Source organism: Leguminivora glycinivorella, chromosome 1 (genome assembly GCF_023078275.1).
Source record: "Leguminivora glycinivorella isolate SPB_JAAS2020 chromosome 1, LegGlyc_1.1, whole genome shotgun sequence".
Classification (NCBI taxonomy): Eukaryota; Metazoa; Arthropoda; class Insecta; order Lepidoptera; family Tortricidae; genus Leguminivora; species Leguminivora glycinivorella.
This window is the reverse complement of record NC_062971.1, coordinates 7,498,034-7,642,212: the sequence shown is the minus strand read 5'-3', so window position 1 is coordinate 7,642,212 and position 144,179 is coordinate 7,498,034. Positions and strand designations below refer to the sequence as shown.

General features: G+C 37.7%; 5 protein-coding genes across 5 annotated transcripts; 3 read left to right on the top strand and 2 right to left on the bottom strand.

Annotated features, from left to right (window-relative positions):
- Positions 1–48,332: 48,332 nt before the first annotated feature.
- On the top strand, positions 48,333–61,322 carry LOC125227203 (venom protease-like). Its single transcript, XM_048131457.1, is given in 9 exon segments — positions 48,333–48,463; positions 49,717–49,817; positions 50,383–50,481; positions 50,483–50,526; positions 57,088–57,221; positions 57,723–57,891; positions 58,165–58,409; positions 59,990–60,150; positions 61,056–61,322. Coding segments are annotated over 9 exon segments (1,176 nt in total). The 5' UTR covers positions 48,333–48,402; the 3' UTR covers positions 61,218–61,322.
- Positions 61,323–61,504: 182 nt separating this feature from the next.
- Positions 61,505–78,517, bottom strand: LOC125232184 (glutamate decarboxylase 2-like). The gene is made up of 8 exons (XM_048137818.1): positions 78,269–78,517; positions 70,931–71,112; positions 67,320–67,542; positions 66,365–66,616; positions 66,109–66,173; positions 65,643–65,832; positions 64,904–65,137; positions 61,505–62,781 (listed from the first exon to the last, which is right to left on the bottom strand). The coding sequence occupies exons 1-8, from the start codon at positions 78,374–78,376 to the stop codon at positions 62,593–62,595; spliced, it is 1,443 nt and encodes a 480-aa protein (XP_047993775.1). The 5' UTR covers positions 78,377–78,517; the 3' UTR covers positions 61,505–62,592.
- Positions 78,518–80,553: 2,036 nt separating this feature from the next.
- Positions 80,554–87,042, top strand: LOC125226124 (adenylate cyclase type 10-like). Its single transcript, XM_048130369.1, has 4 exons — positions 80,554–80,884; positions 80,966–85,613; positions 86,130–86,294; positions 86,829–87,042. Exons 1-4 carry the CDS (start codon positions 80,595–80,597, stop codon positions 87,012–87,014), a joined length of 5,289 nt encoding a protein of 1,762 aa, XP_047986326.1. The 5' UTR covers positions 80,554–80,594; the 3' UTR covers positions 87,015–87,042.
- Positions 87,043–87,650: 608 nt separating this feature from the next.
- Positions 87,651–94,684, top strand: LOC125242545 (guanine deaminase). The gene is made up of 8 exons (XM_048151304.1): positions 87,651–87,962; positions 88,247–88,507; positions 89,150–89,368; positions 90,224–90,331; positions 90,419–90,526; positions 90,763–90,928; positions 91,595–91,741; positions 94,327–94,684. Exons 1-8 carry the CDS (start codon positions 87,864–87,866, stop codon positions 94,554–94,556), a joined length of 1,338 nt encoding a protein of 445 aa, XP_048007261.1. The 5' UTR covers positions 87,651–87,863; the 3' UTR covers positions 94,557–94,684.
- Positions 94,685–99,033: 4,349 nt separating this feature from the next.
- LOC125242535 lies at positions 99,034–136,473 on the bottom strand. The gene is given in 12 exon segments (XM_048151292.1): positions 99,034–99,338; positions 102,697–102,787; positions 106,713–106,835; positions 107,613–107,773; positions 111,385–111,462; positions 112,819–112,941; positions 112,944–113,001; positions 117,487–117,596; positions 125,337–125,428; positions 134,882–134,977; positions 135,684–135,856; positions 135,944–136,473. Coding segments are annotated over 12 exon segments (1,407 nt in total). The 5' UTR covers positions 136,112–136,473; the 3' UTR covers positions 99,034–99,204.
- Positions 136,474–144,179: the final 7,706 nt, after the last annotated feature.

The following is a 144,179-nucleotide window of genomic DNA, read 5'->3' as shown; positions in this document are numbered from 1 at the left end:
CACCTCAACTTGATTTTGTGTAACAACACTTAGAGCCGATCAGCACAACCGCGCTTAGTCTGTGCCGAACGGCTGTGGTAGATTGACGTATCGCAATGAAAAATATTTCGTCTAAATAATGCCGTCATGTGTAGTGAGGTACTGTACAAACTGCTCAGGAAAATCTAACTAAAGCCAAGGAGTGACTTTTCATACGTAGGTTTACTGCATTTTTGTTTAAACACGCTTACTTTTAAAAAAATGTATCAATATAAACTCATGCCGAAGCGCCATGTTGCGGCGGCGCCGTTTCGTTGAAACCAAAGAGTAAAAAATGCAACAAAAGCAGACGTGACAATATCGCAAGTTAGTTCAAGTTTCCTATCATACATTAAATTATATATATGTATCGACGCAAAAAAGGTTATTTAATTATTATTGTCAGAATTGCACAGTTTTCCGACATGTCGGTCTATAACAGACTCTCAATACGCGTGTCGAATTTCATGTGAGTATGTAAATGTAAGTGCAGTACCTAACCTATCTGAATGAATTTGGGTAGGTAGACGGTCAAGCAAATTATGAGAGTATAAAAACGCGCGAAATTCAAATTTTGTATGGGACGATAAACCCGCGCCCATACATACATGGATGTAGATAAAGTTATGTATGCGACTATACATAATTAGGCATTAAAACATTCATCTTATCTTATTAACACAACAAAAACAACACTCATGTTTTAATGCCTACCATTATGCAACAGTCACATAAATAACTAATATCCAGTTGCGGCTACGTGTACACATGTATGCTCAGTCCGTATGCAGCTTTCTATGTGGGCATTTAAAAAAATTGGGATTGAGTTGTTAAGAAAAAGTTAAATCGCTGTTAGTTTTGCAACGATAATTAAGCATGGAATTTCAATAAAAACATCGTTTTTGTTTTAATTATGTAAATTATACTAAGCTATAATCTAAATTCAGAACGTGAAAAAAGTTTAGTTTTAAATACAGATTTCAAGCTTGATTGTCGTTACAAAACTAACAGCGATTTATGTTTTTTGTTAACAACTCACGCTAATTGAGTCATAAATTAAAAAAATGCCCATGTAAACCCATGTCACTTCTATACTACGACTTCTAATCTATGCACTCTATGCAGGGCTCATCATCGCGACCGAAACGTCGTAAGCGCCGAGTAAAATCGTAGCGCTTGCGACGTTACGGAAGCAGGCCATTGGTTCACACCCCGCCCCCTCGCCCCGCCTTCAGCTTACAGGCTGTGACACGTTCGTTGTTTGCTATAGCTCCTCTATACGAAGTAATAATTACTCAATGGTGACAACTAAATTCTGAGGACTTTATGAAGAGATATTTTGGAAATAAATACCCTATGAATATAGTATCTTTATACATTTATCCTGGCTAGAACTTTCTGGGTATACGTTATTAATTATACTACACGAAACTGTGCAAAAATAATGCACTGATGTTAAATAACGTATGTTAGGATTCTATTAATGTGAATTTAAAGAGACGTTAGAAGATTAACTCTGAATTATGGCGTTTCTTCTTAGTAAAACCACTTTAGTCAGTAGGTGTGTTTTATTAAGCCGATTGATTCATTCCAAAAGTTATATAAGTTATATTTCATTTATTTTGCCTGTTAGTTTGAGAAACATGTACCTAGGTATCATAGTTACCTAAGTACATATAGCACTTTTATATTGTAATAAATGTACCTACTATGTACATATGATATAAATACAATTAATGTATTTACATACATTTGCTTAATTTCGGTAGGCACGTAACAAAGTACATATGTGAGCGTGCACGGAAAAACGTCCCACTTTGTCGATTGCTATGAAGCCGCTTTGTCAGTTTATTCATATAAAGATACAAGTAAATGTCGCCTTAATTTTAACCGACAAACGTTTTACTAAACACACTCACATATGTACGTTATTTTACGTACCAGGCCCCGTAGCCGAATGGCATTTCTCCGACGCCAAACGAAAGCGATACGCCGCTGGCTCTGTCGCGCCAATACGCAAGCGCGATAGAGATAGATATCTACTAGCGCTTCGTTTCGTGAGCGTTTCGTGAGCGATTGTGCCATTCGGCTAGCCACCCTGGTAACACCTTTATAAGTAGGTACCTACTTATTAGTTGTACTTACTTACCTAATCGTCACTACTTTAAAAAAAACTTGTATCTTCTTCTGTCAATGAAAAGAAAATTGTAGTATGTATGGAATGCATATAGACTTACTGTGTTTTAACTTTGAGGAACAGCGTGAGATACGAGATTTTTAAAAGTAATGACGTAATACAAATAATGATCTAATTTATAAATGAAAATACCTCAGGGCAGACAGAGTATCTAAAGTGTGGCGCGTGAGATGAAACTAACAAATAAATATGATCATATCATAATCAATGTTATTATATCGTGATAAGACGATAGCAATTATGCCCAACCGTGGTAGAAAGTGTTCGACAACTCGGACGATTATAACGATTATAAATGACACTAATAATGCATGTCATGTTTCCAATCACGACCTAACAAACACAATAAAACAAGAATGGTTGCCACCGGCTCATTAAAAAGTTAGATTGTCAGGAATTATGGTGGCAATAACAAGTAACAGAGCAATAACAAAACGAACGATCGCGCGAATTGGTCAATTTGAGAAATGTACGCACGAGCGCACGACTACGGTAACAATACAGACGTCGACATAAGTGCAAATCCCACCATTGCAAAAAAAGGGTAATGAATAACCTAACCACAAAATTATTTTTTAAAAAAACCCTCGACCGCGACATAGTGGACCGATTTTCATAGAACATAGGCTAAGAACACTCCCGACTAACTCAGCTTTCAAACAAAAAAAACTAAATCGAAATCGGTTCATCCGTTCGGGAGCTACGATGCCACAGACAGACACACACAAACACACAGACAGACAGACAAACAGACAAATAGACAAACAGACAGAGAGACAGACACGTCAAACTTATAACACCCCGTCGTTTTTGCGTCGGGGGTTAAAAAACAGGCACCTTTTGGGAAAGCTCGCTCCATCATAGGCCACGTGTCGTCTACGCCTCGGCTATGTCTGTGGCCATGAGTATTGCTATTGATTGAGTAAACCCATTTATAGTTTAAAAAAAACTTATTTTCGTTATACATCATACAAATCATCATAAATATTAAACAACTGCACAATTTTGGTAGTCTTTTTCCTACAACATACAATAACGCCTGTATCCCATGAAGGGGTAGGCAGAGCACATGAAACTACTCATGTTTCAGTGCCACTCTTGGCAAATAAGGGGTTGAAAGAAAACGAAACTGTGACATTAAAGTGACAGGTTACCAGCCTCTCGCCTACGCCACAATTTGACCCATATCCCTCAGTCGCCTTCTACGACACCCACGGGAAGTAAGGGGGTGGTGAAATTCTTAACCCGTCACCACACGGGCACGGGTATAGTCTTTTTCCTAATGTTTATTAAAGGATATAAATATTTAAATGACTAAAAAGGAAAAGTTCGCTCACATAAGCATACATATGTTTAATTTTGAGGAATTTGCGTCAAGAGGATTAATAATATTCAACCACATCCTACCTACCTAATGTTTGGCACAAAGCAAAAAATCCCATAATAAAATGTGATGTACATATTTCAAATGACAATTAAATAAATGTTAGGAACCAAACTTATGTTAATTTTGCTTCATTCTAATACCATTATAATAAGATTCAGAGTTTTATTAATTATTATTAAATCTTTATTTCATATTAAATTGTATCCATAGAATTGTTAGTAGACTTATAGCTATGTTAGTTACTTATTGCTAATACATATATTAAATTATATTAAAAATTAATTAATAATTTTATTTTTCATTCAAAATTTCAGAAATGGACAATCCACCCTGTCAGCTATGACCTTCAGTATACTGTTATGAAGTGAGACCTTTAAATTCATAATTATAAATAAATAAATATATAACAGACACTTTCATCACCGACTGTACCAATCGTTTCCGTACAAAGCGAACGTACAATAACATTGCATCCGTGTGATAATCAATAGGTAATTGAGACAATTTGCCGTAACTTTATATATTTTATGCGGCCATTTTGTATCTATATAGAACCTGGAAGTCCGAGAATCGAGAACAAAGGGCCGAGCAACATGGTTTTTAAGCGATATGTTGAATTGTTGACCTTAATAACAGGCTTTGAGATACGACTGACTTTTACATCTGTTTTTGTACATTTATAGTTATTTGTTATACAAGGGGGCAAAGTTGTATTTTTTAACACACGAGAAGTAATAGTTAAGTAAAATACATTTGCGAGTGTGGAATTGAAAAACCAAGTGAAAGGTAGTTGAACCACGAGCGAAGCGAGTGGTTCGAGAATAGAAAAACTTTAAAATACATTTGGACCCGAGTGTAACACAAAACCCCTCACTATAGCGAGGAAACTACAACGCAAAAAATGCGTTTATCACTGCTTCCAGTAGTTCCACAGGTGGTAAATCATCTTTATTACTAGATTCACCTACTTCTATCAATTTTAAAGCAGTTAATTTGACTTTATTCAAGGTCAAATTACTTTACCCACTAGTGGATAAAATGCGTTTTTACCCGCTGGTATTAAAGGACAAAACACGTGTTTCCGAGCTAGTGAGGGGAAAAGTAAATTATTTTTAATTTTATCTGTGAAACAGTGGGAATATTTTAATTTCACGAAGCATGTAAGTCTGTGGTTGAATAAAGAATTAGAGTGTGGCTAATGAAATATTGCCCCAACTTTTGGCGGGAAATTCAAAAAATCTAGGGCTGGTCACATTTGGTATAGTAGGAGATATAGTTTTGATACTAGAAAATATTTTTGTTTTCTGTGCACACTTATATTGAAAATCAATAGAAATTGCTAATATATGTACAGAAATTTGACAAAATCTGTTAGCAATTGATCCAATTAATGGTGGTAATTAACATTTTTTAAGGTTCAAATGTCTGTCTTAGGGGTAGAACCTGTGAAGACGAGTGCTGTAAAGGGCTCGAAACGTAGGTCATAATGTTAATATACGCGATTAATCCGTTTAAAAGAGTTTTATTTCAATTTTTTTTTTTTTGCGTGAGTGTATGGAGTTTTTTTTTTTTAATACTACGTCGGTGGCAAACAAGCATACGGCCCGCCTGATGTAAAGCGGTCACCGTAACCTATGGACGCATACAACTCAAATAGTGTCACATGCGCGTTGCCACCCCATTAGAAACTTGTACACTCCCTTTTGCTGTGTTAAGTACACAGCAAAAAGGAGTGTACAAGTTCTAAGGAGGGTTCGGGTTGCCAACGGACGACGGACAATAGACGGAACAAGTTAGTTCCGTAAGTCCTCCCGTCATCAGCACACCGCACCCTCGTTGAGCTCCGGCAGCCTTACTCACCGGCAGGAACACAACACTATGAGTAGGGTCTAGTGCTATTTGGCTGCGGTCTTCTGTAAGGCGGAGGTACTACCCCAGTTGGGCTCTGCTCTAGATTCGAGCGAGACGATATCCGCTGTGCTGTGCCCTACCACACAAAGCGGAATATCATTCGCTATGCCCTACCTCCTACCAAAAAGTTTAGAGATGATCCTCTATTTTATCCAAAAATGGACGCCGGGATGTCCCGAAGGAACATCCCGGGGGAGTTTTATTTTAAATGTCTGTTTAATATGTTAAGTAGGTAGGTAAAGAAAATGCACTATCGACATTTTTGCCGCTCATATATAGACATGTTTCACCAAGATATTTTTATATATTTTATATTTTTATTGCCATATAAGCAGTGGTGGCCGAGTGGATATGACGATGACGCCCGACTTTCAATCCGGAGGTCGCAGGTTCAAATCCTGGCTCGTACCAATGAGTTTTTCGGAACTTACGTACGAAATATCATTTAATATGTACCACTAGCTTTACGGTGAAGGAAAACATCGTGAGGAAACCTGCATACATCAGCGAAGAAATTCAAAGATTTATGTGAAGTCTCCAACCCGCATTGGGCTAGCGTGGAGACTATATAGCCCGAGCCCTCTCAGACATGAGAGGAGGCCTGTGCCCAGCAGTGGAACGTATATAGGCTAAATTATATTATTTATTTTATTTTTTATATTTTTATATCAAATTACTACTGACCAGTCACTTCACTGATTTCTTCTAAATATTGGTTTTTCGTAAGTAAGTCGTTACGTTCCAATATTTTTATTTTATTAATACTTTCCAGAGCTTCGAGTTTCTCCTTGTCTTTACACTCTTTTCCTGTTTATGAGATTTAAGTTTTATTATATTCACATACTTAATCAAAGTTATTGGCAAATGTTAGAACTAGTACTTAAAGTATCAAAATATTAATAGAGCACCAACCTACTATATTGTTTACGACTTGTAAACATTGCAGTTTTTCATTATATGCCGCTTCACGTCGACTTCGCTCTTGGTTGTAATTATTTATTAGCTTAAACAGCAAATTGCGGACCTCGCTTGGTATCGTCATTGTTATATTTAAGATTTACCCTTAATAACCCGCGAACAATTTGAATAAGTGACATAAATTGACAGCAGACTTTTAGCCTTTTTTTAAACCATAGACAATTGGTGATACCACAAGGAAATATCTGTCAACAATATTTGGCTAGCCAGACTCTAGCAATTCATATACCTACTGCTATTTATCCGCACGAGTGCGCAAAGCAGCACATTAAGTACTTGTCATGACGAAACTTCAAAGGGCCATATTATACCTACTGAAAAACGTCCTACCAATTTAGACCCAGGCAATGTTAGGTAGGGTAAGTTGCAGCATTTGACGGTACACGAACGAAAAAGAAATTCGTAACTCAGTGTCGATTCCCACTCGTTTCGCACGTTCTCTTTTCCGCACTTGTATCATAATGTACCAGTATGCCTATTAATCTATAGGTATCTATCTATTTATGTAGGTAGGCACGGCGTGTCGGATAAAAATTAAACTTTGTTTTGATGTTTTGTATCCCCTAACATTCACATCCCCCAACATAATAACATTTTGAACTCTTTCAAAACAAAATATCCTATTTTGAGAAAGATGTTTCATGTTAGACATCTATATATAATTATAGATGTATACCTACTTTCATATTGAATAATAATTGATGCTTTCGTTCCCTTTGACCGACCGTGACAATGTTTCTTTATTACATCCGATTGTTGTGATTAATTGGCGTAATATTGTGATTATTTGAAGCATGACACTCAGTATATACCTACATGCGTGTCAACTTGCTATTGAAATACGTGTGAAACAGTTAAATAGGCAAATTACATCTGATAAGATCATTATCCGCTTAGCCAAGTTAATTGCTTTACTTACACTAAATAGGCATTGGTGATGAGCTATGTGAACTCTTCTTCTTCTTGTTACTGAGAATATTTTATCTTTTATAGTATATTGTAATTAGGGTAATTCCCAAAGTCGTCTAATTTCGAAAGTCGCATAAAATTCACCATTATTTCCATCATATCAAGATTCCCCTTTCGTAATTACCCGAGCATTTCTGTCATTCGGAATTACCCTAAACCGTGCACTTAATAATTAGTATATATGCGTTTTCAATCTGAACCGGAAAAAATATTCGACTACATATCGACATAGTATGATTTAATATACGAACTATTCTCAGAAATCGCTTAAAAATATTTTTCCAAGAAGCATATTATTTATTAAGAAATCAATAGTGCCAAAGCTTTACAACTTTCTTTGAAAGATTCATCTTAATCCGTTCATTAATCATCATAAATAAAATATGTAAAACATCGTATTTAATTTATGGCGGCGACTAAATAGCTATCTATTTGGCGATCGTAAATCAAGCCGCGTCTACGCAATTACATAATCGAGACGTTATTACCGTCTCTTTCACTCGAGTGTCTTAAAGCTGGAGAGTGAAAGGGACAAAATCATTTTTGAGTTTGAACGGACTGAGTTACACACTGAAAAATGATTCCGTCTACACCTCACCAAATTATGCATAAATTTCGTGCATTATAGTTTCTCGTGTCTAAGAGGATCAAGTTTGATGATGATGAATCGGTAAATCTATATCTATACATATAATTAATTAAATATAATACAAGTACATGTCCAAAACTGCTGTGTAGAGTTATAAGTACATTTAGTAACATATGTGAATCCTTCTGGGTACGTAGCCGAATGGCACGTTTGTGCAGCGTTTGAGCAAACGCTCACGAAACGAAACCCTCTTAGATATCTATCTCTATCCCTCTTGCGTATTGGTGCGACAGAGCCAGACTACCTTTCTGCGGCGTTTCGATTTCGTTTCGCGTCGCAGAAATGCCATTCGGCTACGGGGCCAGGGTTTCCTTAATACAGTATCTAACTACAATGCAACTTATGCAACCCGCGTAATTTAGAGAGAAATTAATTTAATGTGTACGTTGTGTTTGTTGTACATGTAAAGTCCAAAGAATACTTTTTGAGACTACAATTTTCTTTCGTTTTGATTGAAATTAATATATCTCAAATTTATGGGTTTCGCATTATTTCAAGTTCTATCTGTTGGCGTCAAGTGAATAAATCTTTTGGGCCGCTTTATAAATGAGTTTTCCTCACGAATGAGGTTAAATTTGGCCCAAGACTAATCAGCTAAAGCTTCTAGACTTCCCACGACTAGAAAGTAATAAATAGCTACTCATTAAGATTAGGAAAGATCTTCTTAAGTAATGTGCAACCGCGCATGACTGGGGGCTACGTTTTAATTTTAACGACTTTTCAAATGTTCGTTTTCAGGCCCCGTAGCCGAATGGCATTTCTCCGACGCCAAACGAAAGCGATACGCCGCTGGCTCTGTCGCGCCAATACGCAAGCGCGATAGAGATAGATATCTACTAGCGCTTCGTTTCGTGAGCGTTTCGTGAGCGATTGTGCCATTCGGCTAGCCACCCTGGTTATGTTTACAATGTAGAAAGTGAAATCTTTAAGTTAGTATTATCTGCAGTGTATACTTGCTTAGTAAACCTAACATTCACTCTGTTTAATGAATGAGTTTATATTGTCTCATTACAAATACGATCATTCGACTGATAATTCGGTTATTCAAATATCATTTTTCTAAATTGAGTAATGTCTTGTAAAATACTGTTAAAACTTGTTACATATAAATACCTAGTCGTATACGCACTAGAGGTGTGCGCCGACCGGCGTGGCGTACGCCGGCGGTCATTTTTGCCACGCCGACGCCGCCGATAATTTCACCGGCGTGAAATCGGCGTGAGGTCGACGTGAAAATAATTCCTAATTTTTGACTTGTTCTGTGTTATTCATCCTGTAGACGTGTGTGCCGATTAAAAATTGATCAGCAACGGCGGTTCCAAAAATCGGCGGTGGCGGCGTGAATTTGGCGTGACCTTAAATTGAACCTCGTAAGTCCCAGGCCATTTTATTCCGATTTTGAATTTGGAACTTTCTTTTATACTTATATAAGAGTTCAAAACTCGAATTTAATTTGTACCTACTTCTATAAGTACGTGGGGACTTAGGAGGTGTTCCTTATATAAAAATCATACGTATATTTTAATATAAACAGTGAGTTAAATAACAAACGTACATAAATGAACACGGGATAGGAAAAAAAACTGATTACCCTAATAATTATCCGTTGATAGCACAAAATATTTTTTATCATTGTTGGCTTCCATTAAATAAATTATTTTCTAAATTACCATGAATCTGCAAGGCAATCTTTCTTTATGAGGTCCTTTGGAAGCTGGTAAAGAGGTCTTAACATCGGAGGAGCACTGCAACCCTATGAGGTGCAAGACCTTACAGTCCAGAAAATCTGGAACTTCCTGGATTTAACGGGCATGAGTAAGGTTATTTAATCACAAAGAGCCGTCACAATAGATCACTGGTCGGCGTGACTCGGAAAGGCCCACAATACCCCCAAATAATAATCGGAGGAACACACACATCATCAGCACAACCACAGGAATTCCATTGTGCCCAGTCAATTGATGAGTGTCGGGAAAAAAAAGAGCTTTACACACAACTATGGTGGAAACGGATGTCGAGCATATAGCTCCCGGCATAATTTGAGTTGGATGCAAATAGTTGATCCAGCAACGAAATTAAGATCACGCAAAGTGAAGCCAACCTGGGTAATATACCTCTATGAGTACCTAGGACGCAAAAAACCATCGCGTCCCATTATAGTTCTACACACAGTGGATATAAGCAGTTTGCCGACGCGATGGGCACATAGGCATTTTTCGAGGAGCCCTGAAATCTTGAATAATACATGGTAGTCATCCAGATGGAAAAATAGCTGAAGATCCAACAGGGAAAGTCTTGGCTCTCCAGATCTGATATTTTCGTAGGCGCTGTAACCATTTGGTTATAGTCAAGACGTAAGCCAGAGCAAAATCGCACACAGATCTCCCCGCATGCCTAGTTTTTCGCATGCCATTAAGAACTTCATACTGAAGTCCCTCATCTTTCTTAATGCTGAATAATAAATATTTTATTCATAGTAAAGTTTATTTTGAAATTGTAACAAATATTGCATAAAAAAGTTCAAAAATATATCCAAATAGTGCACATACAAATACCAAGTTTGAGCATTTTAGTAATCACCAAGGTCACGCCGTTTAATAGTCAGCGACGGCAGCGTGGCAAAAATGCCCGGAGGCGGCGGCGGTTCATATCAAGTAAGTGACAAATTTCGAGTCAAAAACGAAATAATTTGCTACTAATATTTCTTAGAACATGAAATTGTGACACAGGACTCATGATAAAAAGTTTATTTATGTACTTTGTAACGCCGATTATAGAAGTGCCGTTTTTTTTTAAATATTACATGTTTTTAATTATTACGCCGATCACGCCGATTACGCCGACGCCGCCGGCCATTTTTGGCCCGGACGCCGCCGCCGACGATTTAGCCATCGGCGCACACCTCTAATACGCACTATAATACATACTCTAATGTTCCAAAAGTCAGAAAAACTCAATTATCCTTAATTATTCACACTGACTTTCAAAATTATAGTAATGTGCAATTAGGTAGATATCTAGATATACTTAGAGGTAAATAAATCACACAAATGTTATAATTAGCAGGTAGCTAACAGTGACAGGCTCTTTATAGGTGGTCCGCGAAAATATTGAGAAAGATTTTCGTCTATTTCAGAAAACGCTGTGAAAGAAAAGATGCTTGGTAAGCTAATATGTATTTCATGACTTGTCTAACAGATTGGTACCATGTTCTCGATGTAAAATAAGCATTTGAGTGAGTTAGCAGCCACTCAAGTCAAAAACAATTTATTTAACAGCCAACATGTACTTGTGCCTACACCCCATTTGTACCTACCTACCGCTTGCAGCATTGACCCTGAGCGTTGGTAGGAGCTTGCTACAAATAGGTCATCTTGGCGATCAACAATCTTTAAGAATATCAAAGTATTCGAGGAAAATCGCCTCAATACTTTAGATGACAAACGCCAGCAACGCAAAGACAGACCGAAGCCCTCCTACGTATATACATACAATACATCTGGCCAACCCTATTGTAGCACTTGCCGAAGAACTTAACGAAGTTCGGCCTGGCCAGCCATATTAGAGCCCATAACAGGCGTTATCCATAGTTTCTGATGAGGTCGCCGTCGCCGAAATCGGTGAGGAGGACTATATATATACCTACTTCAAACTCTATCACATTTACATTTTCTTTCAAATTAAATTTTACACCCGTAAGTTGGTTCTCAGTTAAACGCGATTTGCTAATTATTAGACTGCAAAATACAATTAAACAAGGCACAGCTATGTGGTCTAACGTTGGCCAGACATGGAAACTGGTCGTTAAAAGGTCAGAGGTCTGGTCTCTAGCCAAGCGTGCAGTCATTGACAGTCTGTATCGTTTCCTCTCTCTATTGCTCTTCCTTATTGGCGCGATAGAGAGAGAAATCTGCGCAGCGTCAAAGATTGGACGTTTGGTCAGAGGCCTGAACCGTTTATGGAGGCAATCCACACCTAGCCATTTCAGAAGGGGTTTTAGCGAAGTGGTGATTTTGAAAAGGTTAACTAAGGGAAATCTTTTCTACTTAAGGTATGTACACTTTATGATTCAGGAGTTTATCCGTTATTTGTTTAAATAATTACTTACTACTACCCACCAGTACTCGTAAATAGTATAACTTTTAAGCAGCAAATTGGTTGAGCATTCCTTGTGCTTTGACCTCTTGTTTACTTAAGAGTATTTTTTTCTACCAGTTCCAATTTTCCATATGGCGGATGTTAAAGCTTGGATTGCGCTTTGAATTAGGTATTTTGGTTTCAGAACGAGAAGGTACCACATTCAACATAAAGTGCACCTGACTCTATGGACCCTACTGTTGCTTCTTTTTGCCACCCATTTAAAACCTCATATCACCTTTGTAACATTCCTAAAGTATACCTATTAGTTGTACGTTGATGCAGGTCATCAGTAACCACGCGCGGCAGGATCCGCGGCGTCATCGTCAGCTCAATTTCCCATATTGCGGCGTCATCGTCAGCTCAATTTCGTAGAAGTCGACTGTGGGATATGGGTTAAATATTGCAGGAACTGCTCAATGTCACATTCTTCTGTCAACCCCATTAAGTCGAGTAGTTTAGGTTTGCCTACCCCTTCATGGGATACAGGCGTGTTAATTGACGCCACGCCACGCAATATGGAAAGCTACACCTTTCTATCAACTGCGCGCATGCTACTGGTGTGAACTATGGAAAATCGTGTTCATTTGGATCAGGATTTTCCCGATTTTCTACTGAATTAAAAATTTCGTCTAGGAAAATGAAACAGAACTCTTTCAGTACCTATATATTATCTTGTACCTACATTACCTTAAGTAAAAGTAGTGATAGTAATTCACTTATATGAATGATTTTATTATACACAGATATGTGTATTAAAAATAATACTTTAAGTATGTAGTAAACTATTGCGGAAAACATATGAGTTATGACGCACAGCACTTTAGAGGACGGCAAAAGCTCAAATATAAGCGTTTATAAATTGCGAAATTTGACTGGTTCGAGCCTTGAACCCGCTACTGCCATATTATGTTACTTCAAATAATTGAACCTATCTATAAAACAATTTCAAGAAGCGTAACTATCCCTGTAGAATTGCAAGCAATGTATCCATAACTATTAACAATCTTAGCAACTATTTATACTAAATTTCACAACTATAAACAACTTACAACAGCTTTTTAATAAAGTTCGTCGCTAGTCCGGCCATATTTCTTTCACGAATACCTTTAAAAAGGCACGTGCAGAATAAATGATTATTTTCTAGAACAGCCGTCCAATCAAAGTGGCGTCGGGGCGAATAAAAAGCGAAGTCCTAGGCAGCTAACGCTTTTCCAGTACGAGGGTGCCCTTACCGCATTTCATATAAGGACAATCGACATTTCGTCGCACCGGGGAAATTCTACTGACTTTCTTCGGCATTATAATTGTGGATGGTGGGAATGAAGTCTTATAATATTTATTGGCATGTTTCTAAGCTCGTGACATTTTCGCAACGTAATTGATTAGGGCCTCCTGAGTCCTAGAATAATTTGTTTTGTTTTTAAACTTGAGCCTTTTGTTACTCAATAAGAGTTCAAAACATTTTTTTTAAATTTCGGAATATGTACCAAAATATGTAGTTGAGGTTTTATATATGAAGTAGGTTTCAATGTTATTATGACTAAATATATATAATGTCGCGAAAGAGAGATGATTGAGTTAGGATTGGTAGTGTCGAGCTACTAACTGATACAGAAAGATAGGTACATATGTATTTATGTATATATGTATTAAAGACAATTAAAACATTAGGTATGTTTATTATATTACCTACTAGCTTTTGGTCGCGGCTTCGCACGCGTTAGAAAGAGACAAAAAGTAGCCTATGTCATTCTCTATCCCTTCAAATATCTCCACTTAAAAAATCACGTCAATTCGTCGCTCCGTTTTGCCGTGAAAGACGGACAAACAAACAGACACACACACACTTTCTCATTTATAATATTAGTATGAATTTCTTATTACTATGAGTAATTGGTATCTATACTTGCACATAAGATGCTACGGGAGCGAACATGCTAAAATGGAAAGAAGCCCCCCTTTCAATTTGGGAATTTCAGTTAAATATACTAGTATTATTAACTAGATTTACCGAAAAAAAACTGTTCCTACAGAACAACTGAGTTAAAAGATATTGCGAAAAAATCTTTAAAATCGAGGTTCCGCTCTCGACTGTTTCTTTCAAAACTTAATCAATCGTAACGAAATTTGAAGAAATCTGAATTAGAAGATCGCATTTAAAACTTCATCATGTTCATAAGAACCTTTAGAGAGTCGGTAGAAGCACCCAGCGCTGGGCTAATAGGCTGCGTCCGGCTACAGGCGCACGCGCATCATTCATATGTGACCGACGCGGGCTCGACCGGCGGTCAATTTATTTTCACCACGCCTCGACAGTGCGTAAAGGCTCCCTTTATTCATCAAAAACTGATTAGAAATTCGCATTTTATTTGCAAAGTGATTTAAAAATACAAAATGTTTTTTAATCAGTTTTAATTAGTGTTTAATTTTAGTGTATTATTCGTTTTTGTGTGTCATGTCTCAATTATTTTGTTCTTTGTTGTTTAAGTGTATTATGGATTATTAATCTGAAATAAATGAATTATTATTATTATCGGAAAGGTTGGTTTTCTCAGCTCTAGGCTGGTAACTAAGCTACATTTACGGGTTATCCACCAAGTAAATGCAGCAGAGATTGTTAATTTGTTTCCTGACTATCGTTTTCTGTGTCAAGTTGCATGAATTTTCTCACAATTCGGCATGTATTTAATATAGCGGCTTTTTGTAAGGTAGTGTAAATGTATGATTTTAGGTCCAGTAATTTTAAACTATGGTGAAGGTGTTTTGGGATGACGCCTGTTGTGGATAAAACTATTGGAACTACGTACACTTTCTCCTGTCTCCATATCCTATAAACTTCGTCTTTTAGTTCTGCATATTTTGTTATTTTTTCTGTGATGGTCTTCTGTATATTGTGTGTGTTAGGGACTGAGATATCTATCAGGTAAGTAATCTTCTTTATTTTGTCTATTAACGTAATGTCTGGTCGATTATAGTGGATAGTGCGATCTGTCAGTATAGCTCGGTCGTAGTATAATTTGTGTGTTGTGTTCTCTAGAACTACCTGTGGCTTGTATTTGTAGTATGGTGTATGGTTGTTTTGAATGAGATTATGTTTGTGTGCTAGGTTTTGATGAATGATGTTTGCAATTTGATTGTGTCTGTGTGTGTAGTCTGTCTGTGTAAGTGTTGTACATGCTCCGGTTATGTGTTGTATGGTTTCCGACTGAGTGTGGCATCTACGGCATTTGTCATTTGTAACTGTTGGGTCTTTTATGATGTATTTTCGGTAGTTTTTGGTGTTTACTATTTGGTCCTGTATTGCAATAATGAAGCCTTCGGTTTCTGGGAACAAATTACCTATTTTCAGCCAAGTGTTTGATGCAGTCGTGTCTATGTGGGTTTGTTCTATGTCATGAGGATGTCGTCCGTGAAGTACCTTTTTCTTCCAGTTGTCGATCTGTTTAGTTTGTGGGTCATCATCGAGATGTCGCGTTTCAAGTGGTTGGTTTAGATTAAGTGGTGTGTAGTTGAGGTCATTTTGGACTATTGTTTTGTGAATAGAGCTTGTGTGTGATTTAGTATGAAAGAATGTGTGTAAGCTGTATATTTGTTTTTGCCATAGGTGGCTGATGTTTATCATGCCCCTACCTCCTTTCTGTCTTTTTATAGTGAGTCTCTCTATTGCTGATTTGGGGTGTAAGTGTTTGTGTTTTGTAAGAGTTGTGCGTGTGGTTCGTTCTATAGCTTCTATATCAGTTTTAGACCATTTTATAACTCCAAATGAGTAAGTTAAGATAGGGATGGCGTAAGTATTTATGGCTTTAATTAAATTTTTTCCAGATAGTTGTGATTTACATATTTTATTGAGTCTGTTTTTGTATTCGTTACTTAATGTCTGTTTAGTTGTAGTGTGGTCTAAGCCCTTCAACTGTTTGTATCCTAGATATTTGTATAGGTCATTTGTTTCCAGTGCTGTTATAGTGTTATTGTCATCTAAAGTATAGTCACCCGGTTGTATTTTTCCTCTCACTATGTGTACTGTTTTACATTTCTCTATGCCGAATGTCATATTTATGTCCTTACTAAACTGTGATGTGATATCTACTAATTTCTTCATGTCTTTTTCTGTCTTGGTATATAACTTAATGTCGTCCATATATATGAGGTGTGATATGTGTGTGTCGGTTGGAGTGTTCCTAAATTTGTATCCGACTCGGCTTTGGTTCAGAAGATGTGATAAAGGGTTCAAGGCGAGGCAAAACCACATGGGACTCAAGGAATCACCTTGATAAATACCTTTCTTAATAGCGATAGTGCGTGTAATTATTGTCTTGTTACCGGCAGCTAACTGAAGGGTGGTTTTCCAGTGGGACATTATATTGCGAAGAAAGTGGGTTATTTTTGGATCAATTTTATATATTTCTAGTATCTGTAGTAACCAGGAATGAGGGATGCTATCAAAGGCTTTTTTGTAGTCTATGTATGTACAGTGTAGGTTCCTATTTTTAGCAGTCGCGTGTTTGTGGATAGTGGAGTCAATGATCAGTTGCTCCTTGCATCCCATATGGCCTCGCCTACATCCTTTTTGTTCCTCTGATATGATTTGGTTATGTTCTATGTGACTATTGATTTTTCTAGTTATTGCTGACGTTAATATTTTATATATGGTGGGTAAGCATGTGATCGGTCTGTATTGTGATGGATGTGTGGAGTGAGTTCCTTTTGGTAGCATATATGTTATACCGGTTGCAATAAACTCTGGTATATTTTGTTTCCCTAATACAATGTCTGTCAAGTTTTTTGCTATATGTTTGTGTAGTGATGTTAATTTTTTATACCAGTAATTATGTATCTTGTCTATACCTGGTGATTTCCAATTGTGTAGATTAGCTGTAATATTATTTATGTCTGTTTCTGTAATCTCTTCAAATTTCATCTCTTCTATTGTATCCCACTTGTTTCTTTCAATTTCTATCCAGTCTGCTTGGTCATTATGTTGTATATCTTCCCCCATATACTACCCCAGAATGTCTCAAGTTGTGTTTGTGTCGGTATGGGTGTGTCCGCGTCAGCCTCTGCATGTTGTGTTTGACTATGTAGGTTCCTATAAAATCCTTTTTCATTTGTAGTAAATAAAATATTATCATTCTTCCGTTTTTGCCCCTTCAGGTACCTCCTAAGTCTATGTACTTTAAGCGCCAGTTTTTGTTTTAATGTATCTAAGTATTCTTCAGGTTTCCTATTATCTGCTTCGTGTCTAGTGTGTATAATTCTACTTCTGAATATCTCTTCTACTCTTTTAACTACTTGGCGAGACCTATTATTATTTATATATTGAGTGAGTCTACCGCAATCTGCCCTAAGTTTTTCAATATCTCTTTCTAATCTTACTTGCCATGGAGGTTTCTTAATGTCTTTTTTTCTATTGTGTGGTGCATGTTCCGTAACTTTATAGTTCAACTCTTCAGATATGACTACCGCAGTGCAATAAATAAGGGTATGGATGTCTATTAGCTGTATATCATCAGAAACAAATCGGTTCAGTATGTCGCGGTCAAATAAATAAACAAATTGAGATAGTTTTCTGCTGTATTTCAATTTTGGTAATTTAGGTCTACTTGCGGGGTCCATTCCAGAGTATTTGGTAATTGCAGCCTGAAATTTATCAAGGATTGCTTGGGTGTTTGGTTCAGTTATCGTGTCGGGCTCTACTAGAGTTTCTATGTCAGTTTCTAGGGTGAATGTCATAGTTTCAGTCTGTGTTGACGAATGGGTCATGTTTGATTGTGTATATGAAGTATGTGTGTTTTGTGAGTGATGTTCTATATCTTGAGTTTGATTGTATGATGGTATGATAGGGGTACTATTTGAGTCAGGTATCGATTCTATATCATTTAACTGTATTTTTACTTCGTCTTTCAATCGTGTTAGTTCACAGTCACTTAGTAACTTATTCCTAATAATGGCTCGTTTTTGATCGGATACGCGTTGTTCGGTAACTTTAACAGTGGGGTATTGTCGAGAGAAAAGCTCATGCAACTGTTTGCGATAAGTGGTCATGTCTGTTTCTAGTTTGGTGATATAATAGTAGGTGCGCATGATGAATAGGTTAACTTCTTTACTCCAACTCATGCGCACTCTCTGCTTCCCAGCCTTAGTGGACGCAGGCATAAAGGCATTCGCCTCCTGCGCAACATCTAAGTCGGGCGTGGGTACTCTGGAAGAGCTTGCACCCACGGAGGACAGTGGTGATGGAATATATGATGCTGTTGATGGACTGTATGGTTCTACTACTGAGTTTAAACTAATGTCGTCATAATCGGTCAGTCTGTCGTCTGTCTGGTTGGCTGTAGCATTTTCGGAAGATCCGGAGGGAGCCCGCCTATTCAACTCCTCTCCGCTGACGGTTCGCATGCTGAGACACCCAGCGTCAGCTCCAGGTGTGCCCCGGCGATCACCCCCGGGAAGCGGCCCTAAACGTTTATTTCTTAACTTCATCTCCATAATGGGTACCCAGAGCCATGTTAGCCACGTCAGTAGAATTATATCGTGTGTCCGCCCCCCACGTGAATCTGATGGTCGATTCGGACGTATGGTTGGATTTAGGGGGCTTATTATTATTATTATTATATTATTATTTAAGCTAACTGGTGGTCTTAAGTTTTGAATTTTAATCACGTTTACTATTTTGGATTTGATTTGTAGGTAGTAGATAGTAAGAAGGTTTTCATCACACCCGCACTTTAAATGTGCTATTGCACGCAGGCGGAGCGTGAGTTATAGAAAAATCGTTTTCCCAAGGGATTAATGAAATTTCTTGTACCGTACTTAACTTTTTTACGTCTATTTACATATTTTTTACATTGCGAGTGTGATGAAAAACATTGTGTGTAACTCGGGGAGTACGAATATCACAAACTCGAGTCTTTAAATCGTAAATTTAACTTACTCTCGTTAGTGATATTCAACTTCCTCCCTTTGTTGCACAATGTACTATTATTTAATCATCATAGATTTATTAAATAAGATTTAATTATAGCACGAGGCGAATAACGACGACTTTAGACCCTAGCTATACAAAGATGATGTAGGCACTTGGCTTTTCATATTTCAAACAAACAAACGTGCCAGTATCTCAAATAAATATTTGATTTTGCATATGAAGTATCTCAGCATAACCGTATTCTAGCACACAGGTGCCATAACGTCAATTACATCTCTACACAGCTCACGTTAACACGAAAGATGTAACCTGCTGAGGAATCTCCGACCGCACCTGACGGACCATCGCATGTTAACAGGCCATGTTAACAGATCAAATAAAACATCATTTAAGTACATAATCTTTGTCACTCAATGTTGTACGTCAATAGTCAGACTTTCTCGGTTGAATTACATAAAGTAGAATTTGCCTAATAAAACAAGTACGGCCATCAATGGAGACGGAACGGGCTAGAACTAGAAAGTAGCCGCTGAGTTGACCGAGCATGGCGGTACATTATTGACGCATTCTTGTTGGCCGGGTCTGGTCTCCTTGTAAGGCTCGCCCTGGACGCTAACAGTAAACCTGCTCGGCAAAAACCCCTCTAATTGCGTACAGGATTGTCCAGCTACTCAGTCCTGACGCGGAAGTAGTCGCAGGAAGATGTCAATTAGAAAAAATCGGCTAAGTACAAGTCTGACTCGCGCATGAGGGATTCCGTGCGTAGGTCAGCAATTCCCGTCAACTTTGTACAAAAATTAAGGGAAAAGTTAAATTTGTTTTTATTAATTCCTATTTTGTTACCAAGATTTTGTTGATTAATTGAGATTTTATTAAGTTTTATTTCGTCATTAAGGTTCTCTAGTATCTATATTTTCTTAATTATAACAATTATCCTGTATATATCTTACGAAAGTCGAATTATATTACTAAATGTTGGTAACAAAATAGGATCAATTAAAATTTGCTGACGTGGCATTGTACAAAGTTGACGGGAATTGCTGAGGTACGGTCTATCCATAAAAACGACAATGAATTGATCTATTAATTAACTTTTTGACAAGAAGAAACGTCTGCAATCGATTCCACTGAGCTTAGAATATTTAAAATGGAAAACTATGCCTTGAACTTGGATCTGGAGTTCATGTCTCACTCAAGGCAGTAATTTTTCACGTTTAAATTTAAATTACCTATAGGTACCTAAGTCTATGGCTGGTTTGTTTGAGCCCCTTAAATAAATGTAATTAATACAGTTTTTAGTATTTGTTATAGCGGCAACAGAAATATGTACATCATCTACGAAAATTTCGAATGCCTGGTTACAGACAGACGGACGGACAGCGAAGTCTTAGCCCTCGTTTCGCCTTTGATACGAAAACTCAATACTTTTAAGCTCTAGTAAATAGGTATCTCATAGGTAAGCGTGCTCCACCGTAGACCGCATCATCACTTACCATCAGGTGTGATCGTTGTCAAACGTCTACCTCATACTAAAAAAAAAACTACGGAACCCTAAAAATCTAAACTTATTAGTCGTGGTTGAAAAAGTCGTCATTGATGTCGCCTGTGTCCGAAACAGACAAGGGTAACGAACCGTGAAGTCTCGCAAGCTTTTTAATGACATGCCGCTAATCGATTTCCGATCAAAACGTTTATCGCGACTTCTATCATTATAATATAAAGATATTATCTACTTGTATTATAGATGATATATACAATATATACAAATCTGAACAAGTTAGTAAAAATTCATTCAGGTTGCCTTAAATATAAGGTACAAGTACCAGTGCTAGACAGTGCACCAGTAGATGCCATCTTCAATCTTAAGTCAACCTCAATCATAGATTTAGAATTATTAAACTAGATTGTGTAGTTAGGTCAAAAAGTGTGTCCACATGAGAGGTCATTGTTTGGGCTGGTGTCCCTCTCGCACTTACTGACAATGTCAACATTATTCAGTGACGTCATCACTGTCATACATTGGGGATACCAGTTAATTTTCAAAGTCACTACTAAATCTACTAATACCCAATTAAAGGTATTTTTTAATTATACAAATCTTTGATTTATGGGCATTAAAATAATTACATTATAATTATTATCTAATTCTTTAAAATATATCGAAACCCTACTTTGAATATAACACTAAAATAAAATAAGAAGTTTTAAAGTCGACCTCAATAAATGAGACAGAAGGTTGTCACCTATTTAACGTGTCAAGCACTTGTAAATTTTTCTTTACAGAATCCCAATCAACGCAATAGATATACCCTGTTTTTATTGAATTCCGTTAACTTTAAGGGAAGATTCTTTAGATCAAATACAATTAATTTAACTAACAATAAACTAGCGGCTTAACTCTTACGGTTATTGAGTTATTAAAAAAATAAAGATAATTACTGAACACGTATGTGACAGTGACAGCCTTTACCAATTCCTAATGTTATTTGTTTTGCTTTTGACATGTGCCGTCAAACACTTGACGATGACTTTAAAGTTATGAATAAGGTCCTCTCACACTAATTAATCCATTTATTATGTATGAAAACAAAAAAAAATCGAATTTAACAAAAAGAGTTATTACAGGATTCCTGATGATCTGATGAACCTAACTGCGTGTCGAATTTAACGGAAAACAATAAAAACACGGTGTATATAATATAATATGTTCTGTTTTGTGAAAATGGACCTCTTGGCGCTAAGTGTACGACTACGTATTTCAACAAAGAGGAAACAAACAATACCGACCGGTCTGGCGCAGTCGGTAGTGACCCTGCCTGCTACGCCGCGGTCCCGGGTTCGAATCCCGGTAAGGGCATTTATTTGTGTGATGAGCACAGATATTTGTTCCTGAGTCATGGATGTTTTCTATGTATGTATATAAGTATTTATATATTATATATATCGTTGTCTGAGTACCCACAACACAAGCCTTCTTGAGCTTACCGTGGGCCTCAGTCAATCTGTGTAAGAATGTCCTATAATATTTATTTTATTTTATTTAATACCAACACACGGCTAAGTGCCTACTTAATGTTGTCTCTAACTAATTTGTGTTCGACGGAACTAATTCAGCATGGTCTCTGCCCCCAAGCCATATGAGATTACGCAACAGTTTTACGACCAAGCGGACGTGACACGCACGGTTAAGTGTCAAAACCGAAGATTTCGAAAGTAAGGATAAGGCTATTGATTTGACTTTGGGTGAACATTCTTCAGCTTAAATGGACCGCTACAACGCGATTGGCTCATGAGTTCACATCAAGCTCGCGATCGGTCGCATTATGTGCTACTGACACTAAGCACCGCTGTGCTGTCACCATTTTTGGCACATGTGTGTCTCTGATGGATGGCTTTTTGACACTCCTGTTTATCGATTTGCCGTTCTTGGTAATTTACCCGATTTGTATGGGGAAAGTACTTCTCGCGAAATATTATTCCCTATACGATTCGGATTACCGTAGGTTACCAAGAACGGCACATTACTACCCCTGTTGGATTGAGTGACCTCTTCAACGTTGGGCGCTGTGGGGGCTGCCTCTGGTCGCGCCTGCGTCTGAGGCCATCATAGTGTGGAGTGCAGTATTGACTGCGACTCCTAACCCGGGGATAGCGTTTGAGCGGTGCTGCAGTGAAGACGACCGGTCCTTATAAAGTATTAAATAAGTCAATGGTCAAAACACACGCTAATTACCTCCCGCGAACCACCACTCGTTGCTTCCACAATCTAGGATGTAAAACTGAGGGCCTACTGTGAATATTGAAGTTCATCTTTCTCTGTCACTCTAACGACGAATGAATTGGAGAGAAAGAGAAAAATGCCGGCAATTTGCGAACTTCGGTGTTAGTACCTCTGAGACTAATCGCCCGCTGACACGCGATGAAAGTGTGCAAAAATTAAAACTACTAGCGATTCGCTACGGGTTCGTATTTAACTTTGACGAATATGTTTACAATTTTTCACGTCGTGGTTCCAATTCTTAATTAATTCTCGGAATTTATTTACGGAATAATGAAGGAAAACATCGCGAGGAAACATACATCCAAAAGAAACTTTCGGATGTCAAATGCGCTACATTACCTAAACCTACATATTCTCCTTATACTGATCAAAAGAAACTTTCTAAAGTGTGATGTCAAATGCGTACATTGAAGCTAATATTTATTTTGTATGAAAAATTAAAAATTTTACCATAATTTTTACCTACTACTATATAGAGTGAGTCACGATTAACACTGTCACAGTATAATAAAGAGTACTATGACGCTATTTTGTACCAGTGTTTGACACATAATAAAACACACACAATTTCGTTTTCTTTCAACCCCTTAGGTAATTGCCAACAGTGGCACTGGAACTTGAGCAGTTTCATGTGCCCTGCCTGCCTGCGGAATACAGGCACGAGTTTATGTATTTAAGTATGTATGTTAAAAAAAAAGACAAGCTATTCATCCTCTTCTGCATGACAAGAGTCTCTTTAGGACATCTTGTTTATCGCGTAATAAATGTACCTTGACCACAGAACATTTGACGCATGGCTATTTCTGAAAGATACATAGAATCAGACCAAGAGTGGGCGTTATTTTAAAAACCTCAAACTTCCCAAACTTATTAAACCTCAAATTTATTGCCTTTTTAATCTTGTTGAAGATTATTTTTAATCTTGTTCTCAATACCTGCGAAACTGCATAATTAAAAATAATTGTTGTATCTAGATTTACCTACTTTTATCAATTTTAAACAGTTAATTTGAAAGTCAAATTACTTTACCCCTAGTGGAAGGAATGTCTTGGTTCCAATATATTGCTTAGGAAAGGAAATTATGTACAAGGAAACACATAATCCGTTCATGCTTTTTTTACTCATTTAAAGCTTACACGGCAAACATGATGAGCGTGAGACTTTCATTTATAATTATGCATATAAAATAGATTACGTAACTCCGATACGCTTTATCTTTCTCGAAATCCGGTTGTCAGTCAAAACTAAAGACTTCCTGAGGCACCTCGCCTTTTAATTGTGTATGCTCCGCGGATAATGACCAAGATCACGATTTAAGAGTTTTAAAACCTGTTGAACATATGTAATTCCCTCGTTTCGGACGATATGAGTGAAAGCAGGACGATGACAAATCGTGGGTATTCTTAGTACCTGTAGCCAAGAGTGCAATCGTTGACGTTACGTGGCGTATTGTAGCTACCTCTCTCATTCGAGCAATCTACATTCGCTAAGGTGCGTCATTCAGACATTGTACCTTTGGGTCTCTAACGATAAAGATCAAGCCGCCAGCCTAGCCGAAATGACCGAAACGCAGTCTGGATCTATCCTGCCAATACTGAAGAGCGACAGAGATAGCTTAACGATATTATGGTAAGCGTTTGTGCATTTGACGTTTACGTACCCTGCGTGCGTAGCCGAATACACAAACGCTCACGAAACGCTCACGATAATATCTCTTTCGTAATAGCTGTCTATCTCTATCACTCTTGCGTATTGGCGCGACAGAGCCAGACTACATTTTCTGCGGCGTTTCGGTGGCGTTTAGCGTCGCAGAAATGCCATTCGGCTACGGGGCCTGATAAGAAATACTTGGATTTCTACCTAGGACTAAAATTGCTAAAGCTCTATAGCAAACCCTACGCAACTGGCTCTGTCGCACCAATAACCGATAGAGATAGGTAACTACGATACGCAACGGAGCGTCAGTGATTATAGTTTAGTTTAGTTTAGTTTAGTTTAGTTTTATTTATTTCATAATGATAAATTACATTATAAATTATGCTATGTTAACCTATACGAATTTACATTATGATCGTCAATATAATTATTTCACATGCATTCATTCAATTGTATAATATCAATAATAATAATCAAAACAAAAGGAGTTAACATAAAATCGAATTCAAACTAAAAAAATTAATACATAATGGAATACATTTCAAATGAACAAATCTAATAGGTGGGTATAGATATCTCATAATAATGATCGTCATATTAAAACTAAGAGCATTAATTAAGAAAATCACAATGTCGAATAATATTTTGACATAACATAGGTAGTACAATTAATACAGTTTTAATTATAAATTCATGTAATCATTCACTGAATATAACGGATTATTCAATAAAAAGTTCCTCAATTGACGTTCAAATGCTTCGTCAGATATTTCAGTTCGTATTTCGGCGGGTAGGCGTTCATAATAAGTTGGGCCTATTACACGGGGATTCTTACATGAAAGTGCCATGCGACGCGGCACTGTCCGCAGTCTTCCCGTCGATCTGATTTGTTTGCCCATAACTTCAACACGCTTGAACATAGGCAAGTTTTTTCTGACAAACATCAAGACTTGGAACATGTATAGCGAAAAGTGCGTCATTATACCAAACTTTTTAAATAGTACATTACATCAGAGGCCGGGAAAATGAGGATTTCCGGCCAAGTGGGTATATACGGCCGAGCGAGCGTGCGAGCGAGGCCGGATAGGGATACGAGGCCGGGAATCCGTTTTCACGCCGAGGCATGTATAGTGCTTTTCTCAAACATACAATGAAATAAAATAAAATGCTCTAAAGGACAATATTTTATTTATTAAGTGACAAAATACAAATACACTCAAACGTCAAGTGTGACAAGTATCCAGATCACACAAAAATTAAAAAAGAAAGTGACATGACAGTACTGACAGCTTACTTAAAAAAGTTACTTTGCAGGCCTAGGCCTAAAAAATAATATGAAATCCCTTTACAGTCCTCTCGAGTTGTTGCGCCCAAAAAGCGACACTTCCCAGCCCATTTTAAGGAACGTAAAGACAATATTTCATTGCATGTTTGAGAAATAGTACATTACATCAGAGGCCGGGAAAATGAGGATTTCCGGCCAAGTGGGTATATACGGCCGAGCGAGCGTGCGAGCGAGGCCGGATAGGGATACGAGGCCGGGAATCCGTTTTCACGCCGAGGCATGTATAGTGCTTTTCTCAAACATACAATGAAATAAAAAAAAATGCTCTAAAGGACAATATTTTATTTATTAAGTGACAAAATACAAATACACTCAAACGTCAAGTGTGACAAGTATCCAGGTCACACAAAAAATAAAAAAAAAAGACATGATAGTACTGACAGCTTACTTAAAAAAGTTACTTTGCAGGCCTAGGCCTAAAAAATAATATGAAATCCCTTTACAGTCCTCTCGAGTTGTTGCGCCCAAAAAGCGATACTTCCCAGCCCATTTTAAGGAACGTAAAGACAATATTTCATTGCATGTTTGAGAAAAAGTTCTTTACAGTGGTGCATTTGTTTTACCCCAGCCAGTAAACGGATTGCACGTTTTTGTAGAATCAGTACTCGCCCGGCATCTGTGGAATTTCCCCAAATCAATGTACCGTATGACATCAAGGAGTGAAAATGCGAAAAATAAACAGTTTTAAGTGACTTCCCTGATATCAGAGGTTGTAGTTTTTTCAATGCAAATATGGAACTACTTAACCTGTTACAGAGCTGATCGACATGGCACTTCCAATTCAGATTTGAGTCAAGTATAAAACCCAGAAATTTTGTTTCCTTACATAATGGCATTGGAACACTACTGATCCACGGCGGTATTGAGGTGCTGCGACCAGAGAACATCATCACATTGGATTTAGATATATTTAACAGTAGGCCATTTGACGAAAACCATGTCTTTAATTGGTCACAAGCTTCATGTATTTTCTCAGCTAACTGCTCGTGTGTTTTTGCCCTAACAACAACAGTGGTGTCGTCTGCAAATAACACCGATAGCCCATTTGTGATGGCAGAGGGCTATACGCTTGGCTACTGGCCCTGGTAGTTCTTATCAGTTCTTATCTTTTCTTCTCGCTCTTCCAAAATAGGTGTGAAGAAATGGCTGCAAGTCGACCTTACAGTATAGGAATACGAGTACGAGGTAGACGATTAGTGATAATTACCTATATGGCGCTAATGAGCAGTGATAAGGTACCGGGAGTTTTGTTTGTGCAATCACTTTAAGTGTAAGCTTTACTTAACACTTAAGGGGAAATTATACGTGACCTTTTGAGTGAAAACGTCAGATAGTCAAAGCTTTTTAACATGTATACTAAAGTTCGATTTTTAGGTACAGTTTTGGACTATCGCTCTTTTCAAGTTTTAGGGTTAACTACGTGACACGTTTAGGGGAGGAGGGGGTCGTCAAAATACAAATCTCTAATTTCTTGTCACGTAACCTGTTGAATATTGGCCCAGCCGTGGCCAGCAGTGGGACGCATATATAGGCTGGTGATGATGATGAAGGTTATGTCAGTTATGTGATGAAAATCATTGTTTAAAAGCGGAAAAAAGATAACGAACACGCGTCATTAAAATCAAATATTATATAAATAATATAGACACACGAATATTTATTAACAACTTTTTGCAAAAATTGATTTGTTAAAACATCATTTATAAATACTACGTGAAAACTATAGGGGGAGGGGGGGATCTTAGCATATACTACGCTTGGTCACCCAGGGGCGGAAGGGGGGCAAAAAACGGCACAAATATGGTCTCGTAGTTTGGGTATGTTCCCTTAGGTGCTGGGTTGTGCCAGTTTACAGTTAGCAAGAATATTTTCTCTGAGCAACGCAGGGTAGAGCGAGGTGAATGGGATCAATATTTAAAAAAAATCTTGATACATAATTGTTTATAATTACTATAAAGAGTAAAATGAAAGACCTAAACGCGGTCCTATTATAGATAATACCAATGCCATATTTATTTCAAATATAAAATGATATTGTATTTTTAATGCAGTTCACCTCGTTTTCCCTGGATACTTCATTATTGCAGCATTTTAGTAAGATCTTAGATAGTCCCTAAATGGCAAATACAACACACTGCTGACAACTTTACCTTGCCGAGGTTATAAACTCCGCAGACAGTTCTAAGAAACCGCATGGAATTCTATACCGTTCTTACTCATTAGTTACGATTTATCCCTTAGATCCCAGTGGATGTTTTTATAAATAGGCGAAGTCGATAGTAAAGATGTGAGAGGCTGTAACATTGATGTAGGGTCTACTGGATAAGACATGGGGTGTAGGGGGAAAAGATCGAACGGGATGATGTTGTGACATACAGTCACCGGCATAAATAAGTGATGATTCTGTACCTTGCCACTTTGTTAATCTTTTGACAATTTTCTATGACATTTCAAACACGGCGTTAAAGTGACAAGGTAGGTACAGAAATTATCACAGTCATATTTATGCCGGTGACTGTACCTATTAAAATTAAGAAGGCTTTAGGAATGCAGAAAGCGCTAAAAAGTCTGCCAAATTAAAACGCAGGTTTGCGTTGGTGACGCATTGTACTACCCACAGGTTTTTGATATTTTCAACTTATCGTATTTATTCCATTTTCTAAATTATTAACTTAAATTATATATGTCACCAGTGGACACTTTACTTAAAAATACAAAAAAATTAAAACATGGAAAAAATCTAGTACCTAGTTGAAAATTGTGCTGCTGTACCTTTTTCTTCATATTTTTTTCTAAAACTTAAATTACCGAATATGTTATTTGATTGTACCTCTGTGGACAGTAATTAGAGCTGTCTACACGAGAGGAATAAAGATGGCAGATCTATCGCCGGCGTGTGCTAAATGATGACAAAAGCTTAGAACCTGATTCTCGCCGTAGAATTATCACAATAGGCCTGCCCTGTTTAATATTTATGAATGTATTAAACTAATATGTACGTCAAGAATCTTTATACAAAACACTCATGACTAAAAAAGATATAATTTTGCTGCAATTACCAGACGCAAGTATACACCCTGTTTTTATTGAATTCCGTTAACTTTAAGGGAAGGTTCTTTAGATCAAATACAATGAATTTCTCTAAGAAACTAACGTCTTAACTCTTACGGTTATTGAGTTATTAAAAAAATAAAAAAATACTGAACACGTGTGTGCCTTTACCACTTCCTAATGTTATTTGTTTTGACATGTGCCGTCAATCACTTGACACTAACTTGAATATTATACTTAAGGGTCTCTCACACTAATTAATTCATTTATTATGTATGAAAACGATGAAAAAATTTTTTTGGCGAATTTAACTAAAAGTGATATACAGGGTGGTTCCTGATAACGAACCTAACGACGTGTCGAATTTAACGGAAAACAAAAAAAAAACACCGTGTATGTGCAGGTAATTATCCAATAGGTATGCATTTTTTATACAGGGTTAAAATGTAGGTACAGTACAACACTTATATTATGTAGTTAGCTAGTTAGTGGGCTAATTCTGAAACAATTACCTACTTTATTTTCATTTCACATATATGACAGACTAGGTAGGCCTCATTGATAAAGATTTTTAGATTAGGTAGGTAATCCACAGATTTCATGCAATTATTAAGTATCTACATAATTACATATAAACTACAAATATAGGTAATTATAGGAGCGATAGCTTTATAAAACAACCTGTACTGATGTTTGAGTGATATTCTTATGAATATTAGAAGAAAGCCGCTACCACGGGATATATTAATACCGGAGGCCGGTACTCTCGTGCACACACCCAATAATTTCTTGTCACCTCAGCCCCACACTAATAAACTGTCTATCTTTGATTACTCACATGAGTTTGCCAGTAACCAAGACAAGTGTCAACGTCCATTCGGCGCCGCTAATCGTCGATTAATTCGCTCGCAGGCGCCAATCTTCCACTCACAGAGAACGAAGAAAGTGCCGCACTTACCTCAGTATATTATGTCTTTTATTAAAATACCATATCAGCTTGCATAATTGTCAATATGCAATTATGCAACGTTGCTCTGAATTTGCATTAGATCTTGGAACCAGGTGTATTGTCTCTTAATGAAGACCTTTTTTGAGGCAAATATTTATCTTTAATAAATGTTCGATTAATTAGTAAGGCCAAAGACAGTGAGATAACATAGAATAATAGTTTCTTTAGAAAAGCGCGATACTTGCTATTGTAGATGTACATAGATAGCAATAGCGTTGAGTTACTGAGGTTTGGACACCATTTAAAATTAATTTTTTACAGTCTCAAGAAAACAAAAATTAAGTCTAGCTGCCTGCTGAAAATAAGTCGACACCAGTCTTTATTTTCTACCTTTCTCTATAGAATATATTATTAGCAGCTCATTATAATATCATACATTTATAATAATTACGGCGCCATGTCTATAAATTAGAATAATGAGATGGAACGCCATCATTTAATATTTTTTGCACAATACACATTTGCAATATTTGAATAGATATGTTAGTTTTTATATCATGGGAATATAAATAAAGAATTCTATCTTTCTACAGTACTTTTTTTTTAAAGAAAAAACGTCGTTATTGAAGTGGTCGTTGTAGGCACTTCGAGTATGCCTATACTCGAAGTGCCTAAAACGACCACCTTGACTGTACATAAAATAAAATATTTTTTACCATGCACGAAATAAAACATCAGATCATTATAAGAAAAAAAGGGATAAACGTTATTTTTAACTCCATTTTATATTTTATAAATCAGATAGAAATATATAAAGTAAATCAGTTGACCGTGACGTCACTCAATTCGATTTCATATTAATTTCATATTAGAATTGAAAGTCATTCAAAATCGTTTTGACAGTTCTTAAAAAGAAGCTGATTTGACTACGAGGAAAGTAGCCTATTTATCAAGTACCTAATCGTACATAACTGAACAATCAGCAAAAAAATCTTGCTAATGTGAAGGAAAGCTAGTTTTCCAGCTAATCTATTTCTAACATTGTCATTTTAAAAGAAATTGATGAATATTTTAGTTTAGGGCGACCTGTCTAATATCAAAGCAAAAAGGTGTATGGGCTCCTCAAATTTCTATCCCCGATTGGACTGCCAAATTATTCCAAATATAGACCAAACTTTAGCTGTAACATGTGGAACACCTAATTATCTATGACTAGGACCTATTAGGACGTGGCAACGAACTATTTTACAATTTTTATTGATTTCCCGGTAATTTTTGTGCAAAATGTCTATTCGGCATACGTTCGCTAGTAGAGCTTTAATAGGCTACTTGCCTCCTAATCAAATCAGCTTCTTTTTAAGAACTGTCAAAACGAATTTCAACGACTTGATAATATGGAATTTATATGAAATTGAATTGAGTGACGTCACGGTCAATTTTAGTTATTTTATATTTTTCTCTACCTGACTTATTAAATATAAATTGGATTTCAAAATAACTTATGTCCATGTTTTTCGTATAATTATCTGATGCTTTATTTCGTGCATGGTATAAAATATTTTATTTTAACTACAGTCCAGTTCCCTATATATAATTATTATATGTTATTTTTGAAACTAACCCAAATTTTTAAGTTACCCTAATATGAGTATGGAGCATTGACTCTATAAATCTTGCTTGACCTGTTGAACTTTGCTTAGAATGTTTCCGCGTGGTCGCAAAATCACATATTAAAATTTTAGTGCATACTTAAAGGTTAGCTTAGATATAGCATGATGTGAATATTTTATGTTAAATGGACATTAACGTCAATACAAAGTATAACCCTTTGTTACTACAATCAATCTGTTATTACTCAGAAATAATAGACCTTGCTGAACATATCAAATCTCATTCTGCAGTCATAACAGTCATAACTATTAATCAAACTATCAGTCGATGCCAAATATTGTCCAGCGAATATGAATAGTTCAAGTTTCACTCCTACAGGTCCTATAGACGTATCTTCACAACCACATCAGTCACTGGGCCAAATTAAACTCAAACCTTCACAAACTCGTATTTCATTGACTTATGAAGTCCTAAAATCAATCTCATAGAATTGTCATAAAGTTGACTTTAAGAAAGAATAAAATGTGGTGGGAATGACTTTGATGATATTGTTGAAATGTAATGGAAACCGCTGCCTACGCTCCCTTCACTTGTCTGGCTTATCGTTTACCTGCTGCTGCGGCGAAGGACAAACAACTATTAATAAACAAGTAAATAGTGATGCAACTGGCGCCGTAAAATACTTACTTTGACGGATTTGGTAATTGAAGTGGTCTTGAAGTTATGCAGATACGCCCACCGCCCTAGGTTATGGAGTTGAGTTTATTCAAAAATAATCGGCAAGGACTTTAAAATTTTCCACATTCAATATGGTAAGACGGTTAAATACAAACTGCTCTAGCCAGATGGTACTGTAATTGAATTTTGAATAAAACCAAAATAACTGTTGCGCTGTTATTGACTTTGACTTCAAAAACATAATATCATTATCAAAAACCAAAAACAGGTCAACATGTATATTAAGGTTCCTGCTCTGTATATTAAGGTTCCTGCTCTGTACCTGCTCCCCAACCCCACCTTGTACGACGCGGGTGATGCGACCAATGTAAAATATCTGGTTGACACTGTAGGTTATGGTAGGTGCTATGCGTTTTCGGCATTTAAAATGGGAATTCGCCTTTCTTAAACTGATAATTGAGCGACCGACCTAAATTACTGCGGGCTCTAGTTCATTCCAAATTCCACAGGTGTCAGCTGCGTAAATGTGGATACAGGAAATTTGGAGAAACACTGAAGATTTTAAAAAACGATTTTTGAACAGATGAAGACTTAACAGAATCGAAAACGAGGATCTGATTTTAAAAACAGTTTATAAATTTTATCTCGATTACATCTGCCAGCGACGTTTCTGGTTGAAGAAATGTAACGCCTGGAAGTGGTGAAGTACCTTGGCATCTATTTATATTCATTTAATTATAAACTAGGTATGAATTGCTAATCTATGACGGTCCACCCACGCTTTACAGGTGTTATTACTCGTTTACAGCAAAACATTACATCCACCATTCCACATTCTATGACACCTAGTCATACAACTATTGTCTGTCGATGTTTTAATATGCAGTTCTCACAATAACTCCACGTGATAATTTAATATAATAGGTACCTATATCATATTCACCCCCTGACGTGAATTAGGTACCTTTTTGTCATAGAGGCTCGCTCCATTCTGACCTTTATAACCACCTTTCACTGTTATAGCTATTTTGTTTTGGTTTTTAGTTAAAAAAATAATAATAATGTAAACCGCATTTCGGAATAAGTCAAACTTAAAAAATGTTTTTAAGTAAAAAAAAATAATGAATACCTACCTAATAAGTACTTAAACAAAAAAACATACCACAGATGTAGTGCGAAAATTGGTTTCCTTCGTTTTTTCCGGAAACGTTCGTATTTATCATGCTAGTTCAATCAATGTCAGTACATCTTGTACTGACACTGAATGAAATGGCATGACACGTTCGTACGTTTCCGTAACAATACGAAGGCAAATCTTTTCGCGCTACATCAGTAGGCCTAGCACATGATGGCCGCGGGAGTATGTCGCCGCGAGATAGACTACCCGTCCTTATGTCATTAATACAGTTAGAAGAAGACGTGGCATCTATCTCGCGGCGACATACTCCCGCGGCCATCATGTGCTAGGCCTACTGCAGGAGTATGTCGCCGCGAGAATGACTACCCGTCCTTATGTCTGTATGTTAATATACAGTTAGAAGAAAGGCGTGTCATTTATCTCGGGGCGACATACTCTCGCGGCAATCATATGCTAGGCCTACTGTACCGAATTGAGAACCGCCTTTTTGAAGATTTGAATTAGGTTAAAAAGAACCAACTTCGAACAACAAATGCAAAGTACCATCAAAGGTATGGATTTCACTACAGTTTTCGAGATCCGAGATCAAATAAACAAAGTTACAATGTACTTATATCTAAACACAAGAAGTTCCTAGGAAACTAATGTAACATTCTGCCTTAGAAAACTACCCAGTTATTCGCTCATTATATTATAGAGTTTCAATATCCATTGAGGGAGTGATATTCCAGGAAATCAAACAAATTTGTTGGAAAGCCATGTTGAATAGCTACTCGGACTCCTTTGACATTCGACCAGGTATTTCATTCTTGAACATAGGAGAGTCAAAACGCCCGGACAAACCAAAATTAAGTTCGATCTTGGATAATGAACAGCTATTACGTACCCCTGGGTCCCATTCCGCTGGTGTTCTCAAAAAGTCGACTTGCTTGTGTTCACGAGACCAACGCAGTGCTGACAGTATCTTGCGCATATCGCTCGATCAAAGGCCTCGTTACATTGCTACTGATTGGCCTGAATAAGAATGCAACAGCAAATAGACCACCGCCAGTTCACTCGAAAAAGTCGTAAGAAGCTTTGCTGTTCAAATTTAAATAATACTTTTTGACGGTGGGCGCTTCTATGTCGTCGTTTGAATTAAAAGCGACGTAAGAGTAAGTAATGACAAAGTATATTTAGTTGAGGCCATTTAATATGAACAAGCAAAATGGTCGTCCCGCCCCCGTCGGCGCCGATCTGGTAACTTGTCCACATAATGTATTGAGTATTTTAATTGCGACCGACCCAATATCGTGTCGTTTATAACCATTGAATTAATAGGTAAAATACGACCCTTGAAGCGATATGTATATGGGTTGCTATTATGAATGCATAATGCTCAGCTGATTTCTGTTTGCTGGCTATTCCGGTTTAGTCTAGGGACTAGGTTATTTAGATGTGCTGTATAATTTACATGCTCTTTTAAAATTTATTTGAGTATTCATGTTAAATATGAATAGACGTAGACCTATAGACGTACTTAAGGTAAGGTGGGGGAATATTTAAGAGTTTTTTTAGGGGAACTGGGGTAAGATGAAATGTTCCATATAACGAAGCATTACTACGAGAGGCTCTCTCTCTTAACCCGGAAGAAAAACCCTTCAATCTTCCCCACCTTACCTCACATAATTGTGTGCCCACTTGCCCAGGTACTTTATTGACGTTTGCCGCCTTTGCCGGTGATATTTTCACAAAACAGAACGTGTGATCGCTTCATATGTGAATTATTTTTTGATGAAAAAAATATATAACGAGCTGTTACTAGAAGAAGTCCAATTAAACGTCAATTCATAATTGCATACAAACTATTTGCCTTATTATACCCAAATTATACCTACATAAAGGAAGTAATTAGGTAAGTTATTAATTTTGAATTATAATTATTTTTTGTCGATAGCTACAAAATTTAATATTTTCCATTAGATATTTGGTTTTTGGATAAGTGTTTACAGTATTAAAATTACCTAAGTAAGGTGCATTAGGGTAATTCCGAATGACAGAAATGCTCTGGTAATTCCGAAAGGGGAATCTTGATATGACGGAAATAATGGTGATTTTTATGCGACTTTCGGAATTACCCTAATGCACCTTACCACAAAAATATGAGAGTGCGGTTCTGCTCCTCAAAAAGCAGTAGGCGTACAGTAGAACGATTATTTTATTATTATTTGTTTGTCTTTTCCGTGTCTCGGGACCATGGTCGCGGACCTTTGGGAGGCATGCGTGGGACCGAAGCCAACAGCACAGAGGCCCTTTAAGATATTTTTCAGTACAGATGGTCGTTTTTTTACGCACTAGTTCGAGAAGTGGTTCATTATATGCCAGGTCGAAACTTCAGAGGCTCATCTGTACTGAAAAACGTCGTACGATACACGTGCGAAAAGGAAATTCGTAACTCGTGTCGATTTAAAACACTCCCTTCGGTCGTGTTTTAATTTATCGCCACTCGTTTCGAACTTCCTTTTTTACGCACTTGTATCGTAATGTACTATTAATCTAAAGGCAAGGAATACACGTGGCGGATACCGGATTATTATTATTATTTGTATCTCCGTTTTAAACTCTCGGGTCTTTCGAGTCCGGTCATTTATAAGGCGTGCATGGGGATACAGATCCAATCCAACACGTAGAGGCCATTTGGAGAGCTTTGATGTCATGTAGAACGCCTGCTGGAACCCATTCACGGGTACATGAATAGATACCCGTGAACCGGTTTCAGCAGGCATTGGACTATTGTAGAAAATGGAAAGATACCTGTTCTACTTAATATGGTTTAGATTTGGATGGAAATAAGATTGGGCTATTGCTAAGAGTTCGGGACACCTACCATAACATTGTAATACAGTGTTATCGAGGCAGGCGGTGACTCGCCACTCGGTAGATGGGCACCTGATTTACCATCATAAAGACGGCCAGGCGCAACACCGGCGTGAGTGGCTCAGGAGTGTCGAGAGGTGGTGCTGCGCTTTCTCCGAAGTTACTCGCGGCGTTATGCCTTTTAACACTTCCACCCCTGGAGCGACAGCTCAGACGTTCCTCTCTGGACGGCCAATGAAGGCAAGCCAGAGCTGAGAGTCCTGCGGGTCCCCTTGGGGTTCCACTCCGACCGACGAAGACACGCCGGAGACGGAGACCCTGACTGACTCTCGGGAACACCCGGGTCCGTGGGGTCGTCACTCCCCAACAGCTCGCCACAAGCTGCCCTTCGGGCTTATCATTATTATTATTAAAATGACCATATAAGATAAGTTTCAACTGAATTGCTCTTATATTGAAATTGCCTGCAAGATAATATTGTAAGCATTTTATTGCAATTGCCGTTATATTACTACGCGGTCTAGGTTTCTACAGGAGTTTCTATTGCGATCAAACTTAGTAATATAGTGGAATGTGTACCAATAAACTTAGGTGTACTCTAATACAGTTTTAATGAACTATCCTTTGGAAACATACTTTTTTTTTTTTTTTTAATTTATTAAAGTACTAAATCTTAAGTTGTGCGCAGAGTTTCGTGTTACTTAACTGCTAAGCCAGAAATGGCTTGTTTACAGCTAGAGTTCGGACTTATGTATTTAATTAAGTATAATTAGTCTTACAGTATTTATTTTACACATTTCACATTTTACAAAATATATTCATACTTATTCGAAGATAAGAGGTATTTTTAGGGTTCCGTACCTCAAAGAGGAAAAACGGAACCCTTATAGGATCACTCGCGTGTCTGTCTGTCCCTCTGTCACAGCCGATTTCTCCGAAAGTACTGGACCGATTTACTTGAAATTTGGCACACATATGTAAACCTGTGGCCCAAAGACGGACATGTAATTTAATTAAATGAAATTTAATCACAGGGGCCACTTTTGGGGGGTAACATTGAAAATTAAAAATCAAAGTTATTAAAACTATATTGTGTTACATATCAAATGAAAGAGCATTGTATAAGCATTTGAAGAATATTTTTTTTATTTTGGTAATTTAGAAGTAATTTAAGAAAATACGCAAAAAATGACCATTCCCCCCCCTTATCTCCGAAATTACTTAGCGTAAAATTTTCAAAAAAATACGCAAGATAGCCCTCTACCTGTAGATTACAGGAAAACCTATTAGAAATCTACAGTCAAGCGTAAGTCGGACTTAAGAGAAAAAAACTCAGATTACGAATTTCACTCACTGCCGCTGCAAGTAGTTACTAAACGTCTTAAAATGTTGTAATCGCGTTGGAAAGGTACAAAGAAATTAATTTCGGTTTCGTTTGTAATAGAAATTGTTAAAAAAAAAATCATTTTCCAAAATGACTTAAGTTCCTACTAAAAAAGAGGCGCTTAAGACCGTTTAGAACTTCACTGACCATAATATTGCCCACATAGGTCCAAAAAAAGGTGTATATATACGAAAACAAAAAAATTGTGCCATCGACAACCAAAATCAGAAGTCCATTTTGCTCTATCTCTTATCGTTTCCGAAATATACGCGAAATCTAAGTACGAAATTTAATGTACGTTGCCATTACATTTCGTCAGGCGCTCATGACCTGTTTGTATGGAAATGTCGAAATCCGACTCGCACTTGACCAATTTTCATAGAAAGTTGTGTTTTATTATAGTTTTGAAGGAAGTTTCTTGTTTTTAACCACCAACGCAAAAACGACGGAGTGTTTTATAATAATTTAAGGTTTGACGCTTGACATGTCTGTCTGTGGCATCATAGCTCCCGAACGAATCAATCGATTTTGACTTAGTTTTTAATGTTTAAGGTGAATTCGACGACAGTTTTTAGGGTTCCGTAGTCAACTAGGAACCCTTATAGTTTCGCCATGTCTGTCTGTCCGTCCGTCCGTCCGTCCGTCCGTCCGTCCGTCCGTCCGTCCGTCCGTCCGTCCGTCCGTCCGCGGATAATCTCAGTAACCGTAAGTACTAGAAAGCTGAAATTTGGTACCAATATGTATATCAATCACGCCAACAAAGTGCAAAAATAAAAAATGGAAAAAAATGTTTTATTAGGGTACCGCCCCTACATGTAAAGTGGGGGCGGATATTTTTTTTCATTCCAACCCCAACGTGTGATATATTGTTGGATAGGTATTAAAAAATGAAGAAGGGTTTACTAAGATCGTTTTTTGATAATATTAATATTTTCGGAAATAATCGCTTCTAAAGGAAAAAAAAGTGCGTCCACCCCCCTCTAACTTTTGAACCCTATGTTCAAAAAATATGAAAAAAATCACAATAGTAGATCTTTATAAAAACTTTCTAGGAAAATTATTTTGAACTTGATAGGTTCAGTAGTTTTTGATAAAAATACGGTAAACTACGGAACCCTACACTGAGCGTGGCCCGACACGCTCTTGGCCGGTTTTTTTTTATATCGTTAATAGATGTAGGATTGGTTAGGTATTTATCTTGTATATGTTTCGGAAGACTGTTTAATATTTTTGGTAGTAAATAATAGTTGGTTTGGTTCTCATACCATAGGTATTTTTAATTTGTGGTACTTATTTAGTACATTACTTGCCTTCATCCATAGTTCTTTTAAATATTTCCGATTGAAATATAGGTACTGGGGGGTTACCATGACGTGCTAAAGCCGTTCAGTTTAGGTTGAGAGAGAGGGACGGAGCTATGTAACTGCTATAGCTGTGTCCCTTTCTCTCAACCTAAACTGAACGTCTTTAGTACGTCATGGTAACCCCCCTATTGCCAATAAATAAGTATTAAGTAGCTAAGTATGTAATTGACTTGAAATTCATCACTTACTTCGATGCTTTTAAAAAGTTATAATAACATTTTTTAAAGTTGTTAACACCATCATGTGCAACCCATTAGTTCACGTGTGTGCCTGTGTAGCCACTTCGCTTGTTTCTTATCTGCATTTTAACCAAGTTTAAACAATGTGCTTTCCATAAGAAGCTATGGAGGTGCGAAGTTCTCAGCATATTATATCTTACTAACCGCGTATGTTCCAGTTCTTATTACCTACAGTACATACATAGTAATCAAAAACTACCACGAAGGTATAAATTACATGAGATTCAAATCACAGTAAAGTAAATTTGCCCCAAGTATCAATCAAGTATAAGTATCGTATGAAAACATGTCAAATACGATACAAAAACGGAGTAGATTCGGAAAAGAGTGACGAAAAATTATTTCGTCACTCTTTTCGAAACAGGACCAACACAGTCTCTGTTTAAAATCGACACGATTTCCACGTCTTTTGTACAGCGATTTCCAGTCATACTAATACCTATTATAAATGGGAAAGTGTAACGGCTCAGCCACGACATTGGTCTAAGCGCGACAGCGGTGAGCGGCGGCCATACATTGGAGCGAGACACAGCGATGGGACTTTTCATTCGCACGTATGGCTGCCGCTCACCGCTGTCGCGCTTAGACCAATGTCGTGGCTTGGCCGTGAGTGTCTGTTTGTTTGTCCGTCTTTCACGGCAAAACGGAGCGACGAATCGACGTGATTTTTGAAGTGGAGATAGTTGAAGGGATGGAAACTGACATAGGCTACTTTGTGTCTCTTTCTAACCCCCCACTTCCCCAACATGGTGGGTGGAAGTTTGTATGGAGCATTCCGTAATTTTCGAATTTAACGCGAGAGAAGCCGCGGGAAAAACTAGTATGTACCAGCAGCGGCTGGTCCATACAAGCCGATTCCCACCGGCTTGCCTTAAATTAATTACTAGTAAAGTACCTAATGTTAAGGTAGGTTTCTTTTTGCTCAATGTTGCCTAGCAGAAATTTTCACCAGCCGCCACTAGTATGTACATACCTATATGGTCCATTAAGTTTCGATTTCGACATAGCCTAATACATAATATAGTTTCTTTTGCAACTGGGACGGTAAAGTAGTGCCATATGTAAATAATAAATAAATTCCAAACAGGTGTAGTGCGAAGGCCTCTAGATTTCTTTCCGACATATGTAAATGATGTTAATGCAAAGGGGCGTGTAGTAATATAATTATCGCGAGGTACCGTACGAATCAATGAGCATTAGCATACAGTAGGCAGCCCAACATTCTCGGAATGTACGAACGTCCTCGTTTGCTTCAGAGGAAAGGGAACGCGTGCGAAATCGGCTGTCATACAAACCTTATAATTACATAATTTTCACCGAACATTCTTATCGTGCGTTCTATGTCTTTAACGTCGTCATTGGCAAAATCCCTCCTGCCAAAAGCCCCTCTTTTAAGCCATCATAAGCCATTCAAAATAAAACCGACCAAGAGCGAGTCGGTCCACGCTCAGTGTATTACGGTTCCGTAGTTTATTTCCCATATTTTTTTCAATAACTGTTCAACCTATCAAGTTCAAATTTAATTTTCCTAGGAAGTCTTTATAAAATTCTAGTTTTGTGATTTTTTCATATTTTTTAGTAAGTAAGTAAGTAAGTAAGTAAGTAATTTATTTGCATAAAATAGTGTACAGTAAGATGGTCAAGAGGTACAATTTCGTTCAACTATTTTGCCTATAAAAAGCGTGCAAATATGATTTAACTAATCTAGGAACATACATATAGTATCAATTTTATTAATCTATATAGCTTTACAATTAACATGCATATCATACATTTCACTACGTTACTAATTATAATATTTAAATTAGAATAGTAAGAAAAATGCAAACATTTCAAATTTAATAATTTACCCACACAATTCATACTTAATTAAAATGTCATGATTATAATAAAATTACAAGAAATAATTCAATAAATTTAAAGTAATGCGCCTATCTATTTTATGATGTCAAAAATTCATTAATTGAATAAAATCTTTTTTCTAACAACCAGTTACTCAGTTTTGATATACATGCTTTATAAGGCAGGGATTTTATGTCTTCAGGGACCTGATTGTAAATGAATGTAGATTTAAACTTATGGTTCAAAAGTTTGAGGGGGAGGGGAGGGGGCGCAATTTTGTTAACTTTGGGAGCGATTATTTCCGAAAGTATTAACAACATCAAAAAATGAATTTGGTAAAACCCTATTCATTTTTCAATACCTATCAACAATTATATCACACGTTAAGGTTAAAATGAAAATAAATCCCTCCCCTGTTTACGTGTAGGGGGGGTACCCTAATAAAACATTTTTCACCACACCAACAGGTAAAGGCTCACTTTGCTATTCGAAAACAGATAGCAAAATTGTATTTTATCCACAAGAGTGCAAAATAATTTCATACAAATTTTAACATGATGTCTTGAGCTGGCTGGTATAATTTACGTTTAAATGATGATTTTTAATCATAAATATTGATTAGATTGATAGATTTGATTTAGTTTGATGTTTTATAGTCAGTATTTTGTTCCTGTTGTGAAAAATTTTGTGTTTCACTCGGTGGCAAAGTTTGTTTAACCTTCGTGACTTGAAACCCTCGCAACGCTCAAGATTCCACTTTTTGAACCACTCGCTACGCTCGCGGTTCAATATTGGATTCTTTCGCTTGCTCGGGTATCAATATTGGCACGTGCGGTTAAACAACAACTTTGCCCCCTTGTAAAACAAATAACTATTTTTCCACTTTTTATTTTTGCCCGTGTGGTGACGGGTTAAGGATTTCACCACCCCCTTTCTTCCCGTGGGTGTTGTAGACGTCGACTGTGGGATATGGGTTAAATTGTGGCGTAGGCAAGAGGCTGGCAACTTGTCACTGCAATATCACAGTTTCGTTTTCTTTCAACCCCTTATTTGCCAAGAGTGACACTGAGACTTTAGTAGTTTCATGTGCTCTGCCTACCCCTTCATGGGATACAGGCGTGATTTATACATATTAGCACTAAATTTCAGCTTTCTAGTGCTAACGGTCACTGAGATTATCCGCGGACGGACGGACGGACAGACAGACGGCGAAACTATAAGGGTTCCTAGTGACTACGGAACCCTAAAAAATATTTTAATACAATTTTAGGGATCAGAGTTACTCAAGACAGAAAAAAGCAAAATAAAGTGATTAAATTTCACCACCGGTATAGATTATTTGGTAATTAGAATTACAACCGAGGGCCCATTTGACGGTAAGATAGAAGGACGAGCAATAAGTATTTTAAAACTTTCAAATGGATACGTTGCGTACTAGGTATTAAGGTTACAGACAATTCAGCACACCAATCAATATCGCTATGTAATTTAACGAATTCTCGTACCAAATAATCTACGTTTGATCTATAATTACATATTATCAAAATATTTTCCGTGGTAGTAACAAGAGGCGGGGGAATGTGAGGACTTCGTTTGAATGGACATTCGTCTACTGTCCTCTCTCCTCTTAAGGCGTATTGCACTTGCATCCAGCGGCCTTGACCATACATTGAGTGAGCCATACGGTATGTGCATGGAAGCATTAAAGCATTAAATTAAAGCTTATAGAAGCATTAAATTAATGCTTAGAGAAGCATTAACTTAATGCTTCTCTTAGGCTTCTGCATTCAATATTTTACATAATTATTTTTCTTAATTTTATGTACTTGACCTGGTGAATTATGATATCGTCACTACTTTTAAAAAATCTCGTATCTCACGCTGTTCCTCAAAGTTAAAACACAGTAAGTCTATATGCATTCCATACATACTTACTACAATTTTCTTTTCATTGACAGACGAAGATACAAGTTTTTTTAAAAGTAGTGATGATATGTATATGTAAGGTCCTTATTTATTATTTATCCTAAATTCTTACATGTAAATAACTCGGTAAGTACCCACCTGCCTACCTTAGTTTCAAGTTTTAACACAGGATCGTACGACACTTTCAAATGCAGCTTCGAGGATCGCCAGCTCCGATCGCCCATAAGAAAATCTGCATAATTTTACACGTTTCTCCCCTTGGCTATGACCATAAATTGCTTAAGTACCGCAATCGTAATCTTTACTAACATAAATCACCATTAATTGCAGGTTTACCCCGCATGACGTAATTACCTAGTAAATGCCTATGTCGCATTATACTTATCTATTGATCATTAAAATAAAATTAGCTTCCTGTAAGCAGTGTGATCGCTGTACATTCTTACAAGTTTATTAATAGTTATGGTCTGAAAATGTGGAGATCACACACATACAGACCTATGATACGACTAAGCAAAAAGTGACATAAAGACTTCTCTTAAGTATTATAATTTTTCACCTCACTAGCTCGGAAAGGACTTTTTTATTCTTTAAAAACAGATAGCAAAATCGCATTTTATCCACAAGAGTGCGAAGAATATTTGAAATCCAAACGTGTCATTAGTTACTTTTTTATATATAATTTCTTGTAAAGGCATGTCCCAGACAGTACAATTTTCTCCCTGTGCTTAAACTGTCTTAACAAATCATGTAATAAAAAAAATAAAAAAATAAATAAAAAAATGTGATGCGAACGTAATAATAATAAGTACATTACGATATTTACGCACTTGTAGCGTACGACGTTTTTCAGTACAGATGAGCCTCCGAAGTTTCGACCTGGCGTATAATGAACCACTTCTCGCACTAGTGCGTAAAAAATACTCCATCTGTACTGAAAAAATAATTTCATATCGAATTGTATCCGACTAAAAACATAAAATTCAAACAATTTTATAACCTGATTTTACCATAAAACGCTTTAAATCGTACAAGAAATTGTATTTTTGACTCTTCCATTGTACTTATTCAGAACGCACCTTAAGTAACATTGCAATCTCAAAACGCGTGAAACGGAACGCACCCAAATAGATTTTTCTTCTTGATTCTTAATTTGAAACTTTCGTGTTGTCGGTCGGAGCTTCGTGGAAATTATAATAAACGCAAATTGACTTATTTCTGTGCAATTATGTTCCAGTTGTTTTTATTGCGTGTTTCCTCGTTTTAGTGAGGTGAAAAGTTATGTGTTACACACGGGATGCAAAGTTATTTTAACTCGTGTGTATTACAACACTCTCTACGCTCAGGATTCTATTTTTGAACTACTCGCTTCGCTCAGGATTCTATTTTCGAACTACTCGCTTCGCTCGTGGTTCAACCATAGAATCCATTCGCTCGCTCGTAGTTCAACCCTAGAATCCATTCGCTAGTTCCTGTTGCAATTCCACACTCGGTTAAAATTTAAAAAACCCCCGACACAAAAAAAAGGTGAATTAAATTAAAAATTAAATAAAAAAAGGGTGAAAAAAACTAAAAGTGCGAGCTTTCAAAAAGTAATAAAATAACTAAATAAGTAGCTCTAGGAATACCTACCTTCCTTCTTACGAAATACCTACCTTCTTCTTCTTAGGAATATCTACCTACCTTCTACCTTCTTACGAAATACGTAAGATGAAAACCTAACTACGAAATTCTTGAACGTAAAAATTTTGGTACTTAAACATAAAATTACTTGAATTCTTAAACACAAGAAATATGACAAAATAAATTATTAATTATTATTCTCTTTATTGATTTCCATTATTAATTAATGGTAAAGTGTTGTCGCGTCGGGGGACCGCTCTCAATATTAGCGTAAGGGCAGACGTCGTTGACGGTTGTGTTTCCGATGCAGTCTTTAGAGTCTTATTTTAATATTGGGTGTTGAAATTTTTGCTCAGCACTTATCTAGTTTGTTTGGTTGTAAACATATACGTTACTTGTTCTAATACTTCCTTTGACATTTTGGTTGTATAGTTACATTGTTCATGTTCAGGTAGTTAGTTTAATGTATGTACCTAGTGAATTTTTTGTTAAACATTTATTAAGTTAGTTTAGCTGTGTAAATATTTAGTTTTTAAGTTTCAAGTTAGACAGGCAAAGAGCGGTCCCCCGACGCGACAACACTTTACCATTAATTAATAATGGAAATCAATAAAGAGAATAATAATTAATAATTTATTTTGTCATATTTCTTGTGTTTAAGAATTCAAGTAATTTTATGTTTAAGTACCAAAATTTTTACGTTCAAGAATTTCGTAGTTAGGTTTTCATCTTACGTATTTCGTAAGAAGGTAGAAGGTAGGTAGATATTCCTAAGAAGAAGAAGGTAGGTATTTCGTAAGAAGGAAGGTAGGTATTCCTAGAGCTACTTATTTAGTTATTTTATTACTTTTTGAAAGCTCGCACTTTTAGTTTTTTTCACCCTTTTTTTATTTAATTTTTAATTTAATTCACCTTTTTTTTGTGTCGGGGTTTTTTAAATTTATAATTTAAGGTTTTTATTTCTTTCTTTTTGTAGGGGGCTCTTTCTTTTGTCATATTTCTTGTGTTTTGGAATTCAAGTACCGAATTGTATGTTAAGTACCTACTTACCTACATTTTTTACGTTCAAGATGTTCTAGAGGTAAGTGCATGCTGTTTTTATAAAAATACTAAAGTCACTATAAACGTACCGTTCAGATCTGAGGAGTTCCGTTCTGACCAACATCAGGAGTTCCACTGCACCAAATGTCACTGTTCTGGACGTAAGTGCATGCTGTTCTTATAAAAATACCAAAGTCACTATAAGCGTGCCGTTCAAATTTGAGGAGTTCCGTTCTGACCATCATCAGAAGTTCCAGTGCACCAAATGTCACTGTTCTGGACGTAAGGGCATGCTGATCTTATAAAAATACCAAAGTCACTATAAGCGTGCCGTTCAGATTTGAGGAGTTCCGTTCTGACCATCCTCAGCAGTTCCACTGCACCAAATGTCACTGTTCCGTAAGTAAATGCATGCCATTCCTTTAAAAACACAAAAATCACCATATGTATGCCTTTCAGATTTGAGGAGTTCTCTCGATTTCTCCAGGATCCCATCATCAGAACTGGGTTCTGAGAAAAATGGGACCAATCTGTATTCATATACTATCAAAAAAAAAAATTCAAAATCGGTCCAGTAGCGACGGAGATATCGAGGAACAAACATAAAAAATAAAATACAGACGAATTGAGAACCCCTTCCTTTGAGATTTGAGGCAGCGGTTAAAAATCAGCACCGATAGCATGGTCGCGCCAGGCCATCCTTTTCGCACTTACTAATAGTACGAATATCACAGAATATAATAGTACAAATACTGAAGGCTCACTCCTTTGATGTTCATAAAATGCCGCCATTCTAAATTCTTACCTACATTAACAAACAGACCGCACGCGAGCAGCCGACATAGAATTCTATTGCGCCGCGTGAAGGTCGTCACCAGTGAACGGGCCGCGAAACTCGCGGCCGCCGCCATATACATGTAGCGCGGCGATAGAATCGCAGAATGAGCCGCCCCTTTAGGCCTAGCACATGATTGCCGCGAGAGTATGTCGCCGCGAGATAGATGAGATGACACGTCTTTGTCGTAATTGTATTAATGACATAAGAACCGGTAGTCTATCTCGCGGTGACATACTCTCGCGGCAATCATGTGCTAACCCTGCTGGTTTTATCATTTATCGCGCGATCAGGCTTGCCTCTGTAATCCATAATAAATAAATAATTTTTTTTGTGGCGGCGACCATCTTGGACCAGCGGCCATCACCTACAGCTACATATACATACAATCACGCCTGTGTCCCATGAAGGGGTAGGCAGAGCACATGAAACTACTCAGGTTTCAGTGCCACTGTTTGCAAATAAGGGGTGAAAGAAAACGAAACTGTGACATTGCAGTGACAGGTTGCCAGCCTCTCGCCTACGCCACAATTTAACCCACATCCCACAGTCGCCTTCTCCCACGGGAAGAAAGGCCCTCACCTACAGCTAATATAAATAAAAAACACTCGACTAATTTTCCTTTTATAAACAAAAAATAAATCAAAATCGGTAGATCCGTTCAGGAGCTACGACACGATGCGATGCCACAGACAGACACACACATACACACACACACACAGAGACAGATAGACACGTCAAACTTATAACACCTCATCGTTTTACGTCGAAACACAACTTTCTACGATAATTGGTCAAGTGCGAGTCGGATTTCGACTCTTCCATACAATTTAGTCATGAGCGCCTGATGGAATGTGATAGCAACGATTTCACAAACAAATAGTAGAAGTTTAGTACATTTCGTACTTTCAAGACGTTATATCTCGGAAACGATAAGAGATAGACCAAAATGGACTTCAGATTTGGGCTTTCGGTGGCACGATAGTGCCACACGAATTTTATATTTTCGTATATATAGACATTTTTTTGGACCGATTTGGATAATTTTTTTTTTTCAAAAAATCTAACCCGGGTGTAAAATCTTTATTTTTTGAGCTAGAAGGCTGAAAAAAATAGTATTTAGGTGTTTTTGTAATACATTTCGGGCCGCTAAGAATCAGCCACATACCATTGTAATTTTTTTTTATTAAAAAAAAACTAATTAAAATTTTGAATAACCTCCGACATAGTGGACCGATTACCATCAAACATGGCTAAGAACACTCCCGACTAATTCAGCTTTCAAACAAAAAAAACTAAATCAAAATCGGTTCATCCGTTCGAGAGCTACGATGCCACAGACAGACACACACACAGACAAACAGACAGACAGACAGACAGACAGACAGACAGACAGACAGACAGACAGACAGACACGTCAAACTTATAACACCCCGTCGTTTTTGCGTCGGGGGTTAAAAATACAACTTTGCTCCCTTGTATAACAAATAACTATTATTATGAATGCGCGCGACCTATCTAATTTTCACATTTTTAGGGTTCCGTACCAAAAAGGTACAAAAGGAACCATTATGGTGCGACTCTGTCCGTCTGTCTGTCTGTTTTCTTTTTTACTTGCTTTATCAGGCAAAAATGTGGAATAAATATTCGCACCAGCTTTTGTCTGTCTGTATCTAACAATAAATACCCACAACACAGACAGAACAGGCTTACCGCGGGGCTCTCAATTTGTGTAATGTTCTATTTATTTATATGTCTGTTATTTAGTCCGACTTTCGGTAAACAATTGAGTATAATTTTTTACTGTTATCAGTGCATCCTGTGGATTACTGTCCTATCGGGGCAGCATCCGCCTCGGCCTAAATGTCTGGTGAACAATTAGTGCTTGTGCCGAGGCCGGGTCGCAACCATGTTGCTATTTATGTTGTTGGCTTTTAGTGTGCTTGGTGCCCAGGGAAATGATTATAAGTGTAAGTTCCTTTTTTTGCATAAAAAAAATATTGAGGTCTAATCTACTATCAAAATAATATGCTGTAGTATTTGGTATTACCTAATGCTATAATACCGATTAAGTAGTTTTATTTTATTTATTGCATCCGCGCCCAGTCTGTATGTAGGTATAGGTTTAGCTACCTAGTGTACCTATTTCAACGTTTATTTTTACGCATTTTCAACAACCTGCCTAATTTAAATTCTATAAAAGTGTCTTTACTCAAAAACAATAGGTAGGTACCTAAGTGGTTAATCGATAAGTCAGTTTTACAAATTGCTTATTCCAGGCGTTCAGAGGAAGTCGACTTATTAACCGAAACACGCACTAATGTGTTTTGTATGTTAGCCGGCGTACGGACACTTCGTATTTTAGTTTTTTAAACACGAACACTGATGAAGTGATGATAGAGAATCAGATTTAACTGTGTTCTATTTTTAAGTTTTCTGTCTTGCAACGCTTGAATTTCGAAGTGAACATTTCTCTTTATAACATAAGACATATTATACATATATACGTTTACCTAGTGACCGCCGCCATACATGACAAATGCAGGGAAAATGGGAATGATTTATATTCAGCGGCAATTACAATCCATGCCTTGCGGGCCAAAATAATTACATTATTTACACAAATACTCATCTTATTGGGGCATTTTGAGAATTAGGGACCCAAAATTAGCGTAAGTCGTTAACAAAAATTAACTCGCTGTGAGTTTTATGACGACAATTAAGCATAAAATCTGACAAAAAATTTACTATTATCACGTTCTGAATGTAGATTATCGCTTAAAGTCTATGTAATTAACACAAAAACAATATTTTTATTGAAATTTCATGCTTAATTTATCGTCACAAAACTGACAGCGAGTTAATTTTGTTAACGACTTACGCTAATTTTGGGTCCTAAATTTTGAAACTGCCCGTTATTCAGACTATACAAGCTACCATATATTTAAACCCTAGCTTGACAGTTGATGTTAACCACAAGATGGTAACACTCTAGATCTAAGTACCTACACTAGGTACCTGTAAACTAACTTATCAAGATAGCATAAGCTGAGCATACACAGATAAATATGCCTACTCGAACGTAGGTACTAGCAATTGATGTTATGTAGGCTATTGTTGTTCTCACGCAGTGACTATGAAATTGTGTAGCTTAGAAAGCTTTCTAGGAATTTTAGTAGGTATTGAAGCCAAAGCCGCAGACCGATTGTGTGAGTTTTTGCAGCGCACTTCGAGGGCGAGGCTTGGGAAGATGTGTTCGCGGCCGGCGGTATGCATATTGGCCACGGCCGCCACAAGCGCTTCGTGGAGCTCAGTGACAATCAGGTACGTAGTATGTTATAAATATCTGTAACTATCAGAAATGTAGTACTTATAACTATTAAAAAAAAACGTCCTACCCGACGCGCGCGGTCCAAAGCCAGGCGGCTTCGACGCCCCCTTGAGTCGGGTGAAGCCTATGTAAATATAACCTATAACACTGACCCTTTCGCACAACTTGCTTGTCGCGCGTGAGTCCATACATCAAGCGCGACTTCAAGTATGGACTCGCGCGCGACAAGGCAAGTTGTGCTCGAGAGGCTAGAGAAGTATTGGAATGTAATTTAACAGAACTGGGTGGCTAGCCGAATGGCACAATCGCTCACGAAACGCTCACGAAACGAAGCGCTAGTAGATATCTATCTCTATCGCGCTTGCGTATTGGCGCGACAGAGCCAGCGGCGTATCGCTTTCGTTTGGCGTCGGAGAAATGCCATTCGGCTACGGGGCCTGAACCGTCATGACATAGTCAGTTACGCCTCGATAATGTTTGCCCTATTTCATAATTAAGCCCAATCATATCCTATCTAATTTCTGGAAATCTATTCCTACCTAAATTTATTTTTACCAGAAAAATATACCGTACCAAGCGTGCACGTTGCCTGGCGGCAGCGGCAAAGGCGGCCACTGTCGGCATCTGCACCACTGCGTGATGGAGGAGTTTAAAGCGGGACTTCACCCTGTTCATGGACTACCTGTGCATCATCCAACGGACGTGAGTAACAAACTAATAGAAATACTAACAAAACTGTAAAAAAACGTACCGTACCAATCGAACACGTGATACCAATATGACAATTCTGCAGGTCACGAAGTCATCGTGAAGGATACAATTAAATGAACCATACTGCGCCCAGAGTGTCAACTGTTTGTGTAACAGAACAGGACGTAATAGGGCATTTGCAAAAATGAAATTTCAATAAAAATATTGTTTTTGTGTTAATTACATAAACTATAAGCAATCTACATTTAGAACATGAAAAAAGTTGGTTTTTAGGCAATTTTTATTCTTAAGTCAGCACAAAACTGACATTTTTGTTAAAAACTGTCACTAATTTTGGGTCCCAATTTCTGCAAATGCCCAATAATGACCATAGCTGGGCACCGTTAATCAAATAGTTAACTTCGTTAATCGCTAATCCGTTACTAAAAAAGTTAACTTCGTTAATCGTTAAAGCGATACATTTCGACAAATTTAACGTAAGTTAAAGTTAATCGTTAATCCGTTAACACGTGAAAAAAAAAGAACTTTTCTTTAAATATTTTTTCTACTCCCGTACTGTTATTCGTGACTTACAAGGTCGTGCATAGTACTTTAAAACCCTACATAAAAGATGTCAGGACAAGTCTATCTAGTCTATACCCTGAAAACATTTAGTAGCAGTAGCACGATATAGCTGTTACAGTTCAGTAAATACATTGCTACCAACTTAACAAACCAATCACATCATCGTAGAAAATTAAAATATTGTATGAAATAGGTACATTGTTGCCAACCTTAGAATGTCAGATAAAGCCATAGCTGGGCATTAACTCGTTAATCCGTTAATCGTTAATTAACGAAGTTAACATTTCGATTAACGGATTAACTTTTAAGTTAACTTGAAAAAATGTTAACGGACTCGTTAACTTCCGTTAAATTTCTCCGAGTCCGTTAATCGTTAATCTAAATCTGCGAAAAACACGTTCTGAACGCTACTATAAAAGCCCGAAGTACGGCAAATCCTATGATTTGCCGGTAAATCCTAGGTTTTAACGATGTCGATGGCTAAAAGTCCGAAATATTACCTAAAAAAGTATTCTTCACGTGGATTTGCTTTTACTAACTTTGATTCGGTGAATCCTAAGCTTTACCATGGCGACTGTTGTAGTGATAGGGCAGCAAATTCGAGCCCTATTTACGACCACATTCGCTTCCCTAGCCTCTACCGCCCAAAGTGCCACAACAGTCCCGTCACCGCCAGCATCTCTCCTGACACAGCTCTTGGCAGTAGCTCAGGCAATCACTGCCTTCCACGTGCAGCCTAGAGTTCAATAGGCTAGCTGTACTTCGGCCTTTTACAGAAATATAATACGTTATAGTGGATACTGATGCAACTATAGTATTTTATGCAACTGGTGGTTAAAAGAGGTCAAAAAAGGCGAGTGGCGTCGTGGGTAACAATTTGAGGCGGAGCCGAAAATTGTTAATAAAGACGCCACGAGCATTTTTTGACTCAGTTAAACACCGTTGCATACAATAATTTTTCTACGACCAAGCACTTACTTTGAAAGAAAATTACAAATTCAATAAATACCTACTTTCAGTCATCTTAGTTATCTAGTGGACCACCTACCATTTCGAATATGCAGTTTGAGTGCAAACATGAAAATAAAACTGTCTATGGTACATGGTTCTTTGAAGCCTGGCCACTAAGACGAATCGAGTCGAGTTGAATCGAGTTGTCATACATTTGAATGCGATTCGACGCGTCGCCAATGATCGCAGCAGAAAACGAACGAGTCTCGACTCTGCGAATGCCAGGCTTTATCTGACATTCTAAGGTTGGCAACAATGTACCTATTTCATACAATATTTTAATTTTCTACGATGATGTGATTGGTTTGTTAAGTTGGTAGCAATGTATTTACTGAACTGTAACAGCTATATCGTGCTACTGCTACTAAATGTTTTCAGGGTATAGACTAGATAGACTTGTCCTGACATCTTTTATGTAGGGTTTTAAAGTACTATGCACGACCTTGTAAGTCACGAATAACAGTACGGGAGTAGAAAATAGTATTTTATGCAACTGGTGGTTAAAAGAGGTCAAAAAAGGCGAGTGGCGTCGTGGGTAACAATTTGAGGCGGAGCCGAAAATTGTTAATAAAGACGCCACGAGCATTTTTTGACTCAGTTAAACACCGTTGCATACAATACTTTTTCTACGACCAAGCACTTACTTTGAAAGAAAATTACAAATTCAATAAATACCTACTTTCAGTCATCTTAGTTATCTAGTGGACCACCTACCATTTCGAATAAGGTAACGGCGGCTATCAACGCGGGTATCGAAATCGACGTCCATTACCGCCGCATTTGCAAATACGCATTTTATAGGCAAACCGACCAATTTTTAAAAAAAAGTTACTCACACAAAGGAAGCCTGTTTAGTTGACTAACGCACATATAGGCGATAGAGAGTGTGAATGAAAGAAGACGCTCGCTATTTGACAGTTTTTGCCACGGGGCCGCGAGAAGAGTTTGTGTCATACTGACGTGTGACGCTAAACCTAAGTGAACTCCAATCTCATTTAGTAGTTTATGTAATAATTATGGCAAACAGGTGAAAGTTATGCATTTCAAATTATTGTTTATAGTTTTCTACATGACTTCTGAGTACTTTTTACGTATTGTTTAGCCTGGAAATGTGTTTAAAGTGGAAATTAAAAGACAGCGGTGAAAGGCGCCATTTCGTGAGTAGATTCTATTACTGTGGTATACCACGGTAATAGTTAAAGTAGTGATATTAGTTCTTTTTGCTTTATTTTAAGTATATGTGATCAGTTATATAATGTCTTACAGTTGTTTCAATCTTGATCTATTCACGCTATCAAAGAACTATTTACGCGGTATGAAAATTATTCAACAAAACCTTAATTTTTAGCAAAAACTTTATGACTGATTTCGTAGTTTCTATGAAAACCGTTAATTTGTCAATTTTTTTAAACATTGACATAAAGTCTGATGCTTACTTACCAGTTATGTAAACTTGGTTTTAATATAAGGTTGCAATATTTTATTTTGATTTGTAATGAAAATACATCTGTATGACTTTGTTTTTATGGGTCGGAATTAGATTTTATAATACTCCAATTTATGCCTATTACCGATGGTACGATCAGATAACCCTCGGTAATAGAATATATAAGAATCTATTACCGATCCATGCAATATTTGTTTGGGTCGGTAATGGGTTCCTATAGAAGTATCTATTACCGAGCGACATATTAGTCTTGTATCAAAATATGACATTTAGTGTATCGTAAGTACAGATTTCTTAGGTGAAACTGAGTCTTCTGTGGGTATTCATAAAGGAGGATAGTATAGGTATATGTATTTGTCATAATTTGTATATTCAACCGTCGGTATTAAGCTCCGAATTTTGAGATGGGTTTCTATTTACCGATGGCAGAAAAACACTGTCATTCATACCCTCGGTAATGAAATCTCAATTCGCGTTAATAGAACTGCAACCTGTTCATTACCACGGTAATAGAAAATTTAGGTATGTTGGCTTCAATAATCATTTTATGACATATAATAAACTAAAATGATCCTAAAACTCTTCAAAACTAATAGTTCAATAAATACTCTTCCATAAAAAAAATATTTGTGGTCGTTAATGAGCTTTGATACCCTTAATTTTTTGGTATCTTTTGAAATCTGCCTTAAGTACCACGTTAATAGGCGCCATTACCTTATGCAGTTTGAGTGCAAACATGAAAATAAAACTGTCTATGGTACATGGTTCTTTGAAGCCTGGCCACTAAGACGAATCGAGTCGAGTTGAATCGAGTTGTCATACATTTGAATGCGATTCGACGCGTCGCCAATGATCGCAGCAGAAAACGAACGAGTCTCGACTCTGCGAATGCCAGGCTTTATCTGACATTCTAAGGTTGGCAACAATGTACCTATTTCATACAATATTTTAATTTTCTACGATGATGTGATTGGTTTGTTAAGTTGGTAGCAATGTATTTACTGAACTGTAACAGCTATATCGTGCTACTGCTACTAAATGTTTTCAGGGTATAGACTAGATAGACTTGTCCTGACATCTTTTATGTAGGGTTTTAAAGTACTATGCACGACCTTGTAAGTCACGAATAACAGTACGGGAGTAGAAAAAATATTTAAAGAAAAGTTCTTTTTTTTTCACGTGTTAACGGATTAACGATTAACTTTAACTTACGTTAAATTTGTCGAAATGTATCGCTTTAACGATTAACGAAGTTAACTTTTTTAGTAACGGATTAGCGATTAACGAAGTTAACTATTTGATTAACGGTGCCCAGCTATGGATAAAGCCTGGCATTCGCAGAGTCGAGACTCGTTCGTTTTCTGCTGCGATCATTGGCGACGCGTCGAATCGCATTCAAATGTATGACAACTCGATTCAACTCGACTCGATTCGTCTTAGTGGCCAGGCTTCAAAGAACCATGTACCATAGACAGTTTTATTTTCATGTTTGCACTCAAACTGCATATTCGAAATGGTAGGTGGTCCACTAGATAACTAAGATGACTGAAAGTAGGTATTTATTGAATTTGTAATTTTCTTTCAAAGTAAGTGCTTGGTCGTAGAAAAATTATTGTATGCAACGGTGTTTAACTGAGTCAAAAAATGCTCGTGGCGTCTTTATTAACAATTTTCGGCTCCGCCTCAAATTGTTACCCACGACGCCACTCGCCTTTTTTGACCTCTTTTAACCACCAGTTGCATAAAATACTATAGTTGCATCAGTATCCACTATAACGTATTATATTTCTGTAAAAGGCCGAAGTACAGCTAGCCTATTGAACTCTAGGCTGCACGTGGAAGGCAGTGATTGCCTGAGCTACTGCCAAGAGCTGTGTCAGGAGAGATGCTGGCGGTGACGGGACTGTTGTGGCACTTTGGGCGGTAGAGGCTAGGGAAGCGAATGTGGTCGTAAATAGGGCTCGAATTTGCTGCCCTATCACTACAACAGTCGCCATGGTAAAGCTTAGGATTCACCGAATCAAAGTTAGTAAAAGCAAATCCACGTGAAGAATACTTTTTTAGGTAATATTTCGGACTTTTAGCCATCGACATCGTTAAAACCTAGGATTTACCGGCAAATCATAGGATTTGCCGTACTTCGGGCTTTTATAGTAGCGTTCAGAACGTGTTTTTCGCAGATTTAGATTAACGATTAACGGACTCGGAGAAATTTAACGGAAGTTAACGAGTCCGTTAACATTTTTTCAAGTTAACTTAAAAGTTAATCCGTTAATCGAAATGTTAACTTCGTTAATTAACGATTAACGGATTAACGAGTTAATGCCCAGCTATGATAATGACAAATAGAGCCTGTGCGGAAAGAAAAGAATCAAAGAGAACATTATTTGACTCTTCTCTTTCCGAACAGGGTACGTAGCCGAATGGCACAAACGCTCACGAAACGCTCGTAGATATCTATCTCTATCGCTCTTGCGTATTGGCGCGACAGAGCCAGACTACCTTTCGCGGAGTTTCGTTTTCGTTTCGCGTCGCAGAAATGCCATTCGGCTACGGCACCAGACTTTAGCTCTACATACCTTTAGATAGAGAAGTCTCGGTTAGGTTTGTAACTACTTATATCGAAACCAAAAATATACTGCTGTGCTACCTATTTATAAAATCGATTTTAAGTCTGTTATTTTGCTTCTCGAAATATCTTGTGTTTACTTGTTATCTTTTATCTATGGTAGTGGTACGTGTTGGTTAATGTTAAATGTTCAGTTTCACAAACTCTAGGGTTAAACTAATAACATTTAGGTCAACCTCAGTAACGTTTACACGTAAATCAAAGTCAAAACATCGTGGCGAACGTCTTAACCGGCACCTTGGTTAGACCCCCTCGTGCTAATAGATATTTGACCCCAATGAGGCGTAAACGTGAGATGGGAGTATTGCCCTTATCCGGCGTTTAGGCGATAATGCGCTTATAAAGTAGGCCGTTGGAAAGCTTGCTATCGTTACTGGATGAAACATACTGTTGACAATGAACGTTCATTACTAGTAGGTGGTAATCGGTGAACTCGTCGTAAGTAGTTTAAATGTAAATAGGTTCAGACCCTTACGTACTTTAAAGTAACCGTCTTCGCCGAATACCATAAAATATAATATGACCCACCTATTCATATTATCATTTTAATAAATGAAAACTTTGGTTAAGTGGGCCAGATGTGTCAGGATCTAATTATGCTCAGCATAATTATTTGTGCATAGGATGCTTAAAATACCAAAACGATTACGACTCGAAATTAATAGTTAGAAATGATTTAATATTTGTCCCTATATACGGATACCTACCTACTTGTTCTTACTTCAAAACAATAATTTATTTCAATTGAGGGCCGATAAAGATCTACTGCAACTTATTGTACCTATGGAAAATGCACGCCTACCGCACGGCATGTAAATCCTATACAAGTTACAGTTAGATTACAGCCCTTCTGTATTAACGCTTACGTTTCGAAATTAGTTATAGTCTATCTTTATTTCAGGTCTATCGGTGTGTGCTGCCCGGACTCCCTGAACCAGGACCAGATCGAAGGCTTGGCCGGGGACCTGCCCGCGTCAGCGCCAATTGAGGAGGCCAACGACGCTATCCTTAAGATCACGAAGGCGGAGAACCGAGGTCCGTAGAGATTTTTATAAATATTATGTGTACACACCTGTATAACCTTAAAGTCTCAAATAAATTACCTACTGGACAAAACTGTTGTTTTATTTTTGATTACTTTGTCTCTTCCCCAACTACCGAGTATTTAAATTCATTCCAACATTATTTTAGGCAGAATGTATGACCTTGCTTGCCGTCTGTTTGCTACGATTTTTTTAGTATTAAGTTGAACCGAGCCTCGGCTGTATGTATATACAGAAAATCAATTTGGGCATTGCATTGTATCTCCAACGTTCAGTACATTATAGATTTTAGGATGTTTGTATTACTTCCACTCACGATGCTCGAGCTCTTACTAACTGTTGGGAACATCTTTGTTGATGTCCGATTACTTAGAAACCTATAAAGCTATACTGTCTGAAAACTTTAACAAATTAGAAAAAAATATCTGTAGGGTAGAAAGAGCACTTGTCGACTATATTTCATTTAGATTCAAGATGAAATGAATGTATCCAGGATGCGGTCTCAGCACCCGGTCCGCTGGTCGCATGGTGGGCGCGCGGCCGGCCAACCCCCGCGAGTGGCCGTGGATGGCGTCCATCACTCCTGAAGGCTTCGAACAGTACTGCGGAGGAGTGCTCATCACCGACCGCCACGTGCTCACAGCTGCACACTGCATAAGAAGGTACCGGTTTATGATAGTTACTTTAGGTATTCTCATGTGGCCTCATTACTCGCTGGTCGCATGGTGGGCGCTTAAGTACCTACTCAGCCTACCCTAATTATTACCTATTTTCGCCCTTATGACTTTAACAACAGTCTGACTGTTGACCTTTGCTACTTCTCTGTAATTAGAAGTTGTGTACCCTGCTTGTGTCGCTAATGTTTTAAACTTTCCTTCAATCAGTCGATATGCATTCCTTTTCCTGTGTTATTTCTTCAACAACACTAATTTCAGATGGAAAGCCGACGAGCTATTCGTCCGCCTCGGCGAATACGACTTCCAGCGGAACAACGACTCCCGCTCCTACAACTTCCGCGTAGTTGAGGTCCGGCAACACGAAGACTTTGATCACACTAACTACCACAACGATGTCGCCATACTGAAGTTGCATAGGCCTACTGTGTTCAATACTTATGTTTGGCCGATCTGCCTTCCTCCAGTAGGACTGTCTGCGATCAACCAGAGTGCTATTATTATTGGTAAGAGCCCATTTAAAGCCATCTCTTTCTATGAGTAGCTCGCATATAACTCCCGCGTGGTCGATAACCACGAATACTTTGAGCTTTGATCACACTAACTACCACAACGAAATCGCCATACTGAAGTTGCATAGGCCTACTGTGTTCAATACTTATGTTTGGCCGATCTGCCTTCCTCCAGTAGGACTGTCTGCGATCAACCAACTAACTACTTAGTATGGCACTGTGATCCAAAGAGGATCTTGGCCTCCAAAACGAGAGCACGCCACTTATCCCGATCCTGCGCAGCTTCCTGCCAATTATCGACCAACCAAACGTCAACCAAAGCGATCAACCAAAGTGCTACTATTATTATTGGTAAGAGCAAGCGCGGATCCAGCTTCTTGCCCAGGGGGGGGTCACGTGGTCTATTTGTATGGCCTACTTAGGCTCCAGGGGGGGGTCATGACCCCCATGACCCCCCCCCCGGATCCGCGCATGGGTAAGAGCCCATTTAAAGCCATCTCTTTCGATGAGGAGCTCGCATATAACTCCCTCGTGATCGAGGACCACGAATACTTTAATCACACTAATTACCAAAACGATATCGCCACACTGAAGCTGCATCGGCCGGCTGTGTTCAATACGTACGTGTTGCCGATCTGTCTGCCGCCAGTGGGATGGTCTGCAATCAACCAAAGTGCCATTATTATTGGTAAGCCCCTATTTAAAACACTAAGCTCAAGTTTTCTATCTCTTTCGATATGTAGCTCGTAGCATACAACTTCCGCGTGGTTGAGAATTGAGATCCGGGTAACATAAAGACTTTGATCACATGATATCGCCACCTATGATACACTACCACAATGATATCGCCATATTGAAGCTACACAGACCAGCTGTGTTCATCACTTATGTTTAGCCGATTTGTGTGTCGCTTGTTTAGAGTAACTTACAATTTCGGAACTCCGAGTTATAACTTACAACTCCACTCATCATTATCACAGGCCTTTGCGTCTATTGCAGACAATTTACGCATTGCTATGTCGACAACGGGTTTGGTGACTGTGGAGGCCCATTCGCGAGCGGCACGACCTGCCACATTTTTCGCAGAGAAAACTCATACTATCTGAGGTTCTCGTCTCAGTTTGCTAATGTTACGAGAGCCTTACTCTACTAGATTTAAGTTCGACTTACGAGTCATCATCCTCATCCTCCTTGCGTTATCCCGGCATTTGCCACGGCTCATGGGAGCCTGGGGTCCGCTTTGACAACTAATCCCAAGATTTGGCGTAGGCACTAGTTTTTACGAAAGCGACTGCCATCTGACCTTCCAACCCGAAGGGTAACTAGGCCTTATTGGAATTAGTCCGGTTTCCTCACGATGTTTTCCTTCACCGAAAAGCGACTGGCAAATATCAAATGACATTTCGTATATAAGTTCAGAAAAACTCATTGGTACGAGCCGGGTTCGAACCCGCGACCTCCGGATCGAAAGTCGCACGCTCTTACCGCTAGGCCACCAGCGCTTCAAGTTCGACTTACGAGTATAATAATGTTATAATATATAATAATAATATAAATTTCTTTATATTAACCAGGTTGGGGAACTCAGTCGTACGGCGGGCCGCACAGCAACGTACTGATGGAGGTGTCGGTGCCGATCTGGGAGCACTCGCGCTGTGTGAACTCCTTCACTGATTCCATCTTTGAGGAGAACATCTGTGCGGGCGGCTATGACGGCGGGAAGGACGCTTGTCAGGTAACCAAAGTCTACTGATACGTGTTGATGTGCCAACGCAGTTTCCGAAATTTTTATTCTGAGTTTGAATTTTGATTACCTAATACATATTTTTAATTGCTAAAAAATCCGACCATGCTAACGAGCTATTTTTGGTCGTCGTTGAAAGGCTTGGGGAAACCCTAACTCTGTTGGGAACCCTTTTCACATTAAGACGCTGACAACACTCAATAACCTTGACGCTAGCGTACACTGTCTATTCGCATGGGAGTAAATGAGAGCGCGATATCACTAAAACAGGGCGACTAGGTACGAAAAGTACGGAAAAATAGAAAGGTGCGTTGTTTGCGCAATATGTTTCGTTAGTGTTTTAAATATGTATATTTTTGTTATTGTAATTTTAATTAAAGACAACTAAGTGAATAATTGAACGACATAGAACCGTTAAATGACGAAGTCGAGACCAATCTTTGAATTTTTTTTTTATCGAGCCGATTTCGTTAAATCGTGTATCGATTACGGCTATGTTCGTTGAAATATAATGAATAATAACATATAATGTACTTGCCTTACTTAAACTAATAGTATGTCTTAAAAAACTGCGCAAGTAACATCAATTTTGCGCAATTTTTTTGGGTGCTGTCAGCCCCTAATGAACGGACGCGGCTGACGAACGCGGCTCACAGCCGCGACTTATGGGTATCTATATATAGGTAATCAATATACACTGAATTGTGTAAACTATCGGACGTAAGCAATAGATGTAACCTTGTGCGGTCGGATGTGCGACAGAAATCTGGCGCGCTGGATGTTTTTGTCAGCCGCAAGCCACGGGCCGAAGACTGCGCACACTTATCAGTCGTCTGCCGCGTCCGATAATTTGTTTTCAGACTTTCCAGTTTAAACCATTGTTTTAACATGTGCAGGGTGACAGCGGCGGCCCGCTAATGTACCAGTTGTCCAGCGGGCGCTGGGCGGTCATCGGCGTCGTTTCCTGGGGCATACGCTGCGGCGAACCCAATCATCCCGGCGTGTACGCTCGCGTCGACAAGTACTTGAGGTGGATCGTCGACAACGCAAGGTTTTAGTTCTAACTCGACGGTGTTCGTGTAGTAGACATTTCAGGGGCATTAAAATACATTTTTGTAGTTTTACGATAAATTTTGAAGGTGAAAATAAATAATAAAGAAAAACTATCGTTTCCGGGTTTCGTATCATCGGAGAGAACCCAACCAACCAAAAGTTTTTAGGATTTTCATTCCAAATGATTAAACCGGTTTTGGCATCCAACGATGGATGCCAGAATCGGTATGAATTTTAAAAGTTGCAAATCTATTTAATTTTGTAAATAAAGACAAATAATAAGATCTCGCTCTCTAGTTTAAAAACATTATTATTAAACTAACTCATAATTTTCAGTAATAATTAGTAAAATAAGGGGATCGTTTCCAATCGAAGCATAAGTACTTAGTATTTAGAGTATACAATAATTTTGTAAATAAATAAAGTGTTTCGTAGATGAACACAAAATGATTAAGTTCGTGACTGCAACGAGTGAAAATGTTTGCTCAGGCAGGGGAGAGTATTTGAGCAGGGAGGTTTTAAAATAAACGTTAAATCTTCTAAAAATATCCCAGTCACTTAATTAACTAAGGATCACATTTGCTTATATCTATATTATCAATTAGGGATGACGACTACATTAAAAAAAATGGCATTCTATTTAGTCGGTCAGTTAGATCTTCCAAAAATACTAAACACAAATTTTTCGCTTTTTCTAATTAATGAAAAAATACAAAGATACAGTGCATCAAAGTTCCGGAGTGGGGGCTTGTGACGTCACTTCTAAGTAAAAATTGTACCTAGGCGTGACGTCACGCGAAACTTCAACGCACTGTACCGTCGTCATTTTTCGTTTAAGAGAAAAAATAATAAAAAAGGGTCTAATATTCTTTAATAATCTAATTAACGGACTAATTAGTTTTTTTTTTGTCGTCTCGCCTATTACTTATTAACGTCCTTATGCTATAGCCACAATGTGGTACCTTTTGTTTGAGAACGGCACATATATCCGCTAATATCTTTAATGCCTGGATTTTCTTAAGCAATCAAGGATAGATGAAGGCCAGGCGGAAAATCTACGTAGAAGAGAATATGACGTATAAGAAATCAACAAAGCCCATAAAATGGTGAGTTATTTGCCTTATGACACCAGGTGGAAAAAATTCTTGTGGCCTCTCAGAACAGAATTTTAAATAATTTGCCTGGACTATGTTTATGTTAAGTCTACTAAAAATCTAGTGTGATTTCCTCGCTCGCTTGTGCTATATCTGCTCGAATCTTCAATAATTGATTTTACACGAGCCCTGAAGGATAGATAACGGTCAGGCAGAAAAAGTTCTTGTGCTCACGCAGGGGAGAATTTAACATCATGTGCAAGGGTTTAAGTTTATGTTAATTCTACTAAAGATCTATTGTGATTTCCTCGCCGGCTTGTTCAATATCGGCTAACATCTTCAAGACCTGTGCCTCCTCCAGCACCGGATGGAAAGTCACGGCCAGGCGGAAGAAGTTCTTGTGCTCACGCAGGGGAGAATATGATATCATTAGCAGGGAGTTTCTTGTTAGGCTCTCCTTGATTTTCGGTGTAATCTGGAAAGTAAAACATGCTCATTAAGGAAAAAATCAGAGTAGACTTATTTTTATGAACTGTCAAAAAGATTTCTAATATCATGCATAGTCAGTTCGGTGAGATAGTATAGAAAGACAAAATAGACTAGAGTGAGAGAGAAGGCGTCGCAAAGGGTTTCTCTGTACCGCTTGGGGATGTTCCAGAGTAGCACACATTGGGGCATTGCAACTGATCTACGACCAGAGATGTTAACTTTTTGAAATAAAAGCATTTCAAATGGAAATACAAAATACCTATTTTGTATTTGGTATTTTAAATACTTTTGTCGAAAACTATTTTGTATTTTATTTAAAATACTTTTTAGTACAAGTATTTTGCATTTTCTACCATTTCAAAATACAAAATGCTGTTTGTCACTTTTTGTCTGCCTAAGTTATGTACTGACCGGGACAACACGTTCGGAAGCGCTTAATTTAATGTTTTACAATATCACACTTATTTTTAGTGCTGCCAACATAGTGGTTCCTATAATAAATAGTAAGCGATTTGTTGCAAGATCCCTAAGCACCCTGACCGTGGACATCGAAAAATCGGGGAAAATCCATATGATTCGTATACCTAATGACTGTAGGCATTTCTATTTAGTACAGCTGTAATGCATTATGCTTAATTAATATTACTATTATTGTAGGATTTTTTTTTTCATATTTCACACATATTGCAATATAAGTCTTTCATTGCATTTTTATAATATTAGGTAAAAGACAGTCCATTTTTGGCTTCACTTTTTAACGTGCTAATTTTATAGAGCCAGGTTTCTGGGCTCTCTGGTGATTCTGTGTTTTAAACCAGGGTGGTCTGTGGTTTAAAATAAAAAAACACATCTTTAAAATAAAAGTTTTATCTTAAGTAAGAAGTGAGTTTATTTGCGAAGAATAAGTTAGGTACATTAGTGTCTTAGTTGGTAGGTGACATTTGGTTGCTTATTCTGCTATTTGTACTATACAGGTTGTACTAGCATGCAAAAATCAATGTCAAAAAAGTATTTTATTTGAATAAAGGTATTTTGAAAATACCTATTTTGTATTTTAAATACCTTTTTGTAAAACTATTTTGTATTTTTATTTGAAATAGGTAAAAAACCAAAGAATTTGCATTTTGTATTTAAATACATTGCACTACCTATTTTTTAACATCTCTGTCTACGACCAACTTGAAGCCAGGTCGATTAGCCACAGTGTCGAAACAGAACTGAGCAATCTTCAGTGCTGTCAGCAAGAGTAAAACGCTTTAAAATAACCATATTGAAATATTAGTTACCTTATGCATGCTCTCCCACCACTCCTCATCTTCTTTATCTGTTCTGTACCGCTTGGGGATGTACCAGAAGCACACATTGGGGCATTACAACTGATCTACGACCAACTTGAAGCCAGGTCGGCTCGCTACAGTGTCGAGACAGAACTGAGCGATCTTCAGTGCTGTCAGCAAGAGTAAAACACGTGAAATATTAGTTACCTTATGCATCCTGTCCCACCACTCCTCATCTTCCTTATCTGTTCTGTACCGCTTGGGGATGTACCAGAAGCATACATTGGGGCATTGCAACTGATCTACGACCAACTTGAAGCCAGGTCGACTAGCCACAGTGTCGAAACAGAACTGAGCAATCTTCAGTGCTGTCAGCAAGAGTAAAACGCTTTAAAATAACCATAGTGAAATATTAGTTACCTTATGCATGCTCTCCCACCACTCCTCATCTTCTTTATCTGTTCTGTACCGCTTGGGAATGTACCAGAAGCATACATTGGGGCATTGCAACTGATCTACGACCAACTTGAAGCCAGGTCGGCTCGCTACAGTGTCGAGACAGAACTGAGCGATCTTCAGTGCTGTCAGCAAGAGTAAAACACGTGAAATATTAGTTACCTTATGCATCCTGTCCCACCACTCCTCATCTTCCTTATCTGTTCTGTACCGCTTGGGGATGTACCAGAAGCATACATTGGGGCATTGCAACTGATCTACGACCAACTTGAAGCCAGGTCGACTAGCCATAGTGTCGAAACAGAACTGAGCAATCTTCAGTGCTGTCAGCAAGAGTAAAACGCTTTAAAATAACCATAGTGAAATATTAGTTACCTTATGCATGCTCTCCCACCACTCCTCATCTTCTTTATCTGTTCTGTACCGCTTGGGAATGTACCAGAAGCATACATTGGGGCATTGCAACTGATCTACGACCAACTTGAAGCCAGGTCGACTAGCCACAGTGTCGAGACAGAACTGAGCGATCTGCATGGTGCGATCAGCGAGTTGGTTGAGACCGGCGTCGCCACGCGCCTTCCACATCATCCATAGTTTAAATGCGTCGATCTGTGGGTGTACGATGTTATTTGGTTAGGCGCTGCGATAACACAAATTGTAAGAATTCATGAATAACATCTAAATTACTACAATTTTAAGACTTATTTTGTTTTTAACATTTGTACGACAATAGAAAAAACACAGATCACTATAATTAGTATTACTACATAAGCCTAAACTATATTTATCACCTGTGAGATGCAAATATTTTATATTTTAATCATAAATCACATTCGAAGTTATTATGTAGACTTTATAGTCTAGAACTTCAAGTAGCGACAATACTACGAATATGATACGAGTATCACGGCTACACATATATGTGAGCTAGAAAGAATATGGACTAAAATATTATGCAGCCACTCGGAGGGCCTTAATTCAGGTAGTGAAAAAACTCGATTTTTTAAACGCTAATATTCACCACTGAGTTGGGTTCGTGTAGAAAGCCCTTATCTCGCACAAGGCCTAGGGATCACTGGAGTAGCGCCATCTTGTGAAGAAAGGGGTAGCTCACCTTCCGTCCGCACTGTACGCTCTTGTCACCAGTATCGTAGCTGACGTCATAGAACTTGTCTTGCTGGAACAGGTACTGCGCTGCGGCTGAGTTGGCTTCGTGTAGGAGGCCCTTTTCGCGCACAAGGAATAGTGAGCATTGAAGCGGCGCTCCTGCCATCTTGTGGGGGTTCCAGGATATGGAGTTTGCTCTGAAATTTAAAGAGATGTTTGTATCGTTACTGTCATAAAGTTGTAATACCCAAACAAGTGAGTGATCATAATCAGATTCCTAAAATCCAATGACGTTTGTCGTACGGGTGTGCACATAAAAAAAATATGTAGGCATTTTAGGGGTACTTAGCTATTAGTTTTAATCCAATCAAAATCCAGGAGTATGACGAGAAAATGATAATTTACATTTAATTGCTTTGTCACTCATGTTCATAAACTTTCCACTTTAATACCTAGAGTAAACAAATGCTTACCGTTCAATGCCATTCAGCTTAATTTTATGTTTGCGGGACAAAATCAAACTCCCGCCCCAGCAAGCCTGAAAAACATAAAGTAACACGAATTAAAATTTTATACGCTACACAATATGCTATAGCCTTATATTGACCGGAATATAGACCGTCATCGTCATCGATCATGCACCATTTTTGTCGAAAAAACTAGAAATAATTAACTGGAAACCATGAATTTCTCATGTGGTAAAAAAAAAAAAAAAATGCTAGGTCTTACATCAACGTGCATCCAAACAGCGTGCTTCTTGCAAATATCAGCAATAACCGGTAAAGGATCGATGGCTCCCAGCACCGTTGTCCCAGCAGTAGCATTCACCATCAAGGGATGTAGTCCAGCCTTCTTGTCTTTGAGAATAGCCGCTTCTAGCTGTTCGGGGATCATTCGACCGCTGGCGTTGGTTTTTATGGTGCGAATGCTGTCGGTACCGAAGCCGAGCCAGTGCGCTGCTTTCTTTATTGAGTAGTGGCTCTGAAAATGTTGGTTAAAAAGGATTTAGTGAAATACCTATACCTACTGAGATAGATACCTACTAATAAATTAAAAACTAAATCATAAAAGATGAGAGAATAATGTAATGTTCCTAAATTACGACAAAAGATAGCTCATTGGGTGGCATAAGTTGCGTACTCGCTGCTTGGGTTATTTTACAGCAAGCGCGACTTCGAGTACGGAGTCTCCCGCGAAAACACAGAAGGTCAGGAAAAACCACATCACAGTCACAACTACATCCACAACACCAGGTGAAACTTACATCTTCCGAAGTGTACAACACCATCTGCTGCAGGCCCCACATGCCCTTAGCTTTGACCTGCGGGAAGGCTCTGAAGCGCGCTGCGACGATGCCGTACAACATCGACAAACTGCGTCCAGCGGTAAAGATGCTATCGCCTTCGGGGATGCCGAAGAGTTTCAAGAAGTGACTCAGAACATCGGACCCAATAAGTGCTAATGTAAAACTTACGTCTTCCGAAGTATACAACACCATCTGAGGCAGACCCCACGTGCCCTTGGCCTTGACCTGCGGGAAGGCTCTGAACCGCGCGGCGACGATGCCATACAGCATCGACAAGCTTCCTCCAGGGCTGAAGATGCCACCGCCTTCGGGGATGCCGAACAGCTTCAAGAAGTGACTCAGAACATCATACCCAATAAGTGCTAATGAAAAACTTACGTCTTCCGAAGTATACAACACCATCTGAGGCAGACCCCACATGCCCTTGGCCTTGACCTGCGGGAAGGCTCTGAACCGCGCGGCGACGATGCCATATAGCATCGACAAGCTGCCTCCAGGGCTGAAGATGCCATCGCCATCGGGGATGCCGAAGAGCTTCAAGACGTGACTCAGGACTTTGTTCTCGATTAGGGTGAAAGCGGGCGCTACTTCGAATGTATACCTGGAAAAAGTGATTAGATTTTCTTTTACTAGCTGAAGCATCTTCGAGAGTGGTTAGTTCTTTAAGAGTGCCAGGTTAAATATATATGTCCCAAATATTTATATGTCATAGAGCCTCTCTCCGGAGGATATTTGATTGGTTTCTGAGACTTTGGTGAACTCGAGATACTGACTTGGTGCCGTTTTTAGGGTTCCGTAGTCAACTAGGAACCCTTATAGTTTCGCCATGTCTGTCTGTCCGTCCGTCCGCGGATAATCTCAGTGACCGTTAGTGCGTTTTCACATTATCCGATCCGATATTGGATGTCGGACCGATATCACATACATTACAGGCGCCATCTTGGATTTTTTCTATTGAAATCCTTCCGACATCCGATATCGGATCGGATAGTGTGAAAACGGCCTTAGCACTAAAAAGCTGAAATTTGGTACCAATATAGTGGGGACTGATTTTTTTTTTCATTCCAACCCCAACGTGTGATATATTGTTGGGTAGGTATTTAAAAATGAATAAGGGTTACTACAATCGTTTTTTGATAATATTAATATTTTCGGAAATAATCGCTCCTAAAGAAAAAATAAGTGTGCCCGCCTCTAACTTTTGAATTTTGAACAATATGTTTAAAAAATATGAAAAAAATCACAAGTAGAACTTTATATAGACTTTCTAGGAAAATTGTTTTCAACTTGATAGGTTTAGTCGTTTTTGAGAAAAATACGGAAAACTACGGAACCCTACAATGAGCGTGGCCCGACACGCTCTTGGCCGGTTTTTAGTTTATAGTGTCGCAACCCACTACACTGTCACCGGACAGGGCTCACAGCCAAAGTGCGACTTGAGTGAATTTGTAAAATTATTTTTATTATATTATTTGCCCAATGGAAGTAATTTACAGATGTAGTACGAAAAGCTTTTCCTCCGTATTCTTACGGAAACGTACGAACGTGTCGTGCTATTTCAGTCACTCTCAGTATAAGACGTACTGACGCTGGCTGAACTAGCATGACAAATACGAACGCTTTTCAAAAAGCTTTTCGTACTAGATACATGACATATGTATCAAAGTGTGTAATTCGAGTATATTATTTTTATGCCATACTTGTACTATGCTGGCAATAGGCATAAATGTGACGGAGTAGCAACAGGTGATGGAAATGATAAGAACTTGTTTCCAGGGCGAAGGTCTTTATTAAAAGTAAAGGTAAAGGCATCTGTAAAGAACAGGTACAATATTGTATAACATACAGGGTAGAAATGTGTTAGGGTGATATACAGGGTAAAATTAAAAATAACTTACAATTGATATTGTGCCTTTGGGTAATTAATTAATAAACAGGAAAACGAAGAACTAAACTGAATGAACTGGTAAACTGCACGTGCACTATGAGTATATACTAAAATTGCACTTTTAGAACTTGTTATTAAAATTAGCCTTTTAATGCTTCAAAGGTGTTTATAGGATGAAATCCAGGATTGAACTGAGAAAAAATTCAGGAATGTCAAGGGTGAATCGAAAATATTCAAATTTAAAATTTAGAATCGATGTGCCAACTAGAGGATCTAGTGTAACGTTCCGTTTTACGTACGCACCGTTACAATAAATTCTAATACGTCCTTATCCTCTACTTATCTCAATAATTATATTTAATGACTCATTATCACCAAGTATGCCTACAATTAATTGTAAACGTATCTCCATTCTCTAGGTTGTATTATTTACTATATATACTCACCTTAGGTTATCAACTAACCTAATTTTAAGTACCTAAACATTTGCATGCTTAACTAGCAAAATATGTCTGTTCAGAAATATTGTTAAAATAACACCTTATTGTACCATATTTTTCGCAAATAAAGAATATTATTATTATTTGTATCTCCGTTTACAACTCTCGGGTCTTTCGAGCCCGGTCATTTATGGTATATAGATCCAACACGTAGAGGCTATTTGGAGAGCTTTGATGTCATGTAGATCGCCCGCTGGAACCCATTCACGGGTACATGAATAGATACCTCGTGAACCGGTTTCAGCAGGCATTATTATTAAAGTGTCTTACGTTTTACAACTGGTTATACAATCAAGTCGACCTCTGTAGTCGGTCGGAAGTAGGGACCTAATCGTAGTAGGTATTCGATAGGGGTACAACTGGTGCTACCCTAATTTTGTAGACTTTTCTGTATTACTTAAATGTTATGGAGACATATTAGTTCCAGCAGTGCCAGTCATCTTGTATAAGACTGAAAAGTTGATTCTAATGGTACCTATATATATCTACTATCGACACTAAATGCCCTCTTAGAAGTTCCATAGACAAGTGGAAGATTAATAAGAATATTACTAGTAGTGCTATCTTCTTGGAAGAAAATAGATAATGACTAAATATTATACCTACTTTGTGTGTATATATTATATGAACGTAATAATTGTTATATGATAAACTAGCTTTTGTTCGCGGCTTCGCTCGCGTTAGAAAGAGACAAAAAGTAGCCTATGTCACTCTCCATCCCTTCAACTATCTCCATTAAAAAAATCACGTCAATTCGTCGCTCCGTTTTGCCGTGAAAGACGGACAAACAAACAGACACCAAACTTTCCCATTTATAATATTATTATGGATATTGGAATGGAATTGTCTGTTAGTAAAATTGTCTTATATTTTGTAGGATTTTTTAAATCTCCACATCTTTACGTATATACAATTAAGTATCAACTACTTGTAAATTAGTAATAGAAACCGCCGTTAGTAATAGAAAATGCCGTAGCCTCATATAAACAGCCTGCTAAAAGTTCAAAGCACTAAGAAGGAAAGTCTAGTGCACAAGGTAGACAAGATCCAGTAGTTTAGGCATTTGACGAAGGTAAACCAGACAAGCTAAGTGTTTACCTATTTCCAAACTTAGTTAAGCTGGAATAACTTACTAACTTTGTAATCTAGGTACATACTAACAACTCTATAAACGTTCACGAAAGTTATCAAGCCGATAACGTTCGTTTGTCCCTTTCCGACGTATTGGTGTGATAGAAAGATTTTAAGAGACAAATATAAAATTATGGGCAGCCGTAGATAGTACAAAATATAGGCTGCCGTGTGGTGACGGGAGCAAGAATTTTACCTACATCCATTATTCTTTGTTTATGCTTAAAAAGTGTTCAGAAAAAGAATCAGGACTACCCGGAGCCCCCTCAAACAAGATACCTATATCAAACCTTCACCTGACGATTTTTGTGCATTTCTAAAAGAGAATCTTAGAAAAAAAAATCGGTGACCAATTCAGCCCCACGAATCTATGACATCAATATTTTATCTATAGTTTACCGGCACCTACGTGTGTACCTAAGTTATATTTATAGTGAAATCATAAAGATACAATATTTTGGTGAACTTACTGACTGGTGTTGAAAGCTTCCGTAATCCACGCCGCAGAGAGTCCGTAAGGGTCCGTGGCCCCAAACAGCTGGTTACGGAAGGTCGGCTTGTTGGTCTTCACGCTGTACTGGAGAACTTGGCGCACGCATTGCTCTAGAGTCTTCTCATCTGTAGCCTCTGATAAGTCTAGTTGGAGAATTTTCTGGAACAACATTCAAGATTAATTTACGTCAAAATTTTGTATCAGATATATACGAGGCATATCGAGTCCATATTGTAGGTATATTTTTTTAGTTTACTTCAAACAAGAATTGAAATCTTTATCCCTAGTGTCTGAATCTTAATAATGTAGGGTAAGTAAGTCTGAACAATGGAGCATTACTCATATGAATGAATATACACTTAGCACATCCACCAGCACAGCGGCTTCATCGTTTTGTGTCACAGAGAACCTCCTATAGAGTGGCAGTCTTGTCATATTTGGTTCGCGATACGAGTCACCAGTGTTTGGGGTGCGAGGAGCGGGCGGGGAATGTGTTAAGCGCGCTGTGATTGGCCGTTTCAAGGACGGCGGGCAGTCGCGCCAGATGAAAAGGGACAGAAGTATGACTGTCCCTCTACTGACGCGTAAGTGGCCAATGTAAGTTGACCTATGCCGGCTCTGAATAAATTATAAATATGACTTATTTGTGGAATGTAATGCCGTCTGTTTTTAAATTTGAGCTTCTTGTTACCTTTCCACACCATTTCACACTACAGGTGGACATCTTTAAGGCATCAAAATACCCTTTTCCAATTTTTTTGTGCGAAAAACACGCGCTGCTTTCGGGTCTGTTACTTGGTCGATACTGATCGGGCACGGCGAGCGCCCGCGCTTATATCAGTGCAAATACTAGGAAGGCTGGCCACAGCGAGTCGTCTTGTAATAGATGTCTATAGGGGTTGGTCTGTGTTTTGTGTGTTTCGTTAGAGGGAAAATACCTGTCTCTCGTGTTTTCTACAATATAAATACCTACTTTAACAATTTGGTATTTACTAGCCTCTGGTCTGCACAACTAGCACATGATTGGCGCGACAGTAGATGAGTCGCCGTCTTTTTCTAATAATTGTAATACTAATAGCCCTGCTGGAAAAAACATAAGCCGAGTACCTCCATCTTACTGTTTTATTTTACTGTTTTCATCGTATTCTGATAAAAAACTTACCATCGAATGGTTTTAGCTATTTCAAGGTCCGTCTACAAAAGGTTATATCGGATGCTGTGTAACTAATGTTTCTATTATCTACCGCTTTTAACCGCTATCATTTAAAGTAATTAAAACTTAATGGGCAATTGAGTCTCGTTAACTACTTTACTAGACACATGCCACGCAAACTAATGTGCAATATTTGACTCTCATCCTAAGTTTGTCTAAATATTGTAGTTTACACAATGAAATGGCATAACGGTAGGGACAGAGCCGGTATGTATCTTTATTATCTTAGCGGTTTTGCCTTGATACTAATTACTAATGTTAATGCTAGGGTGCACTAATTGCGGAAGAAACATCCAGTAATTGTCATCATTAGCAGCATTATCTGTCAGCATCGGAAATATCGGAATAATATAAATATTTCACTCGAATAAGATTCAAAGTCATCGGGAATATTATAATAGGTATTTCATGGATTTTTAAGACGACCGGACTGTCTATTGTAATGCAATGGCATTCTTCTTTTCTTTTATTTATAGTTTGAATAGGTAGACGTTTGACCCGTATCACACCTGATGGTAAGTGATGATGATGATGCGGTCTAAGGTGGAGCACGCTTTAAAGTACTAATGCTTATTTTTTTTGTTACATAAAATATGCTCTTATGCTTGCCATAGTAATGCCAGTATGAATTAGGTAATGGGGTCATCTTATGTTAAGTACCTACTTAAAGTACACATTTAAGCCAAAAATAAAGTAATGGCCTAAATGAATGTGTGTATTATAATTTTCATGTATCATGTGTTTACATAGCATGGTACTGCGAGAAATGCCAGAAGTCATCAAGCGGCGGCCGTGTCACCTAGATTTGAAATTCAACGGGTTTTTTTCTCAAAAATGGCTTTATATTTGGAAAATATATTCAAAGTACACTGTACCCATGTGACGGTGACGGTCAGAGAATTTCACTACCGTCTTTCTTCCTGTGGGTGTCGTAGAAGTCGACTATGGGAAATGGGGTCAATTATGGTGTGGGCGATCACCTGCAACCTGTCACTGCAGTATCGCAGCTTCGTTTTCTAAACCTTTTATTGTAGCTGGGGAGTTTATTGAAAAACCTTAAATTTTTTGACCAAAGCATGAAACTTGGCACAGTTGTTCCTTATATCAAAATAAGCCGATTAAGATCGGGAGCCTTCGGGAGCCTCCCCCCTGGGGCCCGGGAGGGGGGGTCAAAGTACCGCTTCACCCGGCTTGGTTTGAAAAATTCTAACTTACCCCGTTTAGTTAATAGGTCATGTTTGGTATCGTTTTCGAGTAAATCAATAACGTAGAATTCGTTTTTAGTACTAAAATTATAATTTAATGGTAAATAAAATAAAAAAAAATAAAAAATTTGAAATTTTCATCCATGATTTACAAATTCAGGTCATCATAAATGACAAACTGTTTGCTTTTTCTATAAATAAAAAATATGACATGATAGCCTATTTAATATAGATTATAAAAAATATAACTTTTATCCACCTTTACTAACGTTAAGTTCCACAAAAAAATTACTTTAAGACGCGCGGCGTCGGGACGCCGCGAGCGTAATTTTAAAATGCCTTTATTTTAGAAACTCTATTAGACCCCTTTTAGCTATTAGGTCATGTTTGATATCGTTTTCGAGTAAATCAATAACGTAGAATTAATTTTTGGTACTAAAATTATAATTTAATGGTAAGTAAAATTTAAAAAAATTAATAAATTTGAAATTTTCATCCATGATTTACAAATTCAAGTCATCATAAATGACAAACTGTTTGCTTTTTCTATAAATAAAAAATATGATATGAAAGCCTATTTAATATAGATTATAAAAAATATAACTTTTATCCACCTTCACAAACGTTAAGTTCCACAAAAAAATTACTTTAAGACGCGCGGCGTCGGGACGCCGCGAGCGTAATTTTAAAATACCTCTATTTTAAAAACTCTATTAGACCCGGTTTAGCTATTAGGTCATGTTTGATATAGTTTTCGAGTTAATTAATAACAAAGAATTTATTTTTGGTACTACAATTATAATTTAATGGTAAATAAATAAAAAAAAATATTCATCTATGATTTGCAAATTCAAGTCGACAAAAATGTCAACTGTTTGCTTTTTCTTTAAATAAAAAATATGATGTAAAAGCCTATGCGTATGTCACCAAACACCCAGACAAGTTTGGTGGAAACTTCCTTCACGAACTGCTTGGTGTCTAATGACCATGGTCCAAATGTTTCAAATGCAATTGCCGCAAATATGTAGTTGTTTTTTAAAAATGCATATTTGCGCGTTTAAACTGGGCGTTTTGCAGCAGCAGTCCCTGGTTTCTGGGCCGAACGTTAGACGTTGGACGGAGCCAAGGTATCCACACAGGTCACGCGCCAAGGGTCGTCCCAGAAACCAAGGCAAAAGCGAGCAACCATCAGGCCGCTTTGCTTTGCTGATTAGCCTATCTATGATATTGCTCCATCTCGTAATAGTTTGAAGTCTTGGGTGGCCATGTTTCTCCCTTGTTGATCGTTTCAAGCTGCGTTTATCGTACCTATCCCATACTATGTCTAATCTAGAAACGTTTTCTTTTGGCTTTGAAGCTTAGCCAGGCCACCCAAGGTGTCAAACTATTACAAGATGGAGCAATATCAGAGGCAAATCAGATTTTACTAAAGTTTGTAATAATTTTGTATGATACGTAACGTAAGTGGGTAATACTGAAGGTTACGTGATCCACCAAAAAGTTGTAATTTGATAGTTGTAGACTCTAAAATGATAATGCACATATTGTTTCAGACCAAGTCGTTGCGTAACGGTGAATGAGTGGTCGAAGTACCTACCTCTTTAGGTACCAGAAAAGATCGACAATTGGAGAACATACCTCCTTCAGAGGCTGCCTTGCATCAGCATATACTGCGCACAGTGTACCAGGGGCCCATTTCTCGAAGCTACAAGTTACAATTTTCAACTGGTTGTCAATGTCTAATATGACAAGTTGCAAAGAGACTTCCGCTTGTAACTTGTAACTTTCAGTTTTGAGAAATGGGACTCAGGGCGTTCAACTTGGAGTCAGGCGTTGGTGCCACACCAAAATTTGCCAAGTCCGTCTTCTTCCTTCCATCCCAGTCAGGCAACACTGAAGTGGCCAGTATATGCTTAGAAGTTACAAGATGTAAATGTAAATCAGGTTGCAAACACCGATGCAACTGTATAAAGAGGGTAGAGCCCTCTTTATGCAGTTGCATATGTACCCAGCTATGTCTCTGCGAAGGGAATGTATAGTATGAGTATGAGTATGAGTAATCTGTCAATTAGGACACCACAGACTAAACTATAAGTGCTAACTTTTCAGTGTTGGATACTCTATGGCAGTTCCGACTCAATTCATAATTCATAATTTCTTTATTGCATCCATGGTTACATCTAGGTGTTACATATTTATATTGGTTTCACATGGACCCTGACAGGGTACAGCAAGTCTGAAATCTAAATTATGCTAGGTATTGAATCGATTATAATATTACAATATTGAATTTAACAAGGTAATTATGTAAAAGTATATAATAGGAAACAATGAAATAGGACATAAAGGTAGGTATGTCAAAAAAGAATAGTAAGATAGTAAGAATAATAAGCTCATTATAATTTAATAATCATTTAATAAATCATTTTATTGATCAAAAGGTACATGGTACATGGTACAATGGCGCCCTGGAGACTGCGTTAGTTTACACTGTGTTGCAGTCCCAGTGGATGCCCGAATTACATGCTCGATTAGATAGGTATTGAAAAGAACAATTAGACTTCATTTGTAACAAAGAAACGGAAATTAACATATATTACTAGGTTGGTACAACAGCATGCATAATGTGTGTGTGTGTGTGTGTGTGTGTGTGTGTGTGTGTGTGTGTGTGTGTGTGTGTGTGTGTGTGTGTGTGTGTGTGTGTGTGTGTGTGTGTGTGTGTGTGTGTGTGTGTGTTTGTGTGTGTATGTATGTATGTATGTGTGTTGTGAGTACGTTTTTGCTTAATATCTAGTAGTTGTGTGCCTATAATCGTACTAATCCTAACACCCGAATAAACTTTCACTCAATAGTTTTTCAGTCTCATCGTAGTTCATAATACATATCCATGTCCAGATTGTCTTTTTAAAATCGTAGCCAGTTAATGTTTTTATACTCTTGTGTTTTAATTTTAGTTTATTATAAATTAACGGTGCGTTATAATTAATGTTCCGTCTTGCAAATTTAGTTTTGCATTTCGGCATGGGAACGCGTTCAATGCGCTTGTTTGATGTTGGTAACAACGGGACTATTTTATGGTGGTATCTTTTTAGGCATTGCATGATATATAATTTACGGACGGAGGAATTGACTTTAGTTAACTATAATAATTTCAAAAATACTTCATACAATTTCTATACTAATTTGCGATATCTGGAAAATTTTCCTGCATCTGAAACACATTTTTTTTATCTGTCGCGTTATCGGCCAATCAGAGACGGTTATTACAAACAATTGGTTGCTAGGTAATTCGATGTTGATACAACGGTGAACGACTCTATTGACATTAATTTTAACTTGCATGAATGGTGATATTTCCGTCCATTGACGATGAAGATAGACTCGTAGAAAAAGTATTGTATACAATAGTGATATAATTAAGCTTTTCACTCTCGTACCGTACTACACATGGTACTCGACTGAAGAGTTTTGTATTATATCAGGATTGTATAAAATACTATTATATAAATTTCTTACAGGATTCACTACAATGAATAAATAACAGGTACAGTCGGTTTTTAGATCGTGTGGCCCGACCCGAGTGTTGCCGTTGTCGACACCGGAGTCAATAATAATGAATCTTTTTCTATTTATGCATTAACACACCTCGGACACTGGCGATCAAATATATGAAAGAGGCGCGTTCCCCGCACACAGTATAAGCTCGCGTAGGTGAACGCGTACTATCCTTTGTGAATAGGCTTTAATATCATATTTTTATATTTATAGAAAAAGCAAACCGTTTATGGTGACTTGAATTTGCAACTCACAGAATTTTTTTTTTTAAATTTCATTTAACATTAAATGGTCATTTTAGTACCAAAACTAAATTCTACGTTATTTATTTACTCGAAAACGATACTAAACATGACCTAATAGCTAAACGAGTTCTAATAGAGTTTTTTAAAATAAAGGCATTTTAAAATTACGCTCGCGGCGTCCCGACGCCGCGCGGTTTAAAGGTTTTTTTTCTAAAACTTAACGTTAGTAAAGGTGGGTAAAAGTTATATTATTCATAGTCTATATTAAATAAGCTTTCATATCATATTTTTTATTTGTAGAAAAAGCAAACAGTTTGACATTTATGATGACTTGAATTTGTAAATCATAGATGAAAATTTCAAACTTTTCATTTTTTTTTATTTTATTTACCATTAAATTATAATTTTAGTACCAAAAATGGATTCTACGTTATTGATTTACTCGAAAACGATACCAAACATGACCTATGAACTAAACGGGGTATGTTAGAATTTTTCAAAGCAAGCCGGGTGAAGCGGTACTTTGACCCCCCCTCCCGAGCCCCAGGGGGGAGGCTCCCGAAGGCTCCCGATCTTAATCGGCTTATTTTGATATAAGGAACAACTGTGCCAAGTTTCATGCTTTGGTCAAGAAAAAAAAGGTTTGGCCTCTTTTTGTCGATAAACGTCCCCACTATTGCTAGATAAGAGAAGATAGCAGTGATGCAGTGAACCGGGAGCCATTTCATTCTCTCTGCCAACCTCTTTTGGCAATACAAGCCTAAGTTTATGGATGTATTTAAAGTACAAAATTATCATTAAGACAATCATTTTAGATTTTTGATCGGTATTCATACCTTCATGTTACAAGTATTAGGTAGGTACGATTTCCGATCAAAAATCTAAAATTGTATAAAATATTATTTTTTCACGACTAACATTCGTAGTCCGGGTAGGTATGTGGTACGTTAGACACGATACAGTACTTTTTAATGTTTTTCTTTTTAGTACCTAAATGTATATTCGACTTTTGATAATTTATCTGGTCTTTGGTTTAGGTACTTGTTTAAAGTTTTAAACAATATATTAAGTGCAATCATAATCAACCCTGTGCCTACCTCCAAATCCTTAGGGTGCTCAAACTTGATAAGCGGCGCATCTTCTCCCAACTCCTCCTTTACTATATTAAACACTTTACTGAGAAACGAATGGCCGTTGACATTCATTTTGTGAACTTAGTATCACTGCATCTATCAATGAATAGGTGTAATCTAACCAAGGGACCGCGGCAGACTGCGCGTAGGCACGCTTAACCCGGAATCATTGTTTGTAGTGTTTTCCATTATTTACACAGGACCTCGCGCGCTTTATGAGTGCATCGTCGCGTATCGTCAACTGATATTGATACCTACGTTAAGGACCACATATTCTAGCTTCCAATGTAAAATATAAAGTCAATAACCCCTTAGCAGTGTCTGATTACACTGATTATAGATGTCTAATGTCATTAACGGAAAGTTACGGAGTAAGAATAATGTTATCTAAATTGTGTGTGTACGCACAATGTCGAAGTAGGTATGGTCATGGTTTGAACTCACTAAACAAGTAGATAAACAAAAATATAAAATATAGACACTTATTCATATTTGTGACTGGAACGACATCTTGATACTTAATGTACGTACCTAGGTAATTATACCAGACAACGTAACTTTTCCAGCAATTTTGGTGGCGCTTTTTCGCATCAAAAGAATATATTTATGTGCCCGAAGCCATCTGAAATAGTTTATTAGGATTAATAACAGTTAAATGAGTCCTAATTGATCATCTACCTAAAAACACATGAATGAATTCCTTTATTTCTACCATGCTGCGGTGCAGCATTTTTTCAGCCATGTGGCTGGAAAAGCTATGATTTCTGGCAATTACTATGCACTTGTTGATATTGCAATATTAGTAGGAGGTAGGGCATAGCGAATGATATTCCGCTTTGTGTGGTAGGGCACAGCACAGCGGATATCGTCTCCCTCGAATCTAGAGCAGAGCCCAACTGGGGTAGTACCTCCGCCTTACAGAAGACCGCAGCCAAATAGCACTAGACCCTACTCATAGTGTTGTGTTCCTGTCGGTGAGTAAGGCTGCCAGAGCTCAACGAGGGTGCGGTGTGCTGATGACGGGAGGACTTACGGAACTAACTTGTTCCGTTTATTGTCCTTTGAGTCGTCGGCAACCCGAACCCTCCTTGGAACTTGTACACTCCTTTTTGCTGTGTACTTAACACAGCAAAAGGGAATGTACAAGTTTCTAATGGGGTGTCAACGCGCATGTGACACTGTTTGAGTTGCAGGCGTCCATAGGTTACGGTGACCGCTTTACATCAGGCGGGCCGTATACTTGTTTGCCACCGACGTAGTATTAAAAAAAAAAAGCAATGAGACCTTAAATTTATAATTACAAACAAATAAATTATTGATAACGCATTATAAAAAGCGTACCGACAATAAATACTGTAAACAATGAACTCCAATGAACTGAAGTGACAAAGAGTAAAAAGCTTCTTACTTAAATAAGTTGTTTTAGTTGAGCATTTCTTTTTTTGCCACTTTTATGAAGTGTAATATTTTTGAAAAAAAAAATGCTATTTCTACTCAGAATTATTAGCTTTTTCAATCCTAGTAGTAAAAAAATTTGTCCCATATGATTTTTATTTTTTATTTTCTTACTATTTTCCGTACATGTTGTAAGTGTATGGGGTAACAAAAGAGGAAAGTAACAAAAATGTATGGAAATTCTGGGACACTTTTTGTCTCCCAGTGAGATTGAAAGTACTCGTGATTCTGAGTACAATTGACCTAAAATTCCCACAAAACACACACACAACAATCAAAACAATCAAAATTTTTTATCGGAAAAAAAAAGAAATGCTCACTTAAGTAAAACACCGCAGATTTTTATGATCCTTTTAAATACATTATTAAAATATAAGGACTGCAATCTAATGAGAAATGCAATTCGTCTATTTCTCTTTATCTTACTTAGTTTCAGTTGTAGGTACTAGGTCCTCAAATACGGCGCGATGTCTTCAAAACAAAACCAAATTGCACACACATCTGTAATTTTACTTACTAAGTTTTTATAAGTCCTTACATGTCCATTTTGTGCTGTGTTGGTAAATAAATATCTTTTTATTTTTTATTTATTTATTTTTTAAATTATATCCTAAGGGCTCTACAAAACCACAACGACATCGCACGCGATTTGATAGGAATGGTCGATGGTTTCATTATTCGGCAATAATATGTCCTACCTGAACTGATATATCCTGACATTCCTGACCAACTAGATATGTAACATGTTGATAAGGTTAAGATTAAAGTGACTAAATTTACTTTCAGGTTAGGACAATATCAAAATTCCAGTTATTTAAAATAATTGACTGTCAAAATGAATTTTAGAAAGCAACGAGCGCGTTCTAGAAGAAACTCTATAAACATAATGACGGTTGCAGACAAGTGGAAAAACATCAGCAGAAAGAAATCACGACGTGACTCAGACTCTGAAGATGATGAGGATGAAGAAGATGCTCAGTTAAGTGAGGTAGACTGGGAACAGGAGTTCTTGCAAGATAGATTGAACCGGCTCTCTTCAGACCAAGATAGCGAAGTACAACTTACCAAGAAACAAACACTTCTATTAGCCACGTTACTTCCAGACGAGATCATACAGATTGAAAAGTTAGTTGCTAATAAGTTATTGTACCTGAAATTTAAATTTCTCAAGTTTGTGTAAATTTCTCAAGAGATAATTTGTTACAGTTTTGATTCGACTGAACCGAAACGTTTCGTTGGCGTCCTGTTGATGGCCGACGTGTCGGGATATACCGCACTGTCCGAGCGCTACAACACCACAGGCAAAGGCGGCACATACCGCTTGACTGCCACTCTTAACGCGTACCTCGGCTCCCTCATAGAACTCATATACAACCACGGCGGAGATATACTCAAATTCGCAGGCGACGCCTTTTTAGCACTATGGAAAACTGATAAACGGACGTTCCTATGCCATACCATTCACACAGCGATAGCATGCGCACTCCTCATACAACATTCGTTTTCATCCTATGAAACCGACGTCAAAATAAGTCTCAAAGTAAAGCTAGCTATCTCAGCAGGAAATCTGCTTTTTGCTACAATCGGTAACCAAATACCGATGAATTACGTTATTTTTGGGCTACCAGTAATTGAAGCAAAATTAGCTGAAAGCCTTTGTATTTCAGGTGAAGTAAAATTAACGCCTAACGCTTGGGGTCACTGCTATTCACGAAATTACGATTTTGTTATTGAAGAGAATGGTCACGTCACGATTAGAGCCATATTATACGACCCTCGAGACAGTGACGTTTCGAAACCTTTTCGGGGACTAGGGGCAATGATCAAAACCAAACGAAACTTTGCTGCTCTTGAGAATCTTCCAGACTCTGTATGGACGTCTCCTAAGTGTTCATCTGCTGAAAATGCAATAAAATATGAAGCCCTTGATTTCAGGCAGAAGATTTTACTCGCTGAGGAACGTAATATCGGGCCAGAATTACGGAAGTTCATGATTCGACCAGTGCTCACTCAGATCGACGCTCTACAGCCTTTGGAGTACCTCACGGAAATGAGACAAGTGTCTGTTTTATTCGTAACTCTCAAGCCCAGAAATTGTCCACATCAGCAACTCATCACAATAGTTAACAATTCCTACGAGACCATGTGTGAAATCGTTTATAAATCAATGGGATGTGTTAACAAAATCATACTTTTCGATAAAGATATAATGATTTTAATTATTTTTGGCTTGCGAGGCTTCAAACATGAATGTGAAGCACAAGCTGCATTAAAATGTGCATGTGGTATTAAAAAGTCTGTCTCTGCTCTCGACGGTGTGCGCGAGGTATCAATCGGTGTGACCACCGGGCAGGTGTACTGTGGGGTCGTAGGGCATCCATTAAGGCGGGAATACACTGTAATAGGAGCCACCGTCAATAAAGCGGCAAGGTTAATGTGTTATTTCCGTGACAAAATTACATGCGACGAAGCGACTTTCGTGAATAGCAAAATGTCCAGCAACGGATTTACTTTGCAACCTTCAGTAGATCTTAAAGGTATTCTGCATGCGGGTAAAATTTTTGAGTACAGTGAAGATATTCGAGTAAAAGAGCTATATGACATCCCTATGATACCACGACTTCTGAACCGAGCGGATGAAATTGAATACTTTGAAAATTGGCTCGATGATGCGCATCATGCTTATAGAGACTTTGACGCTCTTTTGTTGGTTGGTGAACCGGGTATAGGAAAAACTAGATTAATAGAGTGGATGGCCCGACATGCGCGAGGCTGTGGTCATAATGTATGCAGTCTCACGTTGACCTCTATACACTCAGCTACTCCATACTTAGCTCTGACTCAAATAATTAATCAGATATTAGGGCTTTCGGAACCAATTGAAGATTTCAAAAAAGAAGAGAGAATAGTGCAGTTATTAAAAGTATACGACGAAGATCTTTGTTTCCTCAACGACGTTATTAAAACTCGATTCGCGTATCATGAAGGAGTATACAGCCAAGATGCAAAACAACGTGAAGAGAGAGCAAAAATCATTTTCTCAAAAGTAATACAAAGCATACCTGATACACACGTCATATTTTTAGATGACCTGCAAAGCTTGGATCAAGTTTCATGGGAGTATATATCCATAATGATAAATTCACAGAACATTTTTACCATAACAACAGTAAGACGAGGAAAAGTTAGCTCCGTACAAGCATGGTTGTATAATGTCTTTACCAATAACAATATAAGAAAAATAATTTTGGGCCCACTAAGTCCAAAATGGATTCCATCACTTGCTTGTCAGATATTGGATGTAGCTGCAGTTTCCAATGATTTATGCAAAGCACTACAATCAAAGTGTAAAGGTATACCTGGAATCATGGAATTATTTATTATACACTTATTCTCTAGCGGTGCTCTAGAAATTAACAGAATTCAAGAGCTAGAACTTGAAGAGTACCGCAACGACGAATTACAATTTCCACCAGCTGAATTTTTACATCCACAGGCTTTAAATATATTCGATCAGCCTACTCTAGACGATCTTATACAAGAAAATAAAACAGAGGAGATAGGAATCTGTAGAGTAACTGAGAAAGAGAAATTAAAAACAAACATTAATGTAGAAACTACTGATGCATTAATAATGATGCAAATTGACGCGCTTACTCCTTATCAACAATTGTTGTTAAAAATTGGCTCTGTAATAGGAGATGTAATGTCGCGAGATCTATTGGAAAATATAATGTACGAAAACAATACAATAACAACTGCGAAGGCAATAAAAAGATTTTTTGCAATGCAAATTTTAAGTTGTGCAAATACAGCAAATCGATGGCACCGTAGGTCCACTAGGGCTTCACTGAATAGCAGCATCACGTCAGTAACTCCTTTGCCATTGCCAGCATGCGAATGTACTTTTGAATTCGATCCTGAATTAAGTTTTGGTTTACCCAAATACGCTTTTTGTAAGTTATTAAGGTTTAAAGGCAAAAAAATTAGAAACACATTTTATGAATTACTTCCAATGAATCAAAAAAAGGAGTTTCATGCGCGTATTGTTACCTATTTAGAGAGTAACAAACACAAATGTCGCAGTTGTGGTGGAATCATTATGGTTGTTCAATCCCTAACTGACTTAGAGGACGAGACAGAAAAACGCATTTTTAATGAGAGCTCTAAAGGTGAAGATAACGGAGATGAAGACAGCAAATCACAAGAACCTTTTACTATTTCGAACACAGAAAAAAATAATTCTGAATCACGTAGTACTAGTGTTACAGATGTACCAACAGAAAAGTTACATACAAGTTTCACATCAGCAAATTCACAAACTGTTCCAATTTTGAAATCTAACAAAGAGGACTCTATAGGGAGACGGCGATCCACTAAGAGAGTGACTGTTTCCAGTTTTGTCTTTAAAAATGGTAGCAGCTATCAGTTAGACACATTTAATGTGTTCGATATGTTACGTAAGGTGACAGAGGCAGAAAGTATGAGTGATTGGCATGAACTCGGTGTCATTGACAGCGATGACGAAGATAGTAAAAACAAAGAACTATTCAGTATTAAAATAGAGAAAGGTGTTTCAGAAACAGATTTTAGTAGATGTACCTGTGCTGAACTAAAACTTACAATTTATGAACAAATGATTTATCACGCAAGCAAAGCTGAAATGAAATTTAAGGAAATTGAACTTACAATTGAATTGTGCTACCTATATCTACTTGCAAGTAATGTAGATGATGCACTCCTAAAACTTGAACATGTTGAAAGTTTGTTCAATCTCCCAGAAGTTCAAGAAATTATAGACTCCTGGGACATAAAGAGATTCTTAGGGAAAATTTATACTTTAAAAGCTGCTGGTTGTCTAGCTATAGCAAATCACGTTGCCGCCAAAGTGGCTCTGGGAAAGGCAGTGCGTATTTACCACATTAATATTGATAATGTTGCCGAATTCCTCAAATTACGCTCTTTAGTAGATAAAGTTAAAATAAAAGGAAAAAAATATCGGTTAAACGAGGCAAAGATGGTGGCGGATTCTATCCTGTGTTTGAATATTTGCACTTTGTTGTATTCCGCCTTAGGAGATGGCACTGCAGCTAGATTCCATGCATATAGAGCATTGAAATTAGTACAGAAAGTAGAATGCAATGTGGTAGACCTGTGCGACGTGTTTAGCAACGCTATACATGTAGACCTCGTGTTGGGCTTTATAGAGTCAACAGCTGACACGCTGCACTTAGCGATATCGAAATTACAAAGTTTGCAGCAACCATTTCAGTCAGAAGATTTGTATGCTCTCGGAAAAGTGTTTATGGCTTCGTTTCGTGCCGGAGTAGCGCGCGGCGCGCTCGCCTCGGCTATAAAAACAGCCTTTCGGGCAATGGCTGTTAGCCGATTTCTGCGTGCCTACAATGTTTCTATGGAGATTATACCAGATTTGTTTTATATTTTACTTTGTCGTCGCCGCATATCAGAAGCGGTAGACGTTCTTAAGGAAGCTTCGATCATGAGTAAAGAACGCAGTTCATTGGATTGCGAAACTTGGTATTATGCACTGTGTATAGATCTGATATTAGACACTGGGTTCCAGCTGGAAACACCTACTGAAATAAGTAGATACGCAGAGTATGCGATACAAACGCCCGAGTCGAATGCTGGACGACGACGTCTCATGGCTGGGCTTTGGACGTATTGGCTACGAGCTGACCAGGAGCGGAGAGCAAAACGTTTTGAAGCCGAAGTCTTGGCGTGGGTGTCCCGAGAAGAAGAAGATGGATCTTTAACTACTCTTATTAGCTCAATGCGATTAGCTGAAGGTATGCTCGAAAGTTTAGCAAGGAAAATGGATGACTTGCGAAAGGTAAGCAGAATTTTTGGTAGCATAGGCTGAAGTGTATCCGTCGATTATGTTTTCATAACGAATTTGTTAGGTTAGAACTGCGACCCCCTGGAAAATGAAACTGCTATCAGAAAGTAGGTTACGTTAGGTTAGAACTGTGACCCCCTGGAGAATGAAACTGCTGGAAAAGTAGGTTAGGTTAGGTTAGAACTGTGACCCCTGGAAAATGAAACTGCTATCAGAAAGTAGGTTAGGTTAGGTAATAATATGGGCAACAATTAATATGGCAATAATTGCTTATGGCGTTTGAATATTCTATGAAACCATATTATTGCACTTAATAATATGGCTAACAAATAGTATGGCACTGTATGATTATGGAAGGTAATATTCGGATAAACAACGAGTATGTCATATGATTTTTATGGTAAACAAATCATTCGGACAAATGAAATTCAGGCAAGTGAGATTCGGGCAAATGAATATTATGTTAAATGACTGTCGGGCAAACAATAGACAACCCGAATTTGGTTTTAGGTAGTTGATCTCATGGAACTACGATCGTTGGCAGATCAGAAGCTGGTCTCACTGGAACATGATGCAAAGTTGTGCCGTGTAATTTATCCCAGATGGATTACATTAAGAGCAAACTCACTATACTTGTCAGGACGTCGCTCAGCAGCAACCACTACATTCAATCAGGTAAATGTGGACATATATATGTCATCAGCCGTAGATACTAGATATTGTTGAACGCTGGAGAGCAATTTGATTGCAACTTGAGTGAACTACCTGTAGTGACCTGAGTGAAAACTCTAGTGACTAAATTATTATAATAAATAAAAATGTATTCGATGTATTCCCATTTGTTACATTACAATACGAGTAACATCAGGTTAAACGTTAGGTACAAAAACACGGACCTTTGATGCCGGTACCTAAATACTAAGCGAGTGTACAGTGTACACTAATACCTATTATAGCACACGACAAAATCAGCGGCACAAATACGAATAAATAAAATTATCAGCCTACGCCCACATACTATTTCCCTGACAATACAATAAACATTTAAATCATTTGGCAAGGTACAGTACCTTTTACTAACGCTATAAATTAATCACGACAGAATCAGAAGAAATTACCTCTGTAGCTCATTGTACACATACCTACTAGTAAAACATTGCTGTTACGAGGGTCTAGAAACAAAGTTGCATTTTTTCCTAATAATTTCAGGCCCTAGAAGAAGCTCGCAAGGTTCATAATCGACTAGAAGAAGCCATAACCCTGGCTGCAACCGGCCACTCGACGATTTGGCTATCCAACGCCCGGTCTGGGCGCTTCATAACTTGGCGGGATGGATATCAACTTGCGCGGGAATCTTGGCATCGGTATCTTTATAGGATAACTGCTAATCGATAACGAATAAAGTTGGTACCTATTCTCAAAATGTGTTTTTTTTATTTTTATTATTTAGTCGCTGTCTCCTCAGTAAATTTTGTATAGGAAGGACGTAAGGCGCGCCGCCAAGCGGCGCGGCGCGCGCCCCGCCGCCGCCACGCCACCTGGGGCGCGTCTTACGTCTTTCCTATACAAAAGTACACTGAAGCGGCGTGGCGCGGACATGTACATTTTCTACTATCAATAACTGGCAGACACTGCTTGTAAATATCTAAGTATCTTTAAGAAATTTTATTACAATGGTGAACGGACAATAATTAATTAAATTTTCGCGCCATCTGCAGAAAATTTGTGCGTTTTGTTTCTTAACGATCTGTTTGGAAGAAAAACGTAACTAAGAACCGCGTTAGTTAATAAATATTACGAGTAGGTAGATATTTAAAATTGCATAGGTACATAAATACGAAAAGATATTTTCAAATGTTAGAGTTACTTTATACAAAGAAATAATATTAATAAAATATGTGGTGTCGTGGTAACAAAACGCATTAGTGACATTCGTGAAAGGTCGTCGCCCGCGCACCGCGCAGAAAATTGACAGTTGATAACGATATATTCATCTGTATCATGATCGTGTTATCGCTTTCGTTCAGTGTTTAATATACTATAGATAGAAAGAGATGGACATGTTTTGTGAATCTAAGTTATAAATACGTTATCGTTATCAATAACAACAAATCACTCTAATGTTACAAATATTGTATATTCTTGCGTATTTCGTAAGATAAATGATAATAGTTGTCATAGCATACCCAGATAATCCATGTGCGTGTGACTAGTTGGTCAAGTGGTGCTTGAATCGCTGTAATAATGTCTGCAACAAAAAAAGTATTTCTTGGATCTATTGTTTCCTCTGCTACATATAAGGACTTGTCTTTTGCCGGCTATCTGGCCACTGAGAATGGAACGGTAAGTGGGACTATTTATCGTTAAAATAATGATTTTCTTTGATTATCTAATGCATCTACTATCTTTTCTGCTTTTTCCTAAGGTCGAAGACATCACGGCAGTAGCTAAACATTTGTAAAGTTCACAATGTTTTAGTTATTAGTGTAATGAATTGTTGATATTGTGTGAACAGCTTTACTACTTCTTTTTTACAAACTGAAATAGATACCATACACTAAAGAAAAAGCGATCAAGCGCACTGGTGGTGAAGCCGGGTACTTCTTTTTTGTTCACTTTTGTTACAGATTACTAAATTGGGCTCAAGAGAGGAGTATAATTCTTTACAGCAATCTGGAGCATTCACTGACTACAAAACCATAACTTTGAAAGCTGACCAGCTGCTAATACCCGGGTTTGTAGACTGCCACACTCACGCCCCGCAGTTTCCTAACTTGGGCCTTGGGCTCGATAGACCTTTGTTAGAATGGTTAGATAAATATACTTTTCCTTTGGAAAGTCAGTATAAAGATGTGGAATTTGCTGCTAAGGTGTATGACAAAGTTGTGGTAAGTAAACATAATGATAGGTAACAATTCAAAGAAAGAAGCCTGTACCCATTAAATGGATTCCGGAACAATGGAATTTCCAATTTAGTTTAATTTATATCTGAAAGAATAAAGGGTTTCTTTATTTTTATTACTTGTTCAAGGGTTAAGTGTAGTCTGTTTAGTCCATAAGTATAGAGTTTTTCATAGGTGAGCAGTTCCCGGCAACTTTGTACATAGCCACATCAGCAAATTTTAATTGATCCTATTTTGTTACCAACATTTAGTAATATAAGTCTACTTTCGTAAGATATATACAGGTTAATTGTTATAATTAAGAAAATATAGATACTAGAGAACCTTAATGACGAAATAAAACTTAATAAAATCTCAATTCATCAACAAAATCTTGGTAACAAAATAGGAATTCATAAAAACAAATTTAACTTTTTCCGTAATTTTTGTACAAACTTTTCGAGAACTGCTGAGGTAATCATATTACATATTTCACAATCATTTGATTCCAAAAAAAAACGAATTTTTATTATCTACCTTATTGACAATTGATACTGTTAGCTCCCAACAGGAATATAATAACATTTTACTCCTTTGAGCAATGCTGGCATGTTTTACTGAACTAAAATATTCTTACCATCTTTCTAGCAAAGACTTCTCACCAATGGCACCACAACAGCCTGCTACTTTGGCTCTCTGCATCTTGAGGGAACTATTGAGCTGGCCAAGACTGTGCTGAAACACAAGCAAAGGGCACTAGTGGGTAAAGTCAGCATGAACCTGAAGAATGATGCCGGATATTATAATGAGACTGCTGAAGAGTTGGAACAAGTGGAGAAGTTTGTGCAAACTATTTTATCATATAAGGTCAGTAAGATTTATTAGATGGTCAGTGCTACCAGTACAGATGGTGTTTTTTTTACGCACTAGTGTGAGAAGTGATTCATTATATGCCAGGTCGAAACTTCGGAGGGCCATCTGTACTGAAAATCGTACGATACACATTCGAAAAGGAAATTCGTAACTCATGTCGATTTAAAACACTCCCTTGGGTCGTGTTTTAATTTATCGCCACTCGTTTCGACCTTCCTTTTTTTCGCACTTGTATCGTAATGCACTATATAGCTTCACTTTCTACTGATGCAGTATCAGATCAGTTAAGAGAAACATAATATTTCAATAGTTATTTGTTATACAAGGGGGCAAAGTTGTATTTTAACGCCGAGTGTGGAATTGAAAAACGAGCAAGTGAAAGGATTCTATAGTTGAACCATGAGCGAAGCGAGTGGTTCGAGAATAGAATCCTGAACTTGCGAGTTTTTTAACGCACGAGAAGTAAAATACATTTGCACCCGAGTGTAACACAAAAATTTTCCCCTCACTATAGTGAGGAAACTACAACGCAAAAAATGCGTTTATCACTGCTGTCAGTAGTTCCACAGGTGGTAAATCATCTTTATTACTAGATTCACCTACTTTTATCAATTTTAAAGCAGTTAATTTGACTTTATTCAAGGTCAAATTACTTTACCCACTAGTGGATAAAATGCGTTTTTGCCCGCTGGTATTAAAGGACAAAACACGTGTTTCCGAGCTAGTGAGGGGAAAAATAAATTTTAAACAGTTTGCTGGTTTTGGACTAGCATGTAAAAAATTAAATGGAAAACTAACATGCTACTTTGATATTAGAGATAGTGCAACTAAATTCACTTTTATTTTCAGGATGATTTAGTTCAGCCTGTGATTTCACCAAGGTTTGCACTAAGCTGTGATGAGCCTCTAATGACTGGTTTGGCGAAGATAGCCCAGAAGTATGACTGCAGGACACAGGTTAGAAGCTTCAAAGTGTAAACCTGGAGAAACAAATAAACATGTTTATTTTAATGTTTTTTGTAATGTGTATTGTCATTGTTTCAGAGTCACATATCAGAGAACCTGAAAGAAATAGAATATGTATTAGAAATTAACCCATCGTGTACAAGTTATAGCGAAGTATATGACAAAAGTCAAATCCTCAATAACAAGGTAATTATTTCTATTTACCTACATCTGGCAAAATGGCTATAAATTAGAAAGAGGCAACATTGTAGCGCCGTCCCATTCGAACAAGTAATTTGATTTGAAAGGCATGGGTATGACACTGCAGTGTGGGAACTTCTTTTGTATTTCAATTTTTTTTATACCAAGCTGTTCATAAGTCCAGTCTTCTCTTAAGAACTTAATATGACCATACATTTATCTACACCTATTTTAAATTCCAGTGCATCATGGCCCACGCAATTCACCTAACCGATGCTGAGATATCGCTGCTAGTGTCGCGAGGCGTGTCGCTAGCGCACTGTCCCGCGTCGAACACACGGCTGCGTTCTGGGCTGTGCCCCGTGCGCAAATACCGGCAGCACGGGCTCCGAGTCGGCTTAGGAACAGGTAGATATGCTGTAATATTGCCTCAAGTCGTTGACCTTAGCGCCATCTAATTAAAGCGGAGATATCGCTACTAGCGGCGCAAGGCGTCTAGCTAGCGCACTGCCCCGCGTCCAACACGCGGCTCCGCTCTGGGCTGTGCCCAGTGCGCAAATACCTACAACACGGGCTGCGTGTCGGCTTAGGAACAGGTAGAAATGGTGTAATACTATCTCAAGTCGTTGACCTCAGCGCCATCTAATTAAAGCGGAGATATCGCTGCTAGCGGTGCGAGGCGCCTCGCTAGCGCACGGCCCAGCGTCCAACACGCGGCTCCGCTCTGGGCTGTGCCCAGTGCGCAAATACCGCCAACACGGGCTGCGTGTCGGCTTAGGAACAGGTAGGTAGAATAGTAATTACGCTGCCAAGCCGGAAATCCTAGCGCCATCTAACCGATGCTCGAAGAACTTTAGGGAACGTCCTCTTAACGTGCAGCCGTTGACCCATCCGCGTTCTTAAATAACGAATTAGATATCTGAGGGTACCTACGCGCACTGACCGCCGGTGATACTAGAATCTCTGCGTAATAAATACTTAAGAAACTTATTTTAAATGCAAAATTTAGCCATGTTTGTCTCTATTAAATTCTGCCCTTTCTACATATGTTAACAAGACTTATGATACTTATAGATGTGTCAGGCGGCGACAGCGCATCGATACTAGATGCCATACGCCGGAGCATGGACGTGTCCACGCATCTGGACCTGCAGGCGGGAGGGGACCACGGCATCAGCTGGAAGGAAGCGTTCTACTTGGCGACCATGGGAGGCGCTGAAGGTAACCTATAAGTATCTAGTTGCTACTAGTACCTACAGGCGAGTCAGACAGTCAGGAGCATGGATGTGGCACGCATCTGGACCTGCAGGCGGGAGGGGACCACGGCATCAGCTGGAAGGAAGCGTTCTACTTGGCGACCATGGGAGGCGCTGAAGGTAACCTATAAGTATCTAGTTGCTACTAGTACCTACAGGCGAGTCAGACAGTCAGGAGCATGGATGTGGCACGCATCTGGACCTGCAGGCGGGAGGGGACCACGGCATCAGCTGGAAGGAAGCGTTCTACTTGGCGACCATGGGAGGCGCTGAAGGTAACCTATAAGTATCTAGTTGCTACTAGTACCTACAGGCGAGTCAGACAGTCAGGAGCATGGATGTGGCACGCATCTGGACCTGCAGGCGGGAGGGGACCACGGCATCAGCTGGAAGGAAGCGTTCTACTTGGCGACCATGGGAGGCGCTGAAGGTAACCTATAAGTATCTAGTTGCTACTAGTACCTACAGGCGAGTCAGACAGTCAGGAGCATGGATGTGGCACGCATCTGGACCTGCAGGCGGGAGGGGACCACGGCATCAGCTGGAAGGAAGCGTTCTACTTGGCGACCATGGGAGGCGCTGAAGGTAACCTATAAGTATCTAGTTGCTACTAGTACCTACAGGCGAGTCAGACAGTCAGGAGCATGGATGTGGCACGCATCTGGACCTGCAGGCGGGAGGGGACCACGGCATCAGCTGGAAGGAAGCGTTCTACTTGGCGACCATGGGAGGCGCTGAAGGTAACCTATAAGTATCTAGTTGCTACTAGTACCTACAGGCGAGTCAGACAGTCAGGAGCATGGATGTGGCACGCATCTGGACCTGCAGGCGGGAGGGGACCACGGCATCAGCTGGAAGGAAGCGTTCTACTTGGCGACCATGGGAGGCGCTGAAGGTAACCTATAAGTATCTAGTTGCTACTAGTACCTACAGGCGAGTCAGACAGTCAGGAGCATGGATGTGGCACGCATCTGGACCTGCAGGCGGGAGGGGACCACGGCATCAGCTGGAAGGAAGCGTTCTACTTGGCGACCATGGGAGGCGCTGAAGGTAACCTATAAGTATCTAGTTGCTACTAGTACCTACAGGTGAGTCAGACAGTCAGGAGCATGGATGTGGCACATGCATCTGGACCTGCAGGCGGGAGGGGACCACGGCATCAGCTGGAAGGAAGCGTTCTACTTGGCGACCATGGGAGGCGCTGAGTATCTAGGAGAGTCAGACAGGAGCATGGATGATGGTAGACGCTGTGCGTCAGAGCATAGACGTATCCACTCTGGACCTGCAGACGCGCGGGGTGAACGCCATCAGCTGGAAGCCTTCTACTTGGCGACCTTGGGAGGTAGCTTATAGTACGTATCTTGTTACTAGTACCTAAAGACCTACCTATATGACATTTACTTGTAATAATAATAACTCACCATAAATTGACATAATTCGGAGGCACTTGTAGCACATAATTTCCTAAATTTTTGTCCTTTGTCACATTGCAATTTAATCTTACCTCTCAAAGGCAACTACAGCCCAATACAAACCTAATTGCATTCCAATAAGGTTCACTATTAGGTATCACGTACACGAAAAAGGAGAGACGCTTTCCAGAAGAATTTTCGTATATTGACCCCGCCTTCGACTCTTTTTTTAGGGTTCCGTAGTCAACTAGGAACCCTTATAGTTTCGCCATGTCTGTCTGTCCGTCCGTCCGTCCGTCCGTCCGTCCGTCCGTCCGTCCGTCCGTCCGTCCGTCCGTCCGTCCGTCCGTCCGCGGATAATCTCAGTAACCGTTAGCACTAGAAAGCTGAAATTTGGTACCAATATGTATATCAATCACGCCAACAAAGTACAAAAATAAAAAATGGAAAAATATGTTTTATTAGGGTACCCCCCCCTACATGTAAAGTGGGGGCTGATTTTTTTTTTCGTTCCAACCCCAAGGTGTGATATATTGTTGGATAGGTATTTAAAAATGAATAAGGGTTTACTGAGATCGTTTTTTGATAATGTGAATATTTTTAGAAATAATCGCTCCTAAAGGAAAAAAAAGTGCGTCCCCCCCCCTCTAACTTTTGAACCATATGTTTAAAAAATATGAAAAAAATCACAAAAGTAGAACTTAATAAGGACTTTCTAGGAAAATTGTTTTGAACTTGATGGGTTCAGTAGTTTTTGAGAAAAATACGGAAAACTACGGAACCCTACACTGAGCGTGGTCCGACACGCTCTTGGCCGGTTTTTTTCATTCTTTTACAGGCGGGTCAATGTACGGAAATTCTTCTGGAAAGTGTCTTTCGATATGCTTTCGATCCTTTTTCGTGTACGTGTAAATACTGAACCTTATTGAAGATCTTACCTTAGTAAATAGTGAATCTTTTGCATTCTTTGTCAATTTGATTATTAAAAATGCCACGTTGCTGGTATTGCGCCTATAATATGTGCGAGCAATAAAGCTAGCAGAAGGCGGGTCAACGTACGAAAGTATTTGTGGAAAACATCCCTTATTTAGGCGTAGCGTTAAAACGTTACTGTAGTCAAACAAATTCCACTCCACAGCTCTAAACCTGGAGGACAAAATCGGCAACTTCCAAGTGGGCAAGGAGCTGGACGCCCTCCTGATAGATGTATACGCTGCAGGCAACATCGACCGACACGAGTACTCCGTCGACAAGACCGAAGAGGAACGAATCACGAGCTTGCTTCAGAAGTTCGTGTACCTGGCCGATGATAGGAACATTGTTCAGGTTTATGTGAAGGGTGAATTGGTTAAAGATATTAGCTATTGAGTAATGTTGAAAGGTGGAAAAAAAGACTATAAAGTCAATACTGGGAGTATACGTTTAAAATAGTAAATATATATGTCATGTTATATAGGAATGTTGTTGGAAATCAATAAATGAAATGCAATACTTTATTATTTTTTTATTCTTGTGTAATTTCTTTATAATTTGTGTAGAAAATGTGCAAATAATGTGACAATAACAACTGAAATTAATAAGCGAAATACCATATTTAATACTATCAAGAATCAATATTAAATTGGATTCCATTTAATTTCAGAAATACATTTTATAATGTCAATGGAAGTTAATGAATTTGCTTTACGTTTACTTATAAAATAGAATACAGAAATGCTTTAATAGTAACAATGTTATTATTTTGTTAAAGCTCTGAGATCTCTTACAAAAGTTAATGAAAAAAGATTATAATACTCAAATGCAACTGGTGTTGTAGAAAATACTTAAGTCGGTGGAATGATCTGACATTCAAGTATTCGAGTGTCATTAATAAATTATATAAGTAATAACATAAACAGTCTTATAAAATCAAAAATAATCTATCTACATTTTAGAGCAACTTATACGTTATTGTACAAAATAGTAGAATATAGCTATGTTAAACATGAGAAATATAATTTTATCTAAAAAAAATAGGACGCATTGAATTATAAAGTAATACGCTAATGGTTAATTTATAAAAAAAAGGTTTGCTTTCGCCACCACGGCTTTTATATACTACTTCGTAAAACACGCTCGTGGTAGCAAAAGCTAAAAACAGCAGCCACACACTGAATTGGCCACGAGTTGATCTTGTTTTGTTCGTAGGTTACCTGGCGTTGAGGAGAGTGTGTGGCTGCTGATACATCAGGCCACTGTCATACACGACACTATTAGTTACCTACTACAATTGTTTCGTTATCACTACTCAATGAACACAGGAACGTGGGCGTGCAAATCCGAGAGATGCAAGCCCGTTCTTATACTTTATTACAACATACACATCTAAGTAGGCTAACAACCCTTCTAGCAGTATATGGAACACTACTCCTTCCCCGCTACAGTATGGCCACAGGACAACAAGTATCACACATAAAAACCACCAATTTATTTAATATTCGTGATATAACACACGTAATGTCACATTACGTATACATATATAGCTATATCAATACTTGATGATATAAAAACAATGAGTGTGATGGTATCAGGCAACGAAAATCAGGCTAACAACTGCTTAGAACCTACTTACATATGTATAAAACATAAATTGCTGTCTTCTAACAACTTACTAAATAATATTGAAGCAATCAGATCATATTCTGAAGTTTAGTCTCATATGTTAAACAATTACATGTCTTTTGACTTGCATTGAATAATCTAACCTAAACAGTCTTAAATATATGTTATATAATATATAACTAACACATCCTGTGCGAACCAATGTGCATAACAATCTTTGAAGTTTATTAATAAAGTAAATTAGTAACGCGAGCATAATTTGAATAAATGTAGGACTACTGTTCATAGACAACAGAAATAATCAATTTATTACCATCATACAAGCATAGTACCCTTTCTGCCACATAGCCGGGTCCACACAGAGCGAGGCACGTCGCAAGGCAATGTGCTGAGCGCGCATTTGGCTCGGCCGAGCAACCTGCCTCGACCAAGGCACGTCTACAGACGTTTGTCGCGCCAGCACATCGCCTCGAGACATGCCTCGCTCTGTATGTACCCGGCTAATTTAATTACGAAAGAGAGGATTAGTTAATGCTGTTAATAAATCAAGTTTTGCTGATGCATAATCTACAATAGATTTTTTTTTTTCACAATCGTCCTAGCACCTCACATTGCAATGAAGAATTTATAAAATACTCCTGTGATACCGGAATAACAAACTCAATTTTGTACTACAGAATTAGACATAAAAAATATCAAAGAGGTATATGTTGAATTATAATGTGTTAGGTTTAATATGAAGGGGTTTTATGTAAAAGTATCAAAGTTATTACTAAAAAATTCAGTCTTTTGCGTGTGGCTCAAATTTTGGCGAATAGATACCATAAATTACTTTCCTCTTCATAACAGAAAAAGTAGAACAATCCAAATTTTACGGATTAGGGGACTATTGGAATATAATTAAAATGTGAGCAAAACTCGCGGTCGAAGGATTAAATTGATGAATGAGGTAGAACAGAATATGAAAAGATAGAAAATAAAATATTTTGTTCGTTATTTACCATGTTTCATAGAAATAACAATGGTAAGAGTTAACACTATCTAAATTAATCTAACTACGTTATATATTTACAGGAATGTATTAAACATTGTGATATCGAAGAGGGTACTTCATCAAAAATCAAATCTTTCTCCAAAGATGATGAAAATAAGCTATCAATTCTCATAATAAATTCGATAATATTGTATTTTTTATACATTTATAGCAATAGCACAATGCAACAAAGGCTAATGTAATGTCACAAAATCTACGGTATTATCGGAATCTAAATTACTAGTTATTACCTGTATTATATCTTACAGTAAACCTTTTAAGTCTATTGACATAACTGAACAAGACTGTAAAATATTGTATTACACACGTGAATCACCTACTTATTACAAAGTTGTGAAACAGATCTTATGAGACTTCAAGATTCAATAGGCTATTGTACACTTGTAATATTGAACTTACTTGCGATGTGAATCATCACTCATTACAATTATCAATGTAACATTTGTGATGATGTTATCTAAATCCTATATCGTTTTTCGTCATGCATATAAAAAACGGCATGCTAGTCTTCATAAAAAAATCACAGTATTATGAAAACTAACATACAACACTAACTATTATAAATTGACTGAACTATGGTAGGGTGACCCTACCATAGGGCTTCGTTACAAGTCAGTCGAGTGCTGCTGCATCTTAGCTATTGCGTAACATTGCTATTGCGTTAAATTAATCCAAGGATTTCCTTTAGAGACCTTGCCCACTAGCCAAAAATATTCTCGCAGAAATTGCGCGCACGCGACGGGCACTATCGGTGATGGAACGGGCTGTTTAACTTAACAGGGGGTTTCTCACACTCTAAAATCTGCAGATAACGGCGAAATACTATTTTTAATACGAGCGATAGATATTGGAAATCTAGTGATACTGACCATTCATTTTCAAGCTGCTAGTAGAATTTAAATGCTTAGTAGTGTAAATACTGTCGACGGAAAACACGACATCGCGGAGTCGAAATTAAAAAATTGGCCCTTGGTCTAGTTTGTTCGTTTTGGTAGTCGTGTATGTACATATCATTTCAGAAATTAGCTACTATCAACACACCATCACCAGGCCCCGTAGCCGAATGGCATTTCTGCGATGCGAAACGCCGCAGAAATGAAATCAATCTCTATCGCTCTTGCGCATTGGCGCGACAGAGCCAGACTACATTTCTGCGGCGTTTCGCATCGTAGAAATGCCATTTGGCTATGGGGCCAGGTCATGGTAAAGTGGGTTCTGAGATCTATGGACGTACTATAGAAATCGATATTTGCGACGCACTAAGCGATGGTTCTTGACAAGACAATCCTAATAAATTTGATAATCAGCATCCTGGTAGGCGATACGGCTTCTGCGAGACTGGAGGCCGAAGAAAATTTTATCTGAGAATGATTCTTCTGTGTTATGTATTCAGACACAGTGAATGCAGTCAAGTAAATTTAGAATAGGTACTTCAATTCATTGCGAGGCCTAAGTATTCGATAGCTAACTAGAAGCCTTATATCAGGTTCTGTGGCGTCCTTGGGCGATGTCGGCATTTATCTCGGGTCATGTTGTTACTTCATTCTGACTCTAACAAGATCGTTGGGTGATCGTTCGGCGTAGGAGCTTTTAGGTATGTGATATCCAACTGTTCTTCGCGTCAGGCGGTTATTTAACAAAGCTGGAGAGCTCAGATGATAGATAGTGTGGTGTATTTAAGGCAGCGACAGCCGATCACTTCTAGGCCTAAGACTTAGATAGTTAACGAGGACTCTCAGGTCAGGTTCGGTGGCGCGCTTGGGCGTAGGCACTCGGTAGGTGACGTCTAGTTGTATCTCTCGTCGGCAGTTATTTTACGAGACTGGAGAGCAGGACCTCAGATGATAGATAGTGTGGTGTATTTAAGGCAGCGACAGCCGATCACTGCTAGGCCTAAGACTTAGATAGTTAACGAGGACTCTCAGGTCAGGTTCGGTGGCGCGCTTGGGCGTAGGCACTCGGTAGGTGACGTCTAGCTTGACTTCTCGTCAGGCGGTTATTTTACGAGACTGGAGAGCGGGACCTCAGATGATAGATAGTGTGGTGTATTTAAGGCAGCGACAGCCGATCACTGCTAGGCCTAAGACTTAGATAGTTAACGAGGACTCTCAGGTCAGGTTCGGTGGCGCGCTTGGGCGTAGGCACTCGGTAGGTGACGTCTAGTTGTATCTCTCGTCGGCAGTTATTTTACGAGACTGGAGAGCGGGACCTCAGATGATAGATAGTGTGGTGTATTTAAGGAAGCGACAGCCGATCACTGCTAGGCCTAAGACTTAGATAGTTAACGAGGACTCTCAGGTCAGGTTCGGTGGCGCGCTTGGGCGTAGGCACTCGGTAGGTGACGTCTAGTTTGACTTCTCGTCAGGCGGTTATTTTACGAGGCTGGAGAGCGAGCGGGACCTCAGTGTCGGCGTGCGTGAGCGCGCGGCACGCGGCGCCGCCCGCGCACAGACGAGCGCGCCGGGAGCGCCGACGCGAGCTGCGACGTTCGCCACCTGGGAGATAATGCGTGTTTAAATTGATCTTTGGATGTGTTCGGTTGGGTAGAGAGTTGTAATAGAACAGTCGTTCATAGGGATAAATCTTTGCTTGCCTTGTAGGTCCGTGGAGTAGATGATCATCGGTTGTTTTAAGCGTTAGAAGCTAGCTTGCCTAGTTTAGCAAGCGAGATCTACTTTTTTATACTATAATGATATTTTCTACTACAAATCTCTACCGTACTTACTCAGAATAGCATTATAATATTTATAATTGTGAAAAAAGCAAAACAGTTGTATTGAAAAATAGCGTAATAGTTATACCAAATTTATTCATGGCACTTTGTGATTAAAGCTCATTTTTAACTTGCGCTAAAAAACGAAATGGCTACGGTTGACTACTAAAAAGTTACTTAGAAAAATAAAAAGAAGCAACTATTACTAACTGTTTAAACAAAATAACTGATATTGTAATCTGAATTATAAGAAAAGTAACAAAAGTAATGTTGAGTATCACTAACTGTAAATCGTGCATAACGCGTTACATAGTACTACAACATAAATACATAAGTATATTAAACCTAATATTTAAGTAAGTCTTCTGTAATAAAAACAAAAGCTAATTCAATTTTTAATTCTATTACGGCTACTATATACAAATAAATGAGCTTTCTTATCTATTATTACTTTATAAGCCTTATTCTAAAAATAATAAAAGTTGTAGGAAGGTATCCTCCGCACATATCAGCGGCCCTAGCAAGCAACTCAGACATTTGTGGAAACCGTGGCATGACCCAATGCAATGGCAATGTCCATTCTGAATAGGAGGGTCCACCGAGAGCGAGGCAAGGTGCTCACGCGGCAAACGTCCAAAGACATGCCTCGGACGAGGCAGCAGGCGCGTTGTGCCTGGCCGGGCCACGTTTATATTTGGCGTTGGACGCGCGAGCACATTGCCTCGGGACGTTTCTCGCTATGTCGAGCCTCCTAATGATGGTAACTTGTGAACTAGTGCTGACACAACATCGATACACAGCATGCCGTGATAATACATCTGAGAAATGCTATACATTCGCGACATGACGGTATAAACTTTTCGGATTCTCACATTCCAAGCGTGACAACGAGTTTATAACGTAAACTCAAGGATTCTCTTATATGACACGTATGGGAACTAAAGCATATACTATCTTTTGAAGAAATGTCTTCTAAAATGAATTAACCCTAAGGATACCATATTTTTGTGGATTTCTTTGTGCAGAATATTATTGCAGGTGACTGTAAAACGACGTAAAGCTAAGCAAACAGCCTTACTGCTATCATTTTGTGTGATGTCGAGTTAAACATTCGTGACATGCATCAACTCGTATCATGTATGTCAGTCAACAGCTGCCTACACTGGTAAGATGGTGCCCACACTGAGAGAAATTTGCATTGTGAATTTAACAAGTTCGACTTGTTGCGGTTTATCCGTTTGAATCAGCCAAACGTATGTTTAAAACAATATGTGTCAGGTTGTTTTTATAAAATCGACTTGTTGATTCAAATATATTGCCGATTCAAATGACAAGTAGCTTGTTGTTTGAACCAAAGAGCACGTAGGCGCTATTTTAACCAAAAAACTTGTTGAACGAACATGAAAACTGGTTGTATTTTCTCTCAGTGCACTGATTTGGCTAGAGCGTTTATCTAATATAAGTAATATAGCATACAAAGGAAGCCACCAGACAACTGTATGACATACATTACATAGATTAGGCTAAGATATAAGCATGTATTGATTAATTTTTTATAAAGAAATAAACAGTTAAAATTTTAATTTTTTTTTTACCTAAACATAAACAATAACATCGAATCAGGTTCCCATTGAAAACAAGACAATCACAAGTTTTTAAGTGAAATGGGATAAAATATTCCTTGGACTTTAATAACATATCCGTTTTGTTGTCAAATCGAATAAACGTAGGTACATTATGAAAAAGCTGTGTGAAAGAAATAATAAATAACAAACTAACAATCTTAAAACTATATATTTATTAGTAATTAGTTCTACAATTTGATAATAAAATAATACAAATAACAACAAACAAAAGCATGTATTTTCATAACACAAACATAAAAACACAATGGTGAACAAAGAGGCATGCGATGAAGTGTTCGTGCGGTGAATAGGAAACACGCATGACGTTGAAAGCGAAAAGCGGAGCAAGCGGGCCCGAGCCATACCGACGTGTGGTTAGGGTTTACGTTCTTATATATTCTTTACTAAGGTCCTGATGGTAGAAATAATAATGATTGAAATTTACTTTGTACACAGAGAAATTTGCATTGTGAATAATATTAACAAGTTCGACTAGTTGCGGGTTTATCCGTTTGAAACAAAAGTATTTTAGTAAACGATATAAATCACAATATTTATGATACAAGTCGAATTTGTTCGAACAACAAGGTCAAACTTGTTAAAAGATATTTGATTAAATCAGCCAAACATATGTTTAAAACAATATGTATCATGTTGCTTTTATAAAATCGACTTGTTGATTCAAATATATTGTTGATTGAAATGACGAGTAACTTGTAGAATGTACTAGTTACACTTAAAATCTAACTTGTTGCTTGAACCAAAGAGCACGTTGGCGCTATTTTAACCAAAAAACTTGTTGAACGAACATGAAAACTGGTTGTTTTTTTTCTCAGCGTATCATTGCGTGTGTTATTAATATCTTAGAACATAGCCAATAAAATAGAGGTAATCTGTGTCTGTAAACATCCCACCGCATTGAAGAGCGGAACTTTGCATATTTTTTCATTGGAATTCCTATAGGTTGAATTGACAATCTTCTATCGCTTGACGATATAACTCAGTTCTAGTGTAGTGAATAGTAAATAAATATTAAATAAATGAATAAATGTTCACTCTAATATAATATTCTTAACATTATTAACTGCATTTATTTTCCAGTACATAGGAGATGCAAGAAGGCGCTGATTCTTAATGTTTAATTCATTCAAAAGAGGCACCAGCGCATAAACCGTAATTTATAATATTAGACACTGGTATAAAACTATTTTATTTATTTTAAATTCATTTGATGTCATCTCCGATTTAATTGCAGACCGTCTGTACCCAAAAGGACGAACGAAATACGTGAACTACATTCTATTCTATCGAATTAGAATAAGAACGCAACCCCAACCGCGCTGTTAGTCCAACCGCACCGAAGCAAACGAACACAGATTCACAGTACCGGTGCGCGTCAAAACAAAAACTCTAGGCAGGCAACAAGCACGTATAGCGCCGTGCTCTCCCGGCGCTCGCCGCAGGCCAGGCGCGGCGGCGGCCGGAGCGGGAGCGGGGGCGGGGGCGGGGCCGTACCCGTGCGCGCGCGCGCCGCGTCCAGCGACGCCGCCGGCTGCAGGAACCACTCCGAGCGCGTGCGCATCCGCGCCCGCTGGCGCTCGTGCACCTACCACAACCCAAGCGTCACCAACCACGGGACAACGGGGCTATAATTGCCAATCTCTACCGATACCACACTATCAGACCAGGCAGGCAATTATGGTCGCGCGATAAATGATAAAACATCTGGCCGTTCCTATCGCACTTACTAATAGTGCGATAGGGACGGCCTGATATTTTATCGTCTATCGTGCGACCATGCTACCCGTGCAGTACTAACTCTTCTAACAAACGTACGACGCGCGGTATGTATGTGTGCGAGCCGTGTTCGTACGCAACACGTGTACGCGGATGAGAATGATTCATTCTCATCCGCTGACATGTGTGTTACATACCCACACGGCGTGCATACGTACATACCGCGCGAACTACATTTCTTAGAAAAGTTACTACATGCAGGCAAGTATGGTCGCGCGATAAACGATAAAACATCTGGCCATCCCTATCACACTACTTGTAAGTGCTATAGGGACGGCCAGATGTTTTAACATTTATCGCGCGACCATACTTACCTGCCTGGTCTTATACTGTGCCGATAGGGAAACTATAGTCTAACTCTAAAATTTTAATTCGACTCGTGTTACACATAAATCCGGCTCGAAGGACTCCAATTATAAAAAAAAATGTCTATGAATGGGTTAACCTACCCTCGGATGAGTATTATCGTTAATAATGTTAACATGAAACGAGAACGTTAGTTCGGTTAGTACTACTCGACTGACTACTGTATTAGTGACAAAAACGGGAATGAAATTAGAAATCCTGCACACCAAAATAATAAATACGATTGACTTTATTTCAATAAATACGTCATTTAACCTAAAGTTCTGTAGTTTCAAAGATATTCGGCGGCAATGGAAACATTTAAAAGCGGTGTGTATGCTTATAGAATATCGGTTTTGACGCACATTTTGACGTGTTTTGCACACTGCACTGCGTTATATACACGCACACACAATTGTGCGCACATCTCTATCAAGCTGTGTCTTTAGAAGTTCCCCGAAGGATCAAGTCAAAATAAAACAATTCTAAAAGGGCAGCCACAAATCGTCCTAAATCCACAGAAAACCAACATGCAGTTGAGAGGTGAAAATGAACCACAGATAGAGAAGCTTCATACATCTATTCCGTACATAGGACTGACATTACGTAACTAACTAGTGAAAATATGAATGTATTTTTTTATGAAACATCTATGAATGGTTCATTTGTTGAGAGTATCAGGTACACATGCCCAGTAGCAACTTCGTTCTGGCAAGTTTTACGTTAACATCACTTCAGGGGCACCTTTTAGTTACTCTGATAGGAAGTTAACGATGAAATCTTTTCATTTTAATATCTTCTCAATGGTTGGCTTGCTCACAGCGGCAACCTATGCCGTTTATGTGAACTAACATCGTGTCGTGTCTACATTTTGACACACAATGGAATCGAGCGAATGGTGAACCCACTCGTGGGTAGTTTGTTGAGACGTAGGGTAAACTCGCCTCATTCGGTGACACGCCTAATTCGGTGATACAAGCTTTGAAGCACTATTCCGAAAGACGATTTTTGGTCGTTTCACCGAATTAGGCGTGTCACCGAATGAGGCGAGTTTACCCAATTAGGTCTAAATTTTCAGGACAAGATTTTATTTAACTCTTAGTAGGAATACTCAAAAACGATGTCTGCTGTGTAATCATACAAAACGTGTAAGGTACAGCGGGGCAAATCTCGACTGGGGGACAAATGTAGCTGGTCCATTTTTTGCATGTTTTACAATGTTTGCATTATTAAATAGAGTGTCCACCGGTTATACCTCTACATATATGGTAGGTGTGTTCAGTGGATACATGTAGAACTCAACATCATAGTGTAATAATGAAAAAAAAAAGGATTTATTTTTTATGGGGTAGGAGGCAAACGAGCAGACAAGTCGCCTGATGGTAAGCGATCACCGCCGCCCATGGACACTCGAAACACCATAGGTGTTGGAGGCGCGTTGCCGGCCTTTAAGATAGGTACGCTCTTTTCTTGAAGATTTGAAGGTCGTATCGGTCAGTTAGAGTTGTCCCCCAGTCGAGATTTGCCTCGCTGTACTTTATAAGCTTCGTGATTTAGACACAACAGCAGCATATTCTCAGAGAAATTACTCTAAGGCATTTTACGAAGATGGCGTACGGCCTGTAATCTTTAAGGTACATTCCCACTTGCCAGAACGTTTCACCCCTGGAATGGCACCCGACGGTAGACAGTACAGTATGACAGTTGTCAGGAGCAGTGGACAGTGGCGCTACGGGATTGAGAGAAATCTTCACCATCACTTAAAGAAAAAGTCCTTTTGTGAGCGCTAGAACCCAAACACACATTTTATACATGGAGAGAAAACTTTTTCAAATTATTATTTTACCATAATTAAATTTCAAACAAATAGACCGTTTTATATAATAATCGATAAACTTAACGTTAACAACGTTACGTAACTTTAAAAGCCCCTGCATCAGTTTATTTATGAGAGACATGAACTACATTAATTCCGGCAAAAATTGGTTATACGGCATTATCCTTGACAATCAACGGGCACGGTTAAAGTTGCACGGTGTTTTCAGTCAAAGGAAATAGTAAATCCGATGTACTTAGGATATGTTTAGGAAACTTAACGATAGAGGACGTGAAAAACAATTATGTGCCGTAGTGCAAGTTGTTCGCTAGATGACACTGTTACCCCCGCAAACTGGGTAACGACTTGTTGTCGTAAAATGTATAAGTATTTTTTGATGTCCAAATTTTTCGCTAGACGTCGCTGTACCATCTGCAAGCGAACGACATTCTATGGTTAATTATAAATATGTAATTAAATTGTAACTTTTATTATTGTCATCTTTTTCGGCAAGTCCGTGTAGAAATAGTTATATAAGGTCCTAATTTATTAGTTGCAGATATTTTAACACATGATACTTTACATTAAAATAATTAACTTTAAATATAAATTAAGAAATCTTTTCATGTAATTTTTTTGATTTCATTTTCCTAACAAAAAAATTAATTATAATTTCGTCTAAAAAAAATCACCATGTGCATTATCACATGTCACAATAACACTGTCTGTCATGTCAACAATTGTTTGTTGTAAATGTCGTAAAGGTTCGGCGGGAAAACTGCACATGTCATTGAAGTGGCCAGTTACAGTTAAGTGGTACGTAAAAGAGGTACTAGAATCTGTTCAATGAGTTTTCATTTAATAATCACATAAACAGGGTGTTTTTACGTAGCAAATTTGTTTTTCCGTTTTCTTCAAAAAAACATCGTAAAAGCTATAATGTTTCACGGTTTAATATACTCCAGAGACCGAGTACTATCAGCTGTAAAAATATCTGCATCTAATAAATTAGGACCTTATATAATGTGACTGGTTGATGAATGATTACATCAAAGTTCAAACCTATTTAAAAATCCCGCCATAAATATGTGGCGTTCCATGTTTAAAGGGTCCACATGCTCTATGTGCTATAAAGAAACTTTAGGCATGGAAAGTCACATGAAAAGTTGTCGTAACTTAATAATAGACGGCTCTGCATTTGAAAATCTTGACTGATAACTCTATACCATACTATTCAATACACTCTATGATAAGTTGCACCACGACGATAATCTTTTATACTTAACAACTTGCGTTCTCTCGCTCGCGTCTATTCATCTAACGTATCTCAAATATGGACTCGCGCGCGAGAACTCAAGTGCCGCCTGTGGTGTGCAACGCGAACCTTGTCAATGCACGACTGTGCTACGCGCTTTGGTCTTGTACAAATGACGATCAATGACTCGACTACATGCCGTATAACCAATTCGTGCGGGTATAGTGACAGCCGTTTTTCATTACGTTTCGTTAGACGCCAACAAACTCGTCTAGTGTACTGTCTCACGCAAGTCATACACTTTCATTTGATGCGTACCTGTGGGAGGTAGGAGAGGCTCTTGGTGCTCTCGGCGTACTTGTTGATAGCGCGGAGCTCGTCCAGAGTCATGTGCGGGCTGGAGTTGCTGCGAGACGACTGCGATGACGAACTCACTGACACCTGCAACATTATACCAGTGAAGACGTAAGTTTGGACCGTCAAAAATCAGTTTGGGTCCCTGGAACTGCGTTCAAAACTTAGGTAACGCACTGATGGGGCAAAGCAAAATGGCGTTACCCTAAGAGGCTGCATAGCGGATATCATTCCAGATCTAGAGCAGACCCACGTGGGAAAGTACTTACAGAATACCGCTGCCAAATAACATTCAAATATGAATTTAACAGGTTCGACTTGTTGCGGGTACATCCAGTTTGACACAAAACTATTTCAGTAAACGGAATAAATCACTATAATGATGATACAAGTCGAATTTGTTCGAACAACAAGGACAAAATTGTTAAAAGATATTTGATTGAATCAGCCAAACATATGTTTAAAACAATATTGTGTCATGTTGCTTTTATAAAATCGACTTGTTGATTCAAATGACGAGTAACATAACCACACAATTAAAATTTTGAAAAACCCCCGACCGCGACATACTGGTCCGATTTTCATGAAACGTGGCTAAGAACACTCCCGACTAACTCAACTCTCAAACAAAAAAAAATTAAATCTAAATCAGTTCATCCATTCGGGAGCTACGATGCCACAGACAGACAAACAGACACACACACACACAGTCAAACAGACAGACAAATCAACTTGTTCTTTGAACAGACAGAGGCCCTACACAAAAACTTGTTGAACGAACAGACACGTCAATTGCCGACGTAGTATTTTTCAAGTAGGCATAGCAAGGCTGAACAAGCCTCGTGTTGTCCTTATCGCACGTACCTTGAACACGCTTTCCTCGAGCGAGATAGACAGCCTGGTGCACGAGTCGAGCAGGGAGTGTTCTGGTATGATGCCGAGGCCAAGTACGCCGCCGGCCGCGCTGCCTCCCACGACGCCCATCAAAGCGGGCATTGACTGGCACTCTTCGGATTTTGTTAAACCTAATAAATTATATAATGTTAATTAATATTTATTTAATAACTCACTATACAATCTCCCGATTGTTTGCTTATACAAACTTTTTGGCTGCTACAAAACGCAATACAGAATACAGAATTTATTGATAAAATAAAAGTACATTTTACAAGTCAAAAATAATATACAAAATTTACACAATTAAAATTTAAATATCATTAATATAACACAATTATTTGCTCGTTTTTTTTTTTTGACAACTCTTAGGGGTAAGTATAGACATCGGTGCTCAAAAAACGTTTAGTTTTGTTTTTCACGTTTACTGTTTTTCAAATGAAGCAATGCTGTCATGTGGAAGAAATCCATCAAATATTTAATAATAATACCTTCCTAAGAATCGACATTGGGAGAAGTGTTTTATATTTTATTTAATAATAACCTGATACTGACTGACTTCAAATACTATCTATCAATAAAGACCGTAAAGTAGATAACTACACTTTCCCGAGTTTAGCTTCGATTGTCGAGTAAAAGAAACGACAATGATACGCAATCGGTCAACATTACAGATAACAAAATTAATAAAAAGTGAATCAACTGGGGTGAATTGAATATGGGCGAATTTTAAAATATTTACCTGACAGTTTCTTAATAACTACTTGCCGAAATTTAGCATACAAAATCTACTGTTATTTTCAATTGAATGATGTAATTTCTATGGGAATTGTATAGATAAATTGCAAGATCAATCACATTTTTCAGTCCCTATTCACCCCGGCCATTCCTATACACCCCGTTTTGTCGGTACCTGATTACGGCGATTTCTAAACATTATCAAGTAAAGAAAATAAAGAAAGTATACTGACATTTATGACATATTCGTCACATTTGTCTTGCTAAGCGCAAAATACGACTGACATTTAGCTCTGACCTTTGGTTCGTCCCTTCGGAATGTCGGCACACATAAAAGAAGGCGGAAATGTACTAATTTGTTCATTATTAACACTTTCGCTACCAAGAACCCGACTGTCGGGCACACCGCTCGTAGAAGCGTAGCCGATTACATGGGTTTCCCCGTATGTAGCGAAAATGTCGTAGCGCCGCGTAGAGCCCGGTTTAGAAAGTGTTAAGATAACCGCAGAGATTGTAAGCATGTACCTATTTTATTTTTAGAATTTATTTAACAACCTTTCATTGTAACTTAAACTTAGGCAAACTGAAAAGTGACCAAATCCATCGGCGGCCGATCCGGGAACCGAACCCGGGTTTATTTGGTTTTGTTTTGTTCCTTAGTTGGACATTCCGTTTATTAATTTAGGCGAACATTAGGGATGCTGATAATTAATAATCTTATGTTCCTGAACTCAAAAAATACAATGTTGACATCTTATTGCTTAGCAGTGACTAGAATTATAAACTTGTATGTATACATCCAAATGCAGATTTAACACTACATGACATATATCTAAATGATAATATTGACAACTGTTCCGAATTAGTGTACAAGTCAATGTATTAAATACAGTACAGGTGAGTGAACTGAGATGATTTTCATGATTTTTGTTTAGATACGTTCCCAAGATTAGTTATTCGTGATTTGTGACTGATTAGAATGGACGTAAGTTATAAGAAAAGTATCTACTACAAAATTGTGCCAATAAATATTAATTAGTTGTTAAATATTAATTTATTTACTGATCTGAAGGTTTTTAACCTTGAAAACAAATGAAAAATACCTTCATTTAAAGGACACAGTCTACTTTTTGTGTGTTTTAGTATTATATTATCAATTTAACTAATTTATGTACAATAAAATTATGGAAACTGATTATATTGCGTCTAATTAATTTCTTTTTCCCGACGTTTCGAACCCTTTACAGCGTTCGTTCGTCATTAAATCATCATTGTGAAACTTAGCTTTAAAAAACTCAGTGTATGAACCACCTTAAAAACGTATATTATTTTTTCTTGTAGATATTATTGTATTTTTTGCAATAAAAGGTTCGAAACGTCGACATGTATTGTAAATTCATTATACGCGATTTAATCCGTTTCCATAGTTTTACTTCAGGGAAAGTAGCCGAATGCCACAAGCGCTCACGAAACGAAACGCTCGTAGATATCTATCTCTATCACTCGTGCGTATCGGCGCGACAGAGCCAGACTACCTTTCGCGGCGTTTCGTTTTCGTTTCGCGTCGCAAAAATGCCATTCGGCTACGGCACCAGGAGTAACTACCATGCTAGACAATATCATTTATATATAACTTCGTCCAGATATTGGGTGATTTCTACACAACATCACTAGTGCCACCATCCCGTTACCAATACCAACAAGATGTTACCAATTTTACTCATTCACAATTTGGACTCACCACGTATTTACAATATAGACTAGATAAAGTACTTGACTAGTGCTAATAGTTTTCAGACACATTCAGACGACCTGCGAAAGATGTACAAGTTGAGTACGATTAACGTAAAATGCTTATCAGATACGAGAAGGTATATAAATATTTATGATTGAATGAGTATCCTTAAAAATATACAAAATAAATTATGAAAATTTCTGATTGAATGAGTAATGAGTATCCTTAAAAAAGGTTATAATATAAGTTTAAACGCGTTTTATGAAAATCGTACTTTATAATATAATACAGCATGCACAGAACTAGCAACTGCTATTTTTTTGCTTCACCATAACCCCATATTTATATTTTGTGTAGATATAAAACAAAAGCACATTAAAGGGTCAATGGACCCTCAAATTTTATCTACTAAACCTTTCATTTGATAGACCATAAAGTAGAATTTCTTTTGTTTCATTGCTGCCTCATACAAAAAAAAACATCCTATTGTTATTTCTACAATAACTATAAAATTAAATATCTAGTTAAAGGACAAGTTTGCAGTGTCCTAATAGGGATGAGCCCATAATACTTTTGTAACATCTATTTATAATTCCATAGATGCAATAAATGAATATGAATACGATGACAGGGAGATCGTATTTTACTTTTTCGATAACAATGAATTTAAACTATAAATAAACATGTCCATTCTGAATATATATGACATGAACACCCGTAATTTATATCCATCATTTACTATAACAATGTGCCTAGTGTGCCTACAGCCATGATAATAACAGCTACTTCGGTTCTGGTTATAATCATAATTGGAATCGGAAGTAACCACGGTCACCACATATGTTCAGACATTTACGTGCACCATATGAACCAGTTTAAAAATAAATATTAATAGGACATTATTACACAGATCGACTAAGTCCCACTGTAAGCTCAAGATGGCTTGTATTGTAGTCAATATATAAAAATATCTGTGCCTATCAGCATCACACACATAAATGCCTTTACCGAGATTCGAACGCTTTAGCACAGATTTAGTGCGAAAAGGTTAGCCTTCGTATTTTTCCGGAAACCTTCGTATTTGTCATGCTAGTTCAGACAGTGTCAGTACGTCTTGTACTGAAACAGCATGATACGTTCGAACGTTTCCGTAAAAATACAAAGGAACAGCTTTTCGCACTACAAATGTAGGCAGCGTTATAATCCTCTAGGCCAGACCAGTCAAATACTACTGTAATATAATAATGTTCAAAATAACTTGGTATTTACCTTCTAAATTGAATTTATTGCCCCAACGATCACATTCGCATTGTAGCCACGTCTTCTCGGCTTCCAGAGATAATTGTCCTGTAAAAATAATACATTTCGATACAAGTGCGAAAAAGAGGAAGTTCGAAACGAGTGGCGATATTTTAAAATACGAAGTGCACTCCCTTCGGTCGTATTTTGATTTATCGCCACTCGTTTCGAACTTTTTCTCGAACGAAAATAAAAATCGTAACGGTAAATCGAAAGAAAATTTTCAGTGCAGATGACTAGAAATGAACTACTTCTCGCACTAGTGCGTAAATAAAACACCATCTGTACTGAAAATGTAACAATGAGGAGGCACACTGATATTTTAACCCGCCAGGCGGCGCCTGTGCAAGTGCCTAGGCATGTCACTGTCATTCTCATTCATATGTGAGAGAGAAAAAAATATCATCTTCTCACTCTCACGCATGAAATTCTTTACCTGTGCAATGGACAAATAAGTGGCGCCATCTGTCATAACCTTAGAGTGTCTCCTCATTCGTTTTCATACAACTCCTTATTTGCCAAGAGTAGAACTGAAACTACTACTCAAGTTTCAGTACTTCATGTGCTCTGTCTACCCCTTTATGGGATACAGGCGTGATTGTATCTATGTATGTGTATGTAAAAGATTATATTTACATCAACATATCGACTATAATCGTTATGATAAAATCTCAAACCATTAAAGCGTGCAAATATACAATCATCTTGAGCACCGCCTAATTTGATGATAACATAGATAGCTATTTACTATCTGCAATCATGTTATCTTGAGTTTGTTTAAACTATCTCAAGTGTGATTGTTATAAAAGCAAGCAAGCGCAATGTAGACGCAAAATATTTGTCACGGCATGTTTTCGCAACCTAAGGAAGTACGTCGAAAATAGTTGGAAACTATAGGTATTTGGGTAAGCTTTATGAGAATTGATGAATTGTGAATATTAATTGACGTTTTCGAACTCTTAAAATATGTTAAGGATTCGAAAACGTCATGTTGTTGGTTCATGGTTATATTTTTTTGTAAACTGCTGTAAACCATTTTCATTATTTTTTTGTACCACTCATATCACCTGGTAGACTTTTATTATTATTAGGAGTTGGATCCCGAATCCCATTGAATCCCGAATTTTCCAGCAAAAAATGATATGTCGAATTTTGATAATCATTACTGAGGCTAAGTCAAATCCATAGTCTCTTGGTTTTATGCGGTAGGAGGTAAACGAGCAGACAGGTCGCCTGATGGTAAGCGATCTCTGCCACCCATGGACACCTGAGACACTAGAAGGTGCGTTGCCGGCCTTTAAGATAGCTGTACGCTCTTTAAATGAAGGTTTAGGTAGAATCAGTCATTATCACCACGACACAATATTATCGAGGGGGTCTTAATAAATACATAGATGTTCTCACTAGCATAGGCCTCCTGGTCGATGCGGTGTCGCGGCGGCGGCGGGTCCCTGAACGAGCAGATCCACTCGTCCTTCACCCGCAGAATGCGGCCCGTCACTCGTGCGTAATACTCATAGTTGTCCGCCCGAAGAGATCGCCCGCTGAGAACTGCTCGATCAGCTGACGCATTATGCGGGTCGCCACCTAGCGGTAAAAAGATTTAGAAATATCGCTTTTGGTTTTGGGAACGGAATCGGGCCTATAAGATAATGTGCAGTATGATCCGGTCCAAGGAACGTGGGGTCTAAAAAGCAGGCGATGGATTAATGGCAAAGGATAAGCTAGGTAGTGGCTAGATCACAAATCGAACACAATGGTAAATACAATGGTCTAATAATTTACGAGTTTCTCCATACAAAGTTATTGTTATTATTATATGTTCTGATATATAAAACACTTTTATAACAGAAATTAATGCTAAAAACACTTTTATAACAGAAATTAATGCTAAAAATGTTTAAAAATATAAAAATTTAAACCAAATCCCCCAACCAAAAAAAAAACGCATATCATTTTTCCGTGTCCATTTTCTCAATGAGAATTATTACCACACACCACATACTTAAACAAAAGTGAACTCTCCGTTAAATTCAAATTGAAATATGTAATTAAATATTACGGCTTCAAGTGGCATCGCAATTTGAACGAAATCCGTGAATGGGATGAGTCAGCGAGTAGAGGAAGTGAGTAACTAAATTGGTTTCATGAATCAAGCCCTTATCAGTGTTGCGGTGGGTTAGGAATTTAGGGTGCCTACGTGTCTAAATATAACGGGGACCGGTAATACTTTCAAGTGTTATCTATACTACGCTAAATACTTAAAGATAATAACTTTACAACATGGCAAAGACTTACTTTGTCACTTTACTTCTTTTACGACATCCAAGGCCATCCTCCTCAAGAGTAATGAAAACGAGGTATGTTTGATTAAAAATGTGTTTTAAAAGACACTCGTTTTGGTTACTCTCATAGTATTTGTAGCTCCATTTGATGGCAGGAAATTTGTTTTTGGTCAAAGCTTAAAATTATGTACCTACTTACACATTTTCATAGGTTAATAAAGGAAGGAAGTTTAAAATTACCACTACTAATTAATTAATCATTTACTTGTTGAACCTCCCCTTTCTTCCGCCACTCATCCCGATTTGCCGCCTGCTCCGGCCAGTCGCCGCAAAATGCGTCGAGGTCATCCCGCCATCTTTTCTTTGGCCTACCTCTGCCCCGGCTAATCTGTGGTGTCCAGTCGGTAGCCAATTTGGCCCACCGATCTGGATGCATTCGGCAGACATGTCCTGCCCAATTAAGCATCATTATTATTGAAAAAACGGCAGCAAATTTCAAGCGACAAAAATATTGCCGAGGAACATTAAACAATACTTTGGCGACTAATATAATAATTGGCACCTAGTATTGTAAAGCGAAAGATTTTTAATATTTGTAGTCATGTAGATGTTAGCACCTAATTAATTATACTTAGCTCATCGTTTAAAGTAGTATTTAAATTGCGGAGGCAACTAAAAAAATTACTGGGAAGTAGGTTTTTTTAAAAAAACATATAAAATCGTTTCTTTATGGAAACGATGGTCCCATCGGAAAATCAGCGCTGGAAGTCACCAGCAACATGCTGAGATGAGGCCATTTCGTGGCACTTCATTCCTTTCCGTCTTGTTGTTATTATGTGTATTTTGTCTTGCCTGTGTTCACGAATAAATGTTTATTCTATTCTATTCTACTTATTCTATTCAAACATCGTATTTGCGACCCGTAAACCACGAGTAGTATTTAAATATCTCTATAAGGGAACGCGTACCAAATCATTTTATAATAAATACACAGCAAAAAGGAGTGTATAAGCTTCTAATGTGTCGGTAACGCGCATATGATACCCCTTGAGTAGCAGGCGTCCATAGCTTATTGCTATGGCATAATTCTTAGGTACTTTGTATGAACAAAACAACGATAGCAAAAAGGAAATGAAATACAGTCCCAGAGGCACCGTTAGGTACGACGACGAGCGAAGCGAGGAGGAGTGTTAGGTATCTTGCATCCCCAACACACAAGACTCGCTATCAAAACAGAAATAGGAAGAAGATGGACAACTTTTTACTGCCTAAATATTATGCAAACAAAAATCTACGGAAGTACTCTTAATTTAGAAGATTATTTTGCTCATTAACATTATGCCAGCATAAGATTGGATATTATAAAATCTGCGGAACGATTTATGCCAAGGCATATTCTGAGTAAGGTTTTCCTGCCAAAAAAATGAATCTTTCAGAGTGACGTTAAGACTACGTAAGACCGGCCTTAGATTCGATAGAGTAAACGTCATGAAAAGTTAAATTCATTGTATAGAGACGAAGTTGCCAGCACTCCCAAACACCTAATTTCATACCCATAAGTACAATATTTTGTCGACCATTATATTTTATAAGAATCCTTTTTTTTTATTAAAATGACAGCTCAGGTGATGAGTGCCGATGTATAAATTTTAAATGTACTTTTTATGTTAATTTGCTATATAAATATTTTAAAAGAACTGTATATTTTATATTAATAGATAGCCGTTTTCCTATTAAACTGTCTCTCTTAAATTGTTTCCAATATAATAATTCACCAATGGCCATCAGTAAGCGACCGAATCAATAAAGTATGTCTTGAAACATTCTTAGTTTAGCCACCCAGTGTATGTAGGTACAATTCTTACCGCAAATTACTACGTGCCTTATAATAAATTCAATTCTTGCTTCACTATTTATACATCTAAGAGTACTTGCCATATTAAAATTGAAGCATACTAAAAGCAAATAAATTCACCATTAAAATATTGTCTTATTTGGTGAACGTCACAAACAAATATAAGCGCCATAATGCCTATAGCAAGATCTACGTTATGCGTATACGTGTATATAAATATTTTGTGTCTTGTAATATGTACTCACGCACACTTCAGCCTTCAGCCGCATGTTTAGATAAATTTAGTGAAAACAATATCAAAGCTATATACAATTGTTGCTTAAACTTAGTCATAATCAGCCGATTCGAATTAGTCATGTTTAAGATAAAATGACCATAAAAAGTGGTGAGAAATAAAGATACGCTCATTGCAATTTAAAATTATCATCGTATCAGATAAGGACATAAAATACTAGTTTAGCGATAAAGTTTTGTTTATTGAGTTATGATAAAGCGATTAAGGCTGCCTTTGTTGTGGTAATAACATGTCTTATCGCGACATCGGCATTAATGTACTATCGGTTCGGAATGGGAAATCGATGAAAATCTTGAATGGGTCATATCAAATGACATTTAACATTATACTTACTAAAACACATAAGTGTCGGTATATGTAAGTAAAAGGTGTACAAATCCGTTTAAAAAACATATTCGTGTAAGGGTAATTTTTAAGGATAATCCGTAAGTCACTGTACTTGTTTTGACAATGCTATTGAAACCTTAATTTTTACAGTGACTGAAAACGGGACTACACTACGATGTGGCCACTTTTTAATTTCTACTCCTTTTGGACAGACTGTAACTACATTCCAATGAAATACATTTTATCTTAATCTTGTTTTTTGCTTTTGTATGGAGGGTTGGTAGACTTGGACAACCCATCTCATAGTTTATCTAAATTCGGTCTAAAAAAAATGCTGTAGTTTTGTTACACCTTGTAAAATCATAAACCAACTTTTAGATCTACCCTAAGTAGTCCTGTAAATTTACATATATTCATGGAAAATGTACGATTTTCCGCCATAATTTTCAAACAGAAAAGAACCAGATATAAGTTAGCAACTGCGGCCCACCTGATAACAGCCTGCTTTCCATTCAACGACCTACATACGAGATATTATTGCAACTTTTTTCATTGCAATTTAGTATGGTTAGTGGTTAAAGTAGTATTATAATGGAATTACTGTAACGTGACGAAGTAACCAGCTAAACTAGACCACATTATAAAGCCATTTACATAAAACACATACGAATCGGGTGACTACTTTAATATGGTGCAATAACCGCTATCTTTAAGATATAATGTGCTTTGCTCATCATACTGTACATTTTTTCTTAATAACTATATAAATAATCATTAATTTTCTGTATGTGCATGATTGTTACTATTGTTAGTATTACTTAGTATCTCTCCACCAAAGATGCCTGTTAATTGTAACACAAACAAGTTTTTTATTAGTCATTTCATCCTCTTTGTCAGCGTACAATGGAAATTATGTAAATGCACGCTGTTTACGGCAAAAGCATCGTTCGAATCAACCGGCGGATACTATTTAAAGTTTGGTTACCAAGCCGGTTTTAGCCGTGACAGAACTACGATGTGAATGACAAATTTTCAGTAATGCTTATCCTTCTAGAAGCATTGCCCTCGACTTTTTTTTGCAATAATACACATTCGATACAGAAGTAAATAAGACGTTATGTTTTAATTAACCTTTCGTATTTTGGCACACGGATCCACGTTCATATTAGGTGCGTAGATCCACGTTCCGGCTTAAGAGGTTTAAAGAGACCACAAAATCCAAATTGCCGCCTGTCTGAACCACCGCAAAAAACAGTCGTTAGCATTGCTTTAGCGTACCTAATCAGTCGTGCAAAACCAACAACGCTCACCTTGAACCTCTGTACATCCTCCATAGTGGCAGTTTTGCCATCCGACACGCAAGAGTGGAAAAAGGATGGAGCCACGGACACGCCAAGCGCCTCGGATGTCATGCCGGTACCTGTAAACAATGATTTTGAAAACGTTGACGCTTGGATGTTTATAAGGATGCTCGGCGTTTCTGTAAACATGGCGGTCGTTTGGCTAATTTAGGTTCAGGTTACGGATATCGCCGCTCAAAGATAGGTAGTGTCAGATGGAAAGAAACGCTAGTGTATGGTACATATGAATGACGCTATTTTAACCAATTAAATAGCAACAGGGAATATGGTTTCCACAATTATTTTGAGCATATTTTAAATTGACAGAGTTCTGGACTCAAGAAAGCATGGGCAGTTATTGAATAAATTTTAAACCAGCTTATACAAATCGCCGTAAAACTAAAGAACACATAAATCCAAGTCAGCAACATTACTCTTGTTAGAATAACAAATATACAATGTTATTTATACCATTCAAATCATATTAGACTTTAAAATGATACATAATATTAACTGATGTAGATTCTTATCTTATCTAAAATCTAATCTAAGTAAATGTGTACTAAAAGAAATCTAACTTGCGTAGTCAATTAACGTCTTTTTATTTCATTTATTTATATAACCTTGTCTTTACGCCTTTCTATTGAAATAGCCAAGAAAGTAAGAGATACAGCGCTTATAAATAGTTACAATTCGATGGCCGATGTAAATGTAACATGCATGTAATCTAAATTCTTCTACTGTTTAGGCGGCCCCTTGTACCAATTAAAGACACAGTAAGACATTTACTGAGGGAGTAATGAAGACTGAAAGTAAACAGCAGAGTCGCATGAATGAGAGTGATATTAGCAATCACCCACGCGAACTATCAAATGTACATAATGCCGAACGAAATTCATTAGCCGTAATTTGATAATTTACTGTTGAATTTAATTACAGTTAGTTAATCAGCACCAGTATATTAATAGCTTTTGTACCTGCTTAAAAAATCTTCCATTCAGACTCCTTTACGAAGGTAAATCAAATCCGTTATTAAGGTAGTGTGCAATTATTAATAGGTATACCTATTTATACTTAAGATGTATTTTAAGCTTTTACAGATCGGCACCGTTATCCAGACTAATATTATAAATTGGAAAGTGTGTGTGTCTGTTTGTTTGTCCGTTTTTCACGGCAAAACGGAGCGATGAATTGACGTGATTTTTTAGGTGGAGATAGTTGAAGAGATGGAGAGTGACATACTAGGCTACTTTTTGTCTCTTTCTAAGGCGAGCGAAGCCGCGGGCAAAAGCTAAAAAAGCATATAAACGCCGTAAGTCAAGCCACTTTATACAATAAAGACATAAAAAGTTTAAATTATAGTCTAATAAGGTACCAACACATACTTCCTGAAACATTTGGGCGTCGCTCCGTACATCGCGAGCAAACGATGCGTGAATGCGTCGATTACGGCTCAGCCCATGCAGCATTAAAATCGCTTAAACAGCGCATGTGAATCGAACGACCAGAATAAACCACCTAGTATAACGGCCTCTATAATTAAACCATTATTTGGAGTATCAAATGACCGATTAGCGACTGGACGTCAGAAATACCGTTGGAGACACGATACGACTTCGGCGAAATTGGTATCGTTGACTGCCGGCCTAGCCGAAATGGCAAATTGTTGACGCTAGACGCCGATCGAAACGCAGTCTGGATCCATCGTGCCAATACGGAAGAGCGTCTGTGCATTTGTCTAAGTACCCAGGAAAGAAACGGCTTGGGACAGAGAAGCATCTTTGGTGTCGAAGGCCCGGATCCATGTCGGGTCGTCGAATCACAGCATTAAGTATTACGAAAATGAAGGTTATATTGATCTCTGTTTGGCCCAAAGGTTAGCTGGTAGAGAATGCCTTTTGGTATTAAGTTCGCATTTTGTACATTTTTTTACTGTGCAATAAATTTTAAATAAATAAATAAATAAATAAAGGTCGCAGTTGACAATCGTTGCCTCGAGCGGTGGAGACTGAAGGTGTTTGGAATGAGCGTCCTAATTATGCGCTTGATCACGTAAATAACTTCGTGCAGTCATTGTTCGTGCGGCATTGACTTCAGGAAGAATTTCAAATTTGTGTTTAAAAAATCAATTGATTATTAAAGACAGTGATTACATAGTAATCGTAAAGATACGTTTTTAATCCGATTTCATTTATTTTAATTTCTGTAATATCTGTCAGTTTGATGTGTTCAGTATTTATTTAATGGTTACACGGAACGTTTTTATCGTCTGTTAATTAACGTGTGTTTTGTGGTGTGCAATCTCGTGCCAATTTTTCTTTATAGAGCTGATAAAACAATTCAGTTAGATGATGGCTACATTGAGATATCGTACATTGGAAATGTTATTTTATGATAGGTAATGAACACTGTGGATGAACACATACTACTTATAATAATAGGCCTTTGCATCTATAACAGATGATTCAAGCAGCATCCTTGCGACACTAGTGCTACCAAATTTACTTTCAACTTTAATATGACACCCGTCATTTCTTACTCCAATATATTCTTTTGCCCTTGTCTTAATATTTGCAAGGCACTGCATTTATCCATTCTTAACGTCTTTGTCACCTAATCATGTAGGTAATTTTTGGTTATCTATATCGTAATTTGCACAGCCCTTTAATACTTGGTCTTCCTTTTCCAGACCCACATATTGGAAAGATATAAATAACCTAGGGATCCCCAAATTACATACCGTGATCCTGATCCCGACCGCCGGCCTAATTTGTGCAGCATACATTTTACATTTGCTTAATTAATAAGCTCAAGTATCATCGGACCGCGTTGGTAATTTTATTTTAAAAAACCGGACCCCTGAAGAAACTAGTTCGTGGAGTTTGGTGAACCTATCCCACGCTCATGAGTTGGATAGGTTGTAACATAACAGCGATGGTCATTTTATCTTAAGAACCGGACCCCAAAAGAAACTAGTTGGTAACCCTTGTTATAAATTATAACCTATCTCACTCTCATGGCCGGCCGGCAAGCATGATCGCGCGATAAATGATATAACATCAGGTCGTCCCTTTCGTACTGTTTGTAAGTGCGATAGGGACGGCCTGATGTTGTAACGCGCGATCATGCTATTGGTTATGACTTTATGAGTTTATTCGGAACTGTAATTCCGTAGAATAAGTTTCACACTGTGTTTAACACATGTCTCCAAGAGATGGCTCTGTCTGTACTAAGAGTGGCAATTACTTCATCGCGCTAACACTCTAAAAATGAAGACCAACTAAGAGCAGTTTTCTCTTAGTTGACGTTAAGTTCATCACTACAATTACGATCTTATATAACTCAAACAAAGCTGATTACTAAAAACAACAAGGGAATGTATGATTGAACTAATAAGTTAGGTGTTTTGTTATTCCTAACCATTGTACACCTTGAATCAATCATTAACTTGTTAGGCATAACTATGTAACATAGGTTGATTCAATCCTTAGTTGAACTTACTAAGGTAATTTAGTTATCATAATTATTTTTCATGGAATTATTGAACAAGATCTTAATCGATTCAGTTACGTTGCAAAAGTAAGAGCAATCAAAATTACCTTATTTGATATGTCTAAGATCTTATCAGGCTCGTATGGAATCAAGATGCTTGACTACGACTATCAAAATTTTGATAGGAACAACCAAATTTTTTTTAGAGTGAAGGAGAGTTTTATTGGGAATGTATATAAGGGTTTGGGATTTTTATTTAATACCTACATTGACTTTATTTGTGATTGGTCAATCCCTCCCTCGGTAAAGTGCGACCTTTCTTAATGAAATAAGAGTACCTACATATGAAGTTCCAAATAAATATTCAAATGTCCATTATGGCATCGACGCGGTACAGTGCGCGCATAACGCTCTGATTATGGCACACGCGGTTGCGCCCGCGCCTCATTCGTTCATCTTTACGTCATTCGTACTCGGCTAATGGTAGCTATCGCATCTCATCGCATAAATTATTGCATTGTGACAGTATTAGTTGCTTCCGGTGCTTATTGTTGAGGTTTCACGTCTCGCGGGGAATGATCGTCGCGCATTCTTGGGAGATTGTGTTTAATTTAGATAAGTAGTTGTAAGCAATTGGGGGACCACTGGTCGTCCCTGAAAGCATCCGAACAGGTCCATAATAAATAGATACCTTTCTGAAGATCAATTTTAGATAAACATATTATAATTATTACATTTATTGCGCAGGACACGTAAAATTGTGTCGTTTGTCCCAATATCAATGACAGTCCCTCATTTTTTTGGCGTTTATTTTTGCCAGCCCAACAAGGTTAATTAATACAACGAAAAAAAAAGTGTTATTACGATCCACTGATTTATATAAAGCACATCTCTCTATCTGGCGTTATTCAATTTTGAAATTGGTGAAATTATAATTTTGTTGACATCTAGCCTATTCAGGTAATTAACAAGTTCGCAAGATATTATTCCATGTGACGTGACGTGTAACTACAAAAGAATACTCTTCACTGATGAATTTACACATGCATATGATATGAATAACCAGCACGGGAAGCATGGTCGCGCGATAGACGATAAAATAGCAGGCCGTCCCTATCGCGCTATCAGTAAGTGCGATAGGGACGTGCAGGAAACAGGTGGAGATTTCTCAGCAGTGAGTACGGAAATGAATTGTGCACTGTCGAGATTTACATTAGTCTGTGCATATTTTTCTTGTGTGTATTGCAGAAATGGCATGCTTTAATACGGGGTCTAGGAATGCTATCTCCCTACATTGTTTAAGCTTTTATGTGAGTAAACTAGAAAACAAAGTTCTTTTAGCAGTGAATGTAGATAGGAAAAGTAGCTAATGATCTAAATATTTTTGTATTGTTCCGGTCAGCGAAATATTGGCTGTCATTTTGAAAATACATCCAACAAAAAAGCAAATATTGGACATTGTCATGAAGTTTCACTCGAATATTTAAGCCGATCATGCGACCAGAACATATAAAGTACATATTTTTATACCTACAGTAGTGGTTATTAACTTCAGAAATTGTATTAAGATTTTTCTTTTATTTTTTTTATTTGACTTCAGGTACAAGGTCAACCACAGCACAATTAAATATGTAACAATTATACAGTTCGCTGCTCGTGAAAGAAAGTGTAAGTGGCCATTAGCAACAGATGTCAGACACAGGACGTAAACGCATACGGCGAGAATGATTCATAACAGGGATGTAACAGAGCTCTGCTTCTGCTTCCGTTTCTGCAGAACTTCCGTTTTGTTTTGCACATCCGCTTCTGTTCCGGTTCTGTTATTTTTCAAACGGAAGTTATAACGGATGTCGGAACCTAGCGCGACGGTGGGACATGAGCGGCGTACATCAAAGACCAACAGACCCCTTAGCACAACTTGCCTTGTCGCGCGCGAGTCCATACATCAAGCGCGACTTCAAGTATGGAGTCGCGCGCGACAAGGCAAGTTGTGCTAGAGGGGCTGGTCTATACCTGTCATTCGCTCATTTCTCTGCGTGCCACGTGCTGCGATACTAAACGCTAAGGCGGAAGGCCAAGCCAGTTCTTAAATTCTTAGTTAGTAAACAGTAAACACCTAAAAGTTGTAGGTAATTTAATTAGTTTTGATTTATGTTATACCTATGTGGTATTTTTTCTTTTCGTTTTTAACATCCATAAGTTCCGCTTCTGGTTCCGGTTCCGCTTCTGCTTCCGTTAAACTAAATTCAAAACTTCTGCTTCCGCTTTCGGTTCCGTTAAAAACACTTCCGTTACATCCCTGTAATTCATGCACTACCATAATGAGCTTATAACCAACCCTTAATCGGGTGCATAATATTTCTTTGTTTGTTTCAAAACATGTGATATTTGTCATATTTTTGTACACTTGGCAAGCAGTTATTTTGTACTCCAACTGCTGTCCGCTACATTGTAATATTGCAAAGAAGGACATTATCATTTATTACAAAGAAACACTTAGTTTTAGATTGATGGTTATAATGATTGATAAATAAAGATGCCTTTCCGGGTCTAACGAAAAGTGTTTTTAGCGTTTCTTGTGAAGAGATAAGACACACTGATGATTTCTCTTTTATAATATGTATAGTTTTAAGATAAGGGTGTCTTATAGCGTGCACGAGTAGACTGAAGGTATGTTCAAAAAAATAGGATTTTATTTTTGTTTAATAGAGAAAAATAATTCATATTTTCTTACAAAATCCATGTGAAGTGCAAGCACCATTCTTGTGTAGTTATCACACTGGTAACCGGATGCGGTGCCAGACCACCATACCAGACGCCTATCTATTTGGGATATCTGGCAAAATATCATAAGCAAATCACAACAATTCAAAGGATCACAGTTTCAAATTTCCTTCAAGAATATGTACAATTTTATTTTATTATTAATGATCGAACTCATACATAATTACTTTTTTATGTATATACAGACGCGCATGGCTGTCCGGTCAGTGCTCAGCTAGCAGCGACCTGGGGGGTTACCATGAAGTGCTAAAGCCGTTCAGTTTAGGTTGAGAAAGGGACGAAGCTATAGCAGTTCCATAGCTCCGTCCCTCTCTCTCAACCTAAACTGAACGGCTTTAGCACTTCATGGTAGCCCCCCTGAACATGTGCCCTAAAATAAAAATATTTCCTCAACCGAAACATTCATGAAACATAATATATGATCATCATCCTCTTTGCGTTATCCCGGCATTTGCCAGCACGGCTCATAACAGACTGGGGTCCGCTTTGACAACTAATTCCAAGATCTGGCGTTGGCACTAGTTTTAGACTGCCATCTGACCTTCCAACCCAAAGGCTAACTAGGCCTTATTGAGATTAGTCCGGTTTCCTAACGATGTTTTCCTTCACCGAAAAGCGACTGGCAAATATCAAATGACATTTCGCACATATAAGTTCCAAAAAACTCATTGGTACGAGCTGGGGTTCAAACCTGCGACCTCCGGATTGAAAGTCGCACGCTTTTACCGCTAAGCCACCAGCGCTTCATGTAACATCTGGATTCTCAATTGCTCATATTGTTACCATAAGTTTCATGCACAGCACATATGGACTTTAACACGGTACCAGAAAAAAACCATGTCAATGAGAAGAATGAAGTAAGGTTAAACAATAGCGGGAGAACCGGGGCGGTTGCATCAGTTATTAAGGCGTGCGTGGGCGGCGTGTAATTGGCAAAATTAAACTAATTATTTTCGGCGACGAGTGCGTGCAAAGAGTTGAAAAATGTTGGGAGTGTCGTTTCGTGTGTACTCGTAGTTAGTACGATAAACATGTTAACATTTACAATGGAATCGTAATAAAAACTGGATTTTTTTTTACTACAGGCCCCGTAGCCGAATGGCATTTCTGCGACGCCGCAGAAATGTTAGCATGGCTCTGTCGCGCCAATACGCAAGAGCAATAGAGATAGATAGCTACGAAAGAGATATTATCGTGAGCGTTTTTGCATTCGGCTACGCACACTGGACTGAAATCTTTGAAATACAAGAAAAAATGGTTCAAGTGGTTGTTTTTTGTCGCTAAATTGTCATTTTTGTCGCTAAATTGTCATTTTTGTCTGCCTTTTCGTTACCAAATTATTCCACCTAATGTATAACACCCATTTTGTTGATGAACATTTGGATTCGTATGCCCTCAGACAGCGAGAAAGGAAGACCTGTATTATACTGACCAGAACCCGAGTTGAGCTAAGAGGACAAAAGAGATTTGTAGACGGTTTTATAGACTAAGACCTTACTGGGTTATGAAATTAAGAGATAAATAATTAGATATGTAGCACTTACCAGCTTTATCAGCATTTGACGCCATCACCCGAAACGTGCCAAACAGCAGCACTAGCAGCCTTTGCGTGCACACTGGCAGGGACAGGAGCAGTCTGTAAACAAACGCTTACATTACTAAGAAATCTAATCTTTCGTTACGATACTCTGGACCAAAAGAGGAATTTTAGTGGCATTTATTAAATGCCATTTAAACGCAGAAGCTGAATGAACAGTAAAATGCAGGAACAAAATACGACCCTGTTTGCACCTGGACTGCAAGCATGTGTTTCATTCCTAAGAACAACTACGGGTATCCCATAAATCGTTGTAAATAAATAAAAATAAAAAATATTACGCGTCTTCGAGTAGGGTGAATTAAGTATGCACTTATTTCACAAAGGTCAACGTAAATTAAATGACCACTTTATGAAGGAGTTCATTCATAAATAGGTTTAATTCATAAACCTCGATGTACGTGTTGTATAATCACCAGTACTTAATACTTCATCAGGCAGGCAAGCATGGTCGCGTGATAAAAGATATACCTAACGTCAGGCCGTCCTTTTCGCACTATTTGTAAGTGCGATAGGGACGCACCGATGCGATAAAGTTTATGTTATCGAACTAGTGTGCTACGCCAGCAGATCTCATGTAAAGTAGACAACTAGACAGTACCTAGGGGCTTTCAAATCGCATTTTCATTCAACTTGTAGTTACCTTGATCTCCTTCGATCAAAACTTATATTTTCTTAACATGTTACATATACAGTAAACAGTAATCCATTTATGGAGGAAACGGAGCGTAAAACACGCTTACCTAAACCGTAGCCATTATCATAAATGACCGACATAACATAACAGGGAAATATGACATAACGCCGGGTCATTGACCGCCGCGCGTAAATATAAAGCTCGATTACTCCTTTAAAGGAAGATTGGTAAATTGAATGAGCGTTTCTAAGTAACGTGTTACTTGAGCTCAGCATTTAATTGACCGAGGTAAGTCGGTGAGTATGAGTAGTTACCGAAAATATGCGTATTATAAGTTAATTGCACACCAATTTACCACAAACTGTTTAAAGTAACCCGTGGATAATGCTGTTGACTATACATATTGTAATTCATATTTTCTGTACCTCCTACTGTAACCGTTATTGTATAGTTGTTTTTTATCTCTAAAATAAACAGAATAAAAAATATAAGCCTAGTTATTTTACTTAAAGGTAAGTATTTTTAACCCCCGACGCAAAAACGATGGGATTTTATAAGTTTGACGTGTCTGTCTGTCTGTCTATGTGTGTTTGTGTGTCTGTCTGTGGCATCGTAGCTCCCAAACAGATGAACCGATTTAGATTTCGTTTTGTTTAAAAGCTGAATTAGTCGTGAGTGTTCTTAGCCATGTTGGCATGTTTCATGAAAATCGGTATTACTTAGTCGGAGGTTTTTTCAAAATTTTAATTTTGTGGTTAGGTTATAAGCTATTGACTCTATGACTCGATGCGCCGTTGTGGAATACTTACAAAAGTAAATCGACACTAAATATGTCAATGTTTATTGAACTTGCTAACAAATTTTCACACGTAAACTTACATCAGTTGAGAATCGCACCATGTAAAGAATATCCGGTCATAGTTACGAAAGCTTGTTCTTCCAACCTAAAACCTTCACCCCTTTCGCTTTCCCTTTGCCTTCGCTTCACTCAGTCAATTGAGTGATCTAAATAGCTTATTTTATTTCTATAAGTGAAGACAAAATTAAAAAATCTAAAGACGTGTAACTTCCATTGTACTGTAACAATAGTAACATAGTATTCGGACATGCACATGAATGGTGATAGTGGCCCCCGCGGACGGAACAATGGTTGTTTAGACTCGCCCTGCATACATTTTGATGTGATGTCCGTGCATTGTTGTTGCGCTTCGACAAACGATTGACCATTCGTTCAGTTCCGTGGGTAATCTAATGCTACATTTACACTTTACGCCCTTGGTACTCGTAAATGGCAAGTTGCGACTAGCACCTAAATTGAGGCATTCAAGCGTTTGGCATAAGAAGCGCTGGCGGCTGGACAACCTAAAGAAGCGGTGACTGGATGTCGTGAGAGAACAATCTCACGCCTAAGGATGCCGAAGACTGAGCGAAGTGGAGAAGAATGAGCAGGAAACCGGACCCTGGCGATAGGCCAAGAAAACACTAGGTTGAAGAAGAAGCGTTTGGCATTGGAGCTTTTAAACGTTTGCCAGGTCTTGGAAAGCGTGTAAATGTAGCACAAAATAAGCGAAGGAAAAGGTTTTTCAAAAAATGACTCTGATTCAATTCATCAAGAAATTTCCCCGATTTTTAGGATTAAAGGTTTTTTGAAATTGAAGTGGCAAAAACGCAGTCGAAAGTTTTTAACGATTTCTAATTGACGAAGTTATAGGAGGCGGCTTGTTAATAATAGTATTTTCCTACCCGTGCTTACCTACACACCTTTTTATGTAAATTGTTTATTCTTACTTCATTCGTTAAATCACCTACAGTAGCGCAATTTATCCATGTTTGATTGGTTTTAAACATCATTATCGAACGCCTGTGGACACGAGATTCCCGTGAGAAAACCGCTGCGAAATGAAAAAGGAGAAATAATCAGATCGGTTCACAACGCCTCCTTACCTCTTCAGTCGACCAGTATAAGAAGTTCCGTTTGTATGTAATGTAACAAAACAGCGATATGCCTGCTGGTATGCGATAACTGGCAATAGCTCGTGGACGTTGGCACAGTATAAAGCAGTAATAACTCTTCTAACAAACTTCACTCCGCGCGGTGTGTCGAAAACTACTCTCCATATGCACCAAATACATGCGAAACTGGTAAGTATTGGGCTGGACAGTCGGGGCCGCGTTCGCGCGCTGTGTTGACGTGTTGAGTTCGGGAGAAAATGACGTCAGCACCGAAGACATATTTTCGTTACTGTAGTGTTTATGGGTGTATGGAGAACAGTTCTCAAAATGCGGAAATGTCAGAATGTTCTTTAGAATTCCTAGACACCCAGAAAAGTAAGTGGTTGTTATATTGTTGCAGTGTTAGGTACATTATTGCTTACGTAAATGGCGTAAAAGTGAGATTTAAAGCTAGAATGACACATTAAAATCAATAAAGATTTATCTGTAACGACATTTAGGTAGATGCTGCGATCTATCTAGCTCGAAAGTTTGGTACCTACTTAAATATTGTGCAAACATCTATTCAAAAATTTTATGTAAATACGATTTCGTCAGTATTTAAGAAACAAACACGTACTTGAATCTTTATTAGATAAAAAGGTAGAAAGAGCGTTGGTACTAGTTACTGAACTATACTGTGATTAACCGTGTTACCCTTGTTAAGTCTGGTTAGCTTTAGTCTTAAATAATTTTTAGTCATTAGAATTGTTTCTTCAGCGTAGGAAAAGTAAATGTAATATGTAAATGGTAATGTTTGGACTGACTCCACGAGACAGGCCTAGCCTAGTGTGGTGGTCAAAGGTAAAATCTTTTGTAACACTTTTTGGCAAATAAACTATTTTTATTTTTATTTTTATTATTTATTTTTATAGCGCCATACACAGTTACTACGAGTAGGACAGTAGCACAGGTACAACCCTGCGTGACCTTGCGCAGTAGTAACGACCGCGTCGCCGCTGCCGGAGATTAACTACTGATTTATCCTTATACTGTGACGTTGGCAACACATTATTTTAAGGGGTTCTATATTTTCCTTTTTGACGCACTGAATCCTAAGCTATACTAGCGTGCCCGCGCGAGGTGTTCGAGTTAGTCAAGTGATACTGGTCTTTTTAAATATGTAGATAAAGTTTAAAATTACTTCACAAGTGCTCGCCGCGTAGCTGCCGGCCGCTGTCATTCCGCTGTGAGCTTTATCGATAAAAGGATTGTCGATGTTTTTATTTTGTCAAGCACTAACAACTTGACGTTCGTGCCAGAAAAATTAATAAGATATTAATAATATAAAAAAGCTAGAAAACATTATATTTTCGTATTTGACTGCTAAGTGAGCATTTCTTTTTTTTTTGCCAGTAAAAAAATTTTGTTTGTTTTAGGGAATTTTAGGTCAATTGTACAGGTCAGAATCACGAGTACTTTCAAGTAGTCATACAGGACATTAACCACTGTGATAGACGGCAGGAGCGGAGAGGAGGCCGGGGTGATGTACGGCGTTCCGACTGGTTCCATATATGGCCCTGTAGGCTACATTATGCATGTGAACAGCATGAGTAACGTGGTCCTCGACTGTTCCACCTATATGTATGCAGACGACACATGCATAATGTACGCAGACAAGGACATAAAAACTGTTGAAAAATGTATCCAGAATGATTTTACAAACATAATAAAGTGGTCCCATGACAACGGAATCATTCTAAACCTGGATAAAACTAAATGTATGTTAATTAAGTCACCTTATCTACCGGTCCCAAGTGATGACATAAAAATAATAGGACACACCTACGCCTGTTTACATAAGAATCAAATAGATTGTAAATGTTCCAGTATACAATTCGTAGAAACATACAAGTACCTAGGTCTTACCATAGATACCAAGTTCAGTTGGGGCACTCACATTGACATAGTATGTAATAAACTAAGAGCAATAATGGCAAAATTATATAGTTTAAAAAGTATTGTAAACCGGAAAATAATGCACACTTTATATCACTCATTGGCTGAGTCTGTAATATGTTATGGCTTAAACGCGTACGGGCGAACGTTTAAAACATATCTTGATAAAATACGTAACATCCAAATTAGAATAATTAAAAATATACTTGTAGACAAAACCACTAAAACTAACTGTAAACAAAATTATTTGTTATTATATAAAAAGTTAAATATATTACCAGTTCATGAAAAAGTTAAGTACCTAATATGTTTAGAGAACTACGGCCTTGATAGTTTTAAAATATGTAGAAAAACAATTCGTAATTTTAGGCTAAGCACAAAACGGAAATATGTACAATATAATGCTAATAATTACTACGGCCAAAGAACTCGCAAATACATAATACCTAAGATTCTCAATCAGCTAAACAGTTCAATTGATCGATGTAATAGTAAACAGATGTTTAAAAAAATATTAAAGTCAACACTATTAGATAATATAACTGCCTAAGTAGTGGATTTTCAGTTAACATATCATGTCATGTAAATATTAGTGGGTAGGAATGCGTAGATATTTCGTTTCACGAGAGCGACATGTTGCAGATCGTAAGAACATATAAATAAGGTTCATAGACACTGCTGTCGTGAGACGAAGTAGGTACGCAAACGCATGTTAGTTGTAAGTTGCATTGTGGTTTGTGGTAAACAACTTAATTAAGGTAAAATATGTTTGAGAGCGCACTATTCGCCAACAAACTGGTTCCAGTTTGGCGAAAAGAAAAAAATGTAATATAGTCATAAGTTTTTTGAAATAAATAAATAAAAAAAAAAAAAAAAAAAAATCAATGAATAGGTTTATTTACATGGTATTATGATACTTTATTTTATTGTGACTTGTTTGGCTAGAATAAGTCATTTTTAGTATGCGTGCTTGCGCATCACCGGCAAATCACTATCGTAATTCGTAATAATAAATAGTCTCATTCCTCGAACCTCGGTTTACCTAATTAATATGACAATCAAAAAGAGTTTTGAATGATTCACGGTTATTTTCATTACACTTATATTGACCGGGATATAGACCTGATTACCTTTTTAATTTTTATCGAGCTCCTGATATTTCGACGCAATTGCATGCATCATGATCACGGAGTTTTCCGTGCTACCAAAAAGGTAATCACGGTCAATATAAGTCTAATGACAATTGAATTTTTATACCTACAAAAAAAATATATATAATATATACCGTGTTTCACTTAACACTAAAAACCTGAAAACTGTTTGTTCAGAATCGAGAGTAGATTGTAGAATCGATAGAGCTATATATCTTGATGGGGGTAATATTTTTTGTTTTAATTTGTATTATTAGTTATTGTTTACGTGCCCATTCTACAAATTTGTAATACAACATTGTGCATATCATATTGTTAGAGGTTGTATACCTTTTTCAGTATTTAAGGGTATTAATACTGGCTGGTTACTTGGACGAATATTTTTTCCGCTACGAGATAGACGTTGTGCGTCAGTTTAATTTTAAAGTTTATCATAAGTCATAACAAATTGAACTCGTACCTAATTACAACCTTGTCATTTTGAATTTTAGGTTTAAATTTGCTTACTGAATCACCTGTCCAATTTGAAGTTTACTGTGACACAGGTTAAAGTGCTTTACATTGACATAGCTGTCTATTGGTAAACCTTATGTCGTTGCAGTAACGTACACAATTAAACAGTTTGAGGGTTTATGATGGTAGCTAGCAATTATTTTATTGAGTGTAGAGTTAAAAGCCGAGTAGAGCTGCACAGAAAATTTAAAACTCAATTAAAAAAAAGAAAATTCATCAGATTAAAAAATGAACATTCTAGATACGTTTAAAAAAATAATAATCAGTTGGGGTGTCTGAGGTTTTGAGTGATACCGGAAACAAGGTGTATATGTATGTAAGTATAGCGCGTTTATACACAAGCTGAAAATAAAAAGCGGGTTCTATTTAGCTTACCTATATAAGATGAGACCCGAGGCGAAAAATTGTTAAAATTATTAAAACCAATGCTCCAAAAACTTACATGGCCTCAATCTCATCTCGCTACTTGTTGTAGGCAAGACAGAGGGCCGTGTTTGGGGCGGAAATAACTTTGTTTCCTTAATTTACTAGTACATACGTTGTCGGAAACGGATTTTGTGTAAGATTACGTCGTAAAAAAGCCTGGTCGTTAAAACCGAAGTCGTAATAAACGGATGTACTTTCACATTAAAACCAAACAAATACCTACGCTTACGTCGTTGTAAGCGGTTGGACGTTAGGTATATGCGGAGTCGTAATACTAACCGGACTCTACTATATAAAATGTACATTCGAGTGGATTTGGACAAATTTTTAATCTTCACGGTTAGTTAGATTATAAAATCATGACTTCTTTAAGAAATTTAGTGCAGGTGTTTAATGTTGTCAATGAAAAGTAATAAACAGATCTTTATTATTGCAAAAAATGAAAGAATTACGTACTTTTGGCCCTTTTTTATGCCTAATTTGGTAATTTCGGGGAAAAAATATAGTTTCGATTATTAACCGGTTAGAGACTATAAAAACCGGTTTTTAACCGAGGCCAAAAAGTCTCGGTTAACCGGTTTTTCGGTTAACCGGTTAACCGGTTTGCATACCCTAGTACCTACATGGTAACATGACGCGTAGGCGAAATTATAGACTCGACAAATGAGTGCCGGCCGCTGGCAACTCGCTCGAAGAGTTCACTGTTCGCAGTCGCTTATAATCCTAGCATGTATACGCTGGGATCCGCTACACGCACAATACTACGAAAACGTTGGCAAACATATTGCATTAACGAAATAATGACAAATGATATTATTAAGACACGTCTCACTCACAACGCATGAAAAAAATAAAATTGATAAGTTTTTCATGAAGTAGGTTAACAAAACATGCTTAACATAACAATAGGACATTCAAATGACATGCCAACAAATAATAGCTACCTACATAGGTGATTCATTCACAACGGCAACGTCATAATCATACTTAATGAGTGTAAACCACGCATGGGTAGTCTTCATTTACATAATGTCTTTGACACACGCTGAAGACCAAATATGCAAATAAACCATCAGAATAGATTATCTCACAATAAACATGTGTGCACACATGCTAAATGGCAATAATTGTACAATTGTTCACACCCGTTTAGTGGACAAATCGTAATTAATTAAGCACACTTATCGTATTTACTGTGCAAAGAGTTATTGACTAATAGAAGAGGCATAAAGTCTAAGAAAAATCGTAGATACGATATGTAACCGAGCCAACTTTGTATATTGTCGTAATGAACATAACATTTTTATCATTCTAAATATTCTAAATCAAAATTGATTTATTCAATACGATTGAACTTGGACGGACTCTAGTGCCTATAATATGACCTATATCAGTTTAAATAACCAGTTTTATGTTATATAAAACAAAATGAAATGAAAAAACACGACAATACCACGACACAAAGTATACTCGGAATAACTTATCTACGAAATAAAAGTCTACGGTTTGATTTTACTTGTATCGATTGTAACGATATGAACTATCTATGAAATGAAATTATTTGAAACATTGTCTTTGAAATAATATTCGAACAAGTGTCTGTCGGCGATTCAATGGTAAACCACGCAAATTTTTTGTATTAGGTACAACAACCGGTAACAATTAGGTACTATACTATAAATACTATAATTGAGTTACACACATACCCTTTAATAACCTAGAATATCCATTTTCAGCTGTCAAATCTAGATACTTGCATCTCTTCTACAATTAAAACTCTTTGCGAGGTAGTGAATGAAGACCATTTGTATTTTCTTATGTAAATTAACATCATTACTCGTATTACTAATGAACACAAATGTTTCTTTAACAAGTTTTATTGTTTAAATCGCATGTTTAAAAGCAATACCGTGGTAAAACTACTGCCAGTAGCTTCTCATTACATGTTCGGTCAGGCTACTGTATTTTTAAGTTTTTTTTTTATGAATGATGATATGTATTATACTTGAGTTTCACATAGACTCAAATGAAAAGGCAAGTCTTTCAACAGAAATAATTAGGTCTTTAATAGATCTATTATTTGATTACAATTTTTTTTGAATCATTGAGCAAATTTGTTCGTCCACTGATAATGGACAAATTTAGTTGAAATACTTGCGTATATACCTATCCCTAAATAAACTTGGTGTCATTCTGTAGAGTAAGAAGTATAGGGTGTTTGGGATTGGCTGGCAGGTTACCCAAGTACCCAAGACCAATGGAGGAATAAGACGCGAGCCCTACACTCCAGAAGGAGGGTAACAGGAATTAAAGAGGAAAAAAGTCTACCACTTATCCAGATCTCGGAAGTTTTCGTGAGCAGATCCAATATTTTGTTTACCAATCAGTTTTCGAAAGTGGACAGCTGGCGTAAAGGTGGTATAATTATTAAAATAATAGACATTTGACATTAATAACTGCAAAGACACTCATATTTCCAAATGTATCTGTGATTTCTTGATTTAAGGATTAATTTGTGACTACTTTGAACTTAAAAAAAAAAACTTTGAACTTTGATCAATGGTTTAATCAAATCAGTAGCACAGTATTTATAATACACCAGGGGTCATCAAATGGTGAAACACAGATCGGATCCAGACTGCTGAAAGTGCTGAACAATTTCATGAGGACCAAATTTAATTTTACACTGCTGCTGCTGGAAGCAGACAGTGTTAGTCATTTTAATTAAAAAACTAGACCCATGACCAAACTAATTTAGTGACCCCTGCTTGCTAACCTTTCTCCACAGACATTTTGTCTGGTTACCTTTGACATAGGCCTCTCCCAAATTTCTCCAGGTGACCCCCATAATAAGCTTTAACCAAGAAAACTAACCTTCGTATTTCATGGACCTGCTGCTCTTCCGGGAACTCTACAGCAGTGAACAAATGCATCTCCCCATCGCGTCCAAAGACACCTCCTGGTATTTTCCTGAACACACAAAATTCTAGTTAGATAAAATTAGTTAACTGACATATGAATGATCTCAGTTATCATTTTAAAGATGACCTTGTGCCACTTGGAAAACATTAAAGTATGTTTGTTTAGGATTAGAAACAATATTAAATAAACAATGAGGAAAATTTTTAAATATATGTGCACAAGTATGGGTTTGGCTACAGTGTCGTATTTTAAAGCATAGTAGTTTGTTGCATGCCTTTTACTCTTGTGTTTCTGTATGGAGCCATCCATGGTTATGCCAAAAACGGACATGTAGCTAAGATATAAAATTTTAAGATAATATTGAAATTTTCCCTTTCCTTGTTCTGATTAAGAAGTAAAATAAATAACAGTGGAACAAGAGCAATCCCTTTCACTGCCTGTGCATTAACAAAGTAAGTAAATAGCCTATAGGTAGTGCACATTACAAACCAATGTTCCTCAAGTGTCCTTACTTTTTTTTATATGTTAGTGAATTTGAAGGAAATTGATACAGATAGTCTGACCTCATATTTAAGCCTTTAAAATTATATAAAACCAATGTTGTCCTCTGTCACTACACTGTATTTGACTGCATACTATGATCATGACAAAACGTAATAACAATTATATTCCCATATGAAAAAAATATGACATTGAATTAAATTTTTCTTAAGACATAAAAATACTTTGGATACTTCAGCACATCAAAACTTACCTCAAGAACTTTTTGAGAACACTAGCAATCGTATATACAGAGTAATTGTCAACATTCACGAGTCGGCCCGTCTGCAGAAAGTGAATAAGCTTCTTCATAGCACCCTGGTGTCCTGGAGCGCGAAATACATCGCGACGCAGCGGTGCCTCCTTGTTCAACTTTAAAATCAGCACCTACACAACAAAACCGTATAAAAACACTGATGGCTACCAAACTTCTCTATAGAATTTTGGGTTTAAGATTTTTGAACGTATACTAACGAGCAGAGGCCCAGGTATGTCATCTTTACAAACTTCGTGCAAAGGTACTCCGAACTTCACTTTTTCTAGCCGCCGCGGATAGGGCAGGGTATTTGGGTGCCCGCAGGATGTGACCACATTGCTCAAAGTGGCTGCCCGCCGGTGCATCCTCCTAGCCCAATTGCTCATTTTAGCGGCCTAGGTTAAGCTCGATTTATTTAAAATATGCATTAACCTAACACCACTCAGTTGTTAACGAAATAATAAAAACATTTGTGTCGCAAATGTTCGGTGTGTTGAAGTACTGCACGCAGACACGAGCCCTAGGGAAGATTAATTTGTAACAGAGTCCTAGTTCAATGCAAGTTTTACGACCACACCTCCATTTCTTCCAACTTATCACTTCTCACAACATAACTAAATTGTAAACGTAAATTTGTATTACAAACAAAAACACCTAAAAATGCGAATATATATTTTTTCAGCTACTAGCAAAGCTAACGCGACGGCGAACGAGCAATCAACTAACTTCTGTGTGTGCCAGATGAATTGAATTGAATAGTGTGCCATGTGTGAGTGTGACACTATGTTGAACAAAATGCAATGCAACCCAACACAAAGTACATCTACCCGGCTTTGGTTTCCATACGGAAAGGTAGGTGTGAACGAGACGCCGCTCTACACATTTATAGTGCTGTTTCGCTTGCACCTGTCATTCTGTTTCTGTAGTGTAGAGTGGTGTAGATCCACTAGATCTAACGATCTGTATGTGTGCGTTGCGTGTGGGTGTGCAGAGACAATATAGAACGGAGTACCTTGGGGGTTCTACAGACTAAGGCCGGCAACAGACAGTCTTAAAAATTCATAATCTTAAAAAAAAATTGTATGCAAATTGACAGTTCAAACTGACACTGACAGATCTGTCAGTGTCAGTTTGCATACAATTTTTTTTTAAGATTATGAAAATTAAGACTGGTCTGTTGCCGGCCTAAGGCTTCCCACAGACAGTCTTAAAAATTCATAATCTTTAAAAAAAATTGTATGCAATCTGACAGTTTAAACTGCTACTGACAAGACACTGACAGATCTGTCAGTGTCAATTTGCATACAATTTTTTTTAAGATTATGAATTTTTAAGACTGTCTGTGAGAAGCCTAAGGCCGGCAACAGACGAGTCTTAATTTTCATAATCTTAAAAAAAAATTGTATGCAAACTGACACTGACAGATCTGTCAGTGTTAGTTTGAACTGTCAAGTAGAGTTTGAAGACCAACTGACACTGAGAGATCTGTCAGTGTCAGTTTGCATACAATTTATTTTTAAGATTATGAAAATTAAGACTCGTCTGTTGCCGGCCTTAGGCTTCCCACAGACAGTCTTAAAAATTCATAATCTTAAAAAAAAATTGTATGCAAATTGACACTGACAGATCTGTCAGTGTCTTGTCAGTAGCAGTTTGTCTGTAAAGTCGGTTTACGGCCGGTAGTTTAACGTGATAACGTCAAACATTACAGTAGTATAGACAGGGGCGGTCAGAGTATAGCAAAAGGGGCCCGATTCTGGGACTTTTTTCCCGTTTTTTTATTTATTTATTTATTTATTAAAAATACACAAAAGTTAACAGTATTTCAACAAAGCACTTATGTGGTAATATAATTATGTACATGTTAAATTGACATAAATAAAAGCAAACACACTTAAAAGTTAAACTATGGTTATTACATTAATCACCTAAGGAGTGTAGAGTCTATGAACCTTAAGAGTTTTCTGTAAAACAGACAAACACTATCAGCAAATATGTCAATATCGTCTGTCTCCAACATGATGCGGTTAAGAGCAGCTCGGACTCGAGCGGTGCGCCGGCCGCCGCGAACAGGCGCCGCCGCCGCCGCGCCGGCACCGCGCCCGGCATGCCAACCACCACATTCGCTCTTGGCACTTGCAGCCCCATTCTCTCAAGCACGGATGCGTCATCTACTCTATGGTGAAACAGTTGGCGGTAATGCATAATATGCAGCAGTTTCCGTCTGGTTTCTAGAGTTTGAAGACCAACCATTCCTGTTACGAATAGAGATGGATACATATATGGGTAATATCCGTACAGTCGTTTGTAAATTTGCCTACAGAACTTCCTCTGCACTCTTTCTAGCATAGTGTTTTGTTCTTATTAGAAAGAATGCATTAAAATAAGCATCTTTTATAAATTAAAGTTTTTTTGAAAACCTACTAATTTAGGAGTTAGAGTGGTGCAAAGTTGCAAAATTTTCCCGTAGCATTACTAAGGCGCCAGAGACAGAAAGCGATATCGACGGAGCCCCGCTTATTACAGAAACTGCACAGAATAGGAGCCTTCGGCCGTGTGAAGATACCTAACGAACCTAACCCATACCTATGTAAAAGTCGTCATTTTGTATCCTAGACCGTTTGCGTTAATTTTATTAAAGTGCTAGTGCCATTTACTAATCTTAGAACCCTAATATCTCAGTAAATATTAATGGAGAAGAAAAAGTTTATATAACAAAACATCCTTATTTAAACGTGTTCTATATGATTTATCATTATTAACAATATTAACATAGGTTATATTGGTAAAAAAAATCATCGTAAATTTATTAAGTCTCTGGCGCCTTAGTAAATACTATGGGAAAATTCGCAACTTCGTACTGCTCTAACTCCTAAATAAGTAGGTTTTTCAAACAACTTCATTCTATAAAAGATGCTTATTTTAATGCAATCTTTCATGTTTTTAAATTACAAACACTCAAAAATAATAAACACGGGCGCGCCATCTGTCGCAGCTGTGGTGCTTTACTCAGGCCACACGCTACAACCATACCGAGCGCATCGATCAGCCGCTTAGTTCCAACGCGCGCCAATAGATGGCGCTTAAGCTATATTGGGAAACGGGACAATGACGTCATCTTTTTCGTGCATGCTGCCCGTAGTAACGAGTTATTAGAATCGTCCCACGATAAGTCTGCATAGATTTTAATAGCCCCGCCTCTGCAAGGTTAAGTAAACGTCATAATTTCATCAAAGTTTGACGTTTAAAATAACATCTGCACTGGCGAGGCTGTGAAAATCATTGCAAACTTATCGTGGGACGATTCTAGACGTTATCACGTCTGTAATGTCATGCTATTACACTATATACATTGGATTGGCTCGCCAATACACACCGCACGTCCGTCCTCTATCGCACTCGGACACCGACTGCCATATGTACTCGAGACACCTATACACTACATCCCTTTCTTGTTTTAATTTTTTTTATTTTATTTTTATTTATAAATATTTAAATGATAGGTCAATTTAGTTCTAATTCAAATACTTGCCATGCTGTGCCGTGTATCTTTTTTTTTTTTTTTAATTTACTCGTTTCTTCTAATTGTCTGCCCACTTTCGTCATTCCTAACTTGATCATCTCTGTCTTTACCACTTAGTACTGTATGTGAAGTAGTGTTATAATTAGGGATTAATTTTCTATCTTTAGTCATATGTTTAGGACATTCCGGTCTGAGGGTTGACTCAGAGCGGACGCTGCACCACCACCTGCAGTGTATACTCAAACATACTTGTGTGTTTTATTAACGACAATTCCTAGATGTCAGTCTCATTCTTTCTTCTTTAAATCTGTTACCTTTTTCAATTCAGACTGTTTTGAAAACTAGATTAGTACATTTTTTTTTTTTATATATTTATATGACATATATGAGTGTTGAGTTTGATGTCACAGTTTCGTTTTCTTTCAACCCCTTATTTGCCAAGAGTGGCGCTGAAACCTGAATAGTTTCATGTGCTCTGCCTACCTCTTCATGGGACACAGGCGTGATTGTATGTATGTATGTATATATGAGTGTTTTTTTTTTCTTCAATAGCATACAATATAATTGTACAATGCAAGCATCGCACATTTCTCGCGTCAGCATTAAAATTAATATAATTATGACTTGATTAGAAATGCTTTGCATTGCTTGATGGCATTTGCATGCATTTAGTTATGTTTTATTGCAAATAAATAATGATTGATTGATTGCTGTATTTGCGATTACGCTATACATCGATTTATGCATTAGTTTACGTTTATACGTGCTCCTAGCTAGTACTCAGTATACCTTGGTTATCAATAAATTTATAAGTGTATCAAAAATCAGTGTAGTCTAGATTTCATGTTCGTTCAACATTTCTATTTTTTTTTGTTAAAATTGCGCCTACGTGTTCTTTCATTCCAACTACAAGTTTGATGTTGTTAAGTGTAACTACCTTCTACATTTTTTTTTTTAATATACCACGTCGGTGGCAAACAGTTATAGGGCCTCCTAATTGAAAGCGGTCACCGTAACCTATGGACGCCTGCAACTCAAGGGGTGTCACATGCGCGTCGCCGACCCATTAGAAACTTGTATTCTCTTTTTCTTTTTTTTTTTAGAACCCCATACTGTACTTCATCGGGAATACCTTGAGATAGCTCATTCCACAGCCGGAGCGTTCGTGGGAGGAATTATTATTGTTTTTTTTTTGAACCAATGTTTTATTTAAACCAACAAGTCGATTTTGTAAAAGCACATGTCACATATTGTTTTAAACATATGTTTAGCTGATTCAATAAAATATATTTTAACAAGTTTGACCTTGTTGTTTGGTTCGTACAAATTCGACTTGTATCATCAATATTGTGATTTATTCCCTTTACTAAAATACTATTGTTTCAAACAGATAAACACGCAACAAGACGAGTTTGTTAGATTCACAAGGCAAATTTCTCTCAGTTGTACCCTTAACTTCACATCCGTCTATCAATCCATTTATATATAGAATCATGTTCCCTAACCTCTAAATAATGTGCATTATAGGTAGTTAGGTACCTAGATAATTGACGTGAAGCATTGAAATCTGTGATTATTTAACATTTTACAATCACTACAGACAAAGCTGATTCAGCCGCTGATTGTTGTCCTTTTGTTCATTTTTTTGACCAGACGAAATAAGGTCACTAGTGAGATTTATTTTTTAAATTTACAAACTTAGGTTACTAGTTCGCTTGGAAAATCTTTAATATGTATTCACGAAAGAGAGACCACATTTCAATATCCTCCCGTGAAATTACGCAAACAAGTTCAGCATTTTTTTTCTTTTTTTTTTTCTATATTAGTTCAATAGAGGCTCACAGATCCATTAGTTTATTTGTTTTAACTGGACACCTGACTTATATGAGATTCACCTACATGAATCTCTGCAGTATGTACCTATTACCCTAACTGATAACGAGTACCTTCAGTACCAATATATTTTTGTAATGATTTTCAACTGACGTAGATTGTCTTTGAAAATCTATCATAGATCAACTTAAATAGGCATGTCTTTCTCTTGAGGTCACCCATACCTGACAAAGCCTTGTTGACGGTAAGCAGAGTTAGCAACTTGTATTTTTTTTTCCGCGTTGTTGAAATGTATCAAGCGTTCGCTTAATTTTATTCAATTCAGCTGCACCACTAGGTACGTGTTTTTTTATATACAATGCAATGTCAAACCAATGCACTGTCTTTATTTTTTTTTCACTCTTTTCACTCTGATTGACGTTAGCGGCATCTAGGTATATAAAGAGTGCTCTTTTCCAGCGCTCCCGCCGAACCCCTACTGATGTAGGATCACCTTCGCTGTCAAATGCCTCCAACGACAATTAAGAAGCCATACTGGACTTTCTTGGGGCAACCTGTACCCAATCAATTTAATGATTCTAACTAACACAAGTCAAAATATATTCTATTGACAATATTTCAACTTATGCTATCTCAAAGTACACAGTCATTGTACTTGAGTGTTTTACTGGGGTAGTTGTCTCAGACTCTCAGGCACTGGAGGCCTTGGTATTTTTTCTTTCATATGTGTAATTTATTTCGGTTTCAATTTAATGATATTTATTGACCGACGTCAATCTACTATTATGACAATTGAAGGCTCAGATAGTATTTATCATCTGATCTAAGCGTCATTTAAGCGCACGTTCAACCAGTATAACCGTAATTTACTTCGTGTTTAGGTTATTATCATTAAGCTGATATTTGCAACAATTCAATGTTGAATTTTTTTTTCTTATTGCTATTTAACTACTGTTTATAACAATTTAATGATCAGTATTATCTGCTGTATCCAACTTCGCAATTTAATGCCTTATTTTCACTGTCCACAAATGGCATAAAATTTCTTAGTATTTAAGTGCCAATTAAATGGTCGAAACTAAACAATACAATTGTATGTACAGAGTGGACCTCCATGTGCTGTTTCCAAATTCACAATTTAATGCTTTAAGTATTTTCAGCCACAAATGGCATAAAATTTCATAGTATTTAAATGCCAATTAAATGGTCGATACCAAACAATACAATTGAATGTATAGAGTGCACCTCCATGTGCTGTTTCCAAATTCGCAATTTAATGCCTTATTTTCAGCCACAAATGTACTGTAATTTCATAGTACTTAGGTGCCAATTAAATGGTCGTTACAATTGAATGTACAGAGTTGCACCTCCGTGTAATGCCTCTTTTTTTTTCTGCCGACTTTACTGACAAAGTAATTTAATACTCAGATGGAAACTGCTTATCATAAGTGCTTCAAAAATGTGTCTTTTTGTTCTATACCGTGTTTTTTTTTTAGTTAAATTTGACACGTCATTAGGTTCATTATCAAGAACCATCCTGTATATCACTTTTAGGTAAATATGCAATAAAAAATGTTCATCCTTTTCATACATAATAAATTAATTTATTATTGTGAGAGACCCTTAAGAATAACATTCAAGTTAGAGTCAAGTGATTGACGGCATATGTCAAAACAAATAACATTAGGAATTGTTGTGTTCAGCACTTTTTTTTTTAACTCGATAACCGCAAGAATTACGACGCTAGTTTCTTAGATAAATTAATTGTATTTGATGTAATGATCCTTTTTTTTAAAGTTAACGTACTCCAATAACAACAGGGTGTATATTTCTTTATTTATTTTAAGTAGGTATATTTAGCACTTAAAGTGAACCCATCTGGTTTTCTGGTTTTTAAGTAATTAAATACTCAGATAAAACTGCTCGAAATCGCCGTTAGGAATGTTTACGTAAGTCAATCCGCGACAAGAGTATTAGGTACGATTTTATGGCATGTTCAATCAATTCAAGATTCACGTTCAAGTGATAATCTATCTCTAAATAAGTGTTACTTTCCCGACATATGCATAGATCCTTTCATTTGCAGCAGTAGTTCAAATAACCACTTAATGAAGTCGTGACTTACGTTACTTTTACGTAAATTCCCCCATGTAAGTAAGCATACTTAGGTAAGTATTTATCTAGTTTGTTTTGGTTTTCACCTTACTCTACATCGACTAATGCTACGATAGGACATTTAAGTGTGATGGTTGTACAACATTTTATCATTCAAGTAAATGCCTTATTTAGGTAAATAGCTTAACCATTCATAAATTTAGCAACATCACATAATTTTGTGTATTAAACCAACCAACAGGTAGATGGTAACTTCACTAATTAAAAATAAATATCATTTCTTTTGGTTGGACGGAAATTATTGTAATGATTCCGGGCTGTGATTTATGTAATAAATCAATTTTATAAACCCACTACACATAAACTCAAATAACATTTTGGTACCTAAAAACATTTTGCAATCTAGGTAACCAAACCGTTTACTAGGTAGGTAGGAGCCACACACCAACACCTGTATAGGCATGACAATCTAGGGCAGCGTTCCCACTTATGCGTCGCGTGTCTCGGGGCGCGCAAGGGGCGTCCGCGCCACGCCGCTTAAGTGTAATTCAAAAAACGTCTCCTCAGTACATTTTGTATAGGAAAGACGTAAGACGCGCCCCAGGTGGCGTGGCGGCGGCGGGGCGCGCGCCGCGCCGCTTGGCGGCGCGCCTTACATCCTTCCTATACAAAATGTACTGAGGAGGCGCTTTTTGAATTACACTCAGGTGGCGTGGCGCGGACGCCCTTTGCGCGCCCCGAGACACGCGACGCATAAGTGGGAACGCTGCCTAGGAAGGCTGGCCGTATGTTGTCAATTACCTCAAACGTTTTATTAATTGCATCGTTCGGTTACCTGCTTAAGGTTTATATTCGCACGGTTGAAAGAAATAAAATTTCATTTATTTTTATTTGGTTTTGACTTAATTCTTGAAAAACTGCCGTTATAATCATTTCGCTTTGTAGTATTTAATGAACACTTTCGTTTAGCTTCATTACGTTCC

Coding starts and splice junctions, on each gene's coding strand:
- LOC125232184 (XM_048137818.1), bottom strand. CDS start 78,376: ATGAATGTCAACGGCCATTCGTTTCTCAGTAAAGTGTTTAATATAGTA. Junction 67,543..70,930: donor GAAGCTTTCAACACCAGTCA/GTAAGTTCACCA, acceptor CACTTTTTCCAG/GTATACATTCGAAGTAGCGC. Junction 65,138..65,642: donor GCGTACAGTGCGGACGGAAG/GTGAGCTACCCC, acceptor GTACACCCACAG/ATCGACGCATTTAAACTATG.
- LOC125226124 (XM_048130369.1), top strand. CDS start 80,595: ATGAATTTTAGAAAGCAACGAGCGCGTTCTAGAAGAAACTCTATAAAC. Junction 80,885..80,965: donor GAGATCATACAGATTGAAAA/GTTAGTTGCTAA, acceptor AATTTGTTACAG/TTTTGATTCGACTGAACCGA. Junction 85,614..86,129: donor AAATGGATGACTTGCGAAAG/GTAAGCAGAATT, acceptor ATTTGGTTTTAG/GTAGTTGATCTCATGGAACT.
- LOC125242545 (XM_048151304.1), top strand. CDS start 87,864: ATGTCTGCAACAAAAAAAGTATTTCTTGGATCTATTGTTTCCTCTGCT. Junction 88,508..89,149: donor AGGTGTATGACAAAGTTGTG/GTAAGTAAACAT, acceptor CCATCTTTCTAG/CAAAGACTTCTCACCAATGG. Junction 89,369..90,223: donor AAACTATTTTATCATATAAG/GTCAGTAAGATT, acceptor TTTTATTTTCAG/GATGATTTAGTTCAGCCTGT.